The sequence below is a fragment of the Ischnura elegans genome (genome assembly GCF_921293095.1).
Source record: "Ischnura elegans chromosome 13 unlocalized genomic scaffold, ioIscEleg1.1 SUPER_13_unloc_3, whole genome shotgun sequence".
NCBI lineage: Eukaryota > Metazoa > Arthropoda > Insecta > Odonata > Coenagrionidae > Ischnura > Ischnura elegans.
The window spans coordinates 1,247,858-1,392,036 of record NW_025791659.1 but is presented as its reverse complement, the minus strand read 5'-3'; the positions used below and the strand labels follow the sequence as shown (position 1 = coordinate 1,392,036).

General features: G+C 37.5%; 4 protein-coding genes across 6 annotated transcripts in view; 2 read left to right on the top strand and 2 right to left on the bottom strand.

Moving 5' to 3' along the window:
- The first annotated feature begins 46,721 nt into the window (after positions 1-46,721).
- On the top strand, positions 46,722-67,133 carry LOC124172823. Its single transcript, XM_046552315.1, has 5 exons — positions 46,722-48,067; positions 48,179-48,258; positions 48,344-48,554; positions 66,702-66,831; positions 67,028-67,133. The coding sequence occupies exons 1-5, from the start codon at positions 47,827-47,829 to the stop codon at positions 67,089-67,091; spliced, it is 726 nt and encodes a 241-aa protein (XP_046408271.1). The 5' UTR covers positions 46,722-47,826; the 3' UTR covers positions 67,092-67,133.
- A 3,513-nt stretch (positions 67,134-70,646) lies between these two features.
- Positions 70,647-92,075, bottom strand: LOC124172817 (zinc finger protein OZF-like). Of its 2 annotated transcripts, XM_046552305.1 has the most exons (7): positions 91,975-92,075; positions 86,588-86,754; positions 85,746-85,865; positions 84,545-84,676; positions 78,988-79,113; positions 77,905-77,977; positions 70,647-72,927 (listed from the first exon to the last, which is right to left on the bottom strand). In XM_046552305.1, exons 3-7 carry the CDS (start codon positions 85,812-85,814, stop codon positions 71,786-71,788), a joined length of 1,542 nt encoding a protein of 513 aa, XP_046408261.1. In that variant the 5' UTR covers positions 85,815-85,865; positions 86,588-86,754; positions 91,975-92,075; the 3' UTR covers positions 70,647-71,785. The 2 variants fall into 2 exon arrangements, with proteins under 2 accessions (XP_046408261.1, XP_046408262.1); XM_046552306.1 differs by lacking the exon at positions 84,545-84,676.
- A 1,673-nt stretch (positions 92,076-93,748) lies between these two features.
- LOC124172816 (zinc finger protein 260-like) lies at positions 93,749-113,279 on the top strand. Of its 2 annotated transcripts, XM_046552304.1 has the most exons (3): positions 93,749-93,869; positions 108,291-108,363; positions 110,861-113,279. In XM_046552304.1, exons 1-3 carry the CDS (start codon positions 93,762-93,764, stop codon positions 112,657-112,659), a joined length of 1,980 nt encoding a protein of 659 aa, XP_046408260.1. In that variant the 5' UTR covers positions 93,749-93,761; the 3' UTR covers positions 112,660-113,279. The 2 variants fall into 2 exon arrangements, 1 of the variants encoding a protein (XP_046408260.1); XR_006868282.1 differs by lacking the exons at positions 108,291-108,363; positions 110,861-113,279 and adding an exon at positions 97,588-97,679 and having other exon boundaries at positions 93,783-93,869.
- A 16,685-nt stretch (positions 113,280-129,964) lies between these two features.
- Positions 129,965-144,179, bottom strand: part of LOC124172829 (zinc finger protein 182-like) — a 19,267-nt gene continuing 5,052 nt past the window's right edge. Inside the window, exons 4-5 of the mRNA XM_046552323.1 lie at positions 144,021-144,093; positions 129,965-132,895 (exon numbers count right to left, since the gene is read on the bottom strand). Coding sequence (XP_046408279.1) covers positions 131,139-132,895; positions 144,021-144,093 — 1,830 coding nt within the window. The 3' untranslated portion in view covers positions 129,965-131,138. The remainder of the gene's footprint in view (positions 132,896-144,020; positions 144,094-144,179) is intronic.

Below are 144,179 nucleotides of genomic sequence, written 5' to 3'. Positions count from 1 at the left end.
GTAGCTGATGTGCATCTGTAATGTTTTATAGTTCATAACAAAGTGAGACTTGCGTATAATATTGGCGAAAGCGTATACTCATGTGAAATGTGTATTCTTTTGGCAGTCTGGTAGAGTCTTATGGTGAACTTATTTCCAGCTAGAAGCTGTCGATGATACTTTCAACTTAAAAATACCTTGCCTGGAGGGCGACAGGAAGCTCTGAGGAAGCCAGACTATTAATGTTTCAATTTAGTAGCGATAATATAGACGAACTTCCAACACAATCTACCATCTTGTGACTAAAAACCCCGAAGCCACTTCCTATTTTGCAGAAAGAATCGGGCAATCGCACTTCGATCAATATAATAAACACAACGTCTTCAGGTGTTAATAAGTTACTTTTGCAATGAAATACTTCCTAAATTAGCATTAAAATGTGCGTGTTTTCCAAACAGAGTCTTTAATACATTTTGGGAGCGTTTCTCACGATATATCTGAAACCTTCAGGCGAGCTCATCGTCATTGCGATCGGTTGTCACTTCAAAATTCCGTATCGGAAATCCTAGAGGCATGACTTTCGACGATGACAGTAATCACCTGCACTCTCACTATCACTGGAACCCGAGGTGAAAATATCATCCCAATCCAATTTCTATTTGGTTTTAACTGGGGAAAGAGCAACATAGAACTGCACATTCTTTGGGCAACTTTGGGTTTGACTTTCCCTAAAACACACCATTTCCCCTGTGGTGCACATCAGTCCTATCTTTATACGATGGCCTGACAACCTTTAAATGGATCCTTGGTTTATCCTGACAACCAACTAAATGGAAATTGCTGCTCCACACATGTCCATTCTTATCTCCATAGTTTCCAAATCAAAGGCCGCGGAACATTTTTCTTGTGACTCGCCTTTTTTTTGAAAAGCAAGCAATGGCGCAGAATAAAATCAAAGAATGCTGCGATTCATTTTTTGTGACCACCTCTGGATTCCATTCTTTTTCCATCTACAACTTCCTTTATCTTTCGGGGTAAACTATGGGACAAGATAATGTTTAAATACTTTCATTAATTTATAACAAAATATAAGTTCTAAAAATACCGAAAAGCCATTTTATTAATCCGCACTGATGAGTGTAAATTGATGTGGAAGATGAATCCTGTAGACGTAGTAGTTTTCCTTAGGTTGAGTTGCTAAGTTCATGAAGTTGACAAAACGGCTAATTTTTCGGTGCGCGGAGTCATTTATTGCACTAACCGTGTCTACATTTTTCAATTTTTTTGTAGTAAAATAAATCAGAATTTAGGATAAAATTTCCTTTAAAATGACGTATAGTTCATTATTATAGCATGTAGTGAAGCCAGGATATAAATTTGCAAATTGCAACGGCACATCATTTTGACGCCTACAGTAGAAGAAAACGCTGTCTTCTTGGCTGGCACTCGAATGCATGAGGATCAACGTTGCTCTATATTTTCATATTTCCTCCCTTGATTTTAAGCATCATGGAATTTTCTATGTCCTTCCGTAACTGAAACTGAACAAGTGCCTAAATAATTTGAGTCCATCGTAACGATCTTAACCATCGAGAAACACCTATCTCGATTTTTGTTCGGAAGTTGAGTTTTTATTCTACGGCGGCCAAATTATCGAAAAATCTGTTTCAAGTTATTCAGTCAATGAAATATGGAAATATTATTTATATTAAAGTTATCTTCGCTCACATACCACACGGGCTTATCATTCCGTTTATTATACTCTTTTTTTCCGCAACGCTCATCCCGACAGACGGCATGCATCGAGGCTTTTCTTCTAATTTCCTCCGTGGGAATGCAGACGAAATTTTTTTCTGGGTTGTTATTGCACAGAGGAACAATGCACCACTTGTAATTTTTCCTTATTTCACCCATGTTCTACTTTAAACGCAACGTGGCTCTTCCAAACCTGCAGTTACTGGGCTTGGATCTTGGACTCGTACTGAACTATGACGTCACAGCCAAAGATTAGTGGGGGCGGTATTTTTTAGCCCGCGAAACTCGGGCGACTTTTGGGAGTCATTTTCTAGGGTATAAACTGAATTTTAAGCGGAAAAAAGTATATTGCGGTACTAAGTGTTAACTGTAGTATATCAGCATACTGTTTATAAAAAGTATGCAATATCCCTATTAAATCATTGTATAAAGGATTTCACAATAAAATTCGCCAGAAATAACCATAACATTTAGATGAGGACGTGGAGATATCAATACTTGTGCCGAATCAAGCCGAAATCTAAGCATTTTCTAGTTAAATTATAACAGCAATATGTACTGTCTTTAATGCGTGAATATTCTTGAATGTTTTGACATATTCTCTCGAAGAATCTAGTTTCTTAAAGACTTCACGGACTGATATGACTAGTTTTATCTCATCATAGCTGGGAGTTGAAGGCATAATTTGCTCTATGGTAATTAAAAACAAGCAGGTGGGGATTTATATAGCTATGACGGGATCCATTAAAAGTTACTAATAAAGGAGATAGGAACAATCTAAATATTAATTGATAATTTTGTAGAGGAATATGCCTTTGTTGGAGGATCCTTGGTCGTGCAAGAATTTTCAAATTAACTAGGGAAAGAATATATGAAGTGTTGTAATTAGACAAAGAGATTAATAAATCGTAATTATTTAATTTGAAAAAATTATTTTGGACACGTTAAATCCGGATTGAGTCGATGTTATAATAAAGTGACCAGTTAGCAAAATATTACAATTTGGAACGTAGCAAGGAGACATATCTACTGTCTTAACCGCATGAATATTGCTAAACTTTGGACAGATTCCCATAAAGAAACCTATATTCTTTAACTTTTTACCGACAGTTCGGTCTAGCTTCAGTTTTAGCACATGAAAACATTAATATTCTTTTGCTTCTTAATTTCCAGGATTTCAATTTTCTCACGCAGTGTCGTCGTCAGTTGTTATCTGACACCATTCGCCAACGAGGGCAGCACTGAGTTACGATGGTAACTTTTAGACGTGTAAACGTGCAGTAGTCGCGATCAACGTCGGTACGATCGTCGCGTAAACTGAAGCACGAAACTTACGCGGCGGAATGTTCAAAATGGCTTAGTGAATAGCAACAATGTGATTTTCGCGATCCTGTCACGAAATCCCTATTGCATTCCATTGATAAATGTCTTATTGTATCTAAATGTTAAAATACTCAATTGTATATAATATCCGGGCAAATAAAGATTTATTATTACTATTGTTATTATTAGTATTATTGGTCTGTCGTCTTGGCGATCGCGTAAACAATTAATGAATAGCCTTGCTAATACCTCGTTGTGAGAAGGTCGTGAGAGCTCTGGCGCACATTTTCTGATTCGTTTTGTACATTAATTTGACCCCTGCACCGTATTGGACTCTTTTTCTCCCGGTTTTGACCCCTGCTTCGTTTGGTTTGGAATATCCTCCCGATTTTGACCCCGGCTCCGTTTTGATTTTGGTTTTGAAACTACGGCTGCGACAGCGGTATACCTTGCCAGCTCCAGCACTACGGTTTTTGCTGCAGGTAAGTTATAGCAATATATGATTTAATCGATGCATGCATACAAATGTTTGATGAGTTGAGCTTCGGAAGTGTAAAACCTTTAGGTGCCTATTAATAGGCGCTTAAAGGTTTTACATTGTTATCAATTAATAATGCAATTATTGTAATAGTGACGTGTTGCTGTCTGGCTTTATTCATTATTAATTCCTACGGACATACCTATGTTAAAGAGTCAACGATTACCTAACAAGTTACTAGACCGAGGATGTCTACAAAAATTTAATTTTAATGAATGTAATTAGTGAGGCAAGAGAAAAATTCGGGTAAATACCACTTTTTTGTGAAAGTTAAGAGGCACCCAACCTTGCGAAGACTTGAAGAAGTGCCCTTTTAATTATTAAAGTTCCTCCCATGTAAAACTCCTGATGCAGTGGTGTGGTACATGAGTGAATGAAATGAAAGGGGAGGTTTGTTGCAATATTGAAATAATTGCAATGCAACAAAATTTTAGGTAATATTTTTACCGCATGGAATAACTTCATATTATGACTTATTTCTTTGAGGAAAACCAAGTACCCTAAACTAATTATAGGAACCTATATCTCAATAAAATCCACCCCTACATTTTCATGTTAGGGATGCTAGGTGTGCCTTGTTTATGGGAGGCTGTCCTTAATAGTTATTAATGGGTGATTTGGAGTGCTTTTTCTTCCTTGAGAAGGAAAATTTATTCCTGGAACACCTAAATTCTATAAATGCAACTATGAGCAAGAGAAGACTGTCTAACTAGCGATTTATTACTATTTTGAAACGATTAGTTTGCAAGCGGACTTGTTAAAATTGCCTCCCATGAAGATTTAGTTTGCATCATTCAATTTTCAGGTGCCCTTTGCAATCACTTTCCACTATGCCTAAACGAAGGAAGACGTACACATCCTGCTCCCAGCGTCATAGGCGTAGAATGATTTCGGGCTTGGCCCAAGAGTTGCTGACTGATGGGGATGTGATTGAAGATGGGCAGGCAGAGGAGCAGCCACAGCCGGTGCAGGATGACATACATTCATCCACTGACGATGGAGAAAACACAAATCTCCAAGAAAATCTGGAAGCAGCTCATTATGGGTCGGAGGATGAAGTTACTGATGAGCTCTCCAGTTCAGCATGTGAGAGTGATTCCAGTGAGGAGGAAGAGGGCACAAATCATGGGGATGACATTATTATCCACGAGATAATGAAATGGGCAGCATCTGGTATACCGCATACCAAAATTACTCAGCTCTTGAAAATTTTAGGAAAGCATAAGTGCTTCAAAGGGTGGCCATCTGATGCCAGGACTCTCCTAAATACCCCAAGGAAAACTCAAACCCATCAAGTAGCCGGTGGAGAATACCATCATTGGGGTGTGGAAAATAAGGTGGTGCAACATTTGGAGGCTTATAAAGAGTTGAGGAAGGTGGAAACTCTGAAGTTGCTCTGCTCTTTTGATGGTCTTCCCTTGACAAAGAGTACCAACAGTCAGGTATGGCCAATTATTTTGGCTTTTGAAGATTTTCCTTCAATTAGGCCATTTGCTATTGGCATGTATCATGGGTACATGAAACCATCCTCAGCGGAAGAATACCTGCGCCTTTTCGTCGAAGAGATGACCCTCTTGAAAGAATCTGGTGTCACATATGGTGGCAAGAATTTTCTGATACAAGTATCAGCCTACATTCTCGACACCCCTGCATATTCCTTGGCAACTGGCACGGTGAGCCACACAGGCTACTATAGCTGCAGGAAGTGTGTGACCAGGGGAGAGTATGAAGACACTAATATTGCCTTCAATGACTTCAATGCAGATCTGAGGACTGACTCAAGTTTTCGTGACCAAACACAAGAGGAGCACCACAAGACGCGATCTCCATTGGTTGATATTCCGGGCACAGTGATGGTGGAAAATTTCCCCTATGATTATATGCATCTGGTATGTCTTGGAGTAATGAGGAAAATTCTCCTTTATTTCTCCACTGGGCCTTATCTTGTGAGGTTATCCAGCAGTTCTATTCAGAGGCTTTCAGGGAGGTTGGAATCCATTGCCAGTCACATTCCATCAGACTTCCCTAGAAAGCCTAGGACGCTGAAAGAAATAAAAAGGTGGAAAGCCACGGAATTGAGACAGTTCCTCTTATATACTGGGCCATATGTCATGAATAGAATTGTTTCTCCAGACTTTTTTACATTTCCTATGTCTTTGCTATTGCATGAGGTGCTTCATTCCAAACAATTATTGCCAGCAGAGGAGGAAGGCACAGAGCCTTCTCAAATATTTTGTGGAAAATTTCTCCTCACTTTATGGTCGTCGCAGTGTTTCTCATAATGTTCATGCACTGGCTCATGTCCACCTAGATGTGTTGAAGTATGGTAACCTGGAAAAGGTCAGTGCCTTCAGATTTGAGAATAAGCTACAAGATTTTAAGAAAATGGTGCGCAAATTTGAAAAGCCACTGCAGCAAATTGTGAGGCGTGAGTCTGAATTGAGTGCTGTACATCATCAACCATCCAGTGGAAATGTGTATTCTCTTGCTGCCAAGAATGTTGCATTGCCAGAAGGCCTGATCTTTCCAGTGTATACTAAAATGGCTATTAAGAATGTTGTCATTACCCCACAGCAACCCAACAATTGCGTCATGTTATTTGATGGTTCCATCGTTATGATATCCATTATTGCATCAAAAGATGATGGTATCTATATTCATGGGAGGAAGTTCAAAAGAATTTCAAATTTCTTTGAATCACCGGGGGAATCCAGGTCTGTTGGAATTTTTTTGGCAGCAGAACTATCTGCTAATCATACATGGCCATCGAAGGATATCCGGGCCAAATGCATGATAATTCCCTATGGGAATGAAAGGGTGCAGCAATTTTATATTGCAGAATTGGTGCACTGTCAAACTTGAAGTGTTAGCATTGAACTTTTTAAGTGTTAAATGAAAGGGATCAAAACTCATGTTTGCTGTGGCATGGTTTCAATTCGTGTTGTGTCACCATTGGCTGACTAGTGGTGCTGAGTGCAGTTGGTGTGCAGTTTGGGTGTGGACAATAAAGGGCTGAAAAGTTGTGATCGTTACAATGGAGGGAGCAGATTGGCAGGGAAATGAAGCATTACATTTTTTGCGAGGTTGAATACTTGCTGTGTAATTAGTGGGCAACGGAACTTGTGTGTGTTTCCAATTTGAAACTTGAGTAAAAATGACTTTTCTGAAGTGGAGAAAGTATTTCAACATTTAAAAAAATTCTTAGAATTTTGTTCATGTATGCAGTTGCATTTTCAGTAAGTCTTGATCATTTTGTCATAATATAAACATTACAATGCTCTTCGTTTTCTGAATTTTAATTTCTCTTTGCCTTCTAGGATGGTGTGGAAGATAGTAGAGTTTGGTGGACAAGTTAGAGGAGGTGATGCAGTGAGCTGTGCCGACTCTAATTGTAAGAGGGCAATGAAGTCCAGTAGTCTAGTGCCTGAGAGCTGGCTATTTAGTAAGGGAGGCAACTCCCTTTGTTACTGGCCTCCTAGGTCATCTTCTTCTCCGGTGACCACCCTGGTCCAAAGAAAGGTCCGCCCACAAATTGATTGGGAGGTGTGGAGTGTCTCCTATGTCTCCACAGAGACCATAAGTAAGTGGTATACTCACAATCAACTGGCTATAACTTTTGTTGTTTCTATTTGTAACATTGGCTCCGCACTGGTCTTCTGCAAATGCATTCTTTCCTCTTAATTAATTTCCATATTTTTTCAGGTAGCTATGATGTTGCAAGGGAAATTGTAAATGGGTTGTCAGAGGCTACTGACATTGATGATTATATTTCCAAGAAAAAATCCAAGGAGTATGGGCGCGGAAAAAGATCCCCAAAGAAGGCTGTGAGATGGGAATCAGAGGAGACGTGTTCCATCCTTCCTAGACTTCCTAGGGATTCTTCGGAAGAGGGTAAAGATTCAAAGGTTGACCTGATGTGGATTTGAGGTGACCAAACCTATAGACTTAACTAATTCAGTTGTTTATCTTTCGGTGTAGATTCTTCACCAAGTAAGTCTCCTGTAATTCAATGGCGGAAACTTGGATGTCCCCAGAAGAAAAGATCCCATAGTGTCCAGGAAGGTTAGTATTTTTATTCCCTGTATGTTAATTGCAAGTACTATGTATAATTATTGGTTTGTAATAATTTAGTTTATATATAAATTTTCTCAGGGTCCAGGTTCACTTCTGTGGTTCCACCAGTTCCACGTACCAGGGAAATTGGTTGTAAGTGATGACATAATTGCAATATGCAAGTGGTAGTATTATTGACAGTTTTGATTCAGAATAATATTTTTGTTTCAGGCCAGACCGACTTACGATTCAATGACACGGCTTCAAATGAGAAAATTGATGTAATTATGCAAAGCATCAATAATTTGGAGCGGACGGTGGCAAAGCTGGTGTCAAAGGTCATCAGTGTTGACTTGGGCCAGAAGGAGATGATGGACAAATTGACCACCGGCTTTGACCAGCTACAGCTGGTTAAGGAACGAGTAGAGCCTGCCTGCCTTGACCTGCCGTTCCAATAGGGAACTTGCATATATTTCAGATATAATCAATAGCCCCAAAATTATATAAAAATATATGTTTGCATACCTCGGTGAAAGTTTTTTTATTATTTTATGACGTGGCTTGCGATATTTAATGCATCAAAGTTCACGAGAATTTTCAAATACAAGTGAGAAGCGAAAACGCCCGATGATTGGCTGGTAGAAAAGTGACGTCATAGTTCAGTACGAGGCACGGCGGCACGGCCATAGAATAGGTTGCATACTTGAATACATGCGACGGCGTGGTTATGATTCATTTATTGAAGTGCAGACTTATCGGAGTTGTTCATTGTGACTTCAGGGCTATTATTTGATCTATTTCTCCTCCATTGAAAGCGATAGATTGCGTAAAGATGAAGGCATACGGTTATTCTTAGGCTGATCCTAGCAAGCTTCCTGTTACTGATTCCATCATGATAACAGGGTATTTTAGTGAAACTGTAGACTTCGTTGGCTCGGAAAGTCGATACCGAGAAATGGAAAGGTAGCTGATGTGCATATTTAATGTTTTATAGTTCATAACAAAGTGAGACTTGCGTATAATATTGGCGAAAGCGTATACTCATGTGAAATGTGTATTCTTTTGGCAGTCTGGTAGAGTCTTATGGTGAACTTATTTCCAGCTAGAAGCTGTCGATGATACTTTCAACTTAAAAATACCTTGCCTGGAGGGCGACAGGAAGCTCTGAGGAAGCCAGACTATTAATGTTTCAATTTAGTAGCGATAATATAGACGAACTTCCAACACAATCTACCATCTTGTGACTAAAAACCCCGAAGTCACTTCCTATTCTGCAGAAATAATCGGTCAATCGCACTTCCATCAATATAATAAAGACAACGTCTTCAGGTGTTAATAAGTTACTTTTGAAATGAAATACTTCCTAAATTAGCATTAAAATGTGCATGTTTTCCAAACAGAGTTTTTAATACATTTTGGGAGCTTTTCTCACGATATATCTGAAACCTTCTCTAAAGGCGAACTCATCGTCATTGCGATCTGTTGTCACTTCAAAATTCCGTATCGGAAATCCTAGAGATCACCTGCACTCTCACTATCACTGGAACCCGTGGTGAAAATATCATCCCAATCCAATTTTTATTTGGTTTTAAATGGGGAAAGAGCAACATAGAACTGCACATTCTTTGGGCGACTTTGGGTTTGACTTTTCCCTCAAACACCCCATTTCCCCTGTGGTGCACATCAGTCCTATCTTTATACGATGGCCTGACAACCTTTAAATGGATCCTTGGTTTATCCTGACAACCAACTAAATGGAAATTGCTGATCCACACGTGTCCATCCTTATCTCCATAGTTTCCAAATCAAAGGCCGTGGAACATTCCTCATGTGACTCAACTTTTTTTGAAAAGCAAGCAACGGCGTAGAATAAAATCAAAAAATGCTGCGATTCATTTTTTGTGACCACCTCTGGATTCCATTCTTTTTCCATCTACAACTTCCTTTATCCTTCGGGGTAAACTATGGGACAAGATAATGTTTAAATATTTTCATTAATTTATAACAAAATATAGGTAAGTTCTAAAAGTACCCAAAAGCCATTTTATTAATCCGCACTGATGATTGTAAATTAATGTGGAAGATGAATGCTGTAGACGTAGTAGTTTTCCCTAGGTTGAGTTGCGAAGTTCATGAAGTTGACAAAACGGCTAATTTTTCGGTGCGCGGAGTCATTTATTGCACTGGCCGTGTCTACATTTTTCAGTTTTGTTTGAAATAAAATAAATCAGAATTTAGGATAAAATTTCTTTTAAAATGACGTATAGTTCATTATTATAGCATTCAGTGAAGCCAGGATATAAATTTGCAAAGTGCAGCGGCACATCATTTTGACGCCGACAGTAGAAGAAAACGCTGTCTTCTTATTGGCTGGCACTCGAATGCATGAGGATCAACGTAGCTCTATATTTTCATATTTCCTCCCTTGATTTTTAACATCATGGAATTTTCTATGTCCTTCCGTAACTGAAATTGAACAAGTGCCTTAATAATTTGAGTCCATCGTAACGATCGTAACCATCGAGAAACACCTATCTCGATTTTTGTTCGGAAGTTGAGTTTTTATTCTACGGCGGCCGAATTATCGAAAAATCTGTTTCAAGTTATTCAGTCAAATGAATATGGAAACATTATTTATATTAAAGTTATCTTCGCTCACATACCACACGGGTTTATCATTCCGTTTATTATACTCTTATTTTTCCGTAACGCTCATCCCGACAGGCGGCATGCATCGAGGCTTTTCTTCTAATTTCCTCCGTGGGAATGCAGACGAAAATTTTTTCTGGGGTGTTATTGCACAGAGGAACAATGCACCACTTATAATTTTTCCTTATTTCATCCATGTTCTACTTTAAACGCAACATGGCTCTTCCAAACCTGCAGTTACTGGGCTTGGATCTTGGACTCGTACTGAACTATGACGTCACAGCCAAAGATTAGTGGGGGCGGTATTTTTTAGCCCGCGAAACTCGGGCGACTTTTGGGAGTCATTTTCTAGGGTATAGACTTAATTTTAAGCGGAAAAAAGTATATTACGGTACTAAGTATTTACTGTAGTATATCAGCATACTGTTTATAAAAAGTATGCAATTTCCCTATTACCGGTTGGAAGCTTCCATGAGTTTGCAGAGGTCATGGCTTATGCAAAGAAGCCAGAAGTCTTGGAGCAGTTGGTAAGTATCTGTTCATCGTGAATCCGTAGATGCAGACGAGATGCAATGAAATTTATATTATTGCATATGTATTTAAGATCCATCAGGATTCTAGTACTCATATATGTTCAACTGTTTCTAAGGTGTACTTATTTTGTAGTATTGGAGGTAGGAGATTACTTGTCACTTATTCACATTCACAGATGAATTCTATGAGTAGAGTTGGGGGAAAGACTGAGACTTCCCTAATAAACGGCATTCTCTGCAGACTTATGAGCAATGGGTTCGCAAAGACATGCTCATGGAGGGGCCAGAGGAGTTCGAAGCACAATCTGGAATCCTCTCCTTTGTTAACCATCGTTCACGGTGAGAGCGTTGTTCCCAATTGAGTATCACATATTTCAGTTCATGTAATTTTAAGTTTTGGTTACATTTTCATATTGTATATTAGGATTGAAATGGGTGCAATCATATAATTGGTGAGGTAATTGATGTGCTCACTCATGTTTAATTTAAAATTATACTTAGAAACCTTACCAGCATTTGTTTTATATACCAATTTCTCTCTTGCATAATGAGGTAACTGCTGGCATTACATTGGTATGTTGTGCCTAGAAATAATTTTGAGTTTTTAATCATTAAAGGTGTTCTAATGTATTCTTTTCCTTTATAAATCTAGGAATTGCCATAAGGAACAAGGGCTTTGCCCATGTGACGGAGGAGGATGTTAAGATAAAAATTAAGAACTGGGTAAAGCAAGCTGGTCGAAGGAAGGAGTCTGGATTGGGGGTTGACCAGAATTTGTTGGATGATGTGGATTACAGGTACTGAAGAAAAAATTTATATCTTGTGAAGGGAAAAATATGTATTGGAACTTATTTTCACATGCTACTATTTGTGCAAATGGAAAATTAGTAATTACTTGAGATCACAGAAAAGTTATATGATTTATAATTTCTGATAAATTAGTCTTGACATCATTTTTTGAACACTCACTGTAAGCATACTGTCCAATGGGTCATTGCGGTATGTGGGAATGGTTGATCATAAGTCATAACTATTGCTGCTGCATAAAAAGTGTTAGTGCATAGAAATAATTCACAGCCTACTACCTATTCATTAATGATGACTTTAACTATTTTCAGAGATGACTTCGATATAGAAGACTTAAGGAGTACTACTGAGACTAAGATGTGATAATATATATCATTAATTCACCAAGTGTCATGACAGCTCTTACTATGGGGATCCAAATTTTGTACAGCTATTGACATGACTTAATCTTGTTTTTTTCCCTCGATGTTTTGTTGAATTTCCTTGGCATAATCCTTTTGATTTAATTTTGTCACCAAATTCAATCACATCGCTGTATGTGATGTTATGGGGTCATGGGTGCGGTTTATTTCTGTTGATGGTGCATCTTCTGTGAATACGAGTGGCAATGAGATCCAATTTGAGGGCAACTGTTTCGTTCCACAGTGAAATGTCAATAATAATTCACCAATTGTCTTGACAGCTCTTACTTTGGGGATGCTAATTTTGTACAGCTATATAGACATTGCATATTCTGTTTTTCCCTCGATGATTTGTGGAATTTCCTTGGCATAATACTTATTTGATGTCGATTGTGTCCTTCCACAATGTTCTTTCAAAGTTTCAAAGTAATTAACCAATATTATTTAATTCACCAAGTGTCATGACAGCTCTTAGTATGGGGATCCGAATTTTATACAGCTATTGACATGACTTAATCTTGTTTTTTTCCCTCGATGTTTTGTTGAATTTCCTTGGCATTATCCTTATGATTTAATTTTGTCACCAAATTCAATCACATCGCTGTATGTGATGTTATGGGGTCATGGGTGTGGTTTATTTCTGTTGATGGTGCATCTTCTGTGAATACGAGTGGCAATGAGATCCAATTTGAGGGCGACTGTTTCGTTCCACAGTGAAATGTCAATAATAATTCACCAATTGTCTTGACAGCTCTTACTTTGGGGATGCTAATTTTGTACAGCAATATAGACATTGCATATTGTTTTTCCCTCGATGATTTGTGGAATTTCCTTGGCATAATATTTATTTGAAGTCGATTGTGTCCTTCCACAATGTTCTTTCAGTTTGAAAGTAATTAACTAATATTATTTAATTCACCAAGTGTCAGGACAGCTCTTACTTTGGGGATGCTAATTTTGTTCAGCTTTTGACATTTCTTATTGTTTTTTCTCTCGATGTTTTGTAGAATTTCCTTGGCATAATCCTTTTAATTTAATTTGCCACCAAATTCAAACATTTCTGTATGTGGTGTTATGGAGTCATGGGCATGGCTTATATCTTGTGATTATGCACTTCTTATGTCTATGTTTGAGCAAGTTGTTTATTCCTCGATGGAACGTCTAAGTATGCTACATAAACTGCCAATTTTATTCACTAATTGTGTCTTGATTTCTTATTGTTTGGTGATGCTATTGTAGTCTCCTACATGCTGTGCTGTTGATAATGTATTGTGAATGCTGTGTTTTGTACCCATCGGTTTGCACAATTTTGTGGTAAATAAAAGTTTTTAAAATTTGATTTGCCCTAAAATTTTTGGTAAAGTAATCCCTTCATATGCCTGTAAGGTCGAGGCATTGAAAATAGCGATATATCGCATTGATAGTAGTGATCGATATATTACCAAATGCGACCTATCGGTAGTTCGATAGATTCGATAGGTTGCCGTGCCTGTACTTCCATCTGGCGGCCATACAGTGAACTAACTCAATGTTGCGACGGTGGCGTCACCCTCGGGAACCGTGGTACTACGTGGGACCTAGGGAATAATATACGGATAATACTCGTGTATACACCAGAAATAGCGGACATAGTACCGGAAATACACCGCATTTACCCCAGTTCTACACGTGTAGAAACGGGATATACACGAGTTTTTACCCGTGTTTTATCACGATTTTACACGTGTTTCGCACTGCTTGTGCTGTATGGGTCTAATCATCACTAATAAAATTAAAATGAAAAAATTGTTTTCTAAGGCTTTCTTTCAAAGTTAATTTTGTATCATTAACGTATTTTCCGAATAAATATAAATTGAAGAATAATGTATCATTTACAGAGATAGTTTGTCACCTCATCTACTCAATGCAGACTTGTTTTAATGTTGCTTCATGAAGACTTCTTCCATGGTTGCTTTACCCATATGCCTCTAAAAATTCTACGATTGTGTAGTCACTTAATGTGTCTCATCAACACAGTGTAACAGTGTGCTCTGTCCCGATAGAATTAATATTGTTTGCATAGTCTTATATGAAAAGTCTCCTCCTTCTTCCATGCTATTCTATGCGTGAATTTCGGAGCGCGCCTTGATTAGAGGCCTGCTATGTATGTGTGCCTCTAACGGCCAAAATGTAAACTAAAACTCTGGGAAAGCAAACAAATCTTTGCTTGCATGATCTTATATAATCGTTGTCACAGAGAACTGCGAGGTCGATCGTATTATCCATTTTGCTGTGGTGTATTTTTCCGTTGAGGTGCTTATGAGTTATTTAAATCTTTAAATTTAAACTTGTCTTTCACCGTGAGCATTCTAAATATAGGTTATATCATCGAATTGTATGTAGTTCCCGTGACGAATCTGGACATCTCAGTTTGTTGTGTGTTGTTGATTTCATCGACTATTTAACATATGTAAAGACTGAATGAGTTATTGAAATAAAAACATGAATCTTACCGCCGGGATTTTCACCGCTTCATCAGAAAGAGATTCTGAGGGTACCATGTGCAGGCTATGCATGAAGAATAATGATTATTATTACAACATATTCACTTCCAACGTAGCTTTCGGAATAACTGTGAAGGATGCCCTAAAGAGTTTACTCGGTTTAGAAGTAAGTGGTTCGATACCTACAACTTATCTATTTCGCTTTTTTCATGTTACTTTCATTATTCCTTGTGGCGAGCATCAGCATCATTTCGCACTTCTTCTATGTATAGCGTGTTGATTGCTATCTTAGGTTGCTGTGGGAGATGGCCTGCCCACCACCCTGTGTCCACTATGTTTGAAAAAGCTCACAGAATTAAGTGATTTCAAAATGACTTGCTTAGAATCGGACGCAAAGCTGAGAAATTTTTCTGGCATTAATTGCTTTAGGGTGAGTACTTTCGTTTATTCTCTTTTTAAGACTGGTGCATGGTATGTTTTGGTTAATGTGAAGTGAGAGTCTTTGTTTTGTGTCGACAGCAGTGAGAAATCCAGGTGAATCATTATTTGTGGATTAAACTTGTTATAGCAGTTGTTTGATTGGATTTACTCAAAATTGTGATTGATTATTCACTTGATGCCATAACTTAGGAAATAAAATGTTGTATGACTTTTTGAAGGCGGTAAATCCAACTTTATTTTAAAAAGTGCTTTTTAGTAGAGATTAAAAATAAATAGATCATTATTTTTGTTAGTATGTACATAAAATTAAACACAATGAGAAAATGGATGTGATGTATCTTTTAAGTATCGATTTGTTTAGTGTGTTGGACAATCAGGTAAAAATTTCTCCCTTGCAACTTGACTGAAACTGGGCTGAAACTACCTTGAAACTCACTGCCTTGCTTTTATGCTGAAACTGCATTGAAATTGAAACAAACCAGTGGAGTTTGGGAGAGGGATGGCAGTGCAGTAGCAGTGCAATAAAGAACTCCAGCTACTCCAATGAAACTCCCTTGGCTGACTAAACTGAAACTCCCTTGGGTAGCTAAACTGAAACTCCCTTGGCCACTAACTAGACTGAAACTCCCTTGGCTACCAGCTAGACTGAAACTCCCTTTGCCAGCTAGACTGAAACTCCATTGGATAGCTAGCCTGAAACCCCCGTGTATGCCAGGCTGAAATTCCCTTGTTTGGCTGAATACATTTCCCCTACTCAATCCATTGAAATTCCCTTGTCAAATCATATGCAACGCAGTAAATTAACAACTTGCGCAACCCATCCAACAGTGGATGATCACATAACAGATTTCTCCCACAATTGCATTCATGATAAAAGATTAACGGTGGACAGATGATTGCGATCAACAATAGTTATTATAACTGCAATGACCACAACATTCTTCACGACACAATTTATTAGAACATGAAAATGCATCAATAAATTAATAACTGTTAAAAGCACATACAAAAATATTCCAAATGAAAGAAGTCATGGAAGTTAGATGCTCCGGCAATAGAGAAGAAACATGACTGATGAGAATCACAAACGACTTAACTCAAAATCAAATTAGCAAAATTGCACATAAAAACTCTCCTTTACTTGGCTTATTAGCTATATTGGTGCATTAATGTAAAACATTCAAATTATAGAGAGCAAAACTTAAATTATCACTGGGGAAACATGTGCTTTGCTTCATAGTTCAATGAAAAATGAAGCGATGACTCGTTACTTAGGCTACGTGTGAACTCCAAACAAAAACCACTCAAAGATGGGTTCCATATGTTGGCAAAATTTACGAAGGGTAGCACACATGTAGCAAGGGAGTAACAGTTCAAATTCATGAGGGAGAGGGGATAACCAAATGCTGCAGCAGCTCTGTGGCAGGGTAGTAAAGGCATTCGGCAAGAGAGATTCAAAGTTGGCCTGGCCTTTGAGCCTACCGTCCAGTTCAGTGTCAGTAGAGCTCATGTGAAGCAAGGGAGAAGCAGTTCAAATTCTGAGGGAGAGGGGATACCCAAATGCTGCAGCAGCTCTGTGGCTGGGCAGTAAAAACATTCGGCAAGAGAGATGCAGTGGAGCCATAAATTCGGCCTGGCCTGAGGCTATTGTCCAGTTCAGTATCAGTGGAGCACACATGCAGCAAGGGAGAAGCAGTTCAAATGCAATGGACTTGCAAGGGAGAATGGCGTCAGAGTTTCAGTTGAGTGCCCTTTTTCTTGTTGAGGACAAGGCAGTGCAGTGCTGTTACAAGGTTGTTTCAAGGCAGTTTCCACACATTCAGTGGAGTTTCAGCCCAGAGTCAGCTCTGTTTCAAGGGAAAAAATTTTACTTGAGCAGTTACTTTGTTACAGGGTAATTTTTACATTTTTATTTTAGCAGAAATGTATATAAGTACATTATATTTGCTAAAACAATCTATGTCACTTCTGCTATTACAAATAATTTCGTTTTTGAGCAAAAATAAAGTTTCTTTGAATACTAATTAGTTAAAATTGCATTCTGTGTTTGAAATTTTGGTGTTTTAAAATCCCTAAGTTTTTTCTTTGAATACCTACTAAGATGATCACTGAATCTGATATTCTGCATTTTTAGGGTTGTTGAGGAAAAATTTTTGTGTTAAATTTACACGGGGTATTTTGATAATTATGGTAAATTTTGAGGTCTGTTTTTTTAACTTCAATATTTTTTTCAGATAAGTAATTTTGTTAGAAATTTACCTTTTCAGAAAAGTTTTTTGTTTGTGATTCTCTGTACAGGGAATGGATTGGTGTTCCACTTTGTAAGTAAATTTTGTTTAATGAATTAGTTGTTTTAGAATTTTTTTCTGATAAAATTTCAACTCCATACAGGTTTCTTTGGCGAAGAAATTTTTCACCTAAATCTAGAGCTGAAAAGCATGTTAGCTGTATTTACTTTTTACTTTACTAAGTGATGAGATTTAAAAGTATAAAGATCTCCTAAATTAGTAAGGTTTCGTCCTCCAGGTTATTGAAGTGGAGTTGTCAGCATTTCCTAGATTCTCATTTGTCTTCTTTGATATGCCGTACCCTATTCAGTGCATTGGCTGTTCAGGCATTGCTGTCTTGCCCGTTGAAATTGGTCCCATATATCTCTAATTGCTGTCTCTTCTATGATGTTTTGAGTCCTAGAACAATTTTTTCTCCTCCTTACCGCTTTTCTTAAGTCTCCCATCCAATATCAGGCTGATGATTTCATACCTTTCTGCCTAAGATAGTGGCCATCACTTCTCCCTGTATATCACTGAGATATGTCACTTCTCTCCCTGAGTTCTTATTTGAGTACATGAAAAAAGGAGTTCAATTCCAATAGAAATGAATCAAAAACATACTCCACATGAAAGATTCACATTTAAAGACACGTCTATTGAAAATATTTATGTATTTTCTTTCTTTCATGCCTGATGTATGTTGTAATACGGCCACTATGTGGACTGATTGTACCAAGTATTCTCCTGCCTAATTTGGTTTCAGCAGCTTTTTAGGTTTTGAGTTTTGGATTAAGAGAAACATGTCAAGCTTTACGCAAATGCTTAGATATCACATTGAAAATCCTACTTCATCAATATTAGGAGTATGCTTCATTTATTGACTTTCGAGTGGATGGATTCTTAATCACTATTACTCTCTTCACAGAGTATCCAAGGAGAGGAGGCAGCTGATGACAAGTTGAGGACTCCTGATGAGACAAATGGCTGCATTTGAGATGAGATACAAGGCACCTCACATCTCACTTTCTCACCCCAAAGGACTGAAATATACATTCCTGTGGAAGACTCCCAACAACTCGGATCTAATATGTTGGTAAGTTTTATTCTCATCCGCAGTGAAACCTGAGTTTAATGACCCTAAGTTGTTGACATTTACTCGGTTGTTTGACGTAAGTGGCTTTTATGCAGCATAAATGGATGCATTTCTACAGGAAGTCACCTTTGCTTGTGTGAATAGGGAGACCAGATGCCATGAGGTGAAAAATGCAGGACAGCTCCTTATTAAATAAGCAGTAAGAGGAAAAGTAGGCCAATTGAAAAATAATGACAATTTTATAGTTTGGAATAGTAAAATTAATTTGCAGTATGATTTTATATATTTTTCTGTGTATCTATTTTTCTTAAGCAATTTATGTATTTGTATAAGCTAGGTAGCTATTAACACATTCATTGCAAATGCGATTTTCAAGAAGGTCGTCAGAATCGGTCGATAAAATAAGAAAGACAAAGAGGGAGTTTTCTGCAACATACCTTCGGTTCAAACACTGCTATTTACAAATGGCACACACGGTTCGAAAAAGGGTTCCTTCCTGGAGATCGTATGCATGATCAAAAAACTTGGGAATGGATATTAGTTAATTATGGAGGCGGAGAATGGCCTCCTGGCCCGACTGGCAGAGCACTTGTATTGACTAGCTACATATATTGATTTGGACGGGACTATGTCAATTGACATGTTCCACGCGGAATGTGTTAAAAATAGATAAGAAGAAAGTCAGCAGCTTGAAAAATAGTGGCAATTTCACGATTTAGAACAATATAAATTAATAAGACCTATGATATTGTAATATTTTGTGGACATAATTTTCTCAAGCAATGTTTGCATTTTTACAGCTACCTAGGTAGCTGGTAACAGATTCACTATACACAAAATCATGATTTTCAATGAGAAGGAAAATGTCCCATTCATATAAAATCCACCCCGATGCCAGACGAACATCACAGCTGTACCCAATGGCAGAAGTTCTATGAATAAAAATGCCTGTTGGCTCCGCCCAACATCTGGTGGGAAAGGTTTAAAAGGAAAGGATGCATGGAGGAAGAGCAGGACACTTGAAACGTTATTGAGAATTCATAATTTGGAACTAAAGAACTTATTAGCACTGTGGTTTTGTTTTTTGCTTGTGGATCTAACTTTTTGAAGCAATTTTTAGCATTTTTGACAGTGCGAAGTTTTTAATTTTTACTGGGGCCATGTTCAAATCCACCATGAATGCACTCTTGTGCTCTAACCAGCACTTTTTGATGGTCACATTTGGGAAGTGACGTCAGATGGTGCGATTCCAGTCAACTCAAGTCCTGCTCTGAAGAGCACATAGTCGAAGAGCAAGAGGAAAGGTGAGGATTCACCCTTACTTGCTCAACACAGGTAGAAATATCTCTTCATTATGTGAATACCGATAGGATATGATTTGAGGCAGTGAGTTGGTTATTGAAATTGTTCTTGATGAATCGAGTGAATATCAAACCCAAATTAATCTAGAATAAATGTGAATCTCAGTGTGTCCAGCTACGGCAACAGGAAAATCGGGATTTATGCAAGAATTTTAAGTGTATGGAATTATGCATTAAATATCATGAAAATTTTCTCCAGCCTGAAAATTAAAATTCATTTCAGGCATAATTTTTCAAGTGCAATGGCCATTTTCTGGCGTAAAATGTGTTTGTCGTAATCATAAATGCAGTAGTTGAGTGGAATTTTTACAGCTGCATCAAAACGTGGAATGTCAGAGAAGAGTATGGAATTGAAATTCCTTGCATTCTTGTCTCATGTAAGATTCAAAAACTCAAAGATTAGGACATATGATATCAGCATTTACTTATGAGGTTGAAGTAGCTTCTTTGCTTGAATAGTATAAATTTAAATGGTAAAGTTAAATTTGATGATGAAGTGTGTGTTAACTGATCCATTCCTTGGCCTTATAAATTTCTTATCTATCACAGTAATCACATAACATCAACCTGAAAACTTTCCCTGGAAAAATCACAAATAGTGGAAGAATTGTTCTCCTTTGGTTGGCTAGACACACTAAATCTTTCAAATTACTGCATTTAAATTGTTATGATGGTATCTTTTCACAGTAGTTAATATTTTTAATTTTAACGTCACATTTATTAAATTGTTTTCTGATTTAAAACCTCTTCAATTTGTCTGAACATTACCATGTAGGATATTTGCTGTCCAAAATTAATAAAGTTATTGTGAAGTGTAATGGTTACATTTGGTGCCACTCCCTGTTGCCTTAGCCGCATTTTATACGTCATCACTTCCACGATTCCATTTAGTACAGTAAAATATTGCAACACTTAATGAACAACAGCAATGACTGTCTCTTACCACGAATATGCACCAGTCAACTTTTTTTCAGTTTGAAATTCCCCACTCCACAGTGGTGGCACCACTTGCAATCCAAGCAGGAAAGAGCGAAAGAGTCCGCAAGAGTGTAAGAGCACAAGAGGGTAGGGTGCACCCTATGGGTTGGAACACGGCCTGAGGCAATGTTTAGTTTGTTTCTCTTGGTGGTCCCCTGGGTTGAAATTGGAGAAAGTACCCTTTCTGTAGTTGTATTTTCCCATGGTTGGGTTAAGAAATATTCAGAAATTTCTGAGTGGCTAGTAACATATGTACATATTTATAATAATGATTTTCAAAAAGGTAGACTTTTCCCATTCTTAAAAAATTGCCAAGACTATCAATATATCTATTAAGGATGACACCCCTGGACCAACCTGGATGTTTGCTCCCCCTATATGAAGGCATCATCAATACATTATTTCATTTCATTTATTTATGGGATAACCCATAAATGATATTGTAATGTATAACATCACAGATGAAAGAACGTAGAAAAAATAACACATTTAATGAAGCCATTAAATAATAATTAAAAAAAAATCTATAAAGAATTGCTTATCAATGAACAAAATATTTAGGCAGGTACAATAACATAAATGTTAAGATATAAAAGTGTTCTCATAGAAAAAATTTTTAAAATGGAGGTCATGTCCAAATTGACATGTGCAGATCAATCCGAATGTCTAGGCACCCTATATGTGACCATCAGTTGCACAACATGAGGCAAAAAGGCTGACTGCCTTATTCTATAGTTGTATATACCTAAGTAGATTAAAGCCTTAATCTACTTAGGTATATACATGGATTTGAGGTTTATTACACCACCATTCTTGTGGAAAAAATGTCACATTCCATGGAGAAGTCCATTGGTGGTTTGTGTCAATTCTCCTTTCTAGCCTATTGCTGTTGCTTCAGCATAGCTGAATAGCAAGAATACTATATTTTTCTTAAATCGATCTGCCAGCTTTATCATAGGATTTAGCGAGAACCCTCATGTAGCTTTATTATAAGTAAGGGAAGTACAATAAATAACTAAATCCATCTTATTCATTTTGTAATTGAATCTACAAAAGATAGATATGTGAAACATTAAAATAGCCTTCAATAGTAATGTAAACATGAAGAAAGCATGTTTCCTTGATGTTGAGTGAGTGTGTGTGTCTCTCAACCAAAGAAACTGTTGCAACGTCCCTTTCAGTGTCACAAAATTTATATTCGTTATATGAGTGCTTGTGACTCTACCGAAGAAAACCTAGCAAAGCACCTTCATCCATCGCAGAGGCTTCCTCTGAGCTGAGTGCTTAAAATGGGTTTCCAGTTTAGAGGCTCGGGTTGGTCACTAAAATGGATTCTTCCATTCCACCAAACCAACAAAGTATTTGTTTTGACCTGCTACTTGATCCTTACGTTACGGCCATAGGCGGCTATTTTCATGTTTCGTGATTGAAGCTGTAGATCTTGCTTTACCTTTCTCAAGCACTATTTGACGTGTGTACGAAGGTGCAGTCAAAATTGTGTCATGTGTAGGATGGAAACGCTAGAACACATGCGTGAATGTGAGATGTCAAAATAGTCCCTGTTATAATTCCGTTCATGCATTCGTGCAGTTACATGCCATTTTAGAAATAAATGCCATTCTAGCCTGAGCAATTCTGTGCCTAGTGTAAAACGGCCTTATCAAAGATTTTGTATGTTTGGAATCTTGCATCACTTGTATTTTTCCATCATTGGGCCATGCCAACTGCATTGATGCCCATAGATGTAAACGGCCCAGAGAAAAATCAGTCTATGATCTAGAATATGGAAATTCTATTGCCTGGAATATTCTTCTATCCTGTAATAATATTTCTGTAACGTCACTTTTTTGTAATTTATCTATAGATTTGTGTGAGATTTACCTGTAGTGTATACAGATATTTGATGAAAAGAATTTTTCTTTCATGGAACGTCTTGATTTGCTCATAATAAGGAAAAAAAATACTAAAGTAAATGTTTGGTAACGGATTTAAGGTGACAATGTCATGGTAGGCTTCTTGCAATTCTACCTGAAGATGGATTCACTGATAATGAGGATTTTACTTCTCCTCATTGCAAATAATGAGAAAACACTAATCTCTCTGCACCTATTGTTGTGCTGTGGACATTTTTTTAAACAAATAATAATGCACTACAAATGACAGTATAAATTAAACCTTAATGGGATGAATCGTGTCTCCTATATGTTATCCCATTGACTATTATGCTATTTTCACTCTCCACTGGTAGCATCCAAGCTGCATTCTCATTACTTGAGTAGGAATGAAAGTTCAAGGCAGACGTCGTCACTGCCTTGATTCCAACGTACATCTAGTGTCTCGATGATAACATGGTAATTGGTTATGTGACTTGTATGTGATCAGGCATTATTACTGTTTATATATTTACATGCCATAAATCAATAAAGGGTAGCTCTTCCCATTACCTCTCATAGGTGCCAAAAGTTAAAAGTATTAACCCTGCAACCGTACACCTCCATTTCTGTTACACTAACCCTACACTGGGGTACTGAGTGCCCCTAAGAGTTCAAATGAGTATAAAATGCAAAAATTTATTATTATTCTAAAAAAGCATCGAAAAGGCGTTATTTGGGCCTTAAATTATTGCAAAAACATAAATTTAATTTCTTGTTTTAATATTTTATTAAATATAATATGAGAATTAAGAAACCTTACATTTTCTATCAAATTCTTTCATAGGTGCAGATTTTTAGTTCGTTCAACTCTTTCAGCAGGCTCTCTTGCCCAACGGTACTTATTTTTACCTCTGAGGACACTTTTTTTAACTGACTGACATTTTCGGGGACAGTTTTCTCAACTGCATTTTGTTTCTGATTCTTCATATTCATCTTCCAGGTGTTTTGGTTCAACTTGCAAGTCTTGTGCGTCTTCATTTCGTCTAGGTCGTTTTCTTGCATGTGTTGTTTGTTCTTCTTCCCCTTCAAAATCACTTTCACCAAGAACAAACTTATCTTCAGATTCGTCGGGTGAATATAAGTCTGACATAACATCATCTTCCAAAATGTCGTACTCATTTTCACTTTCTGACTTATCTTCAAAATTCTCAGGCTCAGAAGAACGAGCTAACTCACTTGAAATATCCTCTTCAGTTCGTAGCCTATCCATGACCAAATCAGTGTAAAAATACTTCAGTAAAATTCCAAAAAATCTACGAAAACGAAATATACACACTTGAATAAAAACTCACACTAACCGTACACTGGGGTACTCAGTGCCCCAAAAACGTTCCAGAAAAGAAATGCGATGTGCCATGGCCACAGCAAACAAAGTAACTTACAGGTCGTAAGGGTCAAGTAAAAGTCACCTGAGCCGGCTGCAGCCAGTGTTGCCAAATAAAATTTACGGCAAAGTTAAAATTCTTAGGGGCACTGAGTGCCCCGGTGTACGGTCCCAGGGTTAAGATACATTTTATATAATTTTAAAGTATGGTAAACTTTTCTTCCTAGGCTCACTGATGTATAAATTTTCCAGATAACTACATACATGTAATGGTTACGTGTGCCTAAGAAAGACCTTGCTAGCTACCTGCCCTGGTATTTGCTCTAAGTGGTCATTATTGATGCCTACCTTGTACTTACAACTCCCTTCATGGCAGTAGCCTTTGGTAAATTGAAGTTACTATTTTTAGTGATTGCATTGCAATCATCTTTTTTTTTTGATGGTATTGATGACGTTTTGTGTCTGGGGAAACAAAGCTGTCCATGTTAATGCAGCAATAAACTTAAGAATCTTTTGTTAAAATCCAGATGTTGTCGCTTCAGGCAAAGTGTGACATGGGTTCACAAAATTTGGTACTCGGGCCAGTGATGGTAGAGAAACACAAGTTTCATGGGAAAATGATCAATGAAGAGACATTTCATCTAAAATTTTATATGGGGTAATAAAATCTATGTTATTCAAACCATGTCAATGCTAATTATTGTGATCCTAAATACCCTATTGCATAATTCGGGAAAAAATAAAGGCTCTGCACTTATCACCCCTTCATCCAGAAAGACATATTGAGCCGTAATTTATTCATTATTAGAAAAATTGGAAATATCTGTCAAAATTCATGTAGAGCAAGAAATAAACTATAAATAGGGAATAACCTAATTTTTAGTCTAATATAACTTCATTTGCTGCTTATTTCATTCTATAAAAACTTTAAAATAATTATGTGTTTCATCGTACTGTTTTTGTTGTACTTATGGTTACTGATTAGTTTTTAATGTCTGACTCACATTCAGTATCACCATGGTCCACAAAAAGCCAATTAACTGAAAAATAAAGCATCAAAGCAATTTTGGATAGTACTTAGCGTGAGATTCATGCACCCATGCCGGTCATTGTTGTTATCAATTTGAAGTTTAAGGTCTGAAGTTGGCTAAATCAACATAAAAATTAGGGCGTGTTTTTCTCCATTTCAATTATTGGGAGATGTGCTGTATGATTATGTATTGCTCAGTGTTTTAGTCATTCCAGTGTAAATGAAGTGAACACATATAGACTGGTCTCCACAGTGGTTATCTGCAGTTGATCTCTCTAGTCTGGAACTGGAAATTTTCACTGCTTTTGAAGATCATGTTGATTAAACTTCCATTGCATTCAAAGTTGTTACCAGAATTTTTCAAAATTTTATTTATTACTTGAATTTCTGATGTGCTATTAATGTCATGACAATGACAATTAGCCGCCGTGTTTTTAGGGTGTAAGGCATGCAAGCATTATGAGCTGTTTAGTTAAAAAAAATGGCCATATGTAGGCTTGATAATGCACATGTAGGGCAAGATCAGTTTATGCTGAGGCTGATGATGTTCCAAGGGTCAGGTGGACCTGCAATGTCGATGAAACAAATCAATATGAACAAATGATGACAATGGCTTTATCTTTATGGATTGATGGAATCCAGGACTTCAAAGTCCTCTCCTACAATCAAGATGAGGACACGCAAATATTCCAAGTCCTGGGTGGGGTTATGCCACCCATTTGGGATTCAAACCTGTAACCTCTGAGTTGAAAGGTGAAGAAGTTACCCACTTCTACTTTGGCTTAGGATGGGGGAAGGCCACCCATTTGGGATTCGAACTTTTAAATTCTGAGTTGGAAGGTGTAGAATTTACCCACTTCTACTTTGGCTAGCACATTTAGAAGCATTCCACACCAAGGTGTGCAGAGTAAACTGGTCATGTCAGTTTCATTACCATTTCATTTTAGGTTGTCGCTAAAATCTTGTGCAAACATGATTTCAGCCAGCTTGAGTGGTTCTAGTTGAAAGAGGAGGTTTTATTGTTGTTATTTATAACTATTCACATGTTTATTTTGCCCCATTGATTGGCACCCAGCATTATCTTCTAGGAAACTCTGAAAGAGGAGAACGAAGACCCTCTCAGTGAAGGTAAATATCCTGAGATGTACACTCTGGATCCAGCTAGAATTTCAAGAAATGCTTTAGACCAATTGGCAACTGATGAATTGGTAAGTTCACGTTTGCTTTTTTAATCCTTAGGCTGCAGGAACGTTTTTAAACGTTCTGCATGGTGAGTGCGGGAAAAAAGTTTTTCTACGTTTGACCAGATTTTCTTACCACTGGCAGACTTTCCTTAAGATTTTATTGCCGTCCTTTCCGCGGTTGCTTGAACTCGGCCCAACCTAGTGGCAGAGAGCACAAAGGCGTCTTTCAAGGACTGGGTACCCTCACCACGGGGAGCGCTACCCGGATTATCCCTCTCCCAGAGAGAGAGGTCTCTGTGCTCTCCGCGGCACATTCACGAAGAAAACAATTCCAATGAATCCTTGCATTTCCTAGGAATTTTTTAATTTTGTCATTGTCCATTAGCCGGGGAAACTTATTTGAAAGCATTGGTTATTCTTTCTTATACTTTCAGTGGTGGGTGTGTTGCACCTGCGTAATTACAAAGGACATTTCTTTCCTTTGAGTATTATATTCTTGTTCTGGATTTTCCACCGAATGGGTTTCCCTTCGAATATCCTCTCTTTTCCACATGCTCTATTGATCTTTGCTCAGTTTTTCCAGAGTTTCGGTGGTGTACGTTTGCTCCTAATCCCCCAGAGAAAAGACCCCCCAGAGAGCATGTTTCGTGTGTAATAATACCAAAAAAGGGATCAAAATAGAAAAGACATGCACTTTTGGTGCGAAGACTGTCAGAAAGCTCTATGTATGGGTTGTTTTAGAGATTTACATTCAAATATTGATTTCTAAGTGCCAAAAGTACAATAATTTCTAAAAAGAATGCCTATTATAACCTTTATTAACCATTACCTTTACCTACGGCATCTAAATGCTCCCCAAAGTTCAAGTCGGCTGAAGTATGGTTGAAATATTGAGGAATTTGGTTAAAAATCAATGGATTTTATTACTGTTTGATATAAAATCGCTCATAAAAATGTCATACTGGCCAAATTTGAGGAAAAAATCCATTTACATTCAATTTAGAAAAAGTAACGTTCAAATATTTTAATTCCAATTATGATTCTTAGAAAGGGCTCAATTGTATTCATGGTCTGTCGTCAGGGGGTAGGCTCTGTAGTCCCGGATTATGAGGGTCCACTACCTGGTAGACACATGCCCGGGATCGTTGGAAAAATATTTCCCCTTTCGTGTCCTGCACACAGTGGAAGAAAAATTTTGATGATCCCGCGGCTAATGGGTTAAGCATAGTTTTGTTATTACACAAATTCAGTCCTCCATGGAATAATGCAATATCATTTACCATAGTAACAATACCTTTTACCTTCCTTTATCAAATGTGAATAAGTAAATGTTAAATGTGTCATGAGTCTTAATTAGAAATTTCACTGTTTCTCATGGTGTTGGTTAAAGAAAAACTTTTCCACTATGTTGACTTGCTAATTTTTGTCTACAATCTACGTTTCCTGACCTATTTTGGTTGCTTTTTCAAGGAGGATTAAGGGAATCACAGTTCCTTAAGTTTTGGCCCATAAGTTCAAAAGTTTTTTTAGTAACAAAGAGATTTGTCATTCTTGACGAAATCATTCAAAATGAATGGGTCATTGCACTGAACAGAATGGGGGCATACAGCTGCTCTGATCACACACCTTTGCTCACTGAGCAAGTGATACCATCTTTGGAGAGGGTATTGGATGTTGGCAAACCAGGTTGGTTGTTGAGATGCATCAATTATTTTCCATGAGCTGATTTTGATGGAGCATGTTGTATATTCAACTTTGATTGAAATGAAATGTTGTGATTCCTTTAATGGATGAAATCAATATTTTTGTACTCCGTCTGCACATATAGAAAAAATTCTAGGTTGCCGATGAATGATGTCATGAGACCATCATGTCTCAAAATATTGCTGATAAATTTGTTCTTCCTTCTTTAGAAGATTTTCCTATGGTTAATATGAAAGGTAGAGTAACTTAATGGACCATTTTTTTATCAATAAATGTATCCTGCCTTCCTCTCTGAGGTCAGAATAGCAATTCAGGGAATTTTTCATTTAAGCATACATTTGATGTTTTGGTTGTGATCTTTTGCATCTCGTACTGATTGGTGAAAACCCATGTCAAGGAAGTGTTAATTCTCTTTCTGTTAGAGTGGCATGGCAACATGTGGGTCCCCTGATGTAAAAGCAGATCAGACCAGTGATGATGAAGGAGGATGTGTGCACAATTATAGCACGGATGCGGTCACAGATGACCTTGTGGCCCAAGCCTCTGCTCAGGTAATAAGCATAATAATAATATTTAAATTGGTCCAGGGATTTGTTTGGACAAATATAGGACATGTCAATGAGTATGTAAGGTACAAAAACAGTACAAACGAAGAAAGCAAAAAATATTTATGTGAAGAAATTCATCATAATTATAAAAATACTTTTTTGTGCAAACATTTGCAGCATACATGTACACACAAGTTTGAGGTAATATAGTCCATTTTTGATGTAGAGTGAGTCATGCTGTTTATGTAGACATTTTACCTATGAGCTCCAGTATCCTTATATGAATTTTGAATAGTATTTTATAGTTGGTTCTAGGGCCCGAGATGAGGATAATAAACATCACATTCAGGTAGAATACACTATAATAAATTGAAAATAATACATCAATAACTAGTTTCTCTGATAGAATAAAAATACAAGTAGATGTCATTTTTCTGTGGAGATTCTGAATTTGTTGCTCCTAGGAGACTTGATTACCACGTTTTACACCCAAATAAGGAGAACTGAAATTTTGTGGGATGTACATCAACTTTTACTGGGATCATTCGGTGTGTAGCTGGTTGCATACAATTTTGAGGCGCATGCATTAGTAAACCTTACAATTTTGTAAAATTATTGAGATTATTGCCTTAAAAAGTTATATTAGTGTGCTTAAAGTAATACAAATTTAATACACTTACTACTCATGATACACCTCTAAAAACGCTCATTAAATCTAAATGTTATGATAATAGTATGTTTACAATCGTTTTAGGCTAAAGAGGGGTTTTTAATCCTCTGTACTTTTGATTAGATTGGCAGTGGAATGAGTAAAACTAGCAGTTATTATTTGCATGCAATAAATGCTCCTTTATACTCCTTAGCTATTTATTGACTGGCTCACTACAGAATAAAAACCTGTGCTGTACCAACATGGAATTACAACCCCTTGGATCAGGGTAGTAACCTTGGTAGATGAAAGAATGGTAGGGTAAATGTCAAAAAAAGCAGGGACTATGATTATCACCTGCAAAACGCAGAAGAATTTGAAAAGGCTACCATGGAAATTCAAGGTTGGTAGTAAGTCCAGTCATTGCAGTACGATGAGCTAACAATGTGATACATTGTAGTCAAGTGAGTAACCACATCTCATCCATGTCTCAGCAAGGCATGCTTTGTATTTTTCTGTACTCTTGTGAGTGATCTGCCCAAAATTGAATCTTATATCTATATTTTCAAAGACTAATAAGAATTTTGAGAGTGATAAAAACATCTAGTGGAAAAATCCTCTGAATACAAACACTTTTTGCTTGCATTGAAAATTAGTCAAAGTAAACAATAATAAAGGCCACAATGAATCTCAGTCACATTGAGTCATTACACAAATAATTGTTCACACAGAATAATTGATATTTTACTTGTTACTAATCCTACATTTTCTTGATAAGATGAGAGTTTTTTTCTTTTTCGAGTTCTGTGATAGATTATTGTACAAATATTGCATGTAAATGTATAACACAAGCTGTTAAGGTATTAATATTACAGAAGTGTATGTTTTGAGTTGGTGTGTAGATATTTATCATTAGTATAAATAGGAATCAATTTTTTTGTGAACTCACGAAGCTATTTCTATATACCTGTATCCCTGTTTTATAATGATGCTGATTTTGGACTCATATGCAGGCACAGGCCTCAACATCTTCCCAAGGTGAAGAAGTGGATGCTGAAGGCACAAGAGCCGTTGTGATAGACCTTGACACTCTGCTGGTTTTGACCAAGGAAGAACTATCTCCCAAGGAGACTGATGCCACTGAGGTATGCATGAAATTCTCAGTCAATTAAATTAATGGATGAAAGTGATGTTTGGGAGAAATCCTGAATTTCAAGTTCTGTAAACTTGGGCACTTGAGCTCAGGTTTTGAAACCTTAACAAATTGAAGTACTTCAACGCTTCGAAATAGGCAAATTTTAAATAAAAATAAAAATTTAGAACATAGGTTTCCGTGGCGATCGTTTGATCTCTGCATTTCTTCAGAGTTTTTTTTTGTTTCAGCTGTTTGGTTGGCAACAGTGTCGCTGGCTATCCTGCCAGCGTCTTCAGGTCGAAGGGCCTGAAGACCTGAAGACACTGGCAGGATAGCCAGCGAAACTGTTGTCAACCAAACAGCTGACACGAAAAAAAACCCTGAAGAAATGAAGAGATAAAGTAAAAATTATAGTTTCAATGAAAATTTTTACAAAACTAACTGAATAAGAATGAAAGATATTTCAGAAATTCAGAAAACCCAAGAAAAAATTATCCTGCATAAAGGATTTTTCTAATAATTACCATTCAATAAAGTTGTGTTTATGCAATTCTGGGGATTTATGGGTTTAATTAATCGATTAAAGTGATGTTTGGGGGAAATCCTGAATTTGCAGTACTGTAGACTCGAGCCTTTGAGCCCAAATTTGGAGATCTTTATCATTATTTTCAAAAATAGGTTAAATGTATTGTAAACCATGCCCCATGGCATGGTTCATGGGTAAATTTAAATCAGCATTCACAAGGTAAGGAGAATTGATTCAATATGGTGTGTTATTATGTGTGTATGTTTGTGCGTAGTGAATATTGAATGGAGTGTTGAGTGTTTCCACCTCCCACCTTGGTTGCCCGCCTCACTGATCTCGACTGATTCAGGTATAAGATGCAGATGGTATTCTTACATCTTCGCGAATACCCATGTAGCGTTAAACATTATTTCTTAAACAGCAATTCCCAAAAACAACCACCAAAATTAATAAAGGAAGCTGTGAAAATCTTCATACCAAACTTAACCATTATTTTCAAAAATAGGCACAATGTATTGCAACCTATGCTGCTTGGCATAGTTCTTGGGTAACTGAAAATACGCGTTCACAAGGCAAGGAGAACTGATTCAATATCGTGTGAAAATATCTGTGTGTATACAATTATGATTGAGTGGAGTGCTGAGTGTTTCCCCCTCCCACCACGATTCCCCGCTTTCCCAATTTTGGGGTTTTTCCGTGATGTGTACCGTGACCACATTTTTCCCAATCCTCTCCCCGCAAACAACACCTGTGAAAAGCGAATAGAGGGTGACACTACCTGCATCCATTCCTTCTACAAAATAAGAACATGCTTTGGCAATCCCCCCTCCCCGTGGTGAGGATTCTATGAAAACACGCTTCTTCCTAAGTTCCCCCCAGTTGCCCCGACCTCAGAAAACTAACACTCTCTGTTTAGTGAAATACGGACAAATTTCAGCTTGAGGAGAAATATCAACCACGGCTTCGTGATGCAGCCGAAGGCTATGCCAGACAGGTGGAGGTGTGTTGCCTGTCAGATGGAGGAGAGGTAGAAAGAGAAGAGAATCGTGGAGGTTAGACTGTGAGGTGAAGAGTGGCGAAGAAGAGGAAATAGGAGAACTGAATGGTAGATATCCCGGACCAAGAGAAATAATGTCAACTCACGACGACTTGAATTAAATATTCTCTCACCCCATGGTGAATGAAGACGCTGTAGGAGCCATCCCAGTACATGACGGAGAGCTGATAAGTCAAACTGTTATCCCATACGACTTCCCCCCAGCTAAGAAGATTCATCAAGAAATCCCCTTTATAATCAAGAATGGAAGAACTAACTCTGAAGAAGACCCGTAACCCCGCAATATTTGTACCTAGCATTTTGTTTATTATTTTGGCCCACCCTTTTTCCCCAGAAAGGAGTGTATGTTTTAGTATTTAGGCAGGGTTCCCACTCAACAGTGAAAACCTTAAAACCGTGAATAAGCCGTGAATTTCGTCCACCGTGAAAAAACCTGGAAAAAGTCGTGAATTTCGCCATGAAACATTAAAAATATCTCAATATTGATAATAATACTACGATTGACTGATCAAATTCGATATTTTAATCTTGTTTCATGGTCAGGCACGCGCAGACTCTTAGTCTACGCATTTCTCTGCATACGAATATTCGAAGTGTAGTAATTGGTCCGTACAATATGGCGACACATTGACCGATGTTTTCCAATTTAATCTGTTTGTTATTTTGTCTAAGCGTTTCAATTTCAGTGAAAGCTTGGGATGGACTTGTATTCGAAAAAGGACGAATGAAAAAATTTGGATTTCAAATGGACCCAGAGTGAACCATTTACGAAACTTATCTGATTTGAAACTCGAAGTTCGGTTCCCACACAAAATTAGGGCACATGCCATATGCTTCGAAATATGAGTTTGCCATTGGAATTTTACTTTAGGAAACATTTCTACGGCAAATAGGCTTTCATTTTATGGCAATTGCTCTCAATAGACTACGCTCACCTCGTTTGAATTTATGTGAATAATAAAGTAAAAGTGAAAATAACGTGTTTCAGCAGGTATTTATTTTGTCTTAGTATATTAAAACCAAGTTCATTATACAGTGGAACCCCGATCTATCGTTTCCGCATTGATCGTTTTCCAGCATCCATCGTTCGCCGTTCCTGGTCCCATATAAAGTTCCATAAAGACAATGTAATTTTTTCCCGCATCCAACGTTCTCCGAAGTATCGTTTTCCTGCATTGATCGTTTGAAGAATGCGCCCCGTCGTATAATTTTCCCGCACCTACCGTTTGACGAAAATGAGACCAAGTGTTTACCACGTGTCATTTGTGGCTAATAAATACAGACACCCCCAGGAGATTTACCATAAGGAGAATTACCATACCAGAGAATTACCATAAGGAGAAGCTGAGTAACGTGGGATAGTTACATTAGCGCATTTTCCAAGATCCGCTATCCCACTCCACTCAGAACTCGCCTCCCCCCTCTGAAGCTTTCCTCTTCTCCGAAATAAAAAAAGGTCTCAGCTCGCGCAGGGATCGTATTACTAAAACCTTAGCTTCGAAAAAATATCAAGTTACACGAGAACAATAGAAACGTGTTTCGCGCCCCCCCTTTTCTCAAGCACTAACCTTTTTCAGCCTACCTGCTTCAAAGCTCCCAGTTTTGGGAGGTCAACTGCTGCATGAATCACCTACTAGCCCGAAAGGTGTCTAACAATGAATTTCGGCAATTAACATTATACTTTTATTAGATTAAAATATTTGAAAAGTGCACGTAATTCATAAAAGAATGACACCAAACACGACGTATTTCTAACGTTATTTAAGCATTTAAAACAAAAAATAGTGGGAAAAATACAATGATGATTTCTGGCGAAACTCGATGTCCTCGTAGATGACCTCTTCGGCAGTTAATGTGGCATTTTTCCTAAAACGGGATATCAGGTTATTATCAGTTATCAATTTACGAGTTATACTGTAAATCTCAGTTGTAAGAGTTACTGAGGAAGGGATATCTTATCAAAATATTTGGTTTCTCCCTACTAACAATCCGAATTCATCTACTCATCTGGCGCTACGATAATTAGAAAAGAATGTATAAGCTTCCCTCTCTTTAAAACAAAAAATTTCATGGCGCAGTCATATGTATATGCTTCATCCTCTGCAGTACGTTCTGCGTAAGACTTACGCGATAGCATCAGTTGCGAACTTCACCTTGCACGAGTGGTCCCGTACTTTCCAGGGTGGGTTGACTTCAAACTAGCGAGTGTTTTTCATGTGGGTTTAATAAAGTAAGGGTTAATTTTTTTAGTTTTATTTTTATCCGTCTTCGGACCATCACCCTTCCTAAAAAACAAGTGAGTGCTTTAAAAGTTGGACTGAAAATAATTGAATATGAAGAAAAGCATCCGGGATAGAAGCGCATGAATATTGGAGAACACCTTGGGCTGTCCTCTAGCAGATAACGGTAGGGGTGGGGGTAGAGCGAGCTATCAGGTGAAAACAAGAAGTGGGATGAAGCCGAGGCTCAGGCGGGCGTGCCGCTGACGATTAACGCAACCATGTTCACGCATTACACATGGCCTAAATTACATGAAAAATATATTTATTAGACAGGAACATTACAAATAATTAACTTTTTTTGGCCTATATGATCGATCTCACAATCAATCACTGCGCCGGCGATAGCGGTTGTGTTGGGCATAACATGCATATTGTTTTCGTGAATACGTGTACTGGAAATGGCGTTTCATGGATTTTTACATCAGAGAGAAATCCATAATAGCAGGGTAAATTCCGAGTGGAGAGCAAACATTGTTAGTGAGGTGGCGTGTTCCTTTAGGATATTTGTAAGAGATATTATTCGAATCAACAATATGACCTAAGTGTCTCGATAAAGTACTAGTATTCCTGTGATTGGCTAAAATCTTCTTTGAATCCTGTGACAAATATCATAATTACGCGCCCAAATCCTGCGTTTCCTGGGACATAGGCAACATATCGAAACATTCCCGCATCGATTGATTCCGCATTCATCTATTTTTTTCACCCATCCCCCGAAAAACAATGGAACGAGGATCCACTGTAATGATATGAAATTGATTTATTGATTTATTAATTTCTATAAACAGTTTTAATAAATATTTTCCGAGATCTCTGTAAGATTGAGTAAGGAAAATTTGGTTGTTGTGCGGTAATAACAACGTGCGCCAAAAACAACCTCTCGGCGAGGAATTAGAAAAGGACTTCCGGAGTTCATTCAGAAGAAGGTCCTAAGGGCATTTGCATATGAAAGGAGGTTATGGTATTCGGCGTCCAGGCAAGAGCGCGGTTGGGTTTGGCATTTAGTTGGCCCTGAATTTTCCAAACGTTGACGTCATAACAGATATCACTTTTCATTGCTGCATTTTCATTTTATGTCTCGTACGTATGGCGCATGTCGTGTACGCTAATTTTTTTAGGTAATTTAGGCCGGCGATTTTCCTTTTGCTGACTTATAAATGAACCATGAATTTGACGACATTGAGACCGTGAAAAACTGAAAAAAAACGTGAAAACCTAAAAAAAATCGTAAAAACTTGGGAAAAAACTTGGATAACCTGGAAAAACCGTACATTTCATTCTTTAGGTAGAGTGGGATCACTGTTAGGACAGTTAATTATTGGAGAGCGTTAAGGATTAGTGTTGGTGTTGTCACTTCATTTGTTTTTGTATTCACACCAGAGATTCACAAGAGTTTAAGATTTTTGTTTTACTTTTTTAGAATTTTTGAGATGTCATTTGGTGTGAGTGCATCTGAAATCTGCTTACTTTCAGCCTACTGTTACGGAGAATGGAGAGCTGGTTCAGAATCTAACAATGTCTATGGAGTCTATGACAGAGGCGGATGGTGAGTGATCTTCAGTGTTTGAAAATGACTCTTCACAGAAAATACTTGTCATTAATTATGACAAGGGAATATTAAAAAACGGGAACTCAGAATTCAATCAAATTTTCAATTTGAATTTTTATCGTACCATATTTCTACACTCTATTTTACAAAAGCTGGTTTTTTGTCAATATTTCTGTTAAGTTCACTGAAAATTTTATTTTTACATGTTGCTGACCCCGGGTCCTTGGCATGACAATTGGGTACTTAAACCACTGGACTAATGCTCACCCTTTGCAGAGTGCTCTTATACCTGAATATATTTGACCTGTACGTTTTAAATGCATTTCAGTTTAAACTATTTGGTTATACAACCCCATATGGGGGCTGATTCAAGGACAGCTCCCAATGGACCATGTATAACAAAAGAACATTCGATTGAAATCTGAGACCCGGTTTTTGGACACTTCCCTTGTTAAGGATGGAGCACCTGTATTTTTCATCCATCTATACTTCCTTTAGTTTATGATTTATAGTTCTACTTGAGAATATAATCAGGTCGGCAAATGTCTAGTAAAATTTTCATCATGCTTCAGTGACATTAATCGATATATTTTATCATATGCATTCATATGGGAATTCCAGTGTACTTTCTTAACAATTTTGTCTTTAAGACTTGGTAATAGAAAAAAAATCCCAATAAATCACTTGTAAGGAATACTAAGCATATGAATCCAGTTGTGTGCCATGGCAATTTTGGCGTCCATAGACAAAATTGACGTGGAATTTGTTGAAATGAGCTCAAGTGTTTTTTTTTCAATTTTGAAATGATGGTAAAATTTTGCTTTGATAAACACCTCAACCAACTCTATATTTTGTGCTCTTGTTAACTGTGCTTTAATAGGCCTAATAGTTGTTCATGGTAAAAGAGAGATAATGAAAAAAACCTTTTTAGCTGAAAATAGGCTTGACTCAATTTCAATACCTTGTGTGCAGCAGTTGTAGTTCTGCAGAGTAATGACAGTGGGGGACCAGTCCCTGCTTACTTATTCTCGTTGGCTAAGATTTCAAGGTTATAGCTTCATCCAAATTGTTAAAGGTTGTACAGCAAAGTACATGGTATCACCCTATTTGAGGGTGGATATGAGAAGTTTGAATTAATTGGATGTTAATTTAACTTATAACTGTTGAGTTTATTTTTTATTATGATGTTCTAGTGGTATTTTCTACATTTCTTCACATTTTAATTACTTTGAGTTTTGTGAAAATTCACTCTGGACGTATTCCAAATTCAAATATTATTGTGATGATTGCTTCTAAAAATAGATAAATTATTAAAGAATCTAAGGGGAGAGTGAGGAACTTGGAAAATGGATACAGGTGAACAACTTGGATAACAGGTAGCTTTGCCAATTTTCAGGTTTTTCATGTGAAGTCTCAATCCACAAAGTGAGAAAATGAAATAGATATTCTTAAAGACTTACTGAAGAACCATGAATCATGCTTCATAGCGATTGCTTGCCAGACTTAATCCATGGTGAATTCAACCCTGAATACAGGGTCAGCCACTGAAACCAGACGATTGTAGATGGTTGTAAGATGGAGTTGGGTAGTAGTGTGGGGGGAGGCTACTGACATGTTACAAAATGTGCTGTCTGCTATTTCAGTGCATCTTTGCATGCAAAGCCTTTTATCAAAATGTTAGATGCATTCTGCAAACACGACAATCCTTTTCTCATTTTAAAATTCTGCATAACTGATGTGTTCTGATGGTTTTTGATACCTATCCATCCTGAACCATCCAGGCACTCAATCTATAACTGGCAGAAAGAGATATTAGCGGCAATGTGAGGGCACATTCAAAGAGAGACTTAGAACCCTTTCCACTCTTCTCATTTGGGGTGTACTTTCACTGAAGCTATAAAATAAAATTTCGGATCCTGATCCCATGCCTTCCGCAAATTTGGATCCAATGTATCTGATGAAGGGCAATAGCTGCGGATATTTGGATACGTGGCATCCCATCTTACCATCCCAATATAATATATATAATGACCTAGGTATGTGATCATTAATACCCCATGCCTTTATACTTGAAATAATTTTATAAATAATGCAGGGTGTAGTGGTTGCGAAAGTTTCTTTAGAATAGAAATGTGTCTCTCAGACAATATGATATTCATTTACTGCTGTTAGTGTTCTTGTTTACGCACTGCAAATATTTCTTTTTAATACATGTTGTCCTTGAAGGTAAGTTCTTATAATATGCCGTATTATTACCCATTTATCTTTCTCTCAACGATTTATTAAGATGGAAATGATTTTTTGTTAGCTTCAATTACCTTTTGACCCACGTAGTTCCTGTCCATTATTATTTTGCATATTTTTAGCCTTGCATTGAAAGGAAGTATTTGCGTTTAATAATGGTGATAATTGTTTCAGTTCAACATTATGTGTGTGCATTGCATTTGTAAATTCAGTGTAAGATTACTTCTGTGCATGAAAAAGTTCATTGAGATGTTTTCTGGAGTAGATATTTGAGGTTAGTATTGTTAGTCCTCTCGGGCTCGATCGGGCAAATTTGGCAGAAATTTGGGAAAGGAAAGTCCAGAGATTTTGGAAAAGTAATGTTTATTCCTCGTTACATTGCACTTCCATCGTGACCGTCCACCCGAGTTCCCCTCTGCTCCTCCTTCACCTTGCTTTTATCCCCAGTCAGCCGTTTGTCGCAATTCGGCAAACGGGGTTGCATTTGCATTCCTCCGGGAAAGGTGGATGGCACAAAGGGTGGGGAGGGGGCGTCTGTGCGAGGGAGGGGGAGCCGTTGCTGCAATTCGGCAATCGGACTTCGTTGCACATTCCTCTAGTGTGCGGAAAGGAAAAAGGTAGGTGGGGCAAGAAGGGAGGGAGGTGACGAGGCATGAATGCTGACATGGGGACTTACAGTATTCATTATTTTGCTCAATGTTTCGGTGGAGCAGTGCCGCTCAATTTGTGAAGAAATGTATTGAAACCACCGTAAAAAATTAACTGACACCTTGTTATGTGTATAGCATTTAACGGAAGAATCGGTTAAAGTAGCTACCTTGGTATCTGTCTACAGGCTATTATAAATTAGTTCAACGAATCGTAGGTTTCATGCCTGACCTTACCTTTTTTTTTATTTGAAATCCTTTTCTAGAGTCCCCAGCTTCTGAACGAGCCTCAGCCTTGTTTGCAGTCCTTGAACCAAAGATAAGAGCATCACATTCAAGGAAAGGAAAGAAGGTGATTGATAAAGACATTAAAAAATGTGATACCTTACTTGCTGATAAAATAACGTTGTGCTCAAATCCTAATGATGGACGGTTACATTCGCAATCTGGATATGCATCTAAAATCAGAGAGGATAGAGGAGAAGTGACTATTGCAGGGAAGAGAGGTTGTTGTAATAATGCAGAAACCATCAAGTTTTTCAGGAGCACTGAGAATGGGAAGAATGGTACTAAGGCAGCCATACGGGAAAACAAAGTGAAAAGTACTCGCATGATTAAAAATCCCGGGAAGCGTACCTGTTCAAGGAAAAAATCTTATCATTGTTTCTACTGCAGGGATGCATTCAATGCCAAATATGATCTCATTAAGCACCTCGAGATTCATTTCGGTTCTGGCAATTTAGATATTGATTCAAATTTGTCAATCGGAAAAGATTCGTCGCTCAAAACCTTGGTTTCTAGAAAAGAAATTAACACTTCTTGTCAGCCCATCTCCTCCGAGAGTTTAAATCATCTGATGTGTAAAAGCCAAGGGGTGAGAAAAAAAGGAAATGGGCTTCTTGAGGATAACTTTGGAGGAACAAGGGAGAATAAAAATATGGGGGAAGTGGGGAGAAGCTTCATTGTAGATGGGAAATCATGCACAGTTGTTCCACTCACAGCAAAGACATCTTATTCCTCCAGTAAATCTGAAAAGTCTTTCTCTGAAAAAAGCAGCGTTGTCCGTCACACTCATACTCGCACGAAGATAAAAACTTATCCGTGCGGTGAATGTGATAAGTCTTTCACTCAAAAGAGTCACCTTGTTCGTCACATTCGGACTCATGCGAAGGAGAAACTTTATTCTTGCAATGAATGTGATAAGTCTTTCTCTCGAAAGGACAGCCTTGTCATTCACATTCGGACTCATTGGAAGGAGAAAACTTATTCTTGCAATGAATGTGATAAGTCCTTCTCTCAAAAGAGTCACCTTGTCTGTCACATGCGGATTCATACAAAGGAGAATTCTTATTCTTGCAATGAGTGTGAAAAGTCTTTTAACATAAAGAGCAACCTTGTCAGTCACATTAGGACTCATACGAAGGAGAAACCTTATTCTTGCAATGAATGTGATAAGTCTTTCTCTCAAAAGAGTCACCTTGTATGTCACATGCGGATTCATACAAAGGAGAAACCTTATTCTTGCAATGTATGTGATAAGTCTTTCTCTCAAAAGACCACCCTTCTCCGTCACATGCGGACTCATACGAAGGAGAATCCTTATTCTTGCAATGAATGTGATAAGTCTTTCTCTCAAAAGAGTCACCTTGTATGTCACATGCGGATTCATACAAAGGAGAAACCTTATTCTTGCAATGTATGTGATAAGTCTTTCTCTCGTAAGATTTCCCTTCACATTCACATTCGGACTCATACGAAGGAGAAACCTTATTCCTGCAATGAATGTGAAAAGTCTTTCTCTCGAAAGAGTCTCCTTGACATTCACATTCGGACTCATACGAAGGAGAAACCTTATTCTTGCAATGTATGTGATAAGTCTTTCTCTCAAAAGACCACCCTTCTCCGTCACATGCGGACTCATACGAAGGAGAAACCTTATTCTTGCGGTGAATGTGATAAGTCTTTCTCTCGAAAGAGCACCCTTGTCTATCACATTCGGACTCATACGAAGGAGAAACCTTATTCTTGCGGTGAATGTGGTAAGTCTTTCTCTGTTAAGAATACCCTTGTCACTCACCTTCGGACACATACGAAGGAGAAACCTTCTTCTTGCGATTAACTTGAATAGTCTTTCTCTCAAAATAGTCACCTTGTTCTCCACATTCCGACTTATATGAAGGAGAAACCATGTTCGTGCAGTGAATGTGGAAAGTCTTACGTCACTAAACGAAACCTTGTCCTACTCACGCGGGTGCATCGAAAAGAAGCCTTATTCTTGCAATGAATATGGAAAGACATTTTCTTAATAGATACACCTTTTCTTTCATTTGCAAGCACACAGGGCTAAGTTTTAGTTGACTAGTCATTAGTAATTGTTAGCAATCAAGGTAAATAAATCTTATTATTACAAGAACTGCATGAATGAAAAAAAATAATCCCATAATGTTGAAAATTATGTAATAGTATTCAATTAGGTCTGTAACCTAATTTAATAAATGTTCAAGTTATTTTGCTGTGCGATATTTTCAAGGACTAAATAATTTATTCCTTTATTTTTAACTGCTATTTTTTTACTGGTAAAAAAATATTTACATTTGAATGTAAGCCATGCATTGCAACACTTACGATAAAAACTGCAGGCACTTTGTCCCAAGAATAATTTCATTGTTTTGTCAATGTTAACTGTGTGATTGATCAATGTTCAATTGTCTGATCGATGTTAGTTGATTTAGTGCTTCTATGTAATCTATATGCAAATATCAAGTTAATAATAATACACGATTGATGGAGAGAGTACTAAGCTGAGTGACTGGTCTGTTTAATTTGTTTATTTACCCGCATGAATGATTACGTCAATATTGTGTTTTAGTTTGAGTGCCTGCACCACAATCACCATGCAATTCTTTGTACAAATGACAGTAATATTTCCTCTTGAAAACATTTCTAGCCATAGTTAAGCCTTAAACGATCAATCAAGGAATTTCTTTCCCAGGTGAATGGCCATATATTTCCTGGTAACTGTGTCCCGTTGATTGGCACGAAACAACTTCCTTGCTGTGTATGAATAGTTTAAAAAATGTAATTGGTCGTATTTGACGCGTGGTTTTGCGTGTGGAGTTATATCAATTGAGATTAATTTATCATGGACAAAATATTTCACGTAAAAATAGTGGTGAACATGCATATTTTTATTGCAGGGAATGAAAAGCCCTGGTATTCTAAGTCCGCAAAGGCATTGCTGTCATGTACTTATTTTGGGAGCGAAGTCATAAAAATGTAAACATACAACATGCCTCACTGACATTCTGGTGTTACCTTTTCAATAATTGATGTCAACTTCATCAACAAAAAGATTGAAGTGGAAGGAATTTCTTCGGCATTTACTTTTGTGTTTTACAATTTAAAATTCTTGAGCTCTCTTCACATTACTAGTTTTAGTAATTGTAGTTAATATATCACATTTTCCATCATACTTAAGTTTTATGGAATTTTTAATTTTTGAGTGAATTATTTAGATAAATTATTATATCAACTCTGCGATAATGATTCTATGCACTTAAAGGGCAGTTAGTATATGACAATGCAGTGCATGGTATAAATTAGGTTGCTATGGATTTTGCGTTATAAATGATGAGATTTCATGTTGACTCGATTTTTACTGAATTTTTGCCATGTGAATGAAGAATTGAAATAAAGTTACGAAACGGAAATATAGCTCGGATCTTCAGCTTCTGTAGACACTAATTTTAAAATAGTGTCCTGACAAACAGCAAAACAATGGTTATATATACGACTTAGCAACAGCCTTGGGCAGATAACCTTTTATTTTCTAGTCCTCATATTAACCGGGAGCCCTTGAGTATTGTCTGGGCAATTCACAATTTCAAAAATTTGTGTTGTTGTAGTGCTATAAACACTGCAGTTTTATTGCTGGTGATGCACCTTACGACTCTTAGATATGCGCTGTGTTGTTTGCTGGCCGAGTCATGTTTTCATCCACAGCACCCCCTAAATTTTTCATTGTGTCTTGCCTCGCCTGATTCTATAGGTGCCATAGTAAATCAGGATTCATGTGGAAGGTTCGTTCTTCCTTGTTAACTGCGTCACCTGAGTTTTTTAGGGTTAAGTGGAAGCTTCCTGGAGGTAATCGAGTCTTCGACGTAGTCCGGGATGCAGTCCACATCTGTGATTTGGTTGAAGGACATGCGACAATGGAGATGTGTTCATTGTGGAGGCTAAACGTTTATCCGAGTAGATTATAAATGAAGACGTTTGGATTAGATTGCAACAGATGTAGATTGGGGACTGGATTTATCGTTGTGGATCATGGAATGTGATAGGGTGTACGTAAAAACGTAAATGGTTTACGGGTAAGAATGGCATTCGATCTGGAAGTTAACATTGGGTGATTATGATGAAATGAATTGGAATAGGAGAGGCGTTTACAAATGAATAACTTTCAACAGCCTCAGAGAATTCAAAAATTAATTTAAATTTCTTATCTGGATTTGATGTATACTTATTGCGTCTGCTTCAAGTTATATTTCAAGGGCAACAATCATGTAAAATGCATTTTCAGGCATGTTATTTTTTTTAAATTTTTTCCTTAAATACCCGTTTCCAAATCATATTTCCCCAAACATATTCCACCGCTTTTATTGATATATTGTAATTTATCAGTAAGACCAGGAGTTTACCAGAATTGTATAACCATTTGATCTAATATTGATATGATTAAACCGTGAGCCTGAGTGATTGTTGACCCACTGTTTTCGCAATGAATAATGGGTTACTTGAATCACAAAGTAATCGTGTCTTTTATTCACTTTGTTTGAATCAATCGCGAATGTCTCATTACAAGTGTGAATTTCAGGAGACCCTAGTACACATATATCCCTTAGCCGCGAATTATTATTGTTTAATTTTTATTGTTCCGTTGGGAGTAATTGCGTAGGTTTTTATCCCAGCGATGAGTGTACATCCACACTCATCTCTGGTATCGAGCGATCCATTTATTTTTATTTTATTTGCACGTTATACGATATTTTGCGATCATTCTTTCAATTCAAGCCTATTTCGGATCGTAGTGCATTGATAGTTGAAATTTCAGCTCTGCAGAGCGGAAAAATAACAGTTGCGTAAACTATTTCACTCCACTAATTTACTCTACATTCCTTACCCGTAAGATTTTACGATTTCTTTGTTGATGTTAATAAAATAAAAATTTACCGACAAACGCCACTCAGGAGCCTCTTGTTTCAGATGGCTCGTATTCAGGTGAGTAACCGTTATTAGCTGAAAAGATGGTTTATCAATCGCGTATCCAGAATTTATTTCCATGGCGGGAGTTACAAGGGTCTGACAGGTAAGCGGTTATCTCGTACTTGAGCTTAAGAACAATCCCAGGCGAAATGGAAACGTTAAGGAAGTGCTGCGGAAGCGTCGGACGGAGTGTTCTGGAAGCAGCGGGCAAGTGTTGCGGAAGTGCGGAAGGGAAGCAGATTATGGCCCACTTGGAACGCCTCCGGAAGCGCTTAGGAAGTGTCCATTCGACACCTGACGCTGCCACATTGCAGAAAAAGATTTCCGCATAGAAAAATAAAATTTGAATTGTAAATCATGGAAATAATAATTAACAGTACGTTTTTGTAAAATGAAAGGTAGAAACAATTTATGAAAAAAACCTGTGTCCAAGAATCGAACCTTAGACCCTAGGTCCGGGTTCGAGTCGGATTCGGTAACCTGTCTACCGCTCTTAGGTAGTGATGTGGTTCTCCTAAGGTATTATACCAGCTGCGACCCTCGCTGGCGGCGGTGGGACTCGGGAAATCTACGGCGGCACGTCCATTCTCTTCACTACCATAAACTGCACTGTGTAAAGCCGCAGCTGTTTTTGTGCACTCCCATGATAACAATTAAAATGCTCCAACAACACTCAACCGCTACTTCCACTCCCGCAATACTTCATCGACGCTCCCGTTTCTCGTGGGTTGTTTGTGAATTCTCTCAAGTACAACTTCAACTGTTGTTTACCCTTTCCATCTTACTTTATTAATTACAAATTAGCAATCCTTTGAGCGAAGTCCTATGACCAAAATAGCGAAGCCGAAGAGTCAAGAGACGGGGACTGCTCAGAAAGCGTCCAGGAAGTGTTTCAACCACGAAGTGGTGAGGAAGCCTTCGGTAAGCGAAGGGTCGACAGTCAGGTAGTGTTGAGGAAGTGTCCCAGATAGCATACTAAACTTGCTGCTGGCTTGCCACAAACTTGTCAGGGCAAAGTTGCAAGTTTTCAGCAAGCTTGTCATGACAAGCCTGCGCATTTGCTGCAAGCTTGAATCACCTCCTAGTTACGCTTTTTCTAACTTGCTGCAAACTTGTCGCATCACAGCTGCTACAAACTTGTCAAATCATGTAGATGAGGTTTTCTTGTTACTATGATAATTCTGTGATATACCATAAAAAATCGTTTCTTTTAAACAAGGTCCTTATTTGCATTTCAACTGGGCAAATTAGAAAATTTTGTATTAGGATAATTACAATAATTACCATCTGGCAGAACTTCTTTACCACAATTATTACAAAACCTCTTTAGATCGAAACTACCCAAGTTGAAAAACATTTTCAGTGAGTGCATACACTTAACAACCTTGTTCTCCTTTGGAAGATGGAAAATCAATAGGTCTATGATTTTGGACATTCATTCATATGATATTTTAAAATGGAGAAAAAGGGACGTCATCATAACAGCACTCTCAAGAACTGTTATACTTGACCCATAGTAAATTTTTTCACCACCGAAGTACTGAAAGCTTTCAATACTTTGTTCATTTTCACTTTCAGAAAAGCTTTCTGAAAAGCTGTAACTGTCCGAGATATTGTTAGAGCCTTCAGAGCTAGAGTCCTCATCGTCACCAGAAATTTCACTCGATTCTTTTCTCTCCAAGGGTATACCTTTAAATGGAAACAAATACATCAATGGAAGTTACTCCAGTGCACAAAAATAAGTTCATCAAATGGAGCAAATAAGACAACATGACTGATGAAATTTAAATTCTATATGAGATTTATACTTTTCGAGAATTTTATTTTATCGACCTGGAGTTTGATGTGCACTGCATTCTGATGTACTGGATGCCATCTCATCTGACTCACAACCTAAGATTAATCGAGACAACATGGAAGATTAAGTTGCGAAGATGTCGAAATAAGTTATTATTAGGGGTCGAAAAAAATTAAATCAAGTACGACCATAATCCAAGCATTGAAAAGAATTCCTAGCTTTGAGAAAAACAATTCCTTAAACCTGAGGCACATATAAATCATAATGTAATCACATTATTACATACCATTGTTGTCGTTTAAATTAAAGTAATCCGGTTCTTAAGGAGCCTTCTCAGTTGCAGGACTTCCATATTCCTTTTTGCGCCTTTCATGAGTATCATTTTCTATCGGCGCATTACTTAGGTTATTTCCAAGTGCGCCATCAATTGTCTTCCTACGTCTCCATTTCGTTGTCCTAGAATTTTTGGAGTACGGCCCTTTCGGCATTTTTTAACCCGCGGTAGCACGCGCTTTTATTGTGACGCGGTAGCACGCGGGGCGGGGAAAAGACCGACTGGTTGTATGCGGCTAAATAAACACTAATAAGCACTATATAAACCATTTCTTTGACACGTTCTTTTGAAGAACTGTTTAGCATAAGAGTCTTATGCATTTTAAGATATCAACATGGAGAACATAAAAGAAAATTTTCTGATTACAAGAAAAACATTGTTAGTTACAACTTGCAATCAGTCATCAACTCCGTCAGCATTTTGGAAACATAATATGCAGTTGAAAACACAGTGATCCCGGCAAATGATGTTTTTACACGTATTGCATGATGTCTTTTTTTCCTATTTTTTTTACATGGTGAGTTAGCACATCGGCCATCAGTATGGCATCTCACGTTATCGCCTCTCTCAGGTAAACCCAATATTTCCCGTAACCGGAGTCGCACAGATAATTTGATATTTTGCGGTTTCTCCCTTTTCAGTGTGTAACCTCTAGTCAAATTTTTAACGAGAGCATTCAAATACTCCCTCCGACTGACCGATTTCCCTGAGTTTGCTTTGTAAATAACAATGCCATTGATCGCGCCAATGTTCACCAAACTAAAAAATATTGTTAGCGGCCATCGGCATGATATGAAATAGACACTGTGTGTGGACAGTAAATGGCCTGATAAGTCTACACCACCTTTTGTGGAGTTGTAATACATTACAATTTCAGGTTTATTTGTTTGAGGATCCACAATGTCATCTCGATGCATTGTTGACAAGAGCAATACAACTTTGTTAGGTTTAGGTTTGTATGACGCTAGCGTCATTTCTGTTTGACGGTTTGTCGTGAGTACTAAACGCAAATACGCACTGAAAAGGAATTTCTACGACCTTTGGTGTCTGTGCTACGTAGGTACCTACCACCACGGGTATCATAATTCCCACCACAACTAAACTACCCAACTGCGTATAATGAGTCATATGAAAGTTAAATGTTTATAATATTAACAATAGATAATGGTTAAATATCATTCAAATTAATTAAAATGAAGCATTCAGTGACAACTTAAGTTATTTATTCACTCATTTTTCCATAAGGTAATATTACTTATAATACAAATTCATGAACAAGGACTTCCGTTGTTTTCTCTCCATGTGCTTCCGTCACTGACGTCATAGACCACGCCAATTTCCGGATCACGGAATAGTACGGTAGCTCCAGTAGCACGTAGTAGTTCAGCATTTTCAGTGTGACTGAAGAGAGTACTTGGGTAAGTTGAACCTAATCAGTTACTGTTTGACGGTTTGAGTCAATTCGAGTGGCTTCCAATTCATATCATCGTTATTTTTCTCAGTGCAAGATGAATCTGATGCCAGAGGATTCCGACGACTCCATGTGCAGCGTCTCTTCCCGGAGCGCGCGAGAATTGAAGCAGAGGGCCTGCTTTTACTTTTACTCCGACGAGAGTACAGGCATTACAACGGATGTAGGATCCCTTATTAAAACGGAGGCAATATTTGGAGGGGAGTACCAGGTGCTGTGGGATGGAGTGCCTGAGAAAGTGTTAACTATAGCAGTTGGTGGAAAGTTACAATTTTCTGAAAATTTTTAATGCCTAATATACCTATCAGTAGTTTACCTATGTACGAACTGTTATTAACCTGTTTCAGGAAAACTTTCGGAGATTAAAGAATCCCAGGAAGAATTTGAGAAGCTTCTCAAGAAAAGTAATTCGTCCCCGAAAGAGGCGATCGAGAAGCTTGTGGGCAAGGCGCAGGAAGGGGCAAAAGGCGGGAGGAGGAGGGCGATGAAATATAAGAAGTCTGCGCCCGCCGTAAATTTTCCTGGGAACAGGGACCCCATCTACAATGCCATCGGCATTGCCCTCGGAGAGGAAGATCCCCAAGACTTCCACTTCCCGGCTCCTGCAGGCGCAACTCCTGTGCCAGTGCCTATGGAAAGTGGCATAATCAATGAGACGAATACCCTGATTGAGTTGGATGGCCTAACCTCTAGGGTTTCAATTGACTCGGAGTTGGCGAATGCAGGTAAGTCGTTGTGTTTAGGAAAGAAAATCTGGAATACTTTAAACTTATAATGGGTAGAATCTCGTTATTTGATCCATGCATCGCTAAAAATTAGCATCCGTTCATTTCCAGTTGACGAAATGGAAAGGGGGGACATTTTGCTAAGACATGCAAGGAAATATTTAAAACAAAACATCCCTTCGGATGACTCGGTAAGCCACCTTTCAGCGTAGTATTTATCTCGAGATTTTCAAACGTTACAAAGTTCAACACTTAATGCCTCTTTCATTATTTTAGGTTTTGCTGCACCCTGGCTTCAATATATACATTAAAAAAGGTGATAAAATTGGGGCGCTCAGCAATGGGACGACCCCGAAAAGGTTACAGGAGGAGTTGCTGATGAGGCTATTTGGGAGGGAGTATATTAGATGCCACTCTGCTAAGGGCCAGAGAGTGTCCAAAGGAGGGAATCCTGCAGCATGCAGAGCCACAATGGACACTATTGATGGTAATTACTATGGTGGTAACTTTGAGAGTGTAATACTTACATAGATTAACAATGCTTTCTTATGCTTTGGGTCATTCCATGTCAGTTCATCCAGGCATGATACCCACCGACTCGGATTTTGATGAAACTTGCCAATTTTCATCCTTCCATGCAGGAATGAAAGTGTAAAATATTTCTTGGCTATCTCCAATAGTTTTTTTTCACGACCATTTGAAGTTTGGGTGAAACTGCAGTTTTTCAATCGATAGCTACCGACCGTAGCGAGAATGTTATGAATCATTATGAATTGTAAGTTCTCAATAGGTAAAGAATACTATATCATGAATTCTAATTACCATGATACAGTACTATTTACCTATTGAGAACTTACAAAACTTACTCGGCCACTTAAATAACTCGGCGAAAAATGAGATTCTCAAGGCTAATTCACGCATCCCCAGCATCCAGCATTCTTAAGTGACTCGTACTTACTTGGAAACCTTGAGATGTTAATAAGAGTAAATTCTTATTAATTTTGACACTAAATAAGACATCACATAGCCCACGAGCATTAAAAAGCTTACCCTAAAGCCTGACGAAATAAAATTTTTAAATAAAAATTGCCAATGAAACAAGATTGCTGACATATCTGCTATTAGTATGATCGAATTCATCAAAATGCAAGCAAAAATTAACGTATAGTTCAGTCTCAGCTACTAAAACTTACCCATATCAGGCGCTAAAGTATTTGAAAAATTATTTGGGATGAGTAAAAGTCTCTAGGTCATTGCAGTAAATGTATCAACCTATTAAAAATATGAAAGTCCTGCCAAATCACCAGCATAAACACTTGTAAAATAAAACATGGTATCTCTTAGATCACACCTCCGATTTTATACTTACTTTGCATGAAGTCACCAACACAAGAAATTTTAAAGAGGCAGGAAAGAAAAAACCCACAGAAATACAATACATATATTATGTATTTTCTATTGTCAACCACAATAATATTTCCAATTTTCTCTTCTATCCCACATCTAATTTAGCGAAACAATTACTCTTATTCTATTTCGAATAAAAAATTATTTAAAAGAGGACTGGTCGATACATAAAAACTATCTTCAATACTTTCTCCGATGAACGTCCACTATCACAGCATCATCTTGCACAAATCAAATCCACATCCACAAATATGTCACTTCTGCCACAATGTCTGTCTTCTTGGCGACAGGTAACAGTGAAGCAATTTTACCTTCCTCCAATCTGGGCACCTTCAATTCAGCAAGAATTTTCTCCTCGTCTTCTCGTCCAAGGCCACAGATTATTTTCTGATATCACAAGGTGCGATGTGAAGCTCACACACCTAAAATTAATAAATAATAAAATACCATGTAACTTATTAGGTCAAATCATTTCCAATTTTTGGTATTTCTGCATGAGAAATCAAATTACTAGGCTCGTAAATATAGTAAATATTTGTATGCCTGATATTTTTATTGTTTTTAACTATAGCATAAGACAATTTGAAATGATGAAAGCCGACGTGTAATACACCATAGGCCAAGCTAAGAAGCAATATTCGATCCTATAAACTTGGCAGCTTATTCCTAGTTTCTCATTTAACCACAAGTTTACCGAATGAATTAATACAAAAAAGACAACTAAAATGCAAGAATTTTCAAAAGAATTGCTGCTACAATATTTTGAATCACCATTTTTAGTACTGAATAGTACTATAGTACTTCAGTACTGAATAGTTCGGGATGTTGATGCATCAATATCCCGAAGCCACTTCTAACTTAAAATTACATCCAAATAATTACAGCGAGAAAGAGTACATACCTCACAGTTTTTCGTAGGGGTGAAATGTTTTCTTCTTATCGCCCAAATGCACTTCTTTTTCAACTCAGGATCTTTTGGAAAGCTAAAAACTTGAACCATGTCCCGGAGTTTCCATTACATCCCGACAATACACACACGAAAGGCATTTTTAACAAAAATATCTCAATAACACGTTTCTGAAGCCCAGTGAATGAAATTAAAGAATAAGGGAAACTTCACCATTACCAGACACTCTATTTTTCACAAACTTAACCACAAAAATCCCTGAAATGTGGTGAGACGTGACGTAAACGATGCGATCTCCAACGGCTTGTGCTGGCTTGTGCCAGCTTGTGAAGGCATGTGATCTTTCTAGGATGATATGGCACGATGGCACCACCCGCGAAAGAAAATAGTCCCAGACCGAATACAGTTTTATCGATGAGATACAATTTTATCGATGCATATGAATTTGCCAGTTCTCTTGCATCTTTTTTCGTCATTAAAGGAAATAAAGAAACAAAACCTTTTCAGAAACTTCCTAAGCGCGATTTTTGTATCTTGATGGTCCACCCTCGTATTCAGGTACGAAAACTTCCTGTGCCGTCTGGGTAGCGGTCTCCAGTGGTACTTGTACCTCCACAGGGAAATAATTTGTCTCAGCCATAGTTTTCATCCGATTCTTATGAAAAAATGCAGGTTTACCATAGGGTCATGAGCATTCCAAAAACTAATTGAAAAATGAACCAAGGAATATTGGAAATTCTCTAAACTCATATGTTTCATAAGGTTTTAAAAAATTTTGCATCAAAAGCATGGTTCTATAAAACATCAAATTTTGACCTGAGTCAATATCTTAAGCAAGTTAAATTAATTTTTCTGATATCCCTTAACCTGGATCCGCCCAATGTAACATAAATGTCACACCCTGTATCGCTCCACTGTAATGGCTCTTGCATCGTTCGGGCACGGTATATTGTTGTGTTTTATACCTTATAAGAAAGAGGAAGCTAAGTGCTTCAATTCAAGGTAAGAATTGTCAAGTGAGAGTGAAGACCTATCCTTTGAGTACCCCTGGTACTTATGCGCCTTCCCTAGACACTAAAAATGGACGTTCGCTTTGTGTAAATATTTAATTTGTTCATTAACTATATGCGCTACAGCGACAATTTTTGGTATTTATCAACATAATGATACAAAATTATTAATAGTACATTGATATGTTTGGTATTGCTTTCCATTTCTGTAATAAACTCTGATAAATGTTACTGTGACATAAATGTCACATTGGGCGGATCCCTATGCAAATCTTCAAAGTTTCGAATTTTATGCTCTAGTTAGAATTTATTCCATTTTCAAGGTTTTTTCCTTCGTATTCCCGCTAATAGATTTATTATTTATCAATTAGTCGATAAATTTGCATTTATTAACTTTTATTCCGGTAATTACTTTTGAATTAAATTTTTTAATATTAGGGATATCGATAGCTCAGAGATATTACACTGTGTGAAGCCAAATAGCTTCCGGAAAACGAAGACTTTGACGAAGTACAATATACCTTGAGCTACCAGAAGCAGCAATTGTCACTGATGAGGACATTGCAGATGACCAGGCTGGTGGACTTGTGGAAAATTTAACGGGAAGACAACTTCGGGCAAGAGTGGAGCTTGTTTTGCAGCTTGATAATGATAATACTAATGAATTCCAAGAGAAGTCCTGAAGTATTTCGGTAACAGTTAGATGTAAGGAAAAGGATTCGAAGTCAACGAAGCTTACATCACTTCTCCAATAGAAAAAAGTAAAAAGAGAAGCTGCCAATTTGCGACAAGAAGGTCATTTTGTAAGAAATAGGTTATTCCCCGAAACAGATCTTCCTGAATAGAGGGAAAAATTAGGTGTAGAAATTTTTTAAATAGTTTTTTCGGATGACATTCTTTTTTCTCATGGCAGAATTAGATAATTATACTACTTCTATTGTAATTCATCTTCTAGCATCAGTAAAGAGGAGATGAAAATTTTCATTGGGATTTTACTTTTATGAGGTTGTAACTGGTTTCCATCCAAGCGATGCTCCTGGGAAGATTCTGGGGGTGCTCACAACTCAATGGTTACCGTAGCCTAACGAAGGAATAGGTTCTTTGTGATGAGTAGATACCTTCACTGTGCAGACAATACGATGCCCGACATAATAGACAAATTGTGGTAGCTTCGCCGTAGATCACTAAATTGAAAGAACGTTTCAGAGGGATTTTTCCCACTGAAAAAACTCTCTTTTGGCAGGAGTATGATTGTGGAGTATTTTGGTATCCATCCTTGCATGTGCATTCGGCGGAGGACAATCAGTTTTGGTGGTAATGGTGGAATATTTTCCTTGACTTTTGGATGTAGCTGTTCACAATCTGAAGCTGTTCACAATCTGCTAACGAGCGAAATCTGGTCATTGCATGTCACAATTAGAGATCAGGCGTGTAATAATGCAAACATTACTGGCCATACATCGATGCAAAGGCAAGCATAGCCGCCGTACTACTTCATTTTCAACAGAGGCAGGCAGTGAAATATGTTACGATGCTAATGATCAATTAGTCTCAAAAGATTGCGTCGCCGTGCTGGAGAACATTGCGCTTCCGTCAAATGCACTGCATGCGATGCATGAAATATGGACAAATATTGCTTTACTACTTACCACTCAAAATGGTACGTATACGCCGGCATTGAACTCTAAAGCAAACTTTAGTTTATATGAAACAAATTGATTCAAATTTAATTCAATTTTATAAGGTATTACACCCTTATATGTTGTGAGAATATTTTTCAAACATGTATATTTATTCTATGTATTTTCCAAAATTGGGAAATGCATTTTCAACTATTTTACTTATTTTCCATGTAAAAATATTATTTAAATGTACCTTCAACAAATCCATTGATTGTGTCAATTCAAGGTTCTGTAATTTCATAACACTACTGCCGAAAACTTAAATTTATACATAAATTTAAAATAATTTTTCTTGATGTGTATTTGACAAGTTTATAATATAAACATTATAAATTTAAATATACCCCAAACTTGTGAAATAGCATTGAAAAAATCCAAAACACTTCTACATTTTAAAAATCACAATTTACATCGAAATATTTATGAATCGCGGGCAATGGAACTCTGAAAATTATTGCTAAATTTTTAAACAATTTACTTTAAATTTAAACAAAAGCTTGAAAATAGTGTACGTAATTAATAATATGTTTTTCTTGTGTTTTTTATCATTTAAATGAATAGTGCAGCTCAAATGCGAAAAATATTTGCTTTTTCTGGGGAAAAATTACCTTGCACCAAAAGACAACAGATCCGCCCAATGTGACATTTATGTCACAGCCTGTATCTCGGAAACTACACAACCGATCAACGAAATATTTTCAGAATGTAGTAAAAATGAGACCCTTACCATTCCCCTAGAATATGAATTATTAATCTCAAAAAAAATATTTTGGGCGGATCCAGGTTAAGGTATGTCCCACCACCTGTAAAAATGAAATTCATGGCTTTTTGCTTGCTTTGTCGTTAAAAAAATATGCAAAAAACTCCCTCTTCACGACTGTGGTAGTCAGTGTTGAGTCCTTCAAGTATGATGAAATGCTTGTGTTAACTGTTTTCTATATACAAGCAAATAATTACAACGTGAATCTAGTACATAATACGTTCAAAAATTAAAATATTTTTTATGTGCAGGTTGTTTCTCTCCCGATATGAAAAATATATTTTTGAAATAGAATATTTTAAGGAATTCATAGCACTCTAGTAAAAATTTCTCCCTTGAAACAGAGCTGATTCTGGGCTGAAACTCCACTGAATGCACTCAAACTGCCTTGAAACAACCTTTTCACTGCACTGCACTGCCTTGTCCTCAACAAGAAAAAGAGCACTCAACTGAAACTCTGATGCCATTCTCCCTTGCGAGTCCATTGCATTTAAACTGCTTCTCCCTTGCTGCATGTGTGCTCCACTGATACTGAACTGGACAATAGCCTCAGGCCAGGTCGAATTTATGGCTCCACTGTATCTCTCTTGCCGAATGTCTTTACTGCCCTGCCACAGAGCTGCTGCAGCATTTGGGTATCCCCTCTCCCTCAGAATTTGAACTGCTTCTCCCTTGCTGCACCTGAGCTCCACTGACACTGAACTGGACGGTAGGTTCATAGGCCAGGCCAACTTAATAACTCCACTGAATCTCTCTTGCCGTATGCCTTTACTGCCCTGCCACTGAGCTGCTGCAGCATTTGGGTATCCCCTCTCCCTCATGAATTTGAACTGCTTCTCCCTTACTGCGCGTGTGCTACCCACCGTAAGTTTTGCCAACATACGGAACCCTTCTACCGGACATACACGCGACCCCTGTTTTCAGCGGCAATGAATTTTTTAAATTTAGCTTTTGGCAACACGTATATCTTTTCCCGCGCGTCAAGCTGTCGGTTGCCGTTATTTCTCTCAAGTTGCTAGGAGCGAAAGACGAGTGATGAGCGTGGGTTTTGGCATGAAAAGATTGATGGCATGAATATTTTCCCGGTACTTCGACGTTTGTTAACGGCAAGAATTAATCTAAATTAAGGTGAAGGGGAGAACGAGGTCGGTGGTGGTGACTGCAGTCATAACTGGAGGTAAGCGTTTTAACTTCTCTGATGGCATGTTTATTCCTTCCATGTTTAGCCATGAGAACGTTGACATTGAATTCGTGTTTTAACCTTTTCCCTACCGTACACGTATATATACGTGTGGACGTTACCTGACCCGGGAGACCACGGGCGTATATGTACGTGTGAGATTTTCCCGGTCAAGAAAACGAAACCCGTATGTATACGTTTTCTAGCTCTCCCCCTTTCAGGACGGTCGTGGGTTTAGGTCGCCTTTGTCTCGGGACCCAACGCTTCGGGGTTTAGGATTAACCCTCCGAATCCGGGAGCAGGTACCCGGACCTTTCGTGTTTTATAACCCCTCTCAGCGGTAAGGGACAGCGGTCATACAATTGTGTATAGAGTCAATTTTCGAAATAAATATTTGTTCATTTCTCAAGAAATATAAACTAAGAATGGAATTGTTTGTATTTTGAGCAGCGTTTAGAATTTTTAAACGAAATTCTACGACAAATATTAACTTATATCTCGAGTTATGTATAAACATCAACATGGAAATTGTTGCTGCGTTAAATGCTTTGATAATGGCCTTAGAACTTCGTTTAAAATTTGACAATGCTCAGATAAAAATGAGGAATTATATTCAATGTCTGTAATTTACGTGCAAGCAACAATTATCCATTTGCTAAATACATATAAGCAATAGATAAGTTGACCGCGAACCAATGCCGCAGGTATGGTCGTAAACCCGGAAAGGAGGGAGCACAACTACTCTCGGAGTCCGAGATAATGCGGAGTCCCACCGTGGAGGGGTCGAAAAAGGTTCAGCGAGACCCTTCTTAACGAATGCCCTCCAAAAATGCTCCGTACCACGAGAAAGAAGAGTCTCTTGGGGCTCGGTACAGCAGTCAAGCTAAGACGAAAACTCCGCGGTCTCGAAAGGGTTAATCCAGGCACGTTTAAGGATTTCAAGCTCCTTTTTCGGGGGTCATGCAGCCAATAACGAATTCTTCTTTCAACGCGTTGGCGACTGCAGTCCACTTTTCCTGGCTCGTGGATACCCCGGACTGCCGCGGACGAGGAGGATAATACACCGACTGGTCATCAATGCCGCGGATGCCGCGCCGTCCGTTAGTCATCCTGCGGAGGACCGGACTCGGTGACCTCGAGCGGGCTTTCGAAGAAATAAGGAATGCGGGTATGTTTCGCTATAGTGCAATGTATATTAACTGCTAATAATTATTAGTTACTGCTGAATGTTTTGGAATCTTACGTGGTTTTCGTTTGGAGTTCACACATAGCCTAAGTAACGAGTCATCGCTTCGTTTTTCATTTAACTATGATGCAAAGCGCATGCTTCCTCAGTGATAATTTAAGTTTTGCTTTCTATAATTTGAATGGTTCACATTAATGCACCATATAACTAATAAGCCAAGTAAAGGAGAGTTTTTCATGTGCAATTTTGCTAATTTGATTTTGAGTTAAGTCGTTTGTGACTCTCATCAGTCATGTTTCTTCTCTTTTTCAGGAGCATCTAACTTCCATGACTTCTTTCATTTGGAATATTTTTGTATGTGCTTTTAACAGTTATTAATTTATTGATGTATTTTCATGTTCTAATAAATTGTGTCTTTAAAAATGTTGTGGTCATTGCAGTTATAATAACTATTGTTGATCGCAATCACCTATCCACCCTATATCTCTTATCATGCATGCAAAATTGTGGGAGAAAACAGTTATGTGATCATCCATTGTTGGCTGGGTTGCGCAAGTTGTTAATTTACTGTGTTTCCTATGATTTGACGAGGGAATTTTAATGGATTGGGTAGAGGAAATGTATTCAGCCAAACAAGGGAGTTTCAGCCTGGCATACAAGGGAGTTTCAGCCTAGCTATCCAATGGAGCTTCAGTCTAGCTGGCCAAGGGAGTTTCAGTCTAGCTGGTAGCCAAGGGAGTTTCAGTCTAGTTAGTGACTAAGGGAGTTTCAGTTTAGTCGGCCAAGGGAGTTTCATTGGAGTAGCTGGAGTTCTTAATTGCACTGCTACTGCACTGCCATCCCTCTTCCAAACTCCACTGGTTTGTTTCAATTTCAATGCAGTTTCAGCATAGAAGCAAGGCAGTGAGTTTCAAGGTAGTTTCAGCCCAGTTTCAGTCAAGTCTCAAGGGAGAAATTTTTACTTGAGCACTTATCCATCATTGCCGGGGAAAACTTGATTTTTGCTACATAAAACACTTCAAAATACAGGATGCATGTCAATACAAGTTAACCTCATCATGCCTGGATGAACTGACATGGAATGACCCTTTGTGAATGTTCCTGTGGCCTCAACAGTATTCTTTGTTTCTTTATCTGTATAGCGATATGAAAGTAAAGCATAATGAGTAATTTGTCAAATACTTTTAATTCAATGATGTAAAATTTTCTCTTTATATTTATACCTCAAAATGTGTACTACAACATTGTTTCTGTGCTCACTATTAGTAGGGGAGACTGGGGCACAGTGGGACAGTTTTAGCATTTCATTTTTATTTCCCACAGAATTAATGGTAAATTAAAAATGTTGGTACCATTGCTTGGAGAATATTTTCTAAATTGTATAAAAAAATCCGCAAGCAATACAATTTGCCTAAACTAGTTGAAATACTTAAGTTTCTTTTTGATGAAAAGTGTCCCACTCTGCCCCAGCCTGGGGCACAGTAGGACAGTGCGTGGGGCAGAGTGGGACAAGCTTGCATTAGTTAATAAAATACAAATTTTAAATTAGTTGAGGGTACAAATGAATTTATTTACATTAATATGTGAAATATATATGCAAGTGAACATATTAATCAAGAAAATTATTATTCAAGACACATGAGCGGATAGAAAATATTTGGTCATTTTAATAAAAATTTTAAATCACTGCTTGCAATGTTTTTCATCAAAATTTAATTATTTTAAAGGCTTAACCCTTAGACTACCAACGGGACACATATGTCCCAGGTAGATTTGCAAAACAACCTTTGGGATGTAGGCCTATTATAAACACCTACGATATCGTCCCATCGGTATAGGAAGAACTTACTGACTTTTAGTTCTTATTTTTCCAACAGATGACAGTACTTTGATATGTTCAATAAGATTTTCATTGTCACCTCTGGTTTTATAGCAGAGGAAATTTAGACTTGGCTAGTAATTCTACAATGATAAGTATATAACCATGTTACTTTAGGATACTTGTTTTTTGCACAATATTACCACTCTTCATTTTGCGCAATGACTGATCTTTTTCACATCTGCAATTATGAGTGCCGACGTTAAATAATTTGTCTGGTTTACCGTTGTTATTTTGACGTTATGAATTTTTACCACATGTTAAATGTTTTGGTTCTGTACGTTGTCTGATAAAGAAGTCTAGTATTTGTGTCCAAGTGAAACTGACCACTGCGTCGAGAACTTCTAGATGAGGCTCTTTCTTACAGTCATTTGAAGCTATTTGAGGATTACAGTGATTTACAACTACTTCTGTGTAACCTGTGGAGTAGATTGATACCAGGTGAGTAAACACTTCAAAATGTAATTTGGTGTCCTTATACATAATTGATTCCATAACAGCCTTTACATATTCATTTTCATTTTAGTCACAAGAAATGAGCCACAAGAGAAAGTGCAATGAAGAAGAATTAATCCAGATATTGGATGAATCTGACGACGAAATGTCGGTTGGCGAATCATCAAATGAAGACGCGTGATCTGGTGATACATCCGACGAAAAATACAGGGTTGATTTTGAAAATAGTGAGGAGAGTGAATATACTGATGAGAGATTTCTGGAGGACAGCAATGAAAATGTCCGACGACATCCAAGACAATGTAAGTACAGAGGAAAGCAATAATTCTACCCTTTTATCTACAAGTGACATTCCGAGTGAGATTTTGTGGACTACTCCAAAGATACAATTCCTTTCGAGACATTGTTGTATACCTGATTGACCTACAATGCCATTGATTTCGGATAGTATGCCATTGGTTGAAATGGACTGTTTTCTCCAATTATTTCCTCACAGCTTATTTATATTCAACAGTCCGAACAAGTACGAATAAGCATTTGGATATATTGCGAAAAAAGGGAAAACATCCCCTATGAAAAAATTGTATAAAACCGTATAAAATTTCTATACAGTTTATACAGGTTGTATACAATTTGTATACATTGTATACAAATTGTATAAACTGTATTAATTCACCAGCTGTATACAGCATATACAATTTGTATACAATGTATACAATTTGTACACAATGTATACAATTTGTATAACAGCAATTCAAAGTAGGCCTCAAAAACTGAAGTCCAAAAATCAACTTAGTAGGGGACCAAAATAATGTTCCACCTTCGAGAGTTCAATTGCTTCTAAAGATCATGAATCGCGTTTTAAACAAGATTCTTGGAGATCCATCAATGTTAGCCATTCAATGCCACTTGGAAAATTTTCAACCGAGGCGTCAAAAATTTAAGTCCAAAAATGAACTTAGTAGGGGACAAAAATAATGTTCCACATTCAAGAGTTCAATTGCTTCTAAAGATCATGAATCGCGTTTTAAACAAGATTCTTGGAGATCCATCAATGTTAGCCATTCAATGCCACTTGGAAAATTTTCAACCGAGGCGTCAAAAATTTAAGTCCAAAAATGAACTTAGTAGGGGACAAAAATAATGTTCCACATTCAAGAGTTCAATTGCTTCTAAAGATCATGAATCGCGTTTTAAACAAGATTCTTGGAGATCCATCAATGTTAGCCATTCAATGCCACTTGGAAAATTTTCAACCGAGGCGTCAAAAATTTAAGTCCAAAAATGAACTTAGTAGTGGACAAAAATAATGTTCCACATTCGAGAGTTCAATTGCTTCTAAAGATCATGAATCGCGTTTTAAACAAGATTCTCGGAGATCCATCAACGCTAGTCATTCAATGCCACTTGGAAAATTTTCAACCGAGGCGTCAAAAATTTAAGTCCAAAAATGAACTTAGTAGGGGACAAAAATAATGTTCCACATTCAAGAGTTCAATTGCTTCTAAAGATCATGAATCGCGTTTTAAACAAGATTCTTGGAGATCCATCAATGTTAGCCATTCAATGCCACTTGGAAGATTCAATGTCACCAGCGGGCGTCCATATCTCCATAGTGTCCCCCGGTGTCCCCGTGTCCCGTTTGTATGAAGCGGTACGAAGGTTTTAAACAGTACACTGACAAATTCATATGCAGCGATAAAGTTGTATCACATACGCCCAAATTTCCTAAAAACTCGTGATTTAATATATGACACAGTAGTCATTTCGTTTCTGGATACTCTGGATAAAAAAATTCATATCCGGTGTGGGACTATTTTCTTTTGCGGATGGGGCCATAGCCACCGAGAAAGAGAGCCCGCGGAAGGATCGTCCAGGATCGCCGTTGGAGATTACGTGGTTTACGTTGTTTCACCATATTCCTTAGATTTTTGTGGTTAAGTTGGTGAAAATTAGAGTTTTTGTGAATAGTGAAGTTTCCGTTATTCTTTAATTTCATTCGGTGGGCTTCAGAAACTTGTTTGTGAGGCATTTTTGTTAAATATGCCTTTCTCGTGTGTGGTGCCGGTATGCGAAGGAAACCCCTTCAGGACTAGACCCAAAGTTCAAGTTTTTACCTTTCCTATAGATCTTCATGGATTGAAGAAGAAGTGTATTTTGGCGATAAGAAGAGACAATTTCACCCCTACGGAAAACATTAAGGTATGTACCCTTTCTCCCTGAAATTCTTTGGACGTAATTTCTAGTTAAAAGTGGCTTCATGATGTTGATGTACAGGACAAAGTGGTGTTTTAAAATATTGTAGCAGCAATTCATTTGGAAATTCTTGCATTTTAGTTTTGTGTTCGTTGTATTCTGTCGTTCGGATCTGTCGTGCAACAATTGCTCTAGAAAAAATGTTCTTAATTATAATATATGTATTACTAATATATTTTATAACTTTCATTTATAAATATATAATGTATTAATATTTTTACTTAAAATCTTTTCTTTTTTAAGAAGAAGAAAAATCCAAAGAAAAGTTTCTAAAATGTTTACGGCCTAAAATGGACAGGTTTCCTAATTTTGAAACCTTAAGAATGTTAAACACGAGACTAATAAGACTGTAGTTTCCTGTCTTATGTAATCTGCTTGTTACCTACAAGAGACAATTTCTTGCTACAATGAAATTTTTATATACTTCATTACTACAGTAGCAGTGCAGGAGAGCATGTCAGTCCCTGAAAAAGATGTGGAGGTGGCTATTAGAAACTCACTAAGGCACGCCAAGTGACAGCAACAACACGGTTGCAGGGGGAGAAGAAAATTAAGTACATAATACTTATGTAGTTTCTTGTGTTGTATTATTTCACCAAAGAAGCCCAATAAATATTGTGTATGGAATTGAAGCCTAATTTATTTAAATTCTTGTCTGGACCTATTATTTAGATACTATTATCGAACGAAATTCAGTCCTAACCTAAACGTGTGTTAAAGGTGTCCGTGTGCTGTGTGGGAAGTACCTTGTAGACGTTTATTTTTTTATGAGTAAGTGATGTTTTACTTAGAATTAATTACATGCTATTCTTAATTTCCACTGTTTAACTTGAGAATCCCCTATTTATCATTTAAAAATCTGGTATTGAATGGTTGGTTAGTTTTCAGTTTAACAATGTTTAAAGGATTATAATGTTATATTTTGGACAGCATTCACTCCATTTTTATTTATGCCTTTGTATGCATGTGGGTTCCTAGAGGAAGTGTGGTAAGGGGAATGGTCTGTTGGAATAATTTTTATGAGTGTTTCTTTATGACCTGAGATGAAATGAGGAAGAAAATGGGTAGTATTACTCCACCTATTTTGGATGAGGTATTCCTAGGTCTTCTTTCATACAGTTTGTATACAATTCTTATTCAGCCCGTATACAGCCCATGTACAATTCTTATGCTGCCCATGTTTAATTCTTATACAGCCCATGTACAATTCTAATACAGCGTGTATGTAATTTGTGTAAAAATGCATATTTTTATACAAATTGTATATGTACACTCATTTTTGTATATAACTTGTATACAGACTGTATAACATCTGTATAGAGATTTTATACAATTTTATACAGGTTTTATACAATTTTTTCATAGGGTAGGTCTTCTTTCATACAATCCGTATGCAATTCTTATTCAGCCCGTATACAATTGTATACAGCCCATATACAATTCTTATACAGCCTGTATATAATTTGTATAAAATGTATATTTTTATACAAATTGTATACACTCATTTTTGTATATAACGTATACAGACTGTATAAAATCTGTATAGAGATTTTATACAATCTGTATAGAGACTGTACACAACTTGTATATAATTCTATACAGAATGTATACAAAATTTTTATACAATTTTATACAGGTTTTATACAATTTTTTCATAGGGGATAACATTATCCAAGACACCTATCCAGGGGAAATTATGTTGCTCCTTGGCTTTATGCTCGTAATGAGCTACAACAAAGTACCAAATATTTCCGATTATTGGTCCCACAACCTTTCTTTGGGAAATGAGGCCATCAAAAAATCAATAGCACGAAATAGATTCCAATTGTTATCATCTAATTCAATGATGGGTTCTTCAAAAACATATTATATTGACGAGGTAATTTCTTGCCTCAAACATACATTTCCCAAGGCAAGGGAAGAAAGTCCGTTCCAGAGCATTGATGAGTCCATGACAAAGTTCAAAGGCAGATCCTCTCTCAAGCAATACCTTCCGATGAAACCAAGAAAAAGAGGGATGAAAATTTGGGAGCGCTGCGATGCTGTAACTGGGTATGCATATGATTTGAATATTTGCTCTGGGAGAGAATCCGGACAAAACTATTCTGCATTGGCCAATCTCGGAGAGAGAGTTGTTCTATCTCTATGTAAGACGATAAGGAAACCAGATGTCACACTAATTTTTGACAGATTATTCACAAGTTTACAATTGATAAATACCATGAAATTTCCATCAGTGGTTACTGCTATCAGTTCAAGAAAACATATGCCGAAGTTCCAAGGAAAATTGAAAAGGGGAGAGTATGAGTTTGTTGTGAATCAGCATGGGACAATAGCAATAAGGTGGCAGGACAGTAAAGAAGTTACTGTTCTTAGCAGCTTCCACGATACTACAGCGCACACTGCTAATCGCAAACAAAAAAATGGTACTAAGTTGGTGGTAGACTGTCCAGCCGCTATTTGTTTCTACAATAGGTACATACATGGGAGGAGTTGATCTCTCCGACATAAAGGTTAGCGTGTGTGACTTCGACAGGCGGTCAATGAAGTGGTGGAAAAAGGTATTTTACAAACTACTAATGCTAGCAGTGGTGAATGCATGGATTTTACACAAGGAAATGTAAAACTGCTACAGTTTGTTGTTCCACTGGCCGAAAAATTGATGGCAACTGGGAAAGAAAAAAGCTATGTAAAACGCAAAAGATACAGAGGGAGGCCATCGAAAGCAGCTAAGCTTATGATAAATGTGGGTGACCATCTGCCTATTGAGGGTAACACCAAGAGGCGCTGATTGAGGTGCGCGCAGAATAAAATGGAAAAAAGAGCAAAAACTATTTGCTGTATGTGTAACGTACCATTATGTAAAATTTGTTTTACGCTGTATCACACCTAGGGTTCAAAAACTTGATTTGTCTGTTTCATCAAATTTTTTGTCAAACTGAAGTATTGTTTGTTTGTAATAATAGAATTTTTTATTCAACTCTGTATAATCTGCTTTTTTCAATTGTAACCCTCATGACGATTTCAATCTCAATCTCTTTTCTTGTGTATTTTGCTTCTTTGTACCTACACGTATGCCGATTTCAAAATAGATGTTTTTCTCAAAACGTATTTATTCCCTTGTATTAGTGTGGATAGTTGAATTACCTTATATACCAATGGGACATGCATGTCCCAACCGTAGGTACCAATGGGACATTTATGTCCCATCCGTAAGTACCAGTGGGACATATGTGTCCCACCCATTAGTACCAGTGGGACATATATGTCCCACACCCCCCTGCCGAATACACGTAACCTGACATGTAAGAAAATGACCCTATGACCTCTTGAAACCCTAATAAAGAGATAGGAACAAACAAAAAGTTTGTAAATTAAGGAGAAAAAAATGGTAGTCTAAGGGTTAAGTGCTGTCAACTGTTCTTTATGGTAAATTTGGTGACTTTATTCTAAAATTGTAGCTATTTCTTCCATTTCCAATCCCCTTTTGTAGTCCTCTCATATGAAAATCTTTAATTTTCTATAAATTATTATCGTTCATTTTTTAATAAATAGCAGGCTATTTTTTCTCCCTTTCCTTTGAAGATATTAATTTTTCAGTGTCTTTTTAACTAGTCTTTCCGTAGGGATCTCCTGTCATTTCTTCTGTATTGTATTTTTAAGATATTAGCCTCGTAGACGTTGGACGTATTTCCTCAGGGGTGACAACTTTGCCCTCTAAAACGAAATTTCAGCCTGGGAAGTCCTGGGCTTTCGAGATTCTCCTTGGGTTCTAAATGAAATTCTGACTGATCTTCGACAACACTGATGTTCGACATTTGCTTTTGCAAGGTGTTTGTCATTAAAAATACTTGGGTTGACAGGGCATACACCGGTTGAACTAAACGTAGAAATAATATTATTAGATTTAAATTCTTTTTTATATGCTGTAACCATTAACTCTGCCATGTTGCAATTAGTAATTCTCTCTACTGAGTTGTTTATAGGCCATACGCAGTCATTTTTACATTTTTTCAAAGAGCCGGACACTCAGTTATCTAATGGCTGTGGTTTGTGACTACAGTGAGGTGGCAAAGTAAACATTACCACTCCATTCATTTTTACTAACTCAATAGCATCGACAGAAATACGCGATTCATGGTTGTGTAAAATTAGCAATGGATTATTATCTTGAGAACACTTTGCATGATCAATGGAATGCCTTAAAGTCTATCTTTAAAGACTATCAAGTTAATTTCACTGGTTTTAAACCAGTGAAATTAACTTGATAATCATCCATCCAGATGGGTTTGCTGTACCTACTGATCTCATAAGTTAAAACAGTATTTTTGGGAGGAATTTCACTCCAAATAACACAAAAAATGGAGGAATTGTATTAACCTGAGAATTTATAATATAGCACAATGTCATGGAGGAGCCCCTTTCGAAGGAGGTAACTTTACCTACTTGTTTTTCACCTTTGTGGGCTATCACTTTTCCTTGGAGTTGAACGGTAGTGGAACCACTTTCATCATGATTGTATACACTTCCAGCAGAAAATACGTGTTTCACATAAAGACCTTACAGATCGGAAAAAAATGCACTCATGACCCTCCTGTAGAGGACCATGGCTTTTGCCAGGGAAGTTTCCGGTGGCTAATCGAAGGATTCCGCTTCATAAAACCATAAAACAAATCATCATCAGCGATTTATTTCTGATCGCAAGATGACGGGTATTTCTTTCCATTGCTCTGAGCAAACTCATATGCTAATTTTTTCATGTGCAGCGAAAAATGTCTGTGGTGAAGTAGTGCTGCAGTTGTCATCCACAGTTTCCTATGGTGGTTTTTAATTTTATAAGCTATGAATCTCAAAAATTCAATTTATAAATAATTTCAATTAAATAGATCATAATACGTAACAGACATTCTTTCCTTAAAATTCTCTTTAAAAATAAATTTTAATTGCCTGTTATTCTTCCTTTCACGCAAATCACTGAATGTTCCTTGAGCAGCCCTATAGAAAGGAGAAATGTTGCAGCAAGTAATATTTATGAGACTCTCTCCTCACTACATAAAGCTCTGTTATGGCCAAGACTGAACTGTTCCGTATTAAGAGCATTATCTATATAACAGTTGTGGGATTCAACATTTTTAGAAAAATTGTCGCATACGATCGGGGTTCACACAAATTAATAACTTCGGCTTTCATTTTCTTACGTGCATTGCTGTTGCCATTCTATACATTTGTCCTCACTTTTTTCGTATTGAAATGTACTGCTTCACATCCTAAAGCACCAATATGGAGCCAAAACACTACAAAGTCACCATGCAATGACATTGCATGGTGACTTTGCATGGAGTGATTTTAGGTTACGGAGATTGATAGTTCGAAGCACTTGGGCTGTAAGTCGGCGTCCAACTATGACCCAATCGGAGTTGTCCCACTTTGCCCCAATTCAAGTTGTCCCACTGTGCCCCAATTTGAGGTGTCCCACTGTGCCCCGCATGTCCTGAAGTCTTATATTTGTCAGCAAAAATTTTAAACATGTTACTTTCGGATAATATGTTTTTAAAAATATTATACTGTCTCTAAATTATGTATTTGGCAAGTCATTCCTTATGAAGCTTATTACATTTAGGAATATTGCATAAATATTCACAACATAAAAGTTACGAAAATAATACCAAAAAACACATTTTATAACATTTATGTGAAGCTACATAACATAATGAAATAAGATTTTCGTGCATTATTTCCCGTAACATGACCTCCTTAATTTTAGTACATTTGCTCTTTGACCGAGTAAATTGTTTAAATAAATGAATTGTCCCACTGTGCCCTAGTCTTCCCTACATAACTTGAATCAGCACAATTTACCATGGAGCATAGCAAGATTATACTAATTTGGAATTTTGATATTTCGTTACAGCTTATGTGAAGACGAAACTGAAAGGGGAGGTGGTGCCCAGGCTGTCTAAGACATTTAACCATTTGGCAAAAAACCTGAGGGTGAGCAGTGGTTATCAGGCTGGAAAATACCGATACACCTCACAGAAAAGGTAAAGCTTGTATCAATTATTTGATATGTATTACTGAAAGTATAAATGTACTAAAATAAATTTTCATTCAGTGAACTCTTCCTTTAAGAAGTGTTTATCAGTTTGTATCCCCTTGAATGGAACATGACATATTTTCTGTGTTAATTGAATTTCCAATGCACTGCTGACTAACTATATCTCGTGTCTGTCATTTTAGGAAGCCTGTATTGGAAGGGTGTGATGAGAGCCACAGTGGAGGCACAAGGCGGGCGAACCGTTGACGGCAGTTTGGCAAAGTGGTAGGGGAGGGTGCCACTTTACGGAAAACCTCCTAAATGTTACACAATTATTTTATGTAAAATGAAACACCATATTGAATTTCATTGTAAGATTTTACTTTTTATAATAAATGATTTTATATCTGAATTGGCTTTCATGTCATTTGTAGCCAATATCAAAACAGGGTTTAGATCATTCCCTTTTCCTGCTAGTTTTTTGGGTCTTCTTCAGAGTTAATCCATGGCCTTGGATGAAATTTAGTCAAACTTCCAGTCAGCTTCTTTGGATTCATTGAAGTGTCAAAGAGGATTCGGTTGGACATAAATATCAGTCTGGCCAAATCTGCATCGCTGCTTCAGTGGATCTGATGAAGCCAGCTGGAATGTTGGTGATTTTTCATAGAGCCATGGATAAAACGGAAGAAGACCCAAAGAAATCACTTAGACTACTGTGGTGACTGCACTCTGACTGTGCTGAGGCGACTGCACTCTGACTGTGCTGAGGCGACTGCACTCTGACTGTGCTGTGGCCACTGCACTCTGACTGTGCTGTGGTAACTGTACTTTACTGTACTATGGAAACTGTGCTGTATTGTTTCAATTAAGTACAGTCTTAAGTTCATTCCCAGTCCAGATATTAAGTGCAGTTAGAGTATAGCTTTAGCTTATTTAGAGTACAGATTTTTTGCCTGAGATGCTAGGACTATGTCTTGTGACAATTTTATCTAAAATAATATACTGCATGAAGAATTTGACTGATATTGTCGTAAAGCATGGGATGCCCCTGGCCAAAAATAATGAAGTCATATTTTCCTCGTTGAGTATTTTCATTTGTCTGAGAAGTAGTGTTAAATAATTTATTTACAACCACATTTTTAAACTTCCTAATGTCGCACATGCTTGAACTGCCAAGACTTTTATATAGTTTTAAATTGTAGGAACTCCCGCGACGCTTTAAACTGGTGACCCCTAGTTTCTGAACTTCTGACACCATCAACTTATATCTGTATTTTAGCACGGAAAAATGTGAAGATGATGTGCAACGGAAGGCAGGAGCTTTGGCCAATCTTGGTACCTGCTAGCAGCCTGGATCGTATCGGCACTCGCACCAATTTTCCCTCACACAGCATCTGGCAGACATTTTGCTCATCACAATTAGTGGTTCATTTTTAACGATTCATTAATTCACAATACAGTAAGTCTGTACTTGTCCACTTTTTATTAAGTGAGGGAAAAGGTTGCTTGTTTCCACTACGTGAGGCTGGGAATGTTGCAATGTTCCACTGAGGAATGCATTTTAACAAAACTGCAAAACAATGAAAGTGTGTTCATTCACCAAGTTATCATTAGCCAAGGGGTCTACGGCATCAATTTGAGATCCACCTGGAGCTGTTCCACGCAAAACGTCATTATTTTCTTCTCTATGTGGGTCGTTGTTCCCCTCTTTTACATATAATAGAAGAGAATACTGGGTTTCACTAACTTATATCCAAATAATAATGACACCAGTAAAACTTACCATTTTAACGGATAATACACTTGCTTGTCAAATGCACCTATGCATAAGATTTATGTGACCAACTTAAATAAAATTGCAGACATGAAATTTCTTTCCTGTCCAGCTGAGCAATTGACTGTCCTTGAGTGTTGAATGACCTATTCTGTTAATAATAATTAATCGCCCATTTTGGAAAATTTCTTCGTTAAATGCAAAGCCCTAGAGTACTTGTTGATATTTGATTAGGTTAGGGAAATGTTTGTGTGTTTCTGCCGAGTCATACCAGGAATAAAGTTCTAATAATAATAACATATTTTTAATTATTATATTTAATGCAGTAAGAGAATGTATGCCCTCAACAAAGTCCTAACATTAAAAATATTTTACCCATCAGAACCAAACTTTAAATTTATGAAACCATTATAAGACCTATCCTTCAGTACGGAGCAATATTAATCGACAATAAAACAAAATTAAGTATTTATCTTTTAAAATTAAGTTTTTAGGAAAGTTTTGGACCTGCAAGAAAAAACGAAAACTGGGAAATAAAACACAGGGACCATTTCAACTTGACAAAGTAGTGGCTGAAACTAGAGCTGCAGATTGCGATGGGCAAGACACATAATATGAAGAGAGCTATAGGCCCTGGTGAAACAAGTCAGGGCAGAAAACCCTGATGGAAGACGACCTCCAGGAAGACCGAGAAAAAGGTTGGAGGATGAGGTGTTGATTGGTATCGGGAGAATGGGTGTCAGCAAGGCAGATGCAGAAGTTCAAAAGAGTTGGAGACAGACAGACGGCGAGGCTAAATACCATTTATGGTATAAATAGACATGAGAGTAAGTAAGTTGTAGTACAGCGAGTAATTGTCATTAATCCAGGGGTTAAAGGTTTGAAGCCCACCTGGGTGGGTTCCAGTGTGTAGATATATATGAGAGTCCACCAACTTCATCAGAATCACTTTATGCCACTGAAATTGGTTGATAAACAAAGATGAATTCATTTTTGTCATTTTTATCAAAAAAAATAAAATTATTACGACTGACAATCCATCATGATGGGAACTTGCAAGTACCCACATATTGAATTTGGTTGGTGTGGTGGACTACAAAATTATCAAACAATACTGCATGTCTTGAAAAATATAAAAGCGTTTTAGATGCATTCTTTAAATTTGGAATTACATATGTATGATAAAGCAGTTAAGTCCTTGGTTCCATTTCATGTGTGCATGCTTCTACCCCGCTTTACTGGTCACCAGGATTATTGTGAGGATTATCAGAAGCACATCCATTTGACCGAGCTGTTATTGGCATTGGGTTACTATTGTAGACGTAGTAAAAAGCTGTATTGTTTTACCATCAGATTTATTTGCAGCCGCCTGTAAAAAGTTGGAGACTGATGCTTGCAAGGTTGCCACCCAATGACAGATAGACACTCCAAGGAAACGAGTTCTGTTTTGGTCCTTGGGTTGCATATTACATTCCAGGTACCCTGCATACACATATCATAAACATATCCTATCTCTGGAGTTCTTTCCTTACCTACAGAAATTCCTCATTTCCAAATTTGTAGTGAACCCTTACATCCATTTTATTTATCCTTTATTACTGTATGTCTTTAAAAATATGAAAATGTCTTCTACAGTGAAGCTAAATGTAATGTTAACACTGAAGTACCCTAATGTTTATTTTTTCTCCTTCCCATGAGCAAATCAGTTAATTTTCACCATAGCATTTTTTATTTCGTGTTTAATTCCTATTGCATACGAAATACACTAGGATTGCCACGAGAAAAAATTCACTATGGACTGCAAATTGAACCAGCCGAGAAATGGCTTACCAAGCGACAGTGAAGATCACAATGCACATTCCCATGGCAATTGCACCCACGCTCATGGTACAAGGTTATAGGCCCCCACGGTTTATCAAGGATGGCAACATGAGGGACAAAGGACTTCAATGAAGCCACAACCGGTTGAGAGCCATATAAAATAGTTTGGTTCATAAAAGGAAATCAGGGTTTGCCAAAAAAATCTTTCCATCTAATATTTGTAATTATTAATAATAATAATATATTTATTTTACCAGGCACAAGTCCTTGTACAAATAGCAAATTAAAATACAGAAATTGCACAAATATCCGAAAGGAAAAAAGAGCAGATCCCTTCCTTTTTTCTCTTCCCGCTTCCTTAATTCTCTCGCACAGGAATGACCTTTGTTCAACTGCATTGGGAAGGCTGTGCACCCGAAGAGAACCCGAACATGAAAACTCATTGTCGTGCGGCCTTAACCCGTGTGGATCCTTTAAGAAGCTTATTGTGTTTTTACTGGAGCTGGTGCTGCGGCGTCAATATGGGACTCGCCTCCATAAGGTAGAATTTTCCGTGCAGTTTTCTCCCAAATTATTTTTTCACTCACTTAGAAATTTACTGAATCAGAAGGGAAATGACTTCGGGTAGCCACTTGAAGAGTAAGTTTCCTTATGACTATGTTCTAGAGCGCACTATCCTGAATCATAATTATCTGCAGGGAAAACAACTTATTAGGTAGTACTTCGTTACGGGATCACAAAACGCACTATTTATTTAAGTGGTTTTCCGCTATCAATTTGTACCATTCTAATCTCTCTAATTACCTAAGACGTGATACCTCAACGAAAGCCTAAGCAATACAAAAATATGTTCAAGCGCTCATGTAAACGAAGCATTTCGTCGTCTGCAACTTCCAAAGCAAATCATGTGGTCAGAAACGGTCGGAAATTTCGTTAGAATCGAAATACACTATCAATAGTCGCACCAGTGCGCATCGTTTCTGCGCAGAAAATTCGCTGAAATCATTCACCGAAATCCTTCATCGTGTACAGGGGTACTGGAGAATTAATTTAATTCGAATAATCTTTCGAATGAAAATTCACCGTGTAAAGCGGCCTTAAGAGGATCTTTGCAGCCGCACGAATAATGTTTCTCTTCCGTGTGGTTTAGTATGTGACAGTTGAGAGAACGACACTGAGTGAAGGGTGTTTTTGCAAATTCTGCATTTAAAAAATCTCTCCTGCGAGCGTTCGAATGTGCTCGACCAGAAAGTTGCTTACAGGAAAAGAATTATCACACCTTCTGCACGAATAAGAATTTTCTCCCGAGTGTGTACGAAAGTGTCACTACGTCGCCCTTTCTCGAGAAATACTTTTCACGCTCATTTCATGAAAAAGGTTTCTTTCCCGAATGCGTACGTGCATGTCTAACTAAGTGGCTCTTATTAGAGAAAGACTTTTCACACAAGTTGCAAGTAAACGGTCTCTCTCCCGTATGTGTACGAATATGAGTAACTAAGTGGCCGCTATTCGAGTAAGACATTTCACACTCTTTGCATGAATAACGTCTCTTCCCCATGTGCGTACGGATGTGTGCATTGAGGCTGCCTCTGCGAGTAAAAGACTTGGAGCAAATTGTACAAGAATAGGGTTTATCTCTCCTGTGGGTACGTACATGTCTATTCAAGTCGCTTTTCTGCGAGAAAGACTTTTCACACAAGTTGCAAGTAAAAGGTTTCTCTCCCGTGTGTGTACTAATGTGTGTAACTAAGTGGTACTTACTCGAGAAGGACTTTTCACATTCGTTGCAAACGTAAAGATTCCCTCCTCTGTGTGTACGGATGTGTGCATGGAGGTTGCTTCGGTAAGTGAAAGTTTTGCTGCACATGTTGCATGAATGTCTCTCTCCCCTGTGTGACCGCATGTGGCAATCAAGGTAATCGCACCGCGAAAAGGACTTGTAGCAGACTGAACACGAATAAGGTTTCTCTCCCGTGTGCTTGCGTTCATGTCTAGCTAAGACTCTCACATCCGAGAAAGACTTTTCACACTCATTGCAAGAATAAGGCTTCACTACCGCATGTGTTCGCATGTGACTGTGAAGATTACCACTCTGAGTGAAAGACTTTTTACACATGTTACAAGAATATGGTCTCACTCCTGTGTGTATACGCTCGTGTGTGATGAGGTCACCTTTCCGAGTGAAGCACTTAGCGCACACGCTACATGAATAGGGTCTCTCTTTCTCTCCCACACCCACGTGATTGCATTGGTTCCCAATGCAAGATAACATTGAGGATAAACCCTGTGAAGTCGATTCCTCTTCTTCAGTGAAACTTCTCGTCATTTGTTCATCCATTAGGTTTCTTTCTGTCTTAACTAGGGATGATCCAGCGTTTGAACCAATTTGTGTCACCAAAGCTCGGCGACCAGTGCATTCATCAATTGAATAATTCCTTACATTTCCTTCCGCAGGCAGATACGAAGTTGATGTTGTTTCAATGGGCATATCTTCGGCAGCCGGCACCCCTAGAAAAGAATTTAAAATGACAACTATCACTGTCAAACATTAAAACTAATACTCCTAATCATACCACTAAAAAGCGATTAAAAGGATGAAAAAGCCATAAATCACAGAGATAAAATTAAACCTGGCCAGGACTTGATCCCACAAACCCAAGAAAAAAAACAGAAAATCAATATAGGGTAAAATATTGGGAAAGAAACAAACAACACAAAAACAACTAGGGCAACAGGAACCACTATGACCCTGTGGCATTTTTTTGTGTCCCCCCAAATTTCTGGAACCGCCCCAGAAATTCCTCCGAACTTCCTACAAACTTATCCGCAGAACTTCTCCCGCTAAGGACTTTTCGCGCTAAGGTTTTTCGCGCAAAGGCCCTTCGACTCAAAGGCTCGGAGACTCTTGTCTCCGAAACTCTGCCTCCGGAAACAGCCTCCGAAACAGCCACACCTGCAGAGCAAGACTTATATAGGACTACTGCGGAGGAATACCTACTCCTTGGCAATAAAGGGGAAATGGGTGCTGAGGCCCTAGTATGCAGTTCCAAAAATGGTTAGGGAGGGAACGACTGCCTTCAGTCAACACGAAAAAGCTTCTTACAGGGGAGTAAAGAAAACTTTCAAGAGACTCGTATAGAGGAAGAATTTCCCTCAACGAAGGTCCGGCGCGAAAGGGTTAAGGTCACTTGCAACCCCACTACCCTTCTGCAGAGGAGGCAATAAAGCAAGCCACTTGCCGAGGTATCCACAACAGTAACTTAGATGTGTGAAACACTGTGTCCTCGTCAATGTAGAGAAATGTCAAACAGAATTTTTTGCATACCTATAAGCGATGCTTTCAGAAAATTTTTACACTGGCATGTAGCCAAGTCACGCTAGCTTCCTTTCTCGCTCTATATAGCTAACCAAGTGCCATTACTAACATGAAACTGTGTGAGGACTTAATAATGTACAGCTACTGAAAATCAGGTGCATAATATGCCATCATATGTGAAATGGCACACGGATGAAACACTATCACCCACTTATGTACCCCACGTCACTACTGAAGGGTAAAGGGTTGGGATGCAACACAATGAGCAGTCACTTGAACCTTCTCCTGCCAGCACCTACAAATGGAAAACGTTTTCTGCACTGAGTGGCATAAGAATATTTGGAGCCTATCTGTGTGTAGCTATTTTTAGGGTAGAGTTACACTGGTTTCTTCGTTGCTCAGACTTGGGAGACAACTCAATGGTGTGCCCTTCCTTTACACCTGCTACTGGACTTGGTCCTCTAACTCTATCTTACCACTTGTCAATGGACATCTTATTGTGTTACCAGTATTTTTAAACCAAATAAAGTTCTTGTTTTCAATGATTTATCCTTCAAAAAATTTACTAACATTTTTAAGCATTGAGGAATTTTAAACAAGGTTGTAGTGTTAATGACAACAAAGTTAGTGAACACAAGGTACTAAGACTATAACTTCAGAAATTCGTTATTTATAACACTAAAATTTCATTTTATAAACTGCCTACGCGCAGAGAAAAAATGGAGAATTCATTTTAAAGTGAAAAAACAACAGTATGTAGTATGCAACAAAATATATCGTGGCCAAAACCATTGAAAATATAACCACTTTGCGACTGAGTCCTGGGGTGAGGATATAAATAAGTGGGTGGGTCGGGCTGAACCTTTTCGCACCAGACAGGCCTTGGGTGGAGGCAACAAAAATTTTCATACGTAGAAGAGCTGACGTCAGGTATATCTGTCACAGATTTTTCAATGCAAAGACTCTTGCCAATGCAACGGAGGGGAAGTACTGCTGAGGTAAAGCAATTGGCGGATGCATTCAGGCCCTGCCTGAGACCCAGCATAGCGAGAACTTAGGGCCACCCCTGGGCAATTAAGTCCGAACCGTCCCACTCATTTATGATAAACCTCACTGCAGGAATTCTTTTAAAAGAGTAAAGTATTGAAAATAAAATACAATGCTTGGTTGAAAAAAACACTGGTAATGCAATAATTTGACTGTGGATAATTCCTTTGACAGAGTTAGTGACTGGGTTGAGGGAGAGACTCCCTGATGAGCTGGGTCTGAATTCTAAGGGACTAAAACACCCATGCAACTCGCCACCAAAAAAGAACTCCATACAGAAAGGTTTAAATGTCCTAATACATCTCCTAGCACAAAAACGTTTCCCAAACGTAAGTCCTGGCAGGAAAGATTTTAGGTGACTGCTCATAACTTTGCAGCCTAATCATAAATAAATTCAAAATACAGAATACAGCCACTGAATGCATCCGACGATTTCTAACCAGGGGTATCTTCCCTTCCCTCATGTTGGTAGGAGCAGATGTCCGATCTTTTGCATTGAAAAACACACGACTGCTATACCGCACATTAGGTGCACAACACATGAAAATGCCCATCGAATGCCACCCATATCCGGCTTGAAAGTGTTGAAAGGGGAAAATTTTACCGCCTGTGGCGAGGTGGATAAAACAAATAGCTAGAAACATTATCTAACTGGGCTAAATTACCATGTTTACCGAATATCATTACTATGCAGAACTAAGAGACATAACTCATACAATAGTGCGAAAAATCCACAGAGGAAAAATCATTCGCCTTGACCGGGATTCGAACCCGGATCCCTCGATTTCCGGCCGAGTGCTTTAGCCAGTTAAGCTACCGAGGCGTCATCTCCCCTGTGGAAATTTGTGGACTATACCGGACAAGGTGGTATGGACTGCTAAGCATATGATGCGACTAGCAGTCCAGGTCGTGCGCATGGCGCCACAGCCGGAGAGCAAAGTCCGAACTTTGAACACTAGATGTGTTCGCTCTGGACTTATGACAGTATACCGGGACTAGCCACGGTGATAACTTTTATGGAGTCACCCGCAATGCACAAATAGTGCGAAAATCCACAGAGGAAAAATCATTCGCCTTGACCGGGATTCGAACCCGGATCCCTTGATTTCCGGCCGAGTGCTTTAGCCAGTTAAGCTACCGAGGCGTCATTCTCCCCTGTGGAATTTTGTGGAGTATACCGGACAAGGTGGTATGGACTGCTAAGCATATGATGCGACTAGCAGTCCAGGTCGTGCGCATGGCGCCACAGCCGGAGAGCAAAGTCCGAACTTTGAACACTAGAGGTGTTCGCTCTGGACTTATGAAAGTATACCGGGACTAGCCACGGTGATAACTTTTTACGGAGTCACCCGCAATGCACAAATAGTGCGAAAAATCCACAGAGGAAAAATCATTCGCCTTGACCGGGATTCGAACCCGGATCCCTCGATTTCCGGCCGAGTGCTTTAGCCAGTTATGCTACCGAGGCGTCATTCTCCCCTTGGAAATTTGTGGACTATACCGGACAAGGTGTTATGGACTGCTAAGCATATAATACGACTAGCAGTCCAGATCGTGCGCATGGCGCCACAGCCGGAGAGCAAAGTCCGAACTTTGAACACTAGAGGTGTTCGCTCTGGACTTATGAAAGTATACCGGGACTAGCCACGGTGATAACTTTTTACGGAGTCACCCGCAATGCACAAATAGTGCGAAAAATCCACAGAGGAAAAATCATTCGCCTTGACCGGGATTCGAACCCGGATCCCTCGATTTCCGGCCGAGTGCTTTAGCCAGTTAAGCTACCGAGGCGTCATTCTCCCCTGTGGAATTTTGTGGACTATACCGGACAAGGTGGTATGGACTGCTAAACATATGATGCGACTAGCAGTCCAGGTCGTGCGCATGGCGCCACAGCCGGTCTCAGCAGCAGTGCATTGCGGGTGACTTCGTAAAAAGTAATCACCGTGGCTAGTCCCGGTATACTTTCATAAGTCCAGAGCGAACACCTCTAGTGTTCAAAGTTCGGACTTTGCTCTCCGGCTGTGGCGCCATGCGCACGACCTGGACTGCTAGTCCCGGTATACTTTCATAAACTCATACAATTATGGGTTTGAAATCATCTTTGGCTGTTTCTTAGCCATATTGATTTCAATACTGGAGAAAACCTCTCATTTTTACATTATGTAAACAGTATTTTCTACTCCAAGGAAGCTTCATGCTTGGCTCTCTGTTAAACCTAAAAAAGCACCATAGCCTATTCTCGGGAAAGAAGGGCTAAAAGGATTGCACTCATTTAACATATTTTCCCTCATTTTCCCACTAATTTAAAATGGACGAAAACCAAGGATATTTTTTCCATTCACTTGACCAGTTTCCATATTCACACATTTTTCTATTTAGACTGAAATTCACCTTTCGATACTCCATTCTCAAACCATGTCCTCCATTATGGTGATTTGTAACTATTTTTTTCAAGAAACTGGCCTCAAAATATGGCTAGTTAAATATTAAAAATTTCAATACAACAAAAATTTTTGTAAGGCATTAAAAGTGATACATATGACCAAAAAAAGCAAGTAAATGTAACTCTTCTTCCCTATCCATTTAGCACTTAAACTACAGAAAACAGAAAATATGGATTGATGACTAATCAACCACAATATGGCCACTTTAAGAAGAGATGTCTTCACAGTATCATCCACCATTCACGGCATGGCATTGTGAAATCTAGTAAGTTGTCTCATCTGAAATCGGCCTGAATTTTATGGCCCGTTGATGGTGTCGATGGCATGGTGCCAGGTTCGAGTTAAATGGGTGCTGTGGAGACCAAGGTGTGATTGGACCCATCTAAAGGAATCCATAGAGACATATGTTTATTCAAAAGCACGGCAGCATGCTTGGGACGGTGGCCAGCAAAAACACGTCCCATCAGAAAGCAGCCTCAGCCTTATCGATATACAGCTATTTGTAGCCCTTGAGAGCACTAACCCACTGCTTCCATTGTGGACTCTGTCGAATTCTCAACCGTGTCTCTTATAACAGTAGAAGTTGCCTAAATAAAAGCATTAACATGTACATCGCCCACATTAGCATCATTTCCTCCCTATATAGAGTTATTTGCAATCCTTAACAGTACTCACCAAATGTCTTCGTAGCGGTATCATGGGCAACAGTTGATCTCTCAATTAGGTCCCCATGCTCGCCTAAAGTAAGCTGTAAGTAATCATCAACATATAAATCATGTATATACAAAGGATTCAGGAATTTTTTGGGGGATCAAATAAAACTACTTCATACTCAACATTGCATCAAAAGTTGGTATTCCTAACAAATATTTTTCATTCAAAATAATTTTTTTTACACTATCAGCGAATTGAATATTTTCGCATTTCTTTCAACATCAAAGTGCTTTTATTTAAGTTACACCCATATTTTAATACTATCTTAATTAGTTAACTCTGCATTTAATGCCATTTTATTTTCATGGGATACCATAAAAGAATTAAGGTTTCTTTGGTAATGAAGGAATCAAAACCACATATTTGAAACTAGGCATCCATGTCAAAAAATTGGATAAAATCTGACACAGCTACATTGCAAAAGCTGATATCGATACGGAAACCAAAATTTTTCAGTGAAAATCATGAAAATAATGATGAACAGCTGGCATTTGTAAAATGAAAAGTAGAAACTAATTATGAAACGTACTGAATGCAAAAATTGAGCTTAGAAGTTCCAGGTAGTAGCCACACACCATAACCACCAGGCTATCGCTCCTACATGAAGGCAGACCATTTATAAGAGAGTAAAATAGACCTGTAAATGTTTAACTACATTTCTAGTTTAAACCATTGGTTAAGTTACCCCACATTGGGTTGACTCGTGGACAGCTTCCTACATATTACAACGCTAAAAAGTTTGATTTGAATTTGACATCTGATTTTCTTATTAAGACATGATTTATTAGAGTAAGGATTTACTTTAGCCAAATATAAGGCAAGTAAACTACAGCACATAATTAAACCATTAAGGTGAATAAAAACGGCTTCTTTTGAGATAAGAATACTTACTTCAGGAATTAGATACTTTGAATGGAATGGGCTACCTTTAAAGCTGTGCAGAAAGCAAAACGTCCTATCATTTAGAATGATAAATGTTTAGATATTTACCTACTATCTCCTTCATCAATAAGTTAAATCCAATAACAAGAATTCCTCACATACCTGGTCATTCTCTTCCAGAGATGGTTCCCTCTTTACCCCAATCAGCGTCCACTCCAGGTCTACCACTACGGCTCCTGTGCCCTGAGTTTCCACCTTTTCACCTTGGGAAGCAGTTAAGGTTATGGGCTGCAACAAAATGCCAAATCATCATCATACATGATTGAGATACAAAAAAAAGAAATGCTTTTGAGAATTTGTCTCATGAATAAAATTAAAGCTCATTCAAGATGGATACATTCTTCATGCTCCCCTACAAGCTTCCTCAATGAACGTAAGGTCAGCATTTCATAATGTTTATGCTTATGTAAATTAAGTTTACCACTTTACTTCAGACTTAAAACCTCTTACTTGCATTGCAAAATCCCTTCAAAAGCCACATGATGATCCTCAGGGAAATGGTTTCTGGATACGTAAAACTCCAGATATAATCTTATTCATGACAGAAACTTATTTTTTGGTAGAACTTTGCATGAGAATGCAGAGCACAAATATAATAACACACTCATCATCATCATCATCAGCATTAGTCAACAATCCTAAGATTGGTTTGACGCAGCTCTCCATTTCTCTCTCCTATCCGCTAATCTTTTCATAGCTACATATTTATACTCTTTCACATCCTTTATAACCTGTCCTATATAACTCATTCGGGGCCATCCCTTGCCCTTTTTCCCTTCCACTGGTCCTTCAACGATTGTCTTCATCAGACCATCGTGCCTCAAAATGTGGCTAACTAAGTTGTCCCTTCTTCTGCTTAATGTTTTTAGGAGGCTTCTATTTTCTCCCACTCTCCTTAGCACTTCCTGGTTACTCACACCGTGAATCCATTTTATCCTCATCATTCTTCGGTAGCACCACATTCGAATGCTTCCACTCTTGACTTCTCTGCTGCTGTCTACGTCCAAGCCTCGCTTCCAAAGAGAAGCATACTCCATATGTAGCATCTGATGAATTGTTTTCTTACTTGTATGCTGGTATTTTCAGCTGTAAGAAGATTCTTCTTTTTGTAGAAAGCCCTCTTCGCCTGCGCTATTCTACTATGTATTTCTTTCTTCTCCGTCCATCGCTGGTAATTCGGCTTCCCAGGTAAGAGAACTCGTTCACCTCTTCAAGCTTATGCTTTCCTAGGTTGATGTTTGTTTTAGCCTCCTCTCTTTTGCTGCAAACTAATATCTTAGTCTTCTTTTTGTTGATTTTCAGCTGATATCTGGCCATTGTCCTTTCCATGTTTGTCAACGTCTTCTTCAAATCCTTCTCTGCCTCGGCTATGACTGCTATGTCGTCAGCAAATCGCAGCATACTAATTTTTTCTCCGTGGATATTGACACCCGAAGCTTTCTGCTTGATTTCGTTGATGGCTTTCTCTATGTAAACATTAAAAATTAAGGGGGAAAGCGCACAACCTTGTCTCACCCCTTTTCTTATTCTAGCTTCTGCACCGTTTGGTCCACATTTGATCACAGCTACTTGGTTTTTACACAAACTATGAATAATTCTACGATCATTGTAGAGTACGCCGATTTCTTTCAAAATTCTAAGCATTGAATTCCATTCCACGTTATCAAAGGCCTTCTCTAAATCGAGAAATGCTATGAAGGTTGGTTTGTTTTTCTCCATTCTCTTCTCTATGATCATCCTAAGAGCCAAAATTGCTTCCCTTGTGCCCCTGCTTTTCTTAAATCTGAATTGGTCCTCATCCAGGAATTCTTCTGTTCTTCGTTCAATTCTCCTGTAAATGATTCTTGTCAGAATCTTTGACACAGGTGTCTTCAGGCTTATGGTCCTTAATTCTTCGCACTTCTCAGCTCTCTTCTTTTTGGGTATGGGAATGATGATGTTCTTCTCGAACTCACTATGTAAATCTCCTGTTGAGTACCTATCGCAGATAGTTTTACAATAATACACTACCATAGAAAATTAATACGGTCTAGAAAGGAGAATAATTTCTTGTGTTTTGGTTTATAAGTCAATTTTACCCTCCAGCGGGGGTGCTGTGGCACAAAGTGCAACATTGTGCCGTTTCGGTCTCACTTTATTATTTGGTCAGTGAACCAAACGCACCAATTATTCCTTCTTTGTAGCACTATGGAGATTTATGTTTGTGATTCAAGCGCGTGGCATCTCGAATTTCGAAATAAAAGGAATAATTAGCTGAGCTGGTCGTCGTTGTCAGTGCAATGGGTGCCCGGTGATGTAATACTATCCGGAAGTGGCAATTATAGATCAACATTGTTTCTTTCTGTACAATGTAGCGTGAGGTGAGTTGGTGGGAACACAAGAGTATTCACCATTCCTTCTCTGGATCAGGGTGAGCTAACAGCTAAGTGTTTGGTGTGTAGGAGCAGCTGTTTGTGGAGAGAAATGAACCTGTGGCATTTTCTCCCATGTGAGCCCTATGATGTGAGTACAGTTTTAGAATCAATTTCCATTGGATACTTTGTTGTCCTTTTATGGGATTTCGATGTAGAAAATTTCAAAAGTTTGTTATCACACTGCTTAGGGCACAAAGATTCATTACCCAAGAAGACTATCTGAGTGTACTGCAAGAGCAGTCAGACGAGGAACAGGAAGTCGGCATTGAGGAAAGTGATGACACAGATGAGGAGGAAAATAATTCCCTAGGTGATTACCCCTAGGTAATAAGAGACTATGATGAAGCTGCATCTGATGGCGACGTGGAAGAACCTATAACTTCTGAAGATAGTGATGTTGATGGTGAGAATAATTATTTTTTGGAAAAGTTGATAAATCTTGCAAGTGGAGAAAACTTCTTTTTGCGGTGCTACAAAGATCAAGAGCAAAAACATTATGAAAACCCTACAAGGGATGAAACTGTGCAAGAAACACACCTGATGAGGCTAAGGCTTTTCTGAAATATATAGATATAGATATGATTGATGAAATTGTGATGCAAACAATCAAGTACATTCAAACTAAAATTGCTCTTGTCCACTATTCAAGGGATAGGGATTGTAAGGAAATGACAAGAACTGAATTTATGGCTGCGCTGAGTATACTTTTTCTAATTGGCATAAAAAAAGGTCATCATGCAAATGCTTTAGAATTGCGAAGTACAGATGGATCAGGAATGCAAATTCTAAGGGCAGCTATGAGTTACAAGCAATTTTTGTTTCTCTTGCTATCAGTAGGATTTGACTACTGAGCAAGTAGGGATTTCCGAAAACAAACAGATAAATTAGCTGCAATCCGAACAATAATAAACTCGTTCATAGGAAATTGTCAAAAAACGTATAATATGAGCGAATTTGTGACAATTGACAAAATGCTGCAACCATTTAGATGGCCGTTGCAGTTTCATTCAATATATACCGAGCAAACCCGCGAAATACGGGATAAAGTTATATACTATGTTTGATGTGAAAACATTCTTCACCAGTAATCTCGAAGTGCATTGCAGGAAGCAGATGAACGGTTCATATTTGGTGTCAAACCCACCAGTAGACATTGTCAAGAGGCTTGTAGGATCAATTGAGGCAACTAATCATAATCTTACCACAGAAAACTGGTGTACTAGTTATCCGCTTGCCAAGCATCTCGTTACAAAAACATTACAACCATTGGCACGCTGAAAAAATAAAAGATTCCACCTGAATTTTGGCCAAACAATACGTGCGATGTAGGGTCATCTCTCTAAGAGTTTCAGAAAGACATTACCCTCCTATCATACGTTACAAAGAAGAACAAGGTGGTGTTGCTGTTTTCAACAATGTATGCTGAGGCGATCACTGATGAAGGTTCAAATAAACCATTCATTATATTAGATTACAATGCAACGAAAACAGGTGTTGACATGGTTGACCAAATGTGTAGTTTGTATTCTGTGTCCAGAATAACGAAAAGGTGGCCATTAGTTTTACTTTATAGATTTTTGGTCATCGCAGGAATCAATGCTCACATATTATATAGGGCAAACAATCCTACGGATAAACATTGCAGGAGGCCATTCCTGAAAACCTTATCGTACACATTGATGAACGCACACTTGAAAAACAGGTCAAACATATTATCTCTACCAGCTGACATTAAATTATTCTTGTCAAGTTATCGAAATGAAGACTTACCGTTTGAGCGAGTCAGCAAGTAAGAATATAAATAGTGTATTGTGTGGCCGTGCAAAGAACATATCAACGACAATAAAATGTGGGAGGTGTAATAACTTTTATTGCCGATAGCACTGTGAAACAGTAACTACCTGCAAAATGTGTACATAAATGATGTGAAAAACCTTAAGACGTACAAACTGAGTTTTTGGTATTGCTTTAAAAAAATGTAATAAAAATTTAGAATTATAAAAGCATTCAAAAATCTGTACTTTTTGCCAAAACTATGTAAAGTTTAATTAAAAAAACAAGGCAATGAATGTACGCTTCTTATTTCGAGTTTTTGTTATTAATATCAGAGGAAAACCAAGTGTTGCACTGAGTGCCACGAGTGCCCGCTAGTGTCAGAGAATATGGCGTGCCTGCTGGAGGATTAAAGGCATCAAACATTTTGGCTTATAAAAATAAGTGACTCAGAATATAAATAATGGGAGGCAATTCCAGTAAATGAAAAAAGTTATCCATACATGAACTCCTTATAGGACAAAAGATGCTTAACTTTAATGGGAAAATGTGAAGGTTTATTTTACCCTGCACAAAAAATTGATGGGTGGTGTGTACTTGAGGTATTTTTACTTCCAGGGACTATATGAAAATTACATAATGTATATTAAAGTAGAACGTCATCAGTTTTCCCAGAAATAATTGAACCCTTAACAACATATTTGCTCAAAAGGTATACGACAGTGCTTTCAAGTATGTGAAATTGTTTCAGGTGTAAATGCAATTATTATCTATGATAAAATATAAACAACAAACGATAACTTCCAAAACTTTAACATATATCTCCACTCCTGACCATGGTTTCAACACAATGTCATTTTCATATCTCATAACCTTAAAAGCAGACAAGCTACAGGAGGCATAATTATCAGTGATGAATGAAACAAGAAAGAAATAGAGAATAGAATAGCTTCTGCACAAAGAGCACTCTAGAGAAAAGAGGAATCTCCACACAGCTTAGAGTACTGATACAAAAATATGGAAAATATTCATCGGAAACTACATTTTGAGCATAGTTAAAAATGATAGCAAGGTTTTAAATCGACGACCGCATGAAAGTCGTAAGTGGAAGCATTGGAAATGTGTTGCTCATGAAGAATGTAGAAGGTAAAAGGGATCGAATGAGGAAGTACCAAGGAAGAACAGAGAATAGTAGGAGAAGTCTTCAAAAAAACAAATCTTGATCAGCTTCAGCGTGAGATATGATAGACTTATATAGACATTAGTCAAAAGGGAAATGGAGAAATGGATGGGAAAAAGGGAAAAGATTGCTTCTAGATGTACATATATCATTAGTTAGATTAATGAGGATTTATAACAGAAAAAGTAAGTACATATTTAAAGATAAGAAAAACAAATTTTAGGAAAATACCGATACAGTTTATATGTAACTCAAGGTCAACAGACAATACATAGTTCATAAATAGTATTACCTGACCAGAAATGTCTTGATGTATCAGTTTGCTTGAGGCACCATCAGTGCAATCATTGAGTCTATATCCACATTCATCATCGCTGATATGATCTTCTTTAACAGAAGGGCACTTGTATGTTACCGCATTACTCTATTGAAAGAGGAACCTTCATTGATACATATTATAATCAATTGGTACAAGAAGCAAAAGTAATAATGAAGAATGCTTTAATTACAGGATGTCAGTACAAAATAAATTATTCCAAAGGAACGATTATTGCCTTATAGTAGAAATAGATTAACCTAATCAACCAACAACATTTGGCCAATATAGTTCTTATTGTTTCAATATAATCTAATGAAATTCTTGGTAAGAAGAAGGAACCCCTTTATTGGGAAAATCTTGAGAGTAAATAGCTCTTAAAATTGTGGACTTCCCCTTGCATTATAATTAATTTCAAAAATGAGCAAGACAAAAGCACTGATTTCTAAGAAAATAATAAAAATCCAAGAATAAGCAAAATATTAATATTACATTAATAATGGAAGGGTTTCAAGACTATGAAAAACAACAGCAGAAAATTGAGTCAAAGTAAATAAAAATCAGTTCACCTCACTAAAATTTGACGTCTTTTGGTAATCGATTTGCATTGCCAACGTGCAACACCTCATTCAAAAATGTTAAAGGACAAATCCCTAGTCCTTGCTATAAATTCCTGTTCACTTTCATCACAAAATCCATATCTGATCTGATTCCTGTGAATATCAATCTCTCATAAGGAACGAGCTATGCTGTTCGACCGGGCTAGCAGCTGCACCATGATGTCATGGTCATTCTTTAAATTGTTCCAAACTCAACAGTACTCATCTTAACTCTCAATTCCTAATCACCCTTCCACTCTGTCAAAACCAGATTTAAATACTGTGTTATACTATCAAAACATTACTAACTGCTCAATGATGTGATGACAGTGCTCTCACTTGCTCAGTAAATAAATTTGGGCTGTCAGTTTTGCATAAAAAAAGCACAAAAAAGGTTCATTACAATAAATAATTCATTTAAAATGATTCATTCATGAAATGTATTCTGTAGCTGGTCATTATTGATAAGGAGTAGGAGAATGCTTTACGTTTGCTCTAAGAGGTGTTGGGAATATTCCACTAAGGAATGACATTGTGCGGTAGAAAAATGTAACTATACAAGGCAGATGTAAACTCACCAATTCATCAGTGGCCAATGGGTCTGACACATCAGTTGAAATTCCTGCTGGATCTGATGTGTACAGCATAGGATAAATCCCTTCACTGAGGTTAACTTCATTCTCGTCTTTCACTTGAAACTGGAAGATAGCAATGGGCTTCACTCAACTAAAGAAAAAACAATAATAAGCTCATTAAATGATAAAAATCCTCATTTCCTTTAGATCACTCCAACTCTCATGTACTCATGATATTTTGTGACTTCCGGATCAAACTCCAGAGTATCAACGTTCAACTAGGGAGGGAGAGTTGGATGTCTCAAAGGGCATGTGGTTTGAATGAGAGTTTTGGCCACTTACAGCAGAGGCAAAACAGCTGGAACAACAGATTGAGGTTCCACTGTACATTGAATTGTCTTAATATTTTCTTTACCCATGCATGTAATGAGGTGTCACAACAGTTATAGCTGGAACCTTCATTGAAATTAAGGAGAAAGATGGCTTAAAACAAAGAGAGGGCAATAATGAGACACAGCCCAGTTATAGCCAAGACAAATGGCATAAACAGGCATTTCACATCGTTATCTACAAGCCTACTCCATCAGATACAAGTAATTTCTATCAGAAGATTTCCAGTATTGTACAAGTGATATTGACTAAAAAAGAATAGTGTGGTTCAGTTTTCTGCCTCATATGTTACAACTAGAAAATCCCTCAACTGACGTTGGCATTACTTTGAGTGACTTCCCATAAATATACTTATATTTATGACGGACACACCATCTTCCTTATCGCTACCGAGAAATTTGTATAACTGAAGGTGGTTCAAATCAGGTTTCACTGTGTACTAGAACATAACTTACCAACTCATTGTCCCTGGGCAGTACCAAGTCTGGCACAGGAAGGTATATTTCAGTGGTTCGCCCTGAGCATGCGGGCTGTGAATTCTTTTCAATACATCTTGAATGCAACCCTTAGTCTCCACAGAAGGCCCCGAATTGTCATCACCTGCCCCTCGTTCTTCAAAACTCTGCAGAAAAAGTAAGAGAGAAAAAACACTCATCTCCTTAAAAATACATACATGGGATGCTCTTAAGCAATACGAAAAAGGATATTCAACATATCGTCCATGATTTCATATACAAATGGAGTGGTGTCAGCATGCCTGTTAATCAAGTTTTGTGTATGGTGAATGTGGATCTCTGTGGTCGAATAAGTGATGTCTCAGTTGGTGGGGCAAAAAACATGTTTGTGCTCATTGATGATTTTTCCAGGAAGCCATTTTGCTATTTTTTGAAATCCAAAAGTGAAACATTTGATAGATTAAGTTAATTTAAAGCTTGGGCTGAGAACAGGACAGATATAAGGATTAAGGTTGTAAGATCTGACAATGGTCTTGAATTACCTAATCAAAAGTTTGATTCCTTTTAAGGGTACATGGAATAGAGCATCATACTAGCACCCCATATACTCCTCCACAGAATCGTGTGGCAGAATGTGCTAATCGCACAATATGTGTAAAGACTAGATGAAAGTTGTTTGATTCAGGCTTACCAAAGGGTTATTGGGTGTAGACCTGTAACACTGCAGTCTACATTAAAAACCGTGTACCACATAGAGCTATTCAAGGTAAGGCTCCACAAGAGTTGTGGGGAGGAAAAATGTCATCATTCAAACATTTAAGGGTTTTTTGGTGTCCAGCATATGATCATATTCCTGATCAGAAAAGAAATAAGTGGGATGCTAATGGGAAAAGGTTAATTTTGTTGGGTATTGTGAAACAAGAAAAGGTTATATACAAGTTGATCCAAATAATACCTCAAAAGTCGTTAAGGCTAGACATGTTTTGTTAGAAAATTATGCGAGTCCTAATGTAAGACATGAAAGTGTACCCAATAAAGGTAAGAATGATGTAGTGTACCATTTTTTATCATTTTATCCTAGGAATGAATCTAGTTTGCCTTTAAATAATATTAAGTCAATTGGGTATAATGAGATTAGAATGGAAGGACCAATGACAGAAAGTCAAGATTGTGTTTTGGATGGGGAAGTAGACTCCAATAACGATGTCCTTGGTATTGAAAATTGTGTTGAATCCATTGAAGACAGGGAATCCAGTATTGAGAGAGAGCGAAAATACCCTTTAAGAAATAGGACCCTTAAGCTTTACCCTGACTTTGTACCTTCATTTTTAGCTTCGAGTAGTTCTGAAAGTGGCAAGGATCTTATTTCCATTGATGAGGCCTTGGCTGGCCCAGAAAGGTCATACTGGAAAAGGGCACTGGATCAGGAAATGCAGTCCTTTAAGTGTAACAAAGTGTGGGACCTGGTGACCTTGCCAGATGGAGTAAAACCTAAAGCTTGTTGAAACTCATCTCATATTATGGCTTTGTCACAAAATCCTTGGAGCCAGGAGAAGGCCTTCAAATCGTCCCATTCACAGAAAATTCTCGTTACCCCTGGAATATCATGCTCATGCAAAGTATCCTAACATCCTTCTTTTCAAGTTACAAGCTTGTACCTTAGATAGAGATTTAGGGTAACAATTATCACTGTTTAATGAACAAAAAACTAAATTTTAAAATGCTGAACTTGCATCTGCAATAATAATTGTCAGAGAAGTTGCGTTTATAAGGATAAAATCCCTAACTAATAATTTTACACAGTGGTGTCTCAGAAACTGAAGTGGATGTGTTTATTTTGTTGATGACCTCTTTATATATGTAAACATGTCATATTGAAGAAAATATGGGGTCCAATATGAAGACATTTAGCTTCTAAGTAGATTAGTCTCTGATTACCATAGCCTTACTCCATACGGCATGTGATATTTCTGATAAAAGATAAGCAGTTTTGTGAAGCTAGGATTTGCTTAAATGAGAATAGATAAGCATGGCTATGCTTTTTGCCTGGTAAAATTATATTTACGATACTTACGTGTTTCAAACGATAGTTACAATAGAGAAATATTAAAAAAACTCAAATTTTGAAAAAAAAAAAAATTGTACTGACATTGTAAAACATAAGAACCTGACAACATAACATTGATCAAGGGTAAATTCCATACTAAAAGAGCTTTTCAAAGCAAAGAAAATTGATAATAAACAACAATAACTCCTTGCATGAACAATTAAACTACCAAAAAACATAATGATTTGGATAGAGATAACCAGTTCTTAGTTTCATACACAGATCTACCTACTCGTGAGGGCATTTAATTCATTTAAAAAATCATTACTAACATATCCTTACATGAATACAGCATTACGTTTCCTTAGATTTCTCTAATGAAATGAATCAAGTAAGAGTTCCTTTACATTATTCAAATAGACTTTGCTCCATTGAAGTTAAATCACTTCTTATAACTGTATAAAACTGAAGTTAATCATTAAAAGCCGTTGAAAAAAATAGGAGATAACAATGCAGATTACTATTATGAGGAAAGAAGATTTGTAAAAATTATTTTATGTTAATGTCGACTATGGCTGTTTAATGGAAGCATAGGTAATTGATTACAAATAAAAAATGGGATCCCCTGAGGCAACCTGATATCAACATTAAGTATCTCTTAGACTCAAATGGAGGCTTTGTGCAAGTGATGTCAAGAAAGAAGATGACACCTTTTCTATTTGAAAGTAGACAATTAGATATGAATACTGTTGAAGGGTTTTGTCCATATACGCCAGGGTTTGAGGGAAAAAAGCATTTAAAATTAAAAAATACAATCACATTGAATTTAATTAAATAATTTGGCTCATTGTTTCAAAGGCAGTTTGGCCCAGTGGCAGCGTACCGCACTTTCATTTTGAAGGACCAGGGTTCGGGACTCGGAGAGAGTATATTTTTTCCAGCCTGCCACCGCCATTTTTTGTCATCTTTTCCATCTAATTCAGATTTGTTGCTTTCTGACGTTTTACATTTTTTTACTTGACTGCTTCTTGAGAATAAGCCCTATATTGACACTGATATCACCAAGATTCGTCCAAGCAGGAGTGGTAAAACTGTGGTACTGGCATCAAAATGAAGGGAACTTATTTTCAGAGCAAAAGATTTGAAACATACTGTCTTTGAAGAGTTGCCCAGTTTCCATGTGGGAAAAAGACATAAAATCAGGGAGAACGAAAATTGACAAGCTTGAAATGATCAACAGATGGGTACACGATTGCTTTGTGGAAGCCAGGAACAGGAATGAACTGGTGATGATGCGGACTTCGCAAGAATAGGCTATTTCAGGGTGATTTCATCACATATCTCCAGGATTTGAATTCTAAGCCAGTGCTTAATTAGGTTGCATCTTTCAAGAAGAGACACCGAAAGGTGCAATGCAAAAATACATGTGAACGAGCGTGCGTCTTATGCCAAGAGCACAAGGCAAAGTAACACACTCATACACAACAAAGTATGATATTATGGCCTCAGAAAAACTGCTTTCTAAAGTTTTTATTGTGTGTGTTATAACCTGGTGGTGATTTTGGAAAGACAGCCATTAAAAGTACATATAATGCCAGCTATCCCAAAAATATAAAAGGAAAGAAGACCTTCCCATTCAAGTAGTTCACTCCAATTTCTACCCCAACAATTTTTCCATGCACTTCAAATTCATCAAACAAAATAGATCTGTAAAATGAAATACATCCCCTTCCCTATGCCATGCAGCTATTTAAAAAAAAAACTTATGTCTACAAATGATAAGAATATTCAAAAAAGTTAACCAAAAAAATACATGATGAATCAAAATCATCACCTCATATTTTTAAGGCCTGTTTACACCACACAATATCATATATAAGGTAATGAGTGAATGCATGAATAATGAATGCAAGGACCAAATCAGACAGGTTCTATTTTCTATTCATGCATTCACACAAGTTGGGTGTGTTACCCTATGTGCTTTCTTGTGTACATTTCTGGATTCATTTATTTAGACAATAACTAGCACAGGTAAATTCATGGAGTAAACAGACATTCACGCAAGAACCGTAATGCAACAACCCCTACCGATTTAAAAAGCAATACAGTGTTCAATATCCCCAGCCACAATTATGACGATTCTTACATGGGAAAAACATCTTGATACATAGAAAATAGTATTTCACAATGAAAAACATCTCTTAAAATTAGGATACCTGTAAAAATGTACCCATTGTTACAGTGTAATAACTAAAATTCAATCTTTCAATAAATAAAAATCGCACTCTCGATAAATAAAAAACACACTTTTGTGTACATGATGTTTGATAGTACCAAAATCATGCACACAAAATATTATTATTGAAGAATAGTTTCATTAACGGTTTATATAAGCAAAGACATAAAACATTTGATAAACAGCTGACAAAGATAATTTTAGCAAATAATATTGTTATCAAATCAATCAGATATGTTACAAATTTAAAAAATGCATCAGGCTTAATATTGTAACATTGCAACGAACCAATAGACTAAATAGCCAGGTATGTACAATAAATTTTCTTAACCTGTTCTCAACATTTTCGATCGATTTGTTGAAATATTTCATTCGATACATCTTCGTGTATTACAACTTAAAAATGATAAATAAACTTCTTTAAGTCCGCTAGTACGATTCTATAAATTATCTTAACTGTAAGTGTTGGAATTTAAAACCAAACAGGAGGTAAAAAGCAAAAGAAATACATCGAAAACATATTCCACAAAAATGTTCATATTCATTGATATCTTTTTAGAGTTGGTCATTCACATTCACAATACAAAAAGAAAAAAAACGACTTCACTCGTCACCATTGAGAAACCAACTGCGAGTTAACCAATACCTCGTCAGGATTAACTAATTCGGAAACACTATGTGGGACATTGGACTCTTTTCACAGCTCAGTGGATCATGCACAAGGGCCTTTAGCACCATCTACTGTTGTTCATTAATAAATTTAATACCCAATTAACTTTTGATGCCTAATCAAAGCGATTTTTAACAAACGTTGCACGTACCAGTTTGTTTCAGTCATAATGCATTATACTTTGCCCGTCGTGGCAAGTGATTCATCAAATACACAATGAAGTCACTTTTTCAAGTTACTGTTATAACCAGTTCTACCAACAAATACACACATCTTGCTATATTTTTCATTCCCGTTTATATAAACTTAAAACAACTAATACCGGGCAGCACGGTACATAATCAGGAACAAGTTAATATCAGTTTGCGAGAATGATTTAACATCATGTGGATGCTACACGAGGCTTCCAATGAAAAAAAATAAGAAGCACTCACCCTGAAGTTATTTCTGGACAAAACTTTTCGCAGTTCTGCGTCCGATTCATGACAAATATTCCTAAAATCGTAGAATTTGATGAGCTTTTTCAAGCACAGTGGACATAAAGTGGCAGGCAGGCCATCTCCCACAACAACCTAAAAGGAATGAAAACACTTGCAAGAGATTTCAGACGTACCGTGGAAAATATGTTCATAGAACGGAATAAAACAAGAGGCAAGGAAATCGATAACATGTAACCCGCCACTTACTTTTAAGTCGACTAAATCATATAAGGCATCCTCTACAGTTGTCTGGCTTGCTACAATAGAAGTGAATATGTTATAATAATAATCATTTTTCTTCATGCAAAGTCTGCACGGGGTGCCCTCGGAAATCCTGTCTAAAGACTCTAAGTAATTCCCAGTGGTAGCACTCATGGTTTCACAGCAATAACTAATTCAGTCTCTAAACCAGTTCACTCCTCAAGCAAAGCATCCACACAGCACTCAGTGAATACTAGATTCCTAATAAATTACGATCATTTCCATTACGCACACCAATGCAAAAACATTGGAATTATTAAGAAAAAGGGCGTGTTCAGCTCACATTTAAATATGACCTCAAAAAGAAATCACATCGCAGCAGAGTAATCAGCAAATATTTCAACGAATTCCATGTTTATTGACGCACTACATTATAATAGACCAAATAAGCAAGATTTAGGTCAGATACCGAACTTAAGTTGCATATTTTAGCGCTAGAGAATAACGTACGCAGTAGGCCTACAATCGATAGATGACGTATTTGCAACGATGAGTGATGAATTATTGAGCTTTATAGCATTGTTTTAGACATGAATGTTTTAGTAATTTTTATAATACAACCTTCAAGATATTTTGTACCCTTTTTCATTTGTAAAGACCGCAAATGAACTGTGACCGTGTGGAAGATGAAGTCGTCCTTAGATTCAGTTTCTAGCCTAAGCATTGAATAATAATCAAATACAAACTATAATACTACCATTAATTGAAAGAAAATTGACGAATATAAATTAAATGTCCTTTTATTTTTTCAAATGGAAAGAAAATTGTCTTGAAACTCGGATGTCAGGCCTGTGCTATAGGTGTGCTGTTTGCGGATAAAATAGCAACTAGGTATCATCGATTCTATGTTGAGGCTGGATTGCATGTTCTTGTATTAACAAATAAACGTTGCGGATCGATCTTTGTCGTGCATGTTGTGTTCGTAAGATTTATAATCATGTCAGAAATTGTTGAAAATATTCTCAGCCCATGCTATTGAGTGGTGAAATGTCTCTCAGGCGACTGTTGTTTGTTGTTGGCGTCGTTGGTCCTTTCATTGAGCATAATAATCATAGGCATTTTCAATTTCAAACATCAACGTAGTGAATGTAGTTTCCTTGTGAGATTTTGAGATCTTTGTCAGTGAGTAGATGATGTCTTTGACGATATAACTGATTTCAACAGTGAATGAGATTTTGAAGTGAAAACATGAGTCGCACCAGCGGAATTTTCACGGAATCTTCAGGAAGGAATTGCAGACTTTGTATGAAAAATCATGAATATTATTATAACATATTCACTTCGAATGTGGCATGCAATATAGCTGTAAAGGATGCCCTACATGATTTAGTCGGCTTACATGTGAGTGGCATATCAAATGCAATCGATCTTCTTTGGTGCTTACTTCATTTTGTTTTTTCCAAGATAATTACGACTTCTGTTGACGTATAATTTGTTTATTAATGTCTCAGATTGCTGTGGGAGATGGCCTGCCCACTACCATGTGTCCACTGTGTTTGAAGAAACTTACGGAATTCAGTGTCTTCAAAAAGATTTGTATAGAATCAGACGCCGTTCTTAGAAAAAGTTTGCAGAGTAATTGTTGCAGGGTGAGTACTTTTCCTTTTTTCTTATTTGATGACTGGCGTAGTATAGGTATGGCACAGTTAAAGGTGACACTCTTCGGTTTTTGTCGACAGCAGTAGGAATCTAGAAAGATAAATTTTGCGGACTGAAATAGTTATGGTATGAAGTTTTGAGGATAAACTCTATATTGTAATCGATTAACTTCTTGGTGACTCAATCGGAGAAATATAATGTTGTAGAACTACCGGTGGCCATTTAATCGAATGCTAACTAAAAAGGTACTTCGATTAACGATCAAAAGATAATTTAGCATACATTTTGTTAATCTACAATGAAAGGGTACATGAAAGGCCCTAGTCCATGGTACACGGAGAAGTGTAATAAGTCCAAAATCCCATAAACGGTTTCTCCCGATATGTGAGCCCTTGGCAAGATGCTATTAATGTTGCAGTTGGTTTTTCAGTGTCAAAGACTGAAGACATGTCGTCTTCTGGCAAAACTTAGTGTTAAAAGACAATAATATTCAGGGAAGAATGGGATTCAAATTCACCATTTATCAACGTAGAAAGGCAATCCACACACTTGGCTCTGGGTCATCCCATTTCAAATCAACCAGGCCACGACACCCACTGACTCGGATTTTCTTGAAACTTGCCATGGTCACACATTCTGGTATAATTAGAATTTGTGTACAATTTTAACCTCCAGTTGTCAATTGTTGATGAAATATTCACTGCATGAATGACTTCATGATTATCGTGGGATCATTATGGACCACTTAGCTTTGGAAAAAAACGCGCCTTGTCATCTCACAGGAATGGAGTTACGGATGAAAATAAAAATCACCATGTGTTGCACGTTGCGGCACTCAAGGGGTCACTCCCAAATTGGGATTGCTCATATTTCATTAATATTTGAAAATTGGAGGCAAATATTGTACACAATTTCTAATTATACCAGGATGGATGACCATGGAAAGTATCTGGAAAATCTGAGTCATTGGGTGTCATTTGGTCAAAATATTGGTTGATTTGACATGGAATGTCTCCTCTACCATACTCCTTGTTTTAAGAACAAAGAATTCCCTGACCTATGCTGCTAAATAATAAAATGTGAGAGAACTTGAAAATAGTTTGTTGATCGGTTGCTAAACACAGTCCCGAGTGAATGCAAACATTTAATATTTCTTTTTGCTGACCTCTCCTTTAGGTTTAACTATGATCTTATGAGGCTAAGGTTATGTTCAACTAAAAACATATTAGCAAAATTTGATAAATTGGTTGTTTATTTTCAAGTCATCTTGCATGAATAGATGGTAGGTACAATGAAGGGGTAGCGATTTACTACACTGAATAATACTTTCATACGGTAAGTGACGAACTTGTGTCGTTTCTATTATGAAGCGATTATTCTCACTTCATAGTACACACTCAAATGACTGAATCATTGTTGGTTGAGATTGCATGATTATATATTGCGGCAAATGCGGAACGCTGCTTTGGGAGTTCCTGGAATATTCCCAATTTTCTCTATTGCCTGTTGTGGCAGATATTGCGCCACAAAGGCAAGATTTGGCAAAGTATTAGAAATTTATTTTAGTGCACAAAAATTATCCATGAAAATATTTTTATCAAAAATGTAAAATTAGAAAGAAATCAGGAATTTTGATGTGATGTATCTTTTCTATAGCTGATTAGTTAATTTGTAAATACTATTTTCCAATATTTGAATATAATTTTAATATTCACATCAATTTTGATTGATTACATCACAAAATATATGGCTAAATATATAGATAAGATTCATTCCTGCTCATGCCTTTTATGAAATTATTTGTTTCTTTAAATAATTTAATAGATGAACACTATTCTGTTTTAAAAGTGCATCATAATTTGTGAAAGTATTCTATTAATATTATTGTTAACAAGTTTATTTTATATATTATGTTAAATTATATTGTGGTTTAAGTTTAAATATGACCTTAGTATTAATAAGTTACCTGTACCTTAGTTGTTACCATTGTGGGGAAATACATTTTTTTAGGTACTGAGATGCTTATCCTACATAACAGCCTTAAAAATCTTGGCTAAGGATATGGTGTGCAAAGGGTTACCCAGGAATTATACCGGGCCAGATTCTTCAACTCAATTTTCTATGAACCAGTTGCCCAGGTGCCCTGATGACGATGGACAACTTGTTCATCGAAACTTTGGCTGATTGTTAGATGGAGTTGGATAACCTGACCCAGTGGAATTCCCGAGTAACGTTACACAGTACTATACTCTGGGAAAACCTGTGATAATTCTTTATATGCTATGCATGCCTGGCAGGTTTATTGAATTCTTAATTTTTCTTGGGCTACCAATTTGAAGGGTGTGTACGGAACGGAGCAAATAATAATCAGATGGTACAATGCCTGTGGAATTTGACTGATGCGTTCAGCCTTTGTTTTACAGTGTTTCCAAATAGGTTTTCATGTTAAATGTTTTAGGTTTTCTTACATTAGGTCAAGCATTTTATGCTGTGGAATCACTGTAGAATCATTGGGAACCCAAGTTTCTTGCTTAATATTAAATTCCCAACACATGCAATCACTAGGAAATGGCTTGGTGGGTAACTCCAACTAAAAAGCAAACTCTTCTTGAGTTTGGTGTTGATCTTCCTCAAGAAATGTCTCCAATAATGTTTCTTTGAAGGTGTTGGGTCTTCCTTCACATGGACAGTTGTCATCATTGAAATGACCGTCGTTGCAGCAGTGATACCAATCATGTCATATTGTCTCTCTTAGATCAGCATCTTGGTTAAAGTAATAGGGCTCTTGATGCACTATATCCCGTTTTATGTTAATGAGAGAAAAAAATCAACTGCTCATGCTAATGATGGTTAATTAGCTCAAACCCAGAAATTTTCTCACAACACTGGTGATGATGCTACTAATATTTCAAAATCGACATCTGTCAGTACTATATCCATCTATTAACTAACAGCAAGAACTTTGTTTAGAGGGTAATACATAATTGTTGCATGATTGTTTTTGCAAAATTTTAAGGATAATAATATCAGGGTTATTTAATAACAGTTTTATGAACTGGTTTTGTAAGAGAAGATGATTATGAGGTATCTTTTCTTTCTACATAACCCAGTATTGCAATGAGTATTCTCTTCCAGAGTTAATATTTAAATGTTAGCAGAAGGCCTAGAACGTAATAAATACATTGACATTATGTTCACCATGTTTATTCCTCTACTTATCTTTCAAGAAAAGAATAAATGGACATTTCAGCCTATTAGAAGCCACTTATACAAAAATGATGACTTCAGAAGAAAGAATCAGAAGTATAAGAATCAGAAACTGTCATTTTATTATCTGAACGGCAAAAATTTTAAATCCTCATTCTCTACTTTGATTTCGTGTAATTTGAAAAAAAAACTGAAAATGATACCGCTGGATGATCCCCATTCTCTATCGTATATTTTGCTGTGAAGGACCAGCTACTATGGTCCCAAATAAATTTTAAAAAGGCACTGCAGTAACTCAGAATATTAGGGATCTACCTGCGAGAATTTGTTTCATTCAGAAAGATAGATTTTCAGTGATTGATTAACAGGTATGCAGACACCACTCTATTTTTATATGAAAGCATGGACAGTATGTTGAACATCCTTCTTCATATTGCTTAAGAGCATCCCATATATGTATTTTTAAGGAGATAATTGTTTTTTCTATTACTTTTTCTGCAGAGTTTTAAAGAACGAGGGGCAGGTGATGAAAATTTGGGGCCTTCTGTGGAGACTAAGGGCTGCATTCAAGATGTGATTGAAAACAATTCACAGCTCACTTGCTTATCCCAAACCACTGAAATATACCTTCCTGTGCCAGACTTGGTACTGCCCAGGGACAATGAGTTGGTATGTTATGTTCTCGTACACAGTGAAACCTGATTTGAACCACATTCATTTGTACAAATTTCTTGGTTCTATAAGGAAGAGAGGATGCCTGTTATAAAAATGAGGAAATTTATGGGAAGTTACAGTAATGCCATTGTCAGTTGAGGTATTTTCCGGTTGTAATGTATGAGGCAGAAAGCTGAACCACACTAATATTTTCCTGTCAATATCACTTGTACAACACCGGAAATCCTCTGATAGAAATTTCTTGTATCTGATGGAGTAGTTTTGTTGATAACAGTGTGAAATGTCTGTTCAAGCCATTTGTCTTTGCTATAACTGGGCTGTGTCTCATTATTGCACTCTCTTTGTTTTAAGCCACCTTCCTCCTTAATTTCAATGAAGGATCCAGCGATAACTGTTGTGGCACCTCTTTATAAGCCTGTGTAAGAAAAAATAAAGACAATTCAATGTACAGTGGAACCTCGATCTATCATTCCAGCTGTTTTACCTCTGCTCTAAGTGACCAAAAATCTCATTCGAACCGCATGCCCTTTGTGAAATAACTCCCCCTCCCTAGATGAACGTTGATATTCTGGAGTTTGATCTGTGAGTGGCAAGAATCTCATGATTACATTGGCCAGCTGGAGTGGTCTCAAGCAAAAGAGGATTTTTTATTATCAAATTAGGCTCTTAATGTTTTCCTTGTATTGAGTGAAGCCCATTATTCTCTCCTAGTTTCATGTGAAAGACAAGGACGAAGGTAACCTTAGTGAAGGGAATTATCCTGTGCTGTACACATCAGATCCAGCAGGAATTTCAACTGATGTGTCAGATCCATTAGCCACTGATGAATTGGTGAGTTTACTTGTGCCTTGTACTTTTCTATTTTTCTACTGCACAATATCATTCCTTTGTGGAATATTCCCAGCACCTCTCAGCAGAAACGTAAAGCATTCTCCCTCACCTGATCAATGATGACCAACTACAGAATAGATTTCATGAGTGAGTCATTAAAAATTAATTATTCGTAATAATGAACGGTGTTTTTTGCTAAAGTGACACTTTAAATTAGTTTACTAAGCAAGTGAGCACACTGTCTTCACATTGGTGAGCAGTTGTTGTTCTTCTGATAATATAACACAGTTTTCACTTCTGTTCATGACAGAGTAGATGGGTGATTAGAAATTGAGAGTTAAGCGGAGTACTGTTGAGTTTGGAACAGTTTAATAGCAAGACCATGACATCATGATGCAGCTGCTAGCCCGGTCTGACAACATAGCTCGTTCCTTATGAGAGATTGATATTCACAGGAATCAGATCAGATTTGGATATTTTCATGAAAGTCAACAGGGTTTTATGACAAGGTCTAGGGATTTGTCCTTCTTTACCACTTTTGTATGGGGTGTTGTACGTTTTGCAATTCAAATGGATTACCAAAAGACATCAAAAGTTAGTTACATGAACTAATTTTTGTATACCTTCACTCAATTTTCTGCTGCTGTTGTTCATAGTCTTGAGAACCTTCCACTATGAATTTAATATTTTGCTTATTGTTAGATATTTATTAGGCATTTTTGGACACACTCATCTTATCTTTCATTCCTGGCATAAGGCAGGAATACCCATCATTTTGATAAAATGACTGAACTGAGTCCACAGTAGTTTGTTCTATGTTTTTGCCCCTCCTTGGATATGGTATAGCATTCCATATTCACTAACATTAAATATGGTGGCTACTTTTTTCATGCTCCATGACTCCGCCCAATCTAACAGAGATCTATATGAGTGGGCTTACGGTATACCCGGCGGTCCAGTCATCAGCCATCTTGATGTATTAGAATTTCAGGGAACGGCAGACATCCATTTTTCTTTTTCTCCATTGTGAACTCGATTTTGTGGTTTTTTCTATTCATGTAATGGAGGTTTACTGTTGGGCCTTCGGCCCATCTGGCCAAACAATGAATGTGTCATTCATGTAGCGGTTTCAGTACGTAGGCTGTTGCTGGTCACTGGGTTGTCTTCTCCTCAAAATCCTCCATTAAAAATGTGCTATGGATGCAGTGATGTTTAGACTATATCCAATGTGGATGCCTTCCAGCTGCTCAAAGAATTTTCCATCTTTTGTGAAGTATGTTGTTATCAATACCGGAAGAAATAGTTCTACAATATTGATTTAGAAGGGCATGCTCAGGAGCTGAAGCATGTGTCCAAAGGAAATCCTTTGTTGGGATAGGTACAGAGGGTCAAAGCTCATCATGATGTCACTCTTTTGTTGACCATGCAGATGAATTGTTGGTCCATCACTCAATGCCCTGAGGACGATGGCAGAGCTAGCCATTGAAACGTTGACTCTGGCTGAACAGCTCACCTGATGACAAGGCCGTAGCCAGAAAATATTTTTGGGGAGGTTTATGGAATAATATACAAACATAAAATATACATATTTGTTGTAAACCCTTAAAGGAAAATATAAAAATATTATTATAAAATTGAATTTAGCCTTTCAGCTTTTTTTTGCAGCGACCAAATGAATTAACTCCTTGGTGTCGATGTCAATTCTGCGGTCCCTCAGGAGGCCCATAAGTCACCTACCTATCTTCTAATTCACAGCACTATTATTTCACACACTGCACTACAACCACGCACACTGCACCTACAAATTCGCTTAGACAATTATTAACTTAAGTCGCATTGGACTACTAGATGTCCCTGCGCAGCTATGTAATATCGTCATGTGAGCACCAAGCGAGCATAAAGTATCTATTTAATTTTTTTCATTTTGGGGGGGATAAATTCCCCTTGATCCCCGCCCTGGCTACGGCCTTGCCTGATGAGAATGAATTATTTGTTAATTTTAATGTAGATGCCTTGTTTACCACTTTTACTTTCTGCACAGATCATCAAAGAAGAGGAGGCAGCCAATGACAATGCGGGATCTTCCGCTAGCGCAAAAGAATGTATTCGAGATACGATTGAAGAAACTTCACAGTTTGCATGCTCCGTTCAAATGACTGAAATATACATTCCCATGCAAGACGGCCAATTACCCAGAGCCAATATTGTGGTAAGTTTTATTCTCATCAAGGAGTAGCATGGCCTTTATTTGAGTAAAATTCCTAGTTGTATGACAAAATTAGGATTGCGTTGAGTATATGTATGCATTTGTATGGGAAGTCACCCTCAAATGTGAGAGATTCTGTTGTGCAACTTTTCCAGTTGTAAAATATATTGCGAAACCATTGAGTTCTTTATCTATTTTCATGTAAGTCAATCTTTTTTGTACAACATCACTATTCTTCCGACAGAAAAGTGTTTCATTCCATTGAGTACTCGAGTGGTGAACTTTATTTTGTCTACTTTCAAGGTAAAAGTCTTGGTATGTCAGGAAGCCTAAACACGAATCTTTTTCACCCGATTAGATCCTTGTAGTACAATCCTGCTAATCTTCTCATAGAAAGGTGGTGCTTCCCATTCCTTAAATAATATTTTGCTCTGGTTGAAACCTTGCATCTCTATTAATTCTATTGTTTGAGAGTCCTATTCCAATCACCTCTTTGTTAAGCAGATTCCAATACCCATCTGCATAGATGAAAAATATGGCTTCGTTAATCAGAATGGCATAATTGTGTGCGATACAGTGGCTGGCTACTGTAGATCCCTCAAGGTATCGAAGTCTTGTGCAACGTTTGTGCTCTGATATATTGGTTTCAATAGTTCTCTCAGTTTCACCAATCTGTATGTCTCCACACTCATGAGGCATGTGAAAGTAGTCGCCAGAGGTCTTTAACCTTCATATGGATTCGCTGCACCTTAGCGGTGCTTGTGGTTTTAAAAGTGGTGTAAAAATTTTCCATTCCGATGGATCATTTTGAAATTTTCAGTAGTCTATTTTTTATTCTTCATCTAGATATATAATTTTGTTTGCAAAGTGTTGACAGTTTACATTTTATTTGCTTCTAATGAAAAAGATGCGTCATTGGATTTAAGGCACCGAGGCAGCACCGAGAATTTCATGGTCGCTACATTGGGAATTGCACTCATAATGTTAATGCCAAAGCAAATATGTTCCATAGGAAATGCTATAATATATTTATAATCATATTATTTAATTTTTTAAACCTTATAGACAAAATGAGATTGTTTAACAAAAGGAAAATATTGCAATACAAATTTTGCTTTCTCTTTTATCTAAGAATCATAATGTTCGCCTCATTATAATGTTCATTGAAAGAACTTTATCTTTTCATAAGAATTATTCATAGAAACTCTTGGCTTGCCAAAGTTGTTTTTTTCCATGGCATCCGACTTAGTTTTGCTTGGGCACCTTTTCCGCTCCGCATCTACTTACCTGCCATGGTGATAGTCACCTTTTGGTATATCCTGTGGTTACTATGTTTAGAATTATGCCAAGCAGCAATTCAGCAAGCAGAGAGTAGGCACCTATTCCTTCTCCCCTTCCACCTGTAACCCATATTTCAAAGAAGTTATTTTGTTGGATTTCCTACCAATCCAGGAGTAAAACCTCATCTGGTGCACTCCCACGCATCAAATTTACCCGTCCATCACTAAAGAAACGTCCTCAGTGAGGGAATGTGGCTCCGCATTATAAAATAAAACACCGGCTCTTCTAGTTCCACCTCCAAAGCAGCATTGGGTTCTTTCACACGTCTCGTATTATCCCATATTCTTTATATTTCAAAACCCATAAGACTTTACTTTTTTGAAATGCAGGATGTTAGCTCCCAGAATATTCATAATATTTGACTTGATTGCCGTAATCCTGTAAAAATCACGAAAGTAACACTCGTCTCTTCTCACTTCACCTACACCAGTCCAATTATTAATGTTTAATAACTTAGCCTTCAGTATATGCTGCAAAGATATTATATATGGGTGGACGCAGTGAAGCAAAATAATATCACATGGGCATAAACGAATTCTATGAGATCCTAATATTTAGTATTTAGATACATAAAAATATAAACATTAAAAAGCGGATTTTTCCTGCATTGCATATCATAAAAAATATATAATATACCATTGCACAAAAATTTTAAACTTTCATTTGAAAATAACAGACACAGGGAACAGAAATAGATAGCATTACGGTAAAAAATGGAAAAGAATGCAGCGTTCAAGTTTTTTGTTATAACTTCCACAATAATGAGTTAAATCTGGCAAAACACTGTGAGAAATAAAGATAATAGATGTACAGTAGACTCTCGTTAATACGAACAACGTTATTACGAAGTACTCGTTTTTACAAAGAAAATCGTTGGTCTCAACGACAAAGGCCTATCCTGGCTATAGGAAAAGAAACGTTATTGCGAAATTTTCGTTTTTACGATATTACGAACCTCAGTCCCGGTCCTGGCGGTTACAAAATGAACTTTATTACGAAGTTCCACGCATAAGCTACGGCATTTAGATCGATATTCACTACGATAAGTTTTAATAATCATGCAACGTTTAAGTTGTCCTCGTGTACTGTGACCAAGAGCGTCATTTATGGTTATTTCTTCACCATTCGCGAAACGTTATACAATAAGCTTCATTCCTGGGGAATCATGGTGACAGACTCATTACAGCTCGTCAGTTCGATCTACAGTTAGTTCTCTTCCTACGCACATTCGATTTACGAACTTTCAGGTATGACAACATTCAAAAATTTCAAATTTGGAATTTGGCGCCTTTTGATTTGGCCGTTGATACGCCATGCGGCGTAGAGGAAATCGTACTCTGGGCATAATCTGAACAAAGTATCATTCATTCCGGTGTGAAGTTAGGAACTGGTTTTTCCGACGATTCCTGAAAGAATCGTTCATACAAACTTCGTTATTACGAACCTCTGGATTTTCGGTCCTGTAAACTTCGTAATAACGATAGTCTACTGTATTTACCATTTTCAATAGAAAACTTGTAAATAAACGCTAACATTGAAAGAAATTTACAAAAAAATGAAACTCCATCTCTGCAGCACCGTAAATCCAGTGACGTAGCTAAATTCGTAAATCCATATGAGGGTTAAACTCTGCACTTTGGCCCCATTGATTGATTGTCTCAATGTTTCCATTTTTACGAAATGCATGACAATTTTCCAGAAATAGTGGAAAGAAATGAAACAGCAAAAAGAGAATTGGTGTCAAGACCACCAGCATCTTTCGCCAACATTGAAAATGTTGAAACATCTAGGTTGGTGAAGCTGGAAGAACAAAATATGCAACCCCTGGGTTGCCAGGCGACGATGTTTGCTTGCTGTTGCTGAGTCAGCAAGTGTATTAACCCTTTCTCTGCCATGGGGCCAATATATCTGCCCTCGCTGGTTGAGCGAAAAATGTCAGGGGCCAATTTATCGGCCCTAATGGGGAGCATGCACAATTTTTTTTAAGTACTAGAATAAGAAGGCCTCTACCTCAAATGTACTTGCCGAAATTTCGCCTATGAATAATGCTTCTCAGCTGAGTTATGAGTCTTTAAAAATTGATCTTCATTGGCTGCTTGAAAACACAACGTCATCGGAGCGTGACGTCATGGCACGGTATCCACTTATGACACACTGAGGAAGTGGATAGAAAATCGATCTACGAGGGTTCAAATGCAAATTTGGCGAAAATAATTGCTGTTGTAATGACAAAATGCAGACTGTGAATATTTTGGGTTGCCAAGGCGTTGTTGAAATAAATAAAGGGGATTGTTTGGGGAGATTTGGAATGAAAAAAAATTAGCCACCATAAAGAAATCGAGCGAAAGTAAACTGAGGTATTTTGCTTTCTTAAATCCCTATTGAGTCAATTTGTCCTTTTAGGAACTACTACACAGCTCGATGAAGATATTTACTTCGATATCTTGCATTCAAGGCTCTACCACTCTACTCTTTTAGCGAAGTGAAATGTGTACCGTGCGATGATGTAAGTAGGCGTTTCAGGCCACGTGACTTCAAGCGATATTCGAGCATTTTTAATTAGCAATTATTGACGTTAGCAGAGTACTAGGAGAGTTTTGACTCATATATTTGGACTCGTGAGAAAATTTTCTATTCAATGAGACTAACTAGCATGATGAACAAATTTCATGCATGTTCCCTATTATTTCACTTTTTTCCTGATTGTGGCCTTTTCAATGGCTGTAATTTATGTAAACCCCCATAATCTATCTATGGCTATAAGATGTAAATATATCTTAAGAATTGGGAAAAAAATCTATAGGCATTAAATAAAATTGAGTAGCTGTAATTTTTTTTTAAATCTGAAATGATGCTAATTTCAGAAAATAGCCTTGGCAGTCTTCGTACATCCCACTTGAAATTGGCTGGCAGTGAAAGGGTTAAGTTTGGTCATAAGAATCTCATGCATCCACAGTTTCGACCAGCATGAGTGGTCTCTGGAATTTGACATGGTTCTATTATTATGGATTAGAGATGTTATAATTATTATATAGCTTTTATTGAGTGACACTCAACATTCCCTTTTAGTTTAATGAGAAAGAGGAGAAGGAAGAGCTCCTCAATGAGGAGAATTATCCTGCATTTATCTCACCGAATGCGGTTGGCACCTCAAGTGATGCTGTAGACCCCCTGGAAGTTGATGACGAGGTAAGTGCACTTTTACCATGTTAAGTTTTTCTGTCTCAAAAATTCATTCCTCTCTGGAACTTTCCTGACATCATTTAGTAGAAGCACTCATTTTTTGTCTCACATGGTAATGTAATCTGTCCCTTTTGTTCATTACCTACATGTTTGAATTTTGCTCCTTAAAAAAGCAATGAAATGCATTTATTTGCTGATGATAATGTCATAAATATATCAAACTAGTATTTGCTCTGACTTTTAAATTCTGCGTTTGGAGTTGAATAATGTTTATCTGGGGAGAAAAGAGGGGGGCATGGGAGTGTTAAAGTGACCTTGGGTTACTCTGGAAACGATCCTCGCTCTCTTTTACTTCTATGACACTTTATTCTTCGCACTTATGCAAACGGGACTCTCCAGCCCGAACACTCTCCATGTCCCTCGGCTCACTCGACTCAACCGTCCTTACGGCTTCTCGACGCGTCCCCTCGAGCCACCTCAGTTGGTTCACGGTCACCTCTTCAGGTGGCAGCATCTCCCGGGGGGGGCACGCTGCCTGGCGGCGTAACAGGATTTAATCTGAGTAAATCCCACTTAACTCATGGGGCTGGGTCTGTGAAAACTTTGCATGGTTGGCACTTGAAGGAACATGCATCCTTTGGAAAAATGGGGATTGAGCTTCTACGGCCTCAATGGATTAAGGAAGAAAAGGAATTTCTCAAATGGCCGTATAATTCTCCCTGCTCGTCCACCTTGCAAGTCGAAAAATTTTGCTGCGTTGGTGTGCGGGAAGGGGGAGAAATTCCCTGCAGGGACCAAACACCAGCCTCTCAACCGGAAATCCCAAACTACACACACACTCAAACAACACGTGTGTTTTCCTCGTCCCCTTGCCGAAATCCCCCCGACGACGCTCTTTTGGAGCAAACCTTTTCTCCCGGAACATTGAAGCCATCCACAGGTGAGTGACTGCTTATTGAGTGAATGTGTTTCCACAGATCACTGGCTGTCTTTAACAGGCCCATCCTGTGAAGATTCCCGGTTTTCTGTGGAGCAAGAATCCTTAGCGGAGGTCCCTACAGCCCCCACAAAGGATCTTGTTGTGTATGTTTGAGTGAGTGATTGTGTGAGAGTGTGTTGTTTGGGCTTTCCGGTTGAGAGGCTGGTGTTTGGTCCCTGCGGGGAATTTCTCCCCCTTCCCGCACACCAACGCAGCAAAATTTTTCGACTTGCAAGGTGGACGAGCAGGGAGAATTATACGGCCATTTGAGAAATTCCTTTTCTTCCTTAATGCATCCTTTGCATTCACAGTACCAAGAGCTGACTAGGACAGGTGTGAACAGAATAGAGTTTTGAAGCAGTAGTTCCACTCCAGTGGCCATTCAATCCCAAGGAAAAACTTCATTACTCTACCAATAACTTAACTTTTCCTCCTTCAAAATCTCCTCCTTTCTGCTGAAGCTTCGTTGGTGTGCATTATCACTCTTATTGTTTCAAAATGATAATTTCATTTTTCTCTTCATACCTTCAGCTATTAATGGCCACACCAACATTGCCTACCATAATCTGGTAGTAGCATAAAAAATACTGTTATATGTATAGGTAACCAATCGGGTAGTTTCCTTCATCGTAGAAAAGGAAAGGCATTGGTGAAATTCATTACCCACCATTAGTGAATTCATAATATACTAATTATTTTGTTATAGAAATTCCAATTTAGACGTATGGAAATGGTCCATTTTAACCTGATTTGAAAAAGGCTAGATTGGCACCCATGCGATGCCAATCCATGTGAAATCACTGGGACCTAGTTTTTATATGAGTAGGTAGGAGTTTTACAATGTCTGAGATTACCAATGCATGCACGAGGCACAGAGCTCAGGAAAACATGTCTTAATGATCACCAATAAAACTGCCTATGGTTGTAAAGTTTCCTTCGTTTGATAAGGTACTAATAATCCTTATTCAAGCCAAGCACTATCTGCTAGCAGGGTACTCTGCTACCTGCTAGCAGCCTGCATCACCACAGCTCACATATCATCGCCGCAAGGCCACCTCACACGATGGCAGTGGGAACCAGAATGAATTCACGTGGGTTTTTCCCATCATTCATACTTAGCTGTCACATTTTTGCGCACTTGAAAATTTTCACTTCATTTAATCCCGAAAAATAGATATTGTCATATAAAAATATAAAGTGTTAAATGCGTACTCTAGAGGTAATAATCTTTCGATTCAGGCAATAAAAAAATAATAGGAAACCACCCTATTCCTGGTCAGATGATGGTGTAGGTCTAAGGTGGTACTGACCATGGTTAAGACCGCGGTTGGGTGAACAATTAAGTGAATGATTTTCTTAAATAAATATAGCGTCTCCTAGTTGTATCAAGGACCAAAACAAGAATTGTTGCTTCGTTTACACAGATATTTACTTTGCAAAAGGATTGCCCTGTGCCAAAATATAGCCTTTATTCTTTGCAGCACAGGAATTTTTACTGTTGAATAAAAATTTTTGGGCTATGTCACGCATCAATTACTGGGATGGCCCAACATAACCGACCGATTCTGGTCGCTTTCTCAAGGGTGACGTGTACCCACAGAAGTAATGAAGAATCAGGAATTATAACCTTTGTAGGGTTGGTAATGTTATTAATGTGTATCGCTTCCATGGAGAGTGGCTAGTTTTCCATTGGGTAATGGAATTACTATGTGCTATAAAAGTAGCTCTACATTCGGTATGTATCATCAGAAAATGAAGTCAACGATAAAAATTTTATAAATGATTGCATGAATGGCATTGTATTTAAGGCACAGTTATTTAATTTAGAATGAACATTATTCAAAAACTGTCTCATTGTTGAAAGGAATTTCAAATTGTTCATTGCTGTATATGTATGGATGATAGTTCTATATTGTAAAAAAATCGTTTATTAAAATAATACTGATTCTTATGTGCATTCATGATTAATGATTTGATTCCTACTTTCAGCCTATGTTTACAGAGGACGAAAAAGTGATTGGTAATTCTGAAATGACCAATGACTCTATGACTGAGGCTATAGGTGAGTAAACTCTAGGTCTTGCAAATATATGTGCGTGGAGAGGGTGTTGTAACTTTTTTGAAGCATGAAGAACCTAAGTTAGTCATCCATGTGTAACTTTTGTTTTATTTAGTTTACAGGTCACTTAAATATGAGATAATGTTTATCTTTACATTTGTGTGGTCTGGATTTCTAATAATATGAAATGTAATGTATTATATTTGTAAATGTAATGCATTAAATGTAATGAATTATCACAATTTTCTTTAACATTTGTGTATAGTAGAAGTCCTTTTAATGTAAAATATTTTGTTCTGCTGAAGTCTATCAATATTTAACTTGTGCGACCATTGACTAGTAAAATTTCATATTTTAGTGACATATTGCATTAATGGCAGTGAAAGATTCGTATAAGATCTGATCACTAGTCCAGTCAATGAAATTTAACAAATGAGTTCTTTATGACTGGTGTTATAGACAAAAATTTCTAATTATAAATGATCCATTACGAGTGCTTAGCATGAGAAACCAGTGCCTGTGCAACTAATGGTGGTATTTGCATAAAACATGTTGGTGGAATTCAGTGAAATGACTGAATGAAATTGTTTCCGACTTCTTTTGGCAGAAATGCGATACATCCATGTTGAAATACATAACACCGGTAGTACTTTCCACCCATTTAAGCACTACTCCACCGCCTACTGTTTGCCTAGTTTTGACACGCAAATGTCATTCTGAATTCTTTCTGGCCTGTGTCTATGAAAGGAAAACGTTTTCTATGCTATGGGTAGCATGATAATATTTGAAACCTCTTCGCATGGAGTTCTTTGTTTTTGGGGTTGAGTTACCCTGGTATCCTTTTCCTTGTTATTTGGGACCCAGCCGGTTCCTTACTCCAACCACTGTAGTGGACCGTAGAACCCTTTCTTAGCACGAATCCACATTCAACTCATTGCATTGCTAGTGCATTTTTTACCAAATATTGCAAATGATTTTCAAAAATTTACTCTTCTGTAAGAAATACTAAAATTATTTAGGCATTGTTGAATTATAAATGGATGTCTAGCATTAATTACAGCCAAATTAGTGAACACAAGGTACTGAGAGTGTAAGCCCAGAAGTGGTATTAGCATGTTGAATTTATAAAATTAGCTTGAAGTTTGTAATGCACAGTCTTATTGAATTATTTTTGTAGGCATGGCAACTGCTTGGTTAGGTGTAACAGTGAATCATGTCAGAAAATACTTTGTAACAGAAAGTAAGTAGATATATTATGGATTTCAGAAATAAATACAAGAAGACAAATCAATACTGCTAAGTTGTAGCACAACTCAATTTTAATAAATAGTGTGTTACAGTTTGCTGCTATTGATTAAAAAATGATAATCCCTAATATTTCAATATACTTATGTGGATCTCATCAGGAGGTTGATCAGGAAATGATTTAGATGGATACCATATTCAACCTGGAAAAATGTAATTGCTCCCTTTATGACTTATTAACTGTTATCCTCAAGCGGACAAAAGGAGGAAATTATTTAATTTTTAAGAAATTTTATTTTTTTAATCAAATTTACCTCTGATTGTTAATTACGCTTGATTCATGGTTGATGCATTCCTTTTTCGACAAAAATGTGGTGTGAATTTTTAAATAGAAATGCATGAATTGTGGCCTCTTCCATAGCACACATGATTTCAATTGCTAAGTACTTTATGAAAAATGTTTACTTATTGGTGTGAAAAGTAATATATGTAGCTGCTAAAAGTAAACTCATATTTAAAATCTGGAGCATTTTAACATTAAAGGAATTATATTTCTTAAATATTTTGATAATTGTTGTTCTCTCACGTAGAAGGATTAGGACAGCATTATATTCTCCTCAAGTATTCTCAAAAGAAAAATCTATACCATTTTAAATATTAACTTAAGGAACATTACGATGTGTATAATCCATAACCACTGAACACATGTTTTTGTATTTTAAATGGATATTGTTTAAAAGGGCATGATTTCATTTTTCTTCAGCAATCTCAAGCTTGATATGAGATAATTCTTGATGCCTGACTTTTCTTTTTGGACAAAATTGTAGTTTATTGAAATTGCCAAAAAAGACTGACTTCTGATCTACTTGCAAAGGAATGAAAGGAAAACATTATTCTCTCCTTAAGTATTCCTAAATGAAAAATTATTTGTCATTTAAAATATCAGCTTCAAGAAAATTACAATTTACATAATACAAAATTACTGAGCACACATTTGTCTTTTGAATGAACAAATTTTTATAGGGGATGATTTCATTTTTCATCAACAATTTCAATATAGTGATTATTATGATGCCTTCCTTCCCTTTTCAGACATAATCGAACCAATATTGAAATTGCCAAAAGAGAATGACACCTTATTTGTGTTTAGCAACCAGCGAAAATATTTACTAGAGGGAATAGGTTTCAATCTATCAAATGGTTTTTAAAAATTAGATCTGTGAGTCCTAGATTGTAATATGATTTTCTTTTCTAGGGCTGTCAACTCCTGACCAAGTGCTGGTTGAAACAACACCAACTTTACACCTGCTGGCAGAAAGAAATATATGGATTGACCTTAACGATGATTGTATTGGTTCATCAGCCTCAGTGACACACATTCAATCCAAGACTGTGGCATCCCCCTGTTGGGATGGAACAAATTCGAAGGATAAAGATTTGAAAGAAGGCATTGCTCATCATGCTGACAAGGTAGTGTCTAACTCAATTCCTGATGATGGACACAGTTATATGAAACTTATTCCAGCATCTAGAAACAGTGGAAAGGGAGCCACAATGACTGTTGTAGGGGAAAGAAGGGATGCACCAAATATCACAGGCAGCCTTAGGTTGATCAGAGTCAGTGAAAACAGAAGAAGTGGCATTGAGGCAGAAATGGAAAACAAAAAAGAGATGAGTTATTGCTTCATCAAAAGTCCTAGAAATGGTAAAAATTCAAACGAAAAGTTATATTATTGCTCCCACTGCAGATATGGATTCAACACCAATGATGATCTGATCAAACACATGGAAATTCATTCTGCTACCAGCAATTTGGATCTTAGTGATGAATCATCAATAGAAAAAGATGAGTCTTTCACAGTCCCCGCATCAAGAGAAGAAAGTAATAATTCTTTTGAGTCATCCACCTCTGAGACATTGATGGGATTGAAAAGGAAAAGACGAGGGGCGATGCAAAAAGTACAGGCGCCTGTGTTAGAACTCTGTGGTGGAATTGGAGAGAGGAAAACTGCGGAACGAGTGGGAAGTTCTGATGGGGATGGGAAACCATACACGCAGAAAATGTCCTCAGAGTCCACGACCTCTTGCGCGAGAAACCTCAGAAACGACGCGGTAGGAGGCGCAAAAGGAGGGCCTTTCAATTGCAGCGTCTGCAACAAGTCGTTCACTCGGAGAGGCATTCTTGGCAATCACATGCGTTCGCACAAAGAAAGAAAACGTTATCCGTGTACGATCTGCAGAAAGTCTTTCGCTTGGAAGTCTCACATAACTCAACACATGCGCACACACACGGAAGAGAAACCATTTTCATGCAGTGATTGCGCAAAGTCTTTCTCTGTTAAAGGCAACCTTATGACGCATATGCGCACCCACACGGGGGAGAAGCCCTTTTCGTGCAATTATTGCACAAAGGCTTTCGCTAGTAAGACGAAACTCATACAACATTTGCACACCCACACAGGGGAGAAGCCTTTTTCTTGCAATTATTGCGCAAAGGCTTTCAGCGCAAAGGAGAAACTCATCCTACACTTGCGTGTACACACAGGGGAGAAGCCGTTTTCCTGCAATTACTGCTCAAAGGCTTACACTGCAAAAAATGCACTCGTCCAACACATGCGTACGCACACAGGGGAGAAGCCTTTTTCGTGCAATTATTGTGCAAAGGCTTTCAGTATAAAGGAGCAACTCATCCTACACTTGCGTCTACACACAGGGGAGAAGCCCTTTTCGTGCAATTATTGCTCAAAGGCTTACACTAGAAAAAATACACTCGTCCAACACATGTATACGCACACAGGGGAGAAGCCTTTTTCGTGCAATTATTGCGCAAAGACTTTTGGTAGAAAGAACAAACTTGTTGAACACTCGCGTGTACACACAGGAGAGAAGCCTTTTTCGTGCAATCATTGCGCAAAGACTTTTGCTAGAAAGGACAAACTCGTCCAACACTCGCGTGTACACACAGGAGAGAAGTCTTTTTCGTGCAATTATTGCGCAAAGACTTTCAGCATAAAGGAGAAACTCATCCTACACACGCATACGCACACAGGATAGAAATTTTTTTCATGTTGTCACTGCACTAAATCTTTCAATAGAAAATAAAGTCTCATCGGACACTTGCGTACATACACTGGCAAGAGATCGTTTACACGCAAGATTTGCAGCAAGTCTTTCACTTCCAGTTCTTCCCTCACCAATCACATGCAAAAACACTCAGGAGAGAAACCTTTTTTGCAGAAATGCGTGAATAGTATCCGCGAATGCTAAAATACTAGAAAGTATTTGAGATCTCGAATAATTATGCTACAGGTAAAATCTCTAATGCTTTGAATTTTGTGCCATACACTGTCGCACGCACATCGTTGGTAGTTTACTCGGAAAATTGTAGAGAACTCTAGTCGTTTAGTGCATGCAGTGCCATTTACAGGCAAGTTGACGAAATACATCAAATTCGCGGATTAGAGTGGTGTAAAGAGTTCGACATGGGAACCGAAAATGATCGGGTGAAAAAATCGGAAAATCTCCACCAGGAGAACCTCAATGCGATAGTGAGATAGTAACTACATAGCACAATTCCCAAAATCCGCTACCCCCTCCATCCATCAGCCATCGGCCCCTTCTCCGATGCTTTCCTCCTCTCCAAAATCGAACAAAAGGCCCCAGCTCGCGCAGGGTTCATATTACAAAGACCATAAATGAAAAGCTTCAAAAGAAAATATCAAGTTGAAGGAGAAAAATAAAATCATGCTTCACCCTTCCCTCTTTCTCCCCACTGACCTTTTTCTGCTCACCTGCTTCAAAGTTCCCCATTTCTGGAGGTCAACTGCTGCGTGAGTTATCTTCTAACCCAAAAGGTGTCTAACAATGACTTTCGGTAATTGATATTACACCTTTAATGGATTGAAATATTAGTAATGTGTGCCTAATGTAAAAACAGAATAAGACCAAACACGACATATTTCTGACTTTATTTAAGCATTTACGTAAAGAAATAAATGCCAAATACGACGGAGACTTTGCATTCTGGCGAAACTCGATATCCTCGCAGCCGAGCTTCTGGGAAGTTGATGGGGTATTTTTTTGCAAATATATATCAAGTTACAATTTATTAGTTATGCTATAAATGTATTGTAACAGTTACAGATGAAGGGATATTTTTCCCAGGATATTTGGTTTCTCTCTGCTAGCAATTCGAATTCATCTGCTAATCTTGTGAGAACTTCCAAAGATTGACTGAAAATAACTGATGAAGAAAGTCTGGTGGAGAAGTACGTGTGTGATTTCAAATTGCCTCTGCTTGTCCGCTAGCACTTGACAGTAGGAGTCAGGGCAAAGTGATCTACTTGTTGAAAATAAGAAGTTGGATGAGGCCCAGTGTCAGATGGGCGAGCCACTGAAATGGCGATTGGTAGATAAGAGTGTATACATCAGACAGAAATCCATGGTAGCATTTTAATGCCAAGATGGCATGCAATCATTTTTTGCGAGGTGGTGTCCCCTTTGCATATTTGAAAGAGATTTAGTCAAATAAACTATATGCCCAAATTGTTTCCATCGTATTAAAATATGCCATTATTCAACTAAATTCCTGTTTGAATCCTGTAACGGAAATCACAATTAATTGCCAAAATCTTGCGTTTCCTGCTGCATAGGCCACCTAGTCAAACATTCACGCAGTCATTGTTTTTTCATCCATCCCCTAGAAAAACAATTGATCGAGGTTCCCTTGTATACCTTTATATTTATACATTCATCAAGGGAAATAAGAAGTACGTTCAATATGCCTTATGCAATTCTAGTATTTGTGGTATTCGAATATTCGAGCAATGATTTGCTATTTGAATTCGATATTCCAGATTGAGAAATCTGATATTCGACCAATCTCTACTTTTATGTGTAATAATTGCCAAAAATCTTTCACTAGTAGAAAATACAAACTAATGCTTCACTTGCGTACACATGCAGAAGAGAAATCTTTTTCATTAATTATTGTGCAAAGTCGTTCTCTCGTGAGAGAAACCTCACTGTACTCATGCGAACACAAAGACCTTATCACTGCAAAATTCGATCCGAACACTAAATGCACACATGCAGAAGTAAAACCTTTTTTGTGAAATGATTGTGCAAAGTCTTTCTCTAGGACGATCAACCTACTGGTGCACTTGCATACAAAGACACAGGAGAAACCACTCTCATGCAAGATATTCTGTAAATATTTCATTCAAGGTTCTCTCCCTCAGCAATCACATGGTATACTATTGGGATAGCAAGCCTATTCCTGATATTATGGTGCAGTCTTTTGCGTGCAGCTTTGTCTCGCATTTGCTTACACACAATGGAGAGAAATTTTATTCATGATTAATTTGCTCAGATCCTTCTCTACAAGGAGTCATACACTGGCTTGCACACACAGGTATGAAACCTTTATCCTACAGATTCAGGCTCCAGGTGCTTCACCATTTTTACCAGCTGGGTGACTTATCCATAAGGATGGTACATATAATTTTTGACACATCTGACACCTTAAGGGTATAGTGCTGATGTGAAGTTAAAATAAACGTATCAGTAGTATTGATCTTTCGCATTGTGTATTTTAGCCTCACTAATGCTACTCCAACATAAGAAACTATGTTCATGAATGTAGTCTTATGACAAACTTACTCAGTGTATTTAAGAAAATTATCATTGTGCATGGTTGCTTTACCTAAGTGAATTGGCATTCTAGGAGTTAATAATATGAGTAATCTTGGTAACTCTTACTACAATGTGCATGGTCATTTATTTATAAAATAACTGAAAACAGAAGTAAAATAATTTAAATTAAAATATGACATATTGGAAATTAATTCACTTGAAGTTTGCAATTCCATGGACATGTGACATGCACATGCATCAAATATCAGTGACAACAGTTCGTTGCAAAGAGATATAGATAGTTGGGGGAATGCAATCATCACAGAAAATTTCAAAAATAACTCTTGTGACACAAATGAACAACCTCCACATGATAGGAGACCAAAACGATCACTAAGAAAACATGCCACAGGACAGACAGGGTTACAGGATATAAGGTGATATATGTCTCACTATAGCTATGGGACAGGAAATTGAAGCAATGTTGGAGCAATAAACCATTTAGTAGAAATGAGCATGAAGTTTGGGCATCAAATCATAGAAGAAAAAAATGTGGAAGATATCAAATAATTAAGAGAGAATTAAATAATGAGGAGAAGCACTACATGTATGAATAAGTACTTCATGATGAGCCACATGAAATGCACACACTAGGTAAACTGACTTTAAATGGATGGTACTTCGTAGTTACTATCTTTAACTTATAAGTAAGAAAGTATGTGAGCGCAAACACAGTAAAGAGAGAAAAGTAATGAATTTTGATGCAACTGTAGTTGAATTTAAATCCTAACTTCCCAATAGGAGAGGTTCCTTGAGACGACCAAAATAATCTTGTGATCCAATATCTGACAAGAGGCGACACAGGCTACAGCAGTGCCACTTTGTGGGGTTTTGCCATCAGGACATCTGAGAGCTTAACAAAAGTTTTTCTAAAACATTTCACATAAGATACATCACAGTAAATAACAATTAGGTAACAGCAACATAATTAGAAATAGGTGAAATGAGATTCGGCTATTTCTTTAGTTGATTTAAGGAAGGAAGACTGCAGGAACAAAGGCATAGTTAGTTAGCTATCTTGAGATTCAGTGCATTTGAAGCCATGATCATGTTTAGGGAATGTGGAATGTGTCAAGCATGGGATGTCTCAATGGTGAACTTCTAAATTAGAAAGATTTATCTGCTGAAGTGTAGGATATTTTTTACCATCATCCTGGAACCAAATCGTCGTTTCATGTCAAGCAAAAGCAATATAAGACTTTATTCTGTGATGGAACTGTCAGTAAAATTAGGTTTTGGCAAGAGACTAATAGGTATGTAGGAAAAAGTGATTCAATTTGTGAAAGAGTGCAAGTGTTTCATTATGCAGTGGTAAGGTGAGTGTCGTGTGTTCCTCTTGTGTGGACTGCAAAGGGTAAAGACAACTTTGGAATGCTTAACTTTACTTGCTTGACAGAATATGGAGGAACACATTTCAAATTCCATGAGAAGGTAGATGATTTTATTGCAGAGAATTTCGGATGCTGCAGGGAAATTCTCCCTTTAGTGAATATACCCAAAAGTATTTGTACCATAATGAGATAAAGTATTATTCAAATTTCACTGTTTCCTTCTGAGATCGTTCCAATTTTTTTTTCTAATGATTCATTCGTGATGCATTCCTTGAAGGAGGATATGTTGGAATCTGAGAAAGTTGAGATACGTTTGCATGGTGAACTGGTAGTTGAAAAGGAAGGGAATGAGGTGAGTTTTCCTCTTGCATTCACAATCTGTTGTGCAGACTAATGCAATGGTTTTGGTGGTTGAGTACTTAAAATCATGCTTGTGATTTCTCTCACACCCTTGTGTGACACATCCTTGCTTGTCAAAGATGCACTTTCATCAGAATAACTTGCAAATAATTAATTCTTCAATATTTTGTTGACACCTAAAAATTCTTATCTTTTTGTACCTGTTGAAGTCATCATAGCGATCCCCAAGCCTAAAAATAACCCCACACAGAGAGTACACCCAAGGAGGATTACATCACAACCTGAAAGAACACCACTCAGCATGAATGATTATGGTGTACTGAAATGCATTTCTTCGATTCCCCATCAACGGAGACCTGGGTAAATGGTGATGTTTCCAATTAGCAGAAGACTGCGAAGTTATTTTTAGTGAAGCAATCATTTACTTACATCCATTCTGAAGGGAGTTACGAGGTTTTTATCTTAAGGAAAAATGGTTTGGCACTGCTGGGATGAGAAGAAAATTTCAATAGTTAAAATTGTTGCATCTTTGAATCCAGTGAATCGAGATGTGTTGTAGAGTTGTTTCAAAAAGGAAAAAAAATTTAATGAGATTTATGGGATCGAAAGAACTAATTAATAATGCCATAGGACAATCTAAAAGATATTTATAGATTATATTTTATGTTATTTATATAGCTTCCTTTGTAAACATTGTGAATAATTTAAAGTGTGTATATGATTGCCTACATAATAAGTTAATAAGTGCAGATTCCTTGCTCTTACCCCCTACTTCCTTATTTGTACCTCTGTAAATTAGAGGTGTCCCACCAGAACCTTTTTATGTGAAAATCTGGGTAAGAAAGAAACCTCCAGAAGCGAGAAAATAAGGCCGATCCTTTGACCTCCTATTTATCAATGTTTTCGACTGTACTCACATTTTTCTCATTACGACTGTAAAAAATAAACCACTGATTTTCTGCGCATTACAAATACCCATGACAAAATACCTAGCATATCCTGAATGCTATGCAGTCCACTCTGGCCTACGAATTTAACAGTGTTGCATTTTATAAGGATGACCCATGGCCCTTATATACTGGTTACTAATGTACGGCTCAAAATTGTTGCCTCAGCGTACGCTTTTACCCCTCCAACCCCTCCAAAGTAAACTGTGGGCACAGTCGCGCCTCCACTAGGGGAAATGTAGAACTACCTGTAGTGTAGGTGGCGGTTCGAAAGCATATCGGGACGAGAAAGAGTGTAATGCAGTTTATTGTAGGAACGATCACATAAACCAGGGGCGGATCCAGGATTTTTTTCTGGGAGGGGCACAAGCAAGGCCGTATCCAGGATTTTGTTCTGGGTGGGGCACAAGGATACCTCGTAATACAAAACGAATGCAATGATAATGGGACCGTATTAAAAATCATGCATATTTTTGAGGGTCTGGGGGGGGCACGTGCCCCCGTGCCCCCCCCCTGGATCCGCCTATGACATAAACTGAACAATTTCACCATGGAAATGCGCTATGTGCTGTAAATTATTAGTTTTATAATTTCGGCTGGTAAATAAGACCTATTGAAGCTGAAGCAAGAATAAATTTTTATCTCCAAAAGGGTTTCACCAACTCTCAGTATTTTCCTAATTTAAGACATGGACATAGGCGGATCCAGGGAGGGGGGCACAGGGGCACATTTCCCCCCTCCCCCCCCCCCAAGACCCTCAAAAATATGCAAGATTTTTAATACGGTCACATTATCATTGAGTTCTCTTTGCATTATGAGATATCCTTGTGCCCCCACCCCCCCCAGAACAAAATCCTGGATACGGCCTTGCTTGTGCCCCTCCCCCCAGAAAGAAATCCTGAATCTGCCCCTGGACATGGAACTAACGCGGCGACAATTCCAAAACATATCAATGTGGGGATGAATTTTGTCTCATTTAATGGCAATTATACAAACATAGTTATACTTTTTGAAGTCACAATTTAAAGCATATTGTAGCCTTACTAATTATAGGCTCCACACACTCAACAGCTACATTGAAAATCTGTGTCTGCCACATCAAAATCATCATACAAATATGGTTTGTATCCGATCGAGCTAAGATAACGTAAAAGAAGATTTATCGGTCGTTTAAATTGCAATTCATTTAAATTCCTCAAGACTAACCCTGTAAGGCACTAATATACGTTAAAAATAGAGGCCAAGATACAGAAAAAATACTCTTATATGCGGTGTGTAGTAGGCTGCGATCGAGTAGCACTCCTCTCTGCTTCCATGAACAAAACTTATGAATCTTGTGACGAAGAGAAATAAACAACTGCATTTTCACTCACAACGGCCAACTTCAATAAACAAAAAATTAGGAAAATTCTCTAACTCATCTCCGAGCTGCTCAAAATCAAAGGGCTTCCCAGATAGTAATGTATATAAACAAGAAACCCAACCCATAACAACAGATAAAAACTCCATTCCAGATAAAAACAAACTTAAAAATAACTTGTCAAGAGTTTGATTGTACTTCAGATAGAGCAAAACAATCTTTAAAAAATATTAAATTTAAATGCGAACACTCACTGTGCCATGCGATAGGCAGTAGGCGGCACACATTACTTACAAATTAAAATTAACGCGTACACCACATTCTGCCATCTTGGAATAAGGTCGACTAAATATATTAAGCGGGATAGGTGTTTCATCTTTGACGAATGCTGTTATACGGACACGCAGCTGAAACATGTGTATTGTTATTAAACTTCATTGCTAAAATTTGTGAGACTTCGGGCCTTCACCGTTATCACAAATTAGTTACATTCTCACTGAGAAACAACTTATTCAAAAATACAACATGTAACATTCAGTGTACTTACCGCCGCCTTCCACAAATGGGAGTTTATAATGCCCAGTTTGGAATTTTAATTCTTCTTAGCATTATATCCTGACTTAAAACCACGCACAAAACACGATCTCCTGTCGTAAGCCATGGTGTTCACAGATAAGTAAACGGGATCCCACTACGAGCGAGGGCACGGGATTTGTTTCAAGTCACTACTCCTGAACCATCGCTGACTTTTCTGAGCTAATAGCACCACTTTCTAGCCACTACACACAGTTTCATACTGTAAAAAAATAAAACCTCCAGAGGCCTTTCTTACCACTGAAAAAACGGAAAAAAACACCACAAGTCAGCGTTTTCCCTATCATCGCCATGTTAAATTTTCTGTCCGTGGAAACTCTGAGCAACACTAGCGCTACCATTGGTTCAAAAAAGGAACTATTTGGTGTCGGAAGGTTGAGGCAACTGCGCCCCCTGTCGAATTCAATGCGAAACGTCTGAAGATTAGTAACCAGTATATAAGTGCCATGGATGACCACTCGTGGCTGGAAATTGCAGGCCCGTTTGTAGATGTATATTTTTTTCAATTAAATGTTATATGCACGGCTCGACTCCCCATTTGATCCCTCAATGCTGTGATGCGTACCCAGTACACTTACTGATATTCTTCATGCAAACATTTTTCTCATTGAGATATTTTTGATTTTGAATTTAAGCAAAATCTGTGTTTTTTTAAGGTATTTAAATAGTAATTCATACTTTGTTTTGCTGACCCCCAAGTCAAAACTACTGAGTATTTTTGATTTAAAATACATTTCGAGTGGCAATTTGTATTTTTTGTGGCATTTTTCTCGTTATGCCTGTAAAAAATAAACCGCCGATGTTCTACGCATTACAAAAACCCTTGATAAAACATCAAGCATATCCTGAATCTTGTGCACTCAAGCCTATCCTACGAATGTAGGAGTGTTGCATATAATTAAAGATGACAACTAGTGGCTGTATGTCGGAAGGGGAGATTGTATTAATAAAACATCATGTCCTGAATCTTATGCACTCAAGCCTTTCCTGCGAATATAGGAGTGTTGCATATTATAAGGATGACAACTAGTGGCTGGAGAATGCAGACCTGTTTGTTCATTTATTTTTTTCAATTAAAATGTTACACATACGGCATATTTGACCCCTCAACGCTGTGCTGTGTACCCTGTACACTTACTGATCTTCTTCATGCAAAAATTTTTCTCATTGAGATATTTTATTTTGACTTTAAAGAAAATCTGGTGTTTTTTGAAGGTATTTAAATATTAATTCATACTTTGTTTTGCTGACCCCCAAGTCAAAAATATTAGGTATTTTTCATTCATAATAAATTTAGAGCGGTATTTTGTATTTTTGTAGCATTTTTCTTGTTATGCCTGTAAAAAATAAACCATTGATGTGCTACACATTACAAAAACCCTTGATATAACATCAAGCATATCCTGAATCTTATGCACTCAAGCCTATCCTACGAATGTAGGAGTGTTGCATATTATAAGGATGACAACTAGTGGCTGTATGTCGGAAGGGGAGATTGTACCTTTGCTCTGTGAATTAAACATGTGGAACCAGACGTCTGACTTGTCATCTCATTCTGCCTTCTACGAACCTGGCCCTTCCTATTAAGCTTAGCGCTTACAGTGTATATTTTATTTTGCATTTCAAATATGTTCAGAGTTTCGGTATTTACCCATTCTAAAATAAAAAAATACATCTTTAAAATACTTTTGGAGTAGCTCTGATAACACTTCCGTAACATTATGATTCAAATATTACTTCTTTTTTGTAATAATAGTTTTCTTCATATTTGCAACTATCCATAACTTGCCACGGAGGTTATATTTTTTTTAAGATTCTTTAGTTTCCATAGAAATGTTTTTATATTTTAAAAGATATTTACACAGGAATTCGTAGTTTGATTTTCTGACCCCCAAGTCATAGGAGCGGTATTTTGTATTTTTTGTAGCATTTTTTCATTTTTCTCGTTATATCTGTATAAATACACCGCTGATGTGCTACACATTACAAAAACCCTTGATATAACATCAAGCATATCCTGAATCTTGTGCACTCAAGCCTACCCTACGAATGTAGGAGTGTTGCATATTATAAGGGTGACAACTAATGGCTGTATGTCAGAAGGGGAGATTTTACCTTTGCTCTGTGAATTAAACATGTGGAACCAGACGTCTGACTTGTCATCTCATTCTGCCTTCTACGAACCTGGCCCTTCCTATTAAGATTAGCGCTTACAGTGTATATTTTATTTTGCATTTTAAATATGTACAGAGTTTTGGTATTTACCCATTCTAAAATAAAAAAATACATCTTTAAAATACTTTTGGAGTAGCTCTGATATCACTTCCGTAACATTATGATTAAAAGATTACTTCTTTTTTGTAATAATAGTTTTCTTCATGTTTCCAACTATACATAACTTGCCACGGATGTTATATTTTTTTAACCTTTTCGCGCCGAGCTTCTTCGCGGGAAGTTGCTTTTGGCAGGTTAAGGTTAGGTTAAGATTCATTAGTTTCCATAGAAATGTTTTTTATATTTTAAAAGTTATTTACACAGTAATTCGTAGTTTGATTTTCTGACCCCCAAGTCGTATGAGCGGTATTTTATATTTTTAAAAGCATTTTTTCATTGTTCTCGTTTTGTCGGTAAAAATAAACCGCTGATGTGCTACACATAACAAAAAACCATTGATGAAACATCAAGGATATCCTGAGTCTTATGCACTCAACCCTTTCCTACGAAAATAGGAGTATTGTATATTATAAGGATAACAACTTGTGGCTGGAAAATGCATACCTGTTTGTTCATTTATTTTTTTCAATTGAAATGTCACAAATACGGCATATTTGACCCCTCAACGCTGTGATGTGCACCCAGTACGCTTACTGATCATCTTCATGCCAAAATTTTTCTCATTAAGACTTTTCATTTTGAATTTAAACAGATTACCGTGCTTTTCGAAGGAACGTTTTTTTCTTTCCAATAAATTTTCATTGTGATTTCATTTGTAAAAATTTTATTTTGTAGTTTTCTATGACTTTTGGTTTCACTCTGGTGAGTTGGCGAATTTGGTCTGAAAAGTAAACGCCTTCCTTCAACTGAAGTATCTTGAAAACTGCTGCCTACTCTGCTAGTGAGACGTCAAAAGGTATCAACTCCTTTAGCATGAGATAAGATGTCTTTCTTATTAGCTCACTGCCCTCTCTTTGTCTTTCGCTTGTTTCTCATCACCTTGACACCCAATAAATACGTGCAGCTAATGAACCACATGCACATAAACAACTCTTTTTCTAAGACCGTGGCCAACAGAAGAATATAAAACAAGTGAACACATTCAATTGAAAAGTATAGAATATATCTAGTACAATGACAGTGCGGAAAACAACTCTTTTCCAAAAGTTATTTAAGATGCAAAAGATAAACTAATATTTACTAAAGTGAACAAAATTAATTAATCCGAATTGAAGGTAATACGATTTTATAACTACAAATTATACTATATGAAAACAGTTGTGAATGTAAAATATTTAATAAAAATCGCATTGTTTTAAGGACATCAAATTCTACTTCAGGTGCAATAAAAATACAATAATTGAGCTAATACAGATGTAGATATGGTCAACAAAAGCGGCATGAAACCCATTGATGCTAACAAAGAACTTCACATTGCATTCTGGTACTAAGAGACACCAGAAAGTTACAGTGAGGCTATGTTAACAATCGGGGACAACCATCGTGACAAGCTGATAATGACTACCTAGTTTCACGAAGAGTTTACTATAATTTTGTGTTAACTCTCCAGAACACTGAAAATTTTTTGCTGCTCCACAACTACAAAGCTCCCTTTCTAAGAGACAGGGGGTCATCTATGTGACCTCCTGTCTCTTTCGAAATTTACTATCCAATGGACAAACCAAAAATTGTATTTGATCTAGTTCATCACTTGATTACATATGGATTCCATGTAAATTTTCTATGAGTAAATATTCCATGGATTATACATGGATTCCATGACAATTTTCCATGGGAATTCCATGTGTAAATATTCCATGGATTATACATGGATTCCATGACAATTAGCCATGCGGATTCCATATGGAATCCATGGAATTTAGAGGACTTTTGTCAGTACTTTCCATGGCAGGGGCGGATCCAGGATATCTTTCTGGGAGGGGCACAAGCAAGGCCGTATCCAGGATTTTGTTCAGGGGGGGCACAAGGATACTTTTTTATACAAAAAGAACGAAATGATAATGGGACCGTATTAAAAATCTAGCATATTTTTATAGCAATCTAGCACGTGCCCCCCCCTGGATCCGCCTATGTTCTATGGAATATACATATGGAATCCACATTGAACCACGGTATTTCCATCATGGAATTTCCATGGACTACAGTTGTTATCCATATGGATTCCACTGTGTGCTGTCTGGGATAGTTTGCAGATGTCTGGTCAGTCCAACCACTTCCTGCTTGGTAAGTAGCTCCCATATTTGATGACCGAGTCCTGGGTGTACTTGACTGGAGTGTTGGTAGAGCTGAAATCATGACGAGGTCTTCCTAGCTGATGAGGGAGCATGGGCATACCTAGAATCAAAACTGGGTGCGGTTGCCGTCATTTAAAAGTAACCAAATTTTAATACGGGAATATGAACTTCATTTGGATCACTTTGAGACTAGGAAAACATAAATTTTCTCAATTCTGTAAAATAAAGACCGGCCTAGGGACCATGCTTTTATTAAAAGTGTTCAAACCTCGAAAAAGTTAGCTATTTACCTGAGGCCCATACAAAAATACCTCTTGCAAAGATACCACCTAATATCTACGCACCCTCTTTACTTTGCGATCCCTAACACCCCGGATTCTAAGCGAAAAAGGTCGTTTTATGACACAGCGGAATAGAGCCTGTGACGGGCTTACCGCGGTATTTCCAGGAGAACTCGCTTTTCAAATACGTGCATCATTCTCTCAGTTCCATCCGACCTATGCTATGCGCTTTCGTTCTTTTAGCATTTTCATCGTCACTTCTGTTTTTTTCTTTCACTGTTTTTATTTATGCTCGTGCTATGAGAGCTCTCATGTCTCTCTCTGTCTAGACAACTCATCCCCGAACTACATTTACCACGCGTTCTTGCCCGTGAACTTATTACGATATAGTCTAACTTCGAAGTTACCCGAAGAACCCGAGGTTCTATCAATTTGAAGCCTATCTTTTAATCTTATATAGTATACTTAAATAATTCTATGGAAAATGCCTCCTCATTTGGTTACACGACGTGATGTCCATATGATATTGAAATAGGAGGAAAAAATCGGGGCAGTTGTGGCACTGGCCGACAGAAGTGAAAACTGAAATAATTATTATCCATTTATTATCATAAAAGTACTAATTTTTTCTGTAATACTCATTTTTCAGCAAGAATTGAAATTATTTTGTTGAGCAAACTGTTTATTATTAAACATACATTAAAAATATGATGTGTATGAAAAAAGTAATATTATTTACGTATTAGAATATAATATGCTTTTATTTCTTTTATTTAATGTGCTTAAAACCAATAATTTTTCATTATGCACATAAAATAATCTGCCTTAAATTGTACTGACATGTATTTTTATAGCGTGCACACTCTTCTGCACGTTCATGCTCGAGCTCTTTATATTTAATGAACTTATACCAATGTACACTATAGATTTTTATTTTCAATTTAATATTTAAAAAAATAGACTTCAAAAGTCTATATATTAGCTAAGTTTATTTACTATACGTAGTCAGCCTGCGTAGTTGAAACATCCATTGTAATTTTTTTAATTGTATGAGATTGAGAAAAAAATCCTCCCCGCAGGGAAATCGAAACCCGGTCTCCCGGGTGACAGGCGGGGATACTGCCCACTATACTTCCGAGGATATGATACAAAGAGACGAATTTTAAGATGCTAACGTATATACCGCTGTAGCGATCGCGGTGTCGGGTCGGTGACGCTCACGCGAATTCTATGCTTTTTCCCCATCCCGCAAAAGTGCTTAACGCCGCTAAAGAAGTTTTCACTTAAAAAGTCATGGTCCCAGAAGAAAGTTGCTGCATTATTTATGGCGGAGGCTGAATTTAAGACAACCATGACGCTCTAAAATCTCTTTATGATTTCCTGAAAAACCCCATCTTACGGCCATACCTTACGGAATAGGCAGAGATTACCCGAAACAATGAACGATTTTGTCGTTACAAAAATTGGATCGCAAAACCTTTAAAATTTTCTTTGTTTCACACTAATTTCGCAAAATAACTGCTGGGATCATAACTATTGTTAATACATAATGATCACAGGAAAATCCTAGTTGATTGAAAGAATAAGCGGACAACATTTCGAAAGGTGTAAGTCTTCAACTCATAGTTCATGTGAGGGCCGCATTCGGCGGTCAATGAGCTTTGCGTTTTTTTCGTCACTGTACATAATGGTGTTAATGAGACAATCATACAGAGGCGTCGGAATTATATGTAAAATAAATAAGTGAAGTACTCTGAGTGACAAAAAAAGTTTAATTACAGACATTAAAGATGAGACTAGACAAAGAATTGAGGGCGACGAATTTTCTAATGAATCAATCTCAATTAGAACGTTCCCTCTCCAAAGTTGACTCGATCGCATACTTCACTTTAACCGATGATGTTTTCTTTAAAAGTCGCTTATTTTAAGATTTGGACAGTACGGAGAATCAGGAAAAGTATGTGTGACGGGATTCAATTGCAGTTTTTTGTTGCGGTAAATTAAATATCACAATTGGCTTTTAACAGTAGAACCGATGAACTTTCCAACCTCACCAAAACCGCGGCATTGGACTTTTTTGTCCCATTTTCAAAATACGTTGATCCTGTCATGTGTAAGTATAATTGACGGTTCTTTGTGGTTTGTGTGAACAAAACACGTGTTTAGCTAATGTTTAAAACGTTTTATTAAGTATAACTAGGAATACAGTAAACTTATTTTGACGTGTTGGTTGCAAGGTAAGACCTGCAGATGCGCCGGGCAGAGGTGACGCGGCCGGCGCTGCGTGAGCGTGCGCTTCTAACTGGCAGAATAACGGTTTCTGTGCATCGATCACCTTCGTAATAAACTGTTATGCTAAATACAAAATATGTGTACAAAAAATCTGTAATTGTTATCTTTCCCCAAATGGGACAAAAAAGTCCCATCACGCGGTTCTAGGTAAATAGTTTTTCTCGCGAACCAAACATCGTACAATATTTTCAATATGATTTTTCTAAAGAGCATAAAAAATGAGTAAAAGTAAGTCAATTTCAAAGGGATGAAACCACTAGTGCATGAATGGCAAAACATTTGCAAAGGGCGCTGGGACAAAAAAGTCCCGCCCGCGGTTCTCGTGCTAAATAATGGTCAATTTGCCTTAAGGTGCGTGAGTTTTGTACGAGATGGATATGACCTATTAATGATTCTTTAAATAGCCTGTTTTAGTTTTCTTCCTTTTCAGTCGCAGAGTACTTAAATGAGTACCAAAAATGGCTGAAACTCCGGACTTCCTTACACACAATATCTACATTTTTTGCTATTCCAAAAATGCATAGATATGTTGGTAATGTCAGAGGTTCAGGAATAATAGGTCACCGGTTAAAAGCGCCATGGCCGTTCCTGCAATTTAAAACTTAATAACATTCAATGGAAATTCAAGCAAAAGTGGCTTTTTTAAACCTTAGTTTGGTTAAAACACATTATTTCACACCACTTACCAAACGAATGAAAATACTCAACCTAGAAATCTCCCATACAAAAAAATCTGTGCTGCGACTGCACTAAATCTGCACTGTAACTGGACTAAACTCTGTGTTTAGCACAGTCACAGTACACTTTTCTGTACTAGACTGTACTATGGCAGCTAGAATTTGAGAAGAACTGTACTGTAACAGTGCTGGATCACTGTGCTTGAACTGTGCTAGAGCTCAGACTGCACTTTGACTGGGCTGGGTAACATGACTGGAGCTGTACTATGGCTCAAACTGGACTGTGACTGGGTTGGGTAACTGGACTGGAACTGTACTATAGCTCAAACTGGACTGTGACAGGGCTAGAAAACATGACTGGAAGTGTACTGTGGCTAAAAGTGGACTGTGACTGGGCTAGGTAACATGACTGGATCTGTACTATGGCTCAAACCACTGCGACAGGGCTGGACTTAAACTAGTCATTGACAGGAGAAAGTATTTCCTATATTATTTCATATTACAATCAACTATCATTTCCATGAGAATATGAATGCGTAAATTATATAAAAATTCATGCTGACATTACAGCGGCAATGCATAGCTCCAGCTTGCTTATTATTTTGGTAAAGTATGGTCAAAAGAACAACTTCCGCCGATACTCAGCCATCTTTGTTAGAGCATTGGTGTTGAACCGGTTGTAACATTACTTGTTTACGTGCTCTGAATTCTACGCTGTACGATGGATGCGTCGATGTAAGATCGACGCTAAGAACGTGAAGAAGTGAACTTTACTTCAATTACATCAAAATTAGCTACTTAGCCGGGAATTTTTCTTGCGGGTGAAGTGATATCGTCGATTTTGCTGAAGTCCGTGTGGTTCGCGATGAATCAACTTTCCACAATTGATTCCGACGACTCGCAATCTACTCCTTGCGAAGCACGAGAGAGTTGAAAAAAGACATATCTTTATTTATACTCTGCTGCTGGAGGTAAGTACTCTACTTCTCTAAAATTAAATTCAGACAATCTTAAACAGTCAAATTTTGAAGTAACACTTTATTAGATATCAGTATGTAATGTTTTTTCCTTTTAATTTCAGGAAGGAAGCCAAAGAGGCAAATGAATTGAACAGCCATGCCTTAACAAGACCTTCATTTTTATGTTTATAATCATGAGTATATTCGTATTTAATAAATTTCTTTTATTTTCATATCTTATTGTCATTTATTGTGCTCCACGGCGTTAGTACTGAAACTTTATCAACAAAAACTATCGAGGTGGGCATATTTGTGGCAACTAGACAAATAGCACTGAAGTAAATTTTGGTGGTTTTTATGTTGAGTGCCCGTTGATGTGCAGAATAGGATTTGTCAATTTTTCTCATAGAACCTAAGGGCTTCGATAGCAATATTTTTAGTACCATAAACTTTGTTCATATTAAGGAAGTGGAACGTAACAAATTCAGTGAGTATCTGTTAGGAATATGGTTTATCTTTCCTTAGACTAGTCAACATTCGAATGAGTGTAGTCGTTTTGGCCACTGTTATCTCTTTGCGGTTTTCTGATTGGATCAGGCAACCAATCTTCAAACACCTAAAAAGGGAACTATATATCTCTGCTAATTGGCCTATCTTGATTTAATTCTGCTTCTTGTTTTCAATAAGATATGCAGGGAATGCAATAGCCACATCAAGACTCAATTATTGATTCATGGACAGAGTATTACAGTAAAAACTGTGCTATGGCAGCTGCAAAGTGGCTATGCTATGGCAACTGCACTATGACTGTGCTAAGGCAACTATACTCTGACTGTGCTATGGCAACTCCACTGTGACTGTGCTATGACAACTCCACTGTGACTGTGCTATGGCAACTGCACTCTGACCGTGCTATAACTGTACTGCGATGTTTCAATTCTAGTGCAGTTTAAGTAGAGTCACAGTACAGCCCTTTTAGCACAGTTACAGTGCAGCTTTAGTACAGCCACAGCACAGATTTTTTTGTATGGGCTTGCATTCGTTATCTTAGGCCTGGGGCTTCTCATGCTTAAAGAAATATAAGTCAAATTCTTTACGCAAAATATTACATTTTAAATAAAGTCATCTCAAGGCAGGGTCCTAGCATTGCATGAGCACATATTAAAAATATAAAATTTTCGTTGAATCTACCTTCATATATTGAAGGGATGTCAACAGGTTGACTGCCAATGGATCGGAGACATTCACTCTGGCATTGTTGGAAATAAATATGGAAATGGAATTCCCAACATTTCTCAGTGGGACCACTTTTATGCCCTAACAATGTTTTGACACATTTTCTTAGCCAATGCATTTTATTTCCATTGAAAAATAAGAGATTATTACATCGTGATAGTTAAACATATTTAAGTACCACACAATGATAGAATTAGATACATATGAAAGCTGGTCAGTAAATGTTGGCTGAAGTGAAGGACTATCTATGTAAATCATTCACAATAGTTCATTTAATAATTTCGAGAAAAGAACATATATGACACAATGCTTGAAAGAAAGTCATAGAATTCGTTGCTTTTACTTCAACTTATGTAATGATCTTTAAACAAATATTTTTGAAAATAGAGATACGGAATAAAATTTCAAATATTAAGAAACTAAAATAACATTAAAATTTATTTAATTGACAAACTCATTATATTTTTACTATGCAAAATAATACATTATCACCAACAAACACAAATATTTTGTTTATTTCAACCAAGTATGCTGCAAGCAAACATTATTAATTTCAGAAAAATTCAGAACCATTACGGACACAACAATTTAGAATGGACTCCGAGGAAGACAACTTTGACAGAAAATTATGAGCATGCATGCAATCCTAAATTGGCATGCACGCTTAATGATCCCCGTCTGCTAGCCTGGGAATGTGTCCTTCTATGCTAGTGCTCTACGTCAATATTCATTATGAAAATCCAAAAAAATGTGACTTGGTATGTACCTACTTCAAGAAAATATATAGATGGCCCATCATCCCTATTGGCACTATACTATCATTCATTCTTCGTTGTGAAGGCGAGAATCAACAATTGGCCTCCTCAGTACAGACATGCATGAGGCTGAATTAGAAATTTTGTAACATATATACATATATGAATTATCCTGTCTGTGAGCAAACATGTTGCATGCGCAAAGGTGACATATCTGAGTGAATGTATCACAACATACACTACATGAATAGTGCCTCTAACTGTGTGTGGAAGTGGCAGTTGAGGTTATAACTAACAGAGATCTGCATAAAATCAGCATAGAAAATGTTTCGTGCACCCACGTGGTAGTCAGGTAGGAGTGACGGACTTGCTGCAGACTATGCATGAATAATTTTTGCTCCCATGTAAATGTTAAATTGATAAGATCTCGTGTGTGTGTGTGTAGAAATGTTTCTAGGTCGCAATAATAAGTTAGAGACTTGCTGCAGACGTACCAGAAATAAGGCTCCTCAAGGGTTTGTGTACTTATGTCTATACTAAGAGGCTCTTTGTCGAGAAAGAATTCCAAAGTCGGCACACTAGTGAAGTTTTTTTCCACTGTGCGTATGCATGTGTGTCACTAAGATGCCCTTTGTCCAGAAAGACTTCCCACACTTGTAGCACGAATAACGTTTTTCTCCACTGTGCGTACGCAAATGTGTAACTAAGATGCCCTTCGTCGAGAACGACCTTTTGCATTTCTTGCACGAATAACGTTTTTCTCGACTGTGCGTAAGCAAATGTGTCACTAAGATGCCCTTTGTCGAGAAAGACTTCCCACACTCAAAGCATGAAAAAGGCTTTTCTCCCGTGTGCTTACGTAGATGACTAACTAAGTGGCTCTTATACGAGAAAGACTTTTCACATTCGTTACATGAATGACGTTTTTCTCCTGTGTGCGTATGCATATGTGTCCCTAAGATGCCCTTAGTCGAGAAAGACCTTCCACACTCAAAGCATGAAAAAGGCTTTTCTCCCGTGTGCTTACGTAGATGACTAACTAAGTGGCTCTTATACGAGAAAGACTTTTCACATTCGTTACATGAATGACGTTTTTCTCCTGTGTGCGTATGCATATGTGTCCCTAAGATGCCCTTTGTCGAGAAAGACCTTCCACACTCGAAGCATGAAAAAGGCTTTTCTCCCGTGTGCTTACGTAGATGACTAACTAAGTGGCTCTTATACGAGAAAGTCTTTTCACACTCATTACATGAATATGGTTTTTCTTTCGCATGCGTACGCAAATGGATCACTAAGATGCCCTTTGTCGAGAACGACCTTCCACACTCGTTGCATGAATAAAGTTTTTCTTTCGCCTCTGTTCGCGTGTGTCTGTCGAGATTACCTCTATGAGTTAAAGACTTGCTACCACATGAATAAGTTTTATTTCCTGTGTGTGTAAGACTGTGTAAGGTGAGGTAACTTTTCTGAGTGAAGCACTTGGCACACACACTGCATGAAAATGGTCTCTCTTTCTCCCTCGCACCCATATGATTGCATAGGTTTCTATTGCATGGTGACTTTGAGGATGAACTTTGAGAAGTCGATTTCTCTTCAACATCGACGCTTCTCGTCACTCGTCTCATATTTTTCCTATCGCCTTTCCCCCCACTAGTTTTCCTGGGAAGCCCACTTTCATCTTGCCTCGGCTCTAGTCTTTTTCTCACCACTCCACTTATGGTCTTGGAGGAGATGGGCTCGCAAGAACTGCCATTTACGCTTGAAAATACATCTTGGTTTGATGATTCTGCTACAGCAATAAAATTACGAGCAACAAAATGAGTTTTCGTGTGATCGATTAGCTCATTCTTTTTGTTTAATCCATCTCTGCATTTGAAGGAATGAAATGAATTTTCATTTGATCTGTAACTGTTCCCAGGATTTTTGTTTGGGCAATCAAGTACCTCTTCATTGTCTCCCATGAATGCCTCACAGCCACTCCTGTCATTTCCATAGATTCCGATACACCTAAGGCATTCCGTAGAATTCGGTGCAACAAAACCAGCTTCGTCCACAGCGACAGTCATTGTGGCTCTGCCTCCGCTGCTTTTAAATGATTCAATTTCTTTTGTATTACATAATCTATCATCACGTATTGAGCAACATGATATCTTATCAGTATCAAGAGCGCCAAATTTCTCAGAGTCTTTATCCATAACGTTTCTTCCAATCCTTACTTGAGACGCTCCAGTCTTGGAATCAATTTGTGCCACCAAAGGTTTGAGATCAATGCATTCATCATGGAGATACGAAGCTGATGATATTTGCGTGGGCATTTCTTCAGGAGCTGGGAGCCCTGTAAAAGAATTTCAAATTATAACTATAACATTCAAACACGAAAAACACTCATAGTAAAAAAATCGGAGCTTTCGAAGTGGTTACCTTCCTTCTCAACCAAAGAAACATTCTTCTGTTAAGAGAGCTTCTCATTTTTTGGTTGAGAAAGAAGGTTACCACTTTGAAAGCTCCAAGTTTTATTTTTCTTGTGACAGTTCCTTTTTATGTGTCTATATTTCATATTTGTGGCATGAACATTGAATATATATGTAACATAAAAATATCCCAGGTTGAGCACAGACAGAAGTAACTATAAAGATAAAAGCATTCAAAGAACTAAATTTTTGGTAGGACACATCCACCTTCCTCAGAGTTAGGTACAAGACTAGGTTAAGGATGACAGAGAGCAGAGGGAAGGGGGAATGGAGGGTAGGTAGGGTCCAAGGGAGGAAAGAATGTGCTGAGGCAATTAAAGGGATTATCTGTTAATATTTAAGCCAGGAGGAAGTAATGCTTACAAAAAGTCATATGTAGGTAAATTCGTTGCAATGAAATTTAAGTGGGTGGTCTATGGGGTAAGGGAGGCCAAAACTGAAACATTGTAAAAATCATTGAATTGAGATTTATGGGTGGCTGCATGTTTTGCCACAGGGAGGGATACAAAGTGGGAGGGAGTGCATGATGCCCTGAGGTTGTTGATCCTTCGGTTAGATTAAGGATTTACCTATGTAAAAGGAGGGAGAGTGATGACATTGAATAAGATAAATTACGCGAAAAATACGCAGAGGAAGAAGCATTCGCCTTGACCGGGATTCGAACCCGGATTTGACCTTCAGTGGATTTTTCGCACTATTTGTGCATTGCGGGTAACTCCGTAAAAGTTATCACCGTGGCTAGTCCCGGTATAATTAAATAAGTCTAGAGCAAACACCTCTCGTGTTCAAAGTTCGGGCTTTGCTCTCCGGCTGTGGCGCCATGCGCAAGACCTGTGCACCATGCGCATGTCACATCATACAGTCCATACCACCTTGTCCGGAATAGTCCACAAATTTTTTCCACAAGGGAGAATGGCGCCTCGGTAGCTTAACTGGCTAAAGCACTCGGCCGGAAATCCAGGGATCTGGGCTGGAATCCCGGTCAAGGCGAATGATTTTTCCTCTGGGGATTTTTTGCTCAATTTGTGCAATGCGGGTGACTCCATAAAAGATATCACCGTGGCTATTCCCGGTATAATTAAATAAGATAAATTACATATTTGGAAGTATAATAGGCCGCAGGAGGGTCGTAGACAAGGGGCGAGAAGACTGGGGACAGAGAGAGGGGTTTTAACTGGACAGGTTCTGCTTTTAGGATGACCACAAGGCGAAGGTATACTATTGGGAGTAGTGGGTGACTTCTGTAAGGGTTTTGTCGAGCGAAATAAATCAGAAAGGTTTTCTGGTCACCTACAGGTGATAGTAGGGGGCTTGACGAAAAGATTGGCTGTAGACTTATTACTTTTTAAGATTGGGAAAAGGTCCTTAAGATGACTGCAAGGATTGTATTCTAGGGGAGTAAGTACAGTAAGAGATTAAGTACAGTAGTAATTCCACTCTTTTTCATTATTTCAGTTTAACCATTTCCCAAGCTATATTCAGCAAAAAATCATTTCTTACAGCTAGAGAAGTTATTCAATGAACCATGAAAACACATAATAGCAGATACTTTAAATAAATTATAAAAAAATACCATTGGCCACCATCTTGTATTTCATGCCACATTATAATTTGCACAGAGTTGGTCCGGTAGATAGTCGACCATTTTAGTTCTGTTGTAGAATGTAACTATATTTTAGCATCAATGGCAGAATCTTGATGCATTGGGGAAAGAACAATAACTGATTTATTTTTTTGGGGCAGTATAAAATGAACATACATTTCCTCTGGAAACCAAAAAGGAATGCATTCACTGCTCTGCTCTTGCTAGATAAAAATTCTTTCTCAATTTACCTACTACTTGTTATCAAACCAACAATTGTAAGCCTATTTCCGCCAGCAAAGTTTTTGGCCCGGTCACAATGAACCAGTTTCACCAATAATATTCCTGTTAGCACCCACAACTGCTTCAACTAATCAAAAACCAGCTGAATTACTACTTCAGTACGGTCCTTTGGGCCGTAAAAATATATAAAATAAGTTCTATTAAAATATTAACTACCATGAAAAACGGTCACACAAACAGGACCGCTTATTCCCATACTTATCATAGAAAATGATCACGGAACGCTTCCAATTCCAATGACTATTTTGCAATTCTTCTAATAGGACGATTCGCACACATCAAAACTCTACAGGCGAGCAACACACACTGTAAACACTCATCCATCGGCGAAGTTAAGAGAAAATGAATCCAGAAGAAGGATAATTTCAATATACTGCACTCATGGGAATCACCGCTCCTGAATTTTATGAGTGCGGCTCTTTGTCATTCACTGTGGGGAATCGGGTTGAGCTTTATCACTGGTAAAGCTAGAGCTTTAGGTTGCTTGCAGCCCCACTTAATCCCCTGCGGAGGATGAAAGAAAGTAGGGCACTTACCGACGTACCCAATTTAGTAAGATAAATGTGTCAAACATTGTTTCCCCATCAAAGTAGAAAAATATCATACAAATGCCCAACCCACCCACTCATTTATATCCTCACCCAAGTCTCTGTCGTGAAGTGGTTATATTATCAATGAATTTGGTATTATGGGTACCTGGATAAGTGCCCTGCTTTCTTGCCTCCTCTGTAGAAGATGGTGTGGGGCTGCAATGTGGGTGGGACCCTCTCGTGCCGGACATTGGGTGGAGGCGACGGACATTTTCATACGTAGAAGACCTGACAAAGAGGTATATAAGTGACAGATTTCGCAAGGCACACGACTGGACGTCAGCTCTTACCGACACGAGGGAAGAGGAGTGACAGCTGAGGCAGCAATACTCTGATGCATTCAGGCCCAGCCAGAGACCCAGCTTAGCCAGTCCTTAGGGCTACCCCTCGGCAATTAAGCCCGACCCTCCCACTCATTTATGACCATCTTCACCGAAGGCATTATTTTAAAAGAGTAAACTATTCAAAATAAAATACAATGTTTGGTTGAAAGAACAATGGTAATGCTATGAGTTGACTGTGGATGAATTCTATGACAGGGTCAGTGGCCTGGGTAAGGGACAGATGCTAGTTTAGCTAGGTCCCAAATCTGAGGGACGAAAATACCTTTGCAACTCGCCCCCAATGAAAAGCTCCATTAAGAGGTTAAAAACATTCTCATGGCTCTCATAGCACGAAAGCGTTTTCCAATTGTAGATGTCGGCAGGAAAGAATGAAATGCCTTAGAGTGGCCCTAAGGGTGAGAGCCAACATCCCGTTATTTGGCTTGAAAAATCCACAACAGCTATAGTCGATGTTATGTGTTCTGCACATGAAAATGCCCGTCGGCTCCACCTGATGATGGCACTAAAGGGTTTAAAGGGAAAATGTGGTTGCCCCAGAATTCAATACGGCGGCAATACGGATAAAAAAAATAGTTAGAAACATTATCTAACTCAGAAAAATTACCATGAGACCCCTCTATCAATACTATGCGGAACTAGGATACCAAACTCCTACAATTATGGGATGGAAATCAAGTTCGGTTGTTTCTTAGCCACACTGATTTCATTTCCGGGGCATTTATCCCAATTCTATATCCTGTCAATGATATTCTCTACCCCAAGGAGGCTTCAAACTTGATACTCTGTTAAACCTTACAAAGGACCAACGCCAACCTCAGGAAAAAAGGGTGAATAGAAATGCACCCATTTAAAATATATTCACTAATTTTCTAACTAACATAAAATGGACGAAAAGCAAATATAATTTTTGCATTCATTTGACCAAGTTCCATGTTCACATTTTCTATTAACACTGAAATTTACTTTTAGATACTCCATTTTCACACTAAGTGCTAAATTCTGGTGATTTGTCACTAAAATTTTTCCTGAATATCAGACAATTACTTTAACTACTTATTTCTTATCAGAGCACAACCCGGGTTTCAAGGAATTATCATCATCTACAGGTGCTAATTATGAAGATGACGATAATTCATTGAAACCCAGGTCATGCTCTGATAAAAATAAGTGGTACAAATGAGTAATTGTCTTATATCCAGGAAAACTTATAAAGGAATACCACAAAGTAAATCAAGAATTAGTGAATTTTGAGTTGTCAGTATTTTTTCCAACAAACTGACCTCAAAGCTTGGCTGAAGCGAGGCAACATTCCGGTATGGATCTGTAACTGTCAAAAATTCCTAGTAGAGAAATTAAACCTTAACCGTTGATGTGTGCTTTGACCACCAATCGACCGCTGTGTTTCTAAAATTATGAATATTTTCAAAATTACTGTTTGAAGATATCTATCTATAATTTTCGATAGCTTCATATTTTTGTGTGATAAGGACATCACACTCTTAAAATTGAACATTCCTATTATTAATTTCTGTAAATTTGCAACTGAATTCGATTAGCGGTCTGAGAGACCACATCACTAAATTGGAAAAATAAGTAGGGGAGACTGGGGCACAGTGGGACAATTGATTTATTTAAACAATTTACTTGGTCAAAGAGCAAATGTACTAAAATTTAGGAAGTCATGTCACGAGAAATAATGCACAAAAATCTTATTTCATAATGTTATATAGCTTCGCATGAATCTTATAAAATATGTTTTTTGCTATAATTTTCTTAACTTTCATGTTGTGAATATTTATGCAATTTTTCTAATTATAACAAGCTTCGTAAAAAATGACTTGTCGAATACATTATTTAGAGACTGTATAATATTTTAAAAAACATATTTTCCGAAAGTAACATGTTTAAAATTTTTGCTGACAAATATAAGACTTCAGGACATGCGAGGCACAGTGGGACACCTCAAATTGGGGCAGAGTGGGACAACTTGAATTGGGGCACAGTGGGACAATTCGGATTGGGTCATAGTTGGATGCCGACTTACAGCCCAGGCGCTTCGAACTATCAATCTCCGTAACCTAAAAGCACTCTTATTTCATGTCATGGTGACTTTATAGTGTTTTGGCTCCATATTGGTGCTTTAGGATTTGAAGCAGTAAATTTCAATGCAGTAATGTGAGGACAAATGTACAGAATGGCAACAGCAATGCACATAAGAAAAGTAAAGCCGAAGTGAATAATTTGTGTGAACCCCGATCGTATGCGACAATTTGTCTAAATTTCTTGAATCCCACAACTGTTATATAGATAATGCTCTTAATACCGAACAGTTCAGTTTTGGCCATAAGCGAGCTTTAGGTAGTGAGGAGAGAGTCTCATAAATATTAGTTGCTGCGACATTTATCCTTTCTACAGACCTGCTCAGGGAACATTCAGTGATTGACGTGAAAGGAAGAATAACAGGCAATTAAAATTTATTTTCAAAGAGAATTTTGTGGCAAGAGTGTTTGTAAGGTATTATCTATTAAATTGATATTATTTATAAGTAGAAATTTTGAGATTCATAGCTAATAAAATTAATTACCACCATAGTAAACTGTGGATAACAACTTCAGCACGACTTCACCACAGACCTTCTCCCCTGCACACGAAAAAATTAGCATGAGTTTGCTCAGAACAATGGAAAGAAATACCTTCCATCCTGCGATCAGAAAGAAGTCACTGATGATGGTTTGTTTTATGGTTTTATGAAGCGGAATCCTTCTCTTAGCCTTCAGAAACTAGAGGAAACCTCACTGGCAAAAGCCATGGGCCTCTACAGGACGGTTGTGAGTGCATTTTTTTCCGATCTATCAGGTCTTTATGTGAAACACGTATTTTCTGCTGGAAGTGTATACAATCATGATGAAAGTGGTTCCACTACTGTTCAACTCCAAGGAAAAGTGATAGCCCCCAAAGGTGAAAAACAAACAAACAAAGGTGAAGTTACCTCCTTTTAAAGAGGCTCGTATATGATATTTTGCTATATTATAAATACTCTGGTTAATACAATTCCTCCATTTTTGTGTTATCTAGAATGAAATTCCTCCCAAAAATACTGTTTAACTAATGAGATCAGTAGGTGCCGCAAACCCATCTCGATGGATGACTATCAATTTATTTTTACTGGTTTTAAAGAATTTCATCGATCATGCAAAGTGTTCTCAAGATAATAATCCATTGCTAATTTTCCACAACCATTAATCGCATATTTCTTTTGATGCTATTGAGTTAGTAAAAATGAATGGAGTGGTAATGTTTACTTTGCCACCTCACTGGAGTCACAAACTGCAACCATTAGATAACTTTGTGTTCGACCCTCTGAAAAAATATTAAAATGACTGCGTATGGCCTATAAACCACTCAGTAGAGAGAATTACTATTTGTAACTTGGCAGAGTTAGTGGATACAGCATATAAAAATAATTTACACCTAATAATATTATTTCTACGTTTTCTGTTAACCCAAGTATTTTTAATGACAAACACCTTGCACAAGCAAATGTCGAAGATCAGTCAGAATTTCATTTAGAACCCGAGGAGAATCTCGAAAGCCCAGGACATCCCTTCTGAAACTTCTTTTTAGAGGGCAAAGTTGTCATCCCTGAGGAAATACGTCCAACGTCTACCAGGCTAATATCTAAACATACTAGAAAGAAGAAAAGACAGGAGATCCCTATGGATAGACTAGTTAAAAAGACACTGGAAAATTAATATCATCAAAAGAAAGGGAGAAAAAACAGCCTGCTTATAAGAAAATATTAAAAAATGAGCGAAAAATTGTCAAGAAAATTAAAGGTTTTCATACGATAGGACTACAAAAGGGGATTGGAAATGTAAGAAATAGTTGAAATTTTAGAATAAAGTCACCTAATTTACCATAAAGAACAGTTGATAGTACTTAAGCCATTAAAAAAATTAAGTTCTGAGGAAAAACATTGCAAGCAGTGATTTAAAATTTATAACATGATTAAATATTTTTTATCCGCTCATGTGTCTTGAATAATAATTTTCTTGATTAATACGTTCACTTGCATATATATTTCACATATTAATGTAAATAAATTCATTTGTACCCTCAATTAATTTAAAATTTGGATTTTATTGACAAATGCAAGCCTGTACGTCCCACTCTGCCCCTTGCTCTGTCCCACTCTGCCCCGTGCTCTGTCCCACTCTGCCCCAGCCTGGGGCAGAGTGGGACACTTTTCATCAAAGAAGAAACTTAAGTATTTCAACTATTTTAGGCCAATTGTATTACTTGCGGATTTTTTTATACGTTTTAGAGTATTTTCTCCAAGCCATGGTACCAACATTTTCCTTTTACCATTAATTCTGTGGAAAATAAAAATAAAATGCTTAAACTGTCCCACTGTGCCCATCTCCCCTAAACATTATGCTCGTGGAAATTCAGAAAGTTGTTAAAAACAATTCCCGGTTATTTTTCAAGTATACAAATAATTAATAATTTTTCAGGAAATATTTGTAATCACACAACATGGATAATTAGTAACTAAATTTTTCATAGTTACATCATGTACGAATAAATAACTATTCAAATCTTTGCTGAAGGTGAAGGTAATATATATGTAATCGTTTTTTTTAATATCTTCCATTAGTATCTTTAAATGTTAAGATTTTTATAAATATTAACAATAATTTGAATGAAACTGGTAAAATTCTCATGAGCAGGCATTACGCATATAATATATTTTGTAATTGGTACCATTTGAACCCCAAAATTTTGCGCACCCACGTATGGAGTGAAAGATTCATTTATGCCTATCTTTTGAAACTTGGTCTCCTTCTACCCAGGCACATTGTTCCTTTACATTTTAATACCATGGTATACAATGTGTTAAGTTTGGTCTACAATGAGATGTTAACGGTAAGGAAGCCAAAATGATATTCTAAATGGACATAAGCTTAAGACATGTGGTCAGTGTTTGTCCTTATAAGTATTTGGGGACAGAACATCTAATCAGCAAGTTTTACCGCAAGAAGAAATAGAAAGGGCCTGGGAAACACTGAAAGTAAAACGTCAAAATACAAGTGCCGTCACGTCTACATTTGTTCAAAGCGATTTTTTTATTATTTTGACTATTCTTGTCAGCTATTTTTTTTAAGCAACCACAAAAATCCTTGAGTGTGCAGTTTCTAAAGTATTGCAAAAACCTGTCAACCCATGCCAACAAACACAACTGCTACTGAAAGAGGGAGCATAGATTATGACAGAAGTTATGTAGTAAAAATTGTCCCCAGGCAAGGAAAAATTTTTTTCAGGAGAAATCGCTCGTAGTGGTCATCAAGTGAGCCAAAGAGGAAAATTCGTACACACTTCCATAACATCTTTACTCAGAAACCTGATTTGAAGGATTGCATTATATCACTTGGTAAGGATATTGATTGTTTTGATTATTGGTCTCAGATTTCTGATGAGTAAATGTTGCCATTAATTTTGCTCTGAACAAATACGAAGCTTCAAGCTATAAAAAAATTACAAAAGGATGCCAGGCTGGGGCTACAAAACGTTGATTTATGGAATTAAAAAGCTTTCTTGGTCTTTTGGCTAATTCTACGATTTTCAAATCAATTGTTAAAGATGTTTGCAGAATATTTGTCAAAGATGGCGCAGTCAGGAAAATTGTCCAATAAGTAATGTCAGAACAACGGTTTCCTATTCTTCTTACGAGTCTTCATTTTGATAACCTTGCAGATCGAATGACCCAATACAAAACTGACCCAGTAGCTCCCATTTTTGAGTTATTTTGCTCCCTAGTAAAAAACTCAAAACAATGTTATTTGTTGGGAACGGTAACTTCCATTGATAAAATATTAATTTCATTCAGATGCTGATAAATTCCTATGCCATTTCAAAATATATTTACCCCGCAATTATGACGTGTGCAATAATGCACTTGACTGATGCCAAAAATATTTATCTGTTCAACGCATAGGTTTGCCAGACAAACACAAAAAGCTATCAACACCATCCCAGTCAGTTCTTCATCTCTCTGAGACAATCATGGGGTCCCTCACAAATATGGGATAATTGTTTCACATCTATTAAACTGGTAGAAAAATTAAAAGAGAAAGGGCTGACGTACGTCAGTACCACCATAATAAATTCAAGGGGCATACCTTGTGATTTTGTGCCATCCAAAGGGTGCATAATAGGCTCTTTCTCTTTACGGATTCTCGGCCAGCGTGACTGTACTATCCCATGTCCCCAAAATAAATAAGGCTGTTTGCTTAGTTTCATAAATACTTTACAGGGTAAGTGATGATATACAGTAGATGAAACCAGAGGTAACTGCATTTTAAAACATGACCAAGGGTGGCATAGATACTTTAGACAAAATGTGCTGTAGCTACACATACGGCCGAGGGACGAGGAGGTTGCCAATGGCAGTATTTTTCAGAATATATATATATCCTTCATCAACTCTTTTGTGCTTCAGCATTCTGTATAAGATAACACAATTTATTTCCATTAAATCGATAGCTGCAGATCTTGTTAGAGCCCATATGGGAAGGAGAATGTCAAATCTTAGACTATCGAGACAGCTAGGATTAATTATTGCATAACTTCTCCATCTACCATTAGAAGAGGGTGAAGAGTTGAGAGGTTCGAGAGGCAGACAATGGAAAACCTCTATCTTATTTTTCCGATGCATAAAGGCTGTGTGTGCTATTGTGAAAAAATGTCATTTTAATGACCCGCAGAATGCACCAAGAAAAGGTATTAATGGTATAAATTTCATGCTAGGCATTAATGGGATAAATGCTTACTTATTATTTAGCCTTCTAACTTTAACATTGAAGGCCTTATTTTAAAATCTGGCAAAATATTAAAGCTTAAATACGATAAAAGTAGCTCTAGTGTTTTTGACTTCAGTTTTTTGATCCTGTTTCAATTAACAATTTTTATAAAAAAATTGTTTTGTATTTGGAAGCATTAAATACATTTAAGTTTAAAAATAGTTATGCAGTTAAGGAAACTAAACTAGGCAATAAAACTGACGTTGCAACATTTCATTAATTTTTGATTTATTGCGGTCTCCCAGACCGCACGTCACTGGGAGTGTAACAAGAATTGCACGTCACTGGTAAAGGGACAAAGGAAATTTTCCTAGCCATTGGTTCAAGTAGTTAAATATTCAAACATTTCAGTAAAACAAAAATTTTTGCTATGTAATACCATTAAAAACATACAGATGACTAATACAGGTCCTTCATCCTTCACATTTGGTTACAATAGGGCCACCTTCAGACAAGACAAATTTTTGCCATCCTATGTTCTCGGCATGGTGCCGCTAAATCCAGAGATTCATCTCGTCAGAAAGCCTCAATATAGAATTGCACATATTTCACTCCGTTGATGGCACTGTGCCGGGCCAGATTAAAATGGGTGCCGTGGAGACCATGGCATGATTTGACTCCTTTGAAGCCATCCATACACAAATATGGTAATTTGAAAGCACGGTGCGGTGCCGTGAACGTTGTCGTCCCATCTGAAAGCAGCCTAAGCTCTAACTATATACAGCTATTTTTATTTCTTGAGAGCGGTTACCCACTGCTTCCATTGTGGACTCATGGCCCACTGTCTAACTAAACAACTTAAAAAAAATAGAAAATGTGGATAGATGACTAATCCAAGTTCTTCATCCTTTGCAATCAGTTACAGTAATGCCACTTACAGAAGAGAAGACATTTCGCTTTCCCTCACTCATGGCATGGCACCGTGGAATCCAGTGTTGTCTCCTCTGAAAGCGGCCAGAATTTCATGGCCCGTCAAGGGCACAGCACCCAGCCAGATTGAAATGGGTGCTGTGGAGACTATGGCATGCTCTTACTCATTTGAAGCCATCCGTAGAGACGTATGATCATAGAAAGTGCGGCGCCGTGCCATCTGATGGTAGCCTAAGCCTTATCTGTATACACCTATTTGTAGCCATTGAGATCACTTCGTGTCCACTGTGAATTCATGGGGCACTGTCAAATTCTCAATATTTTCTAAGTCATACTTAAAGTTGGCTAAATTAAAGGATTAACAAGTACATTGTCCATTATTATTGACATCAATTCCTCCATGCATGGAGTATTTGTTTGCAGCCCATAATAGTACTCACCGAATGCCTCTGTAGTAGAGTGCTGGGCCATAGTCAAGCTCTCAATTGGGTCCCCATCCTCGCCTGAATTAGGCTGGAAGCAATCATCAAGATACAAATCATGCATTAACAGTGGATTCAGGATATTTTTATAAATGATTGACTAAAACTAATTTATAA

What these genes read in the sequence shown, in the direction of transcription:
- LOC124172817 (XM_046552305.1), bottom strand. Translation starts at nt 85,814, where the DNA reads ATGCTGTACACATCAGATCCAGCAGGAATTTCAACTGATGTGTCAGAC. An exon ending in CATTGGCCACTGATGAATTG is followed by an intron (nt 84,677 to 85,745) that starts GTGAGTTTACAT and finishes CTCTTTCAATAG; the next exon opens with AGTAATGCGGTAACATACAA. An exon ending in ATCAAGACATTTCTGGTCAG is followed by an intron (nt 79,114 to 84,544) that starts GTAATACTATTT and finishes ATTTTGTTGCAG; the next exon opens with CCCATAACCTTAACTGCTTC.
- LOC124172823 (XM_046552315.1), top strand. Translation starts at nt 47,827, where the DNA reads ATGAAATATAAGAAGTCTGCGCCCGCCGTAAATTTTCCTGGGAACAGG. An exon ending in ACATCCCTTCGGATGACTCG is followed by an intron (nt 48,259 to 48,343) that starts GTAAGCCACCTT and finishes TCATTATTTTAG; the next exon opens with GTTTTGCTGCACCCTGGCTT. An exon ending in CACAATGGACACTATTGATG is followed by an intron (nt 48,555 to 66,701) that starts GTAATTACTATG and finishes ATTTCGTTACAG; the next exon opens with CTTATGTGAAGACGAAACTG.
- LOC124172816 (XM_046552304.1), top strand. Translation starts at nt 93,762, where the DNA reads ATGTGTCCACTGTGTTTGAAGAAACTTACGGAATTCAGTGTCTTCAAA. An exon ending in TGCAGAGTAATTGTTGCAGG is followed by an intron (nt 93,870 to 108,290) that starts GTGAGTACTTTT and finishes TCCTACTTTCAG; the next exon opens with CCTATGTTTACAGAGGACGA. An exon ending in CTCTATGACTGAGGCTATAG is followed by an intron (nt 108,364 to 110,860) that starts GTGAGTAAACTC and finishes TTTCTTTTCTAG; the next exon opens with GGCTGTCAACTCCTGACCAA.